The following is a 144179-nucleotide window of genomic DNA, read 5'->3' as shown; positions in this document are numbered from 1 at the left end:
TGTTTGAGAGGGATTCAAACCTTTGGCTTCTGATTCCAAGAACAATGATGTATTTATTACTGTACCCCATCTTCATGACTTTTCTTTATCTGTCTTTTCACTACTCTTGTGGGTTAAACTATAAAGTGGAAGAATCTGACACAATGTAGGTGATCATCTGTATCTTCTGCTCCATCCTATCTATGCACAGGTGAAATCTGTTTAAAATGAGTAAGAGCAACCTTGAAGGGAAAGATGGGAAAATGTCATGAAAAGAAACCATGCAATCTTAGGCATGTATCTGAAACCTTGTAGAGGGGCCCTGTTGCTGGGCAGCCATCTTTAGCGCCTTGGGTGGTCTGCCTCTAACTGTCTGTATATAAAGCCACAGAATATCAGAGTTAGAAAGGGCAATTTAGTAAGATCATGAAAGCCCTCTAGTTTTCTCCCACAAGTTTCTCAAATGTGTCCTGATTTTCCCACCTTCATTCCTTTGTTCAGATTTTCCTTATATCTGGGATATCCTCCCTCTCATCTTTGGACTTTTTAGTTTTCTTAACTCCCATCTCAAATGTCACATATTCCCTAAACCTTCTCTATTGGTAACAACTTTTTGCTTTCATACTTCCCATAGAATTTGGAATGCATTTATAATCAAATTTTGCATGTTATGGACATCCGTGCTTGTTTTTAATTCTGAGCTCCATGAAGTAAGGAACCCCTTCAGTTTTGTTATCTACCACAACAGTGCTATATATGCTATATGTTATATATGTATATACATATGTACATATATACACATAATATGTATATACCATGAGCAGGTGTTTAATGAATTTTTATTATATCTAATTAAATGATGTATGAGGAAACTAATGTTGAGAAGGGTAAAAAATTTGCCTGAAAGCACACAACTAGTTATTGATAAAACCTGGAACCAGAAATCAGGTTAGCTGGCTTTCAAACTATTACTCTTCTTACTAAATTATGATAAGAGAATTTGAGGTTTTTTACCCCTTTCTTTGATGATTGCCATCTCCCAGAAACTACTGGTTCCTGAACTTGGCAGGTCTCTCAGTATTGTACCTCAGGAATGGAAGTCCTAAGTTGCCATTTTTACTATTTTCCTGATCTTTGTTGTTGCTCCAACTGAGCAGTAAGATGGGGAGTAACTATCACCATAAAGAATAAGATCAGGATCCCTAAGAAGGTTGAACATGGGAATAGGTGTTCTGAAACTAAAAATGGGCCAATAGTTAAGAATATTTCTACCTCTTCTTATTTGGAATATTCTTAACTAGGATTGATACAATGGATAGAAATTTGGGCCTGGAGTCAAGAAGACCAAGCTCAAATTTGGTCTCAGACATTTAATAGCTGAATGAGCCTGGGCATGTCACTTTATCCTGTTTGTTTCAGTTTTCTCATCTGTAAAATGAGCTGGAGAAGAAAATATCAAAACCCCAAATGGGATCATGAGAGCCACAATTGAATAATAAAGCAATGAAAATACGCACTAGCTCATGTTTATATAGCAGGTAAGGGTTTTCTAAGAATTTTTCTTATAACATTTCAATAAGAAAGCATAAAATAGTATAAAAGAGAATTGTATTTGAAATCAAAGAGTTTAGCAGGTTCTAGTTCTTACTAATTGCATGATAACTTTGACAAATGATTTAACATTTTGGTATTTCAGTTTCCTCATCTATAAACTGAAGATATTGGACTAGATAAGTTGTTCTGAACTAATATTTAAGGTCCATTCAGTTTTAATATCTGAATGATAGGTAATAAACCAATAAATGGTTATTTTTCCAAAAATCTATGCAGAACTCTAGTGCTTAGGGCTTAAATCTCTGTCTATTCCCTATGCATATAGACAGGGAAAAGAACAAAGATGGACAGAGACCAGGAAGTGTTTTCTCAGTCGTGTTTCTAGTCTTTACCATAGAAGATACAGCCAGCCCTCCAAAGCTCAGAGGAACTTTGAAGGACTCCTTGATAAGTATGTCTATTTTCTATTATCCCAGCTTGTAGTTCATCCTATCCTGGTGATTTAATGGTCTTTGCAGTGAAAAGGACAAAGAAAAATGGCTAAAAGAGAGTTGAAATCTAAGATAAATAAGGAGATAGTATGATAATATCTTCCTGTACTTATTGAATTCTAGCCACTAGGGCAGCTATCCATTTAAAAAACTGGATAGATTTAATTTCAATCCAACAATCACTTCCCAATAAATATCCTAGTACCAAATAGCCTTAACTATGAAGTATATTGCCTACTTTAATAGTGTGATATTAAAAGAGACCATTGCATTTGACCAGAATTTGTTGATTTGACATATTTCTTTATATTGTTCTAATTGTGGTACATTACAGTTTTTTTGGTATCCTTTTTTATGGCTTCTTAAGTTGATTTGAATTCCTCATATTTGTCATTCCTTACATCATACCATATTCATGTTGTATAATTTTTTTTCAGCTATTTCTCCATCTTTGGGCATATGTTTTATTTCTAGATCTTTATAATTGCAAATAATGATTTTACAAATAATTTATTGATAATACCTTCCTTCGAGTATGTCTGGTAGTCTTAGCAATTTTTCTTATATAACTCCAAATTGTTTTCCAGAATATTTGAGATAATTAATAGTTTCACCCAAACAGAATTAGCATGTATTACATTAGCATGTAACCCTAACCCACAGTCCTCCCAACAAGCAGTTTTCCTATCTTTGCTTAATTGATGAGGGGAGATGACATTGTAAAATTATTTTAAAATTTGGGTATCTCTTGATTGTTGGACACTTTACAAGTTTTCTTTGGATATTTTGTATTTCTTTATGTAAACTGTTCATTTTTTTAATCTCTTGTTTACTGGGAATGGCTCTTAATATTATAGGTTTGTGTCAGTTCCTGGAAATTTTTCCTCCTAGTCACATTTATGAAAGATATGACTTTCTATTCTCTTCTAATTTTTTTTGGCTTGACTTTTTTGTTTAGATTATCTAATCAGTTTGTAATTTATTGTGACATATGTCATAAGATAGTTATCTAAACCTCTTTTTCATTTGGTTGCTTTCAGTTTTCCTAGAAATTCTTGTCAAAGAAAGAATCCTTTCTTTGTTATTTCTGCTCTTGGATTTATCAAATACCAGATTGCTGTGCAAACTTTTTTTTTTCCCTAGGTCTTGCTTATCTAGCTCATTCCACTGATCAATTTTTAAAAATCCTTTAGCAGATAGTTTTAAAAAATTATTGCTTTGTAGTACTGAATTCTTACTGTGCTTGAATTCCATTATTCTTCCTCTCTTCCTTACCCAACTCCCATTATATCTTTTGATATCTTGGCTTTTTTATTCTTTCTAATGAATTTTGTCATTATTACATCTAATTCTGAAACTCTTTGGCATTTTGATTTAATATAGTATTAAATCTGTAATTTGGGTAATTTAATATTTTTTATTGTATTAACAGGCAAAAGAAGTCAGTATCCAATTATTTCTCTTCTATAATTGCTTTATTGAAGTCCTGTGTAAATGTGCTTTTTTATTATCTTTTCTCTCATCTTTGGTTTCAGTGACCTATCAGTCATTTTCTGTTCTGTTCTTTTCAGTCCAAAGTTAATTCTTCTTAGCATGGAAAAAAGAAGCAGAGTAATACTTAAGTAGTTATTTGTTCTGTATTTTAGGGATTGGGGGCATGGTATTTTTGTGATCTGAAAAATCCTTGTAAAAATTTTGGTCCTCCCTTCATACAAGAGAAATATGAATTTTTTTATTTTATGGGCTGTTTATAATACCTTTTTGTAAAATTTGGGTTAAGTATTTAATCTGTATCATCTCCTGACCTTCATGACATTGGCAACTTCGGCAAAACTCCTCCAAAATTCCATTTTAATTTCTTATGTTGACCTGTGATATATTGAAACCATGATGGGGAAAGTTGAGATGTGAAGAATCAGGATGTAGAAAGTTGAAATGTGGAAAGTTGTAACATGGACAGGGTAACTGGATAATTGTACCTCGATTTTCTCCATTTAATGTTATCAAAATTCTATTGACTCTGTGTCATGTAATTCTGACTCTTTTGGGCTTCTTTTCTTTTCCCCAATATAGTTATAAAACCTTTTTCATTGTCCTTATTTTTCTGCAATAGTCTCAGTTCATTCTAAACTTTAGTGATCCTGAAATTCTTCTTACCCTGGTTTGCTTTAAGGCTTCATTTCCTGTCCTTCCTTCTATCCTTTGTATTTTTGAAAAATCCATGTTACCTGATGAATTTTCTGTGAATTCTCATGAAAGCATTCACCTTTTCCTTTTATTTCCTTTCATGGCTTTAGAATTTCATTTTTGGAAGCTTTTTATCCTTCCCAGTTGATTTCTCTTAGAGAAGTTTGATCCATGGGACCCTACCTTTCCTGTCTTTAAAACATTTTGAAATCTGTTTTGCCAAAATCTAGGCTGCATATTGGAATTACCTGCTCCCTTCTCTCCCACATTATTCACTGTTTCCTCTCCAAAAACCAATTATTTTTCATTGATAAGAATAACTCTATGAATTAAGATTGCCCTTGTGTTCTGTTAGAGCATGCATGGCTTGAAGCCAGGAAGACTTCTTTGGTTTATGGTACCCCTTTTGTCCTAGTTTATAGAGAGCTGACTTTGAAGCCAGGAAGTTCTTGGTTCGAATACATCTGTTATATATTATTTACAAGACCATGGACAAGTCTATCCGGCCTTTCAGTGTTCTAGACTTTGAGACTAAATTGAAGAGAGGGTGTTGACCTGCATTAGTAGAAGGAGTTTCCTTCCTTGGATCTGTCTTCATCCTTGTGCCATATGAAAGAGTATTTAATTTTCTATTTTCTGGTTTATAGTTGTTTCATGTGAACATTCTTATTTCTCTCAGAAAGCAAAAGATGTCCAAAGTCAGGAGGTTTGGGAGTAAGAAGTCAGAAGACTGAGCCCTGGATTATTAATTGTGTGACCATGGGCACATTAGTATATCTTAGTCTAATTGTTCTTATACGCATTAATGAAAATAATAATATTTGCAAAAGTTTAATGCATCATAAAGCTTTAAACCTTATAAAGTAGGAATTATCGACAGGTTGATTCTTCAATTCTTTTTAAAAATAGCTTACTTTTTTATTTAGTATTTTATTTTTCCCCAGTCATATATAAAAGCATTTTTAATCATTCATTTTTAAAATTTTGAGTTCCAGATTCTCTCCTTTCCTCCCAACCTATCTTCATCTCACTGAGAAAGCAAGCAATTTCATAAGGTTATATTTATGTAGTTATGCAAAAATTTCCATAATAGTCATGTTGTGATAGACCTCTCCTCCTCAAAAAAACCCCTCAATAAATATTAAGAAAGTATGTTTCAGTCTGTATTTAAACACCATCAGTTCTTCCTGTAGGTATGAATACTAATTTTTCATGATTTAGTCCTTCAGAACTGTCTTGGATCATTGTATTGCTGAGAATAGCTATTCACAGCTGATTATCTTAAAATATTGCTGTTACTTTGTACATAGCACATTTCATTTTGCATCAGTTCATGTTAATCTTTTCAGATTTTTCTGAGATCATTCTACTCATCATTTCTTATAGCACAATAGTGTTCTGTCATAATCACATACTACAATTTGTTCAGCCTTTCCTCAGTTGATGGGCATCTCCTTAATTTCCAATTCTTTACTTCCAGAAAAGAGCTGATGTAAATATTTTTGTCTGTATAAGTCATTTCCCTTTTTGTTTTGTTTTTTATCTCTTTTGGGATATAGACTTAGTAGACTGGTAGATTAAAGAGTATGCATGGTGTTATAGCTCTTTGGGCATTGTTTCAATTGCTCTAGTGAATGGTTTTGTCGGTTCATAATTTCACCAAAAATGCAACAATATCTCATTTTTTCACATTCCTTTCACCACTTCTCATTTTCTTTTTCTGTACTAATATATATATATATATATATTTTTAGCTGAGGCAATTGGGGTTAAGTGACTTGCCTATAGTCTCACAGCTAGGAAATGTCAAGTGTGCTTTTCTGTACTCTTAATCAATCTAATAGGTATGTGGTAATATCTCACTATTATTTTTAATTTGCATTTCTCCAATCAATAGTTAGATAATTTTAAAAATTGATTAATTAATTTAAAATTAAATTAATTAAAAATGATCAGACTTCATCTGAAAACTTATTTTTTTGTTTATTTATTGGGGAATTTTTTAAAAAATAAATTTGATTCAGTTCTCTATGTTTGAGAAATAAGGCTTTTAAACAGAGAAACTTACTTCAAAAAATTTTAACAGTCATTTTTGTCAACTGTATTTCTCTCTATCCTATTCTGCTCCTCTCAGTTTATTCTGTCATTTTTGTTTTTTCATCCTGTCCCTCCTCAAAAGTGTTTTGCTTCTGACTATCCCCTTGCCCAATCTGCCTTTCCTTCTTTTAATCTTCCCCTCTTTCCTTGTTCTCTTCCTCTACTTCTTTCCTGCAGGGTAAGAAAGATCAGGACTTCTTAAATTTTTTTTACTTGTGATCCCTTTTTTGCCTGACAAATTTTTATCTGATCCTGGGTATAAAAATATATAAATATTAGAATTCTGACTCCAAATGCAGTGCACTTTCTGTTGTGAAACTTTGACTTCCACCCTACAACTTGTGCTTCCATATCTTTCAGTGAGCTATTTTCTTACTCAGCAGAGTCAGTGTCACATAGTGAAACGATCAGGCACGAATTTAGATGAGTTGCTTTGAAGCTTGGATTCCATCACTTACCACCCAGGTGTCCTTGGATACCTCTGCTATCTCATCTGTAAGGTGGGGGTAATAATTCTAACCCTGATGACTTCATAGAGTTGTTGAGGAGAGTAGATGATATGTATACAGTTACTTTGTAACTGAAGCCCTAAATAAATGGAAGTGGCTCATCCTTGACTGAGTGGAGAAAAATGCATAAATTGGAAAACTACAAGTTCCCCTGTAACCCATGAGATCATAATTGTAAAGCACTGACGAGTTTGTTTCAGCGTGTAGTTTCTAATACAAAAATTCGTTGGGCGTATATTAATGTCACGACTAAATATGTGTCTGCTGTTAAGTGCCCAGGAAGCACGCTAACTTTTGTTTGAGGAGATGGAATAGGGGCACTCAGAAGGGAAGGAAGAGGATTCTGCAGTGAGGTTGCCTAGCAACGAAAAACTCATCTGTTCAATTTCACTGACACTCTATGCTAAACATTCTACATCATGGGAAATTAACCCAGAGTTTGAGCACACTGTTTATAATTGTGACTTGTGAGTGTTCCATGTAAATAGGTGCATAGGAATATGTTTTTTGGAGGGCACTTCTTTACCCTATAGCTATCAAGGTCCAGAGAAGTTGTTAGAATTGGACTGAGAAGGCAGGGGAAAGGCTATTTGGGAGACACAAGATTTTAGCTGCCAGACAGGATCAAAGATTTCATTTTATAGCTCATTTTTGTAGTCCTTCAATTTATCATATATATGAGGAAATAGAAGTCTAAGTGACTTATTCAAGGTGATACAGGTAGTTTCAGAAGGAGGATTTGAATCTGGATCCTCTGACCACCAGTATCATGGAAGGTCAATGGACAAGCACGGACACCACAAACGTAGCCAAGTGTTTTAGCCTGTTACGATACTTTCTTCCACTACTCTAGTTTTACTTATGTGCCTTTTTTCTTTCCTTCTATTTCTGGTTTGCCAGCCTCTTAGTTCTACTTCCCACTATTCATCAGATTTCTTTCCTTCACCCTGGTCTTCATTTTCAATATTACCTTGGTTCTCTGACCTTTACTTCTGCCTCCTTGCTTGGCTGGGGAGTGTGTTGACCCTAGACAATCCACAAATTTGGGATTAATCTACTTTAATAAAGTACTCTGGTTTCTTGTTTGGACGACAATGATCCAGCCAACTCTGCATTAGCTTGCCTTAATGTCCCAAAGTAATGTTAGCACCCTTTTACCAGTCAATCTATTAGGTAATTTTAGAAAAGAATACTTTATCCAGAATGCAGTCAGTTGCCTAAAATTATTCTACAAGTTGAAATTTAGAAAAATTTATCATTGGACATGAATTTCTTTCAAACCTGACATGAAAATCGAGTTAGTTAAATATATGAAGGAGCAACTCATTTCCCCCTGCAATACGGACTGAAGGGTGCAGAACAAAAATGATAAATGGTAAGTTGACACCCAAAATAAGTAAGGATATTATATGTCAGCAACAGACTCGATAAACTCATGCTACCTGTCCCAGATGAACTATATTTTTTGGTATAGAAAGAATTGGTAAGTAGGATGGTAGCACTCCTGTTATAGCTTTTTGGAAAGCTTATTTGAGATTGAGAGGTATTATAGGACTGAGAAGGGTAAAAGTTGCCTTTATTTCACTCCCAAGTAGAAGAGAATGGTATGCATAAACTCTAGGCCAGTGAGTTTCACTCTAATTCCTGGAAAAATGTTTATTATGCTTCTCTATAGAAAAGATTAATGAATGGCTAGGAAAGGAAACAGTGATTAAAGAGTCAGCATGGCTTCATCAAAAATAAGTCATAAGATTCTAAGCTCATTTCTTCCTTCCCTCTCTCCTCTTCTTCCTTCCTCCCTCTCTCCTCTTCTTCCTTCCTCCCTTTCTCCCTTCCGCCTTTCCTTCCTTCCTTCCTTCCTTCCTTCCTTCCTTCCTTCCTTCCTTCCTTCCTTCCTTCCTTCCTCCCTTCCTTCCTTCCTTCCTTCCTTCCTTCCTTCCTTCCTTCCTTCCTTCCTTCCTTCCTTCCTTCCTTCCTTCCTTCCTTCCTTCTTCCCTTCCTCCCTTCCTCCCTTCTTCCCTTCCTCCCTTCTTTTCTCCCTCTCTTCCTCCTTCCTTCCCTCCCTCCCTCCCTTCTTCCCTTCCTCTCTTCCCTTCCTTCCTCCCTCGCTCCCTCCCTCCAGTCCCTTCTTTCCTCCTCCCCCCCTTCTGATTTTCTCTCTTTCCTTCTTCCACAGAAATACTAAACTAGTAACCAGAGAAAGGCTGTAAATATAATTTGGCTGTATTTTAGTAATATATTGTATGAACAATTCAATGCTATTCTTGGAGCCAACTAGGAAAGATAGTCCTTCAGTTTGATGGATTTGGGAGAGGGGCTTTCTGGAAATATGGTAGAGTAGCTCAGAAAATTCCATGTTCTCCAGATTTCTTCCACAAACAAGATAAAATAATATCTTAGGTTAAATATAGAGAGGCAAAAATAAACAAGAGATGGGGTAGAGCAGTGGTCCTCCAGGGACAATTGAATAAGACAGAGGCAAGACCTTAGAGATGAGGTTCTGTCAGAGTGCAAACGCCTCTCAGCTGTCTCTTCTGAAATAACAAACAATAAGCCCTGGGGGAATCTGGATTGGGAGTTAGTCTCAGTCTCAGCCACAGTAATTCTCACTTTACAGATAGTGTGGGAGGGGCAGACATCGAGATGACCAGGGGAAAATTGGAGGACCCTCTACTGCTAAAGAACACGAGGCTCAGCTGCTAAGATCAGCCTGTGGCTGATAGGTGAGAAATAATCAGCATAGGCCTAGTGAGTACAGAAGCAGTAGAGTATGGGCCCTGATGGCTATGGACACTTACAGAGAGCTGAATTCCTGTTTTCTGTTCCAGGCCAGAGGGGAGAATTAAAGGTCACAGCTACTGGAGGATGCTAAGAGAGCAGGAATATTTTCATCATATTGTGGCCGAGGGCCCTAGCTATGGCTTAGAGGGGTAAAGGACTGTTAAGATTGGGCCCTGAACAAAACTCAAAAAATATCAGCAAGAAGCACTATTATCCTCCATACCCCAGGACCAGAGGTGATTATAATAGCAAGTTTCTAAAATTTTATATATATGCAAGCAAGCAAAAGCAAAAGAACACAATCACGGATGAGGTCTTTTTCAGAGAAGAATCCTGAAGCAAAAAATGCCTCTCTTATTCTAAATGTGTCCAAAAAAGTTCTTGGAAGAACTTTAAAAAGATTTTTTAAAAATCAGAGAGATTGAGGAAAAATTTGAAAAAAATAAGAACAATCCAAGAAAACCAAGAAAGTCATGAAAAGAAAGTCAACCAATTGGAAAAAGAGATCCACAAAGGGGAGGTGAATGACATTACAGGATACTAAGAAATAATATAACAAAGTAAAAAGAATGAAAAAATAGGAGAAGATGGATTTGGATTGCACACCTGAACTCAAAGTTGTTTGCTGATATTTGATGTCAACCAGGAAAGTGGTCTGCAGTACAATGCTTCAGGAATCTGACCATTTAACATTTTTTTATTAACAGTTTGTGTAAAGACATAGAAATTAGCAAATTTGCAAAAGTTGATGATGAAGAGTTAATACACTGATGATAGAATCAAAATCCAAGAAGATCTTAACATATTAGACCTTTGGGTGTAGCCTAATAAGATAAAATCTAGAAGCAATAAATGTGTGAGAATAATTGACCATGAGAATTCCTGTTCTACTTGATGACTTCTTGAATGAACTTGATTAGATTCCAGAATGTGAACTTTTATTTGGAGGAATCGAAGGGACATTTTACAATGGGAAATGTAGGCATGGCCAATGATAATTTACTGACAGCATATAAAGAACTTCTAACTGGTTTTCAGTTGCCTTCAAGATGATTGACTGACTGGGATACAGGGATGGATCTGTCAGAGGAACTATCCCTCTTCATGGTCCATAAGTGATGCATGGCTCCTGATAAAGAGTCTTGAATCCATGTCATAGTAAGAACAATTGCAGGAATTACAGAATTTAATACCTATAATTGGGTTATATCTGGAGAACAGAGTGAGTGCCTGATAACTGCTTTTAGGTATTTGAAAGACTGCCATGTAGAAAAAAGGATTAGACTTGTTCTATTTGATTTCAGGTGGTAAAAACAGGAGTGATAGGCAGAAGTTATGAAGAAGAAAATTGAGGTTTGCTATAAGAAAAACCTTTCTAAAACTTAAGAGATTTCTAAAATGGAATAGGGTTCCTTGTAAAGTAGTGAACTTATTTTATTTTGGAGGTCTTGAAGCATATGTTCAATGATTGTCTGATAAATTGTAATAGGCACTTATCAGTTCATTTGGCTTCAGGGATCCCTTCTATTGATAAATTTACTGAAAAGTGCTTACTGCTCTGAATTACTGGTCCGTTTAATTCATCTAAGAAGCTCCCTTTAAATCTTAGCACAAGACCTCTTCATTATTGAAATGCATACACACAAATACAAATATATACATATATAACATATATATATATATATCAGAAGATATTGACAACTATCAGTCTTACATACCCATCTATACCAAATCTTTATGATGATCATCAATACATGAATTGAGAACACCCTCAATGGAGGTATTAATAGGGAAAAAATGATGTTTCTTAAATGAAATTCAACAGTGGATTTTTTTCAACTTCACATTTAATTTCACAAATGACTTAAAGGTATAGAGAATGTAGATTGCATTGGGCTTTTTAAATTGTTGATTATTTTTTTTAAAAAGCATTTGTTTAGTAGAACAAAGAATTGTCTTATAGGTTTGTACAACAGATTGTTTTCTATCCAGGCACCAAGCTTTTCCAGAGAAATAGCTCAGTTCAATGATCCTCTGATAATAAACCTCAAAATAAAACTATTTCCTATGGATGGTGAGATACACCAGATGTACTAATTTGTGGATGACATTTTGGTGAATGCATCAAGCCTCAAGACATTGCAGAACCACCTAAAAGATATTTGTAGCCATTCAAATGAGCTTGGTCTGTCTATTCAAACAGGATAGATCTAAAGGCAGGTAGGCAGATAGATCATTTGGCTTGATGTTACAGAAACCTGAGTTTACATCTGGCTTCAGATACTTACTAGCTGTGTAAGCCTGCATAAATCAACCTCTCCTTCAGTTTCCTTATCTTTAAAATAAGGATAATAATAGCACCTATCTGGTGCTATAAAATGATCCTCATCCATATTGTTAAAGTATATATTTTGTCTAATTTGCTCTGGAGAGCTATTGAAAGTTTTTGAACTGGGAAGTAATATGAATCGATATGGTATAATGGCTGAAAAATGAAAATTTGAAATGAAATGAAAAAATGAAAAATTGGTTTTGAATCCTAGTTCTACCACTTTTGAACAATTCACTTTGTTTTTTTGGACCTCAGTTTCTTCATTTGTAAAAATAAGTGTTTGATTAGCTAACCTCTAAGTTCCCTTCCAATCTTAAATCTATGGGTTCTACAATCAGACCTATGCCCCAGGGAGATTATTTTAGTATATGTACCAAATATGGATTAGAGAAAAGAGAGACTAGGAAAGAGGTTAGAATAAGTACTCTTTGCTCCATCAACAATGGACTTCGAATATTTATTTCCTATTTCATCTTTTTCCTGTTCTTTTTACCCTGGAGAGATGGTATGATTAGATTCTACACGGGAAAAATTATCTAGCCTAAGTTTTGGATATGATAAAATTAATGTATTTTCCTGTTTCCTTAAACTAAATTCTGAATGTGAAAAACAACATATTTGTTTTGGAATCAACAGGTATTTATTTATAAGCATTCTGCGAGACACCATGGGAATTACCAAAGAAAGATATGATACAGTCAGTGGCTTCAAGGGGTTTGTACTCTTGCTCTACATCAGGGATTCTTTTTTAAAAATTGCTAGGAGAAGAGGAAGTGGGAGAAAAATTCTCTATAGAGAACTTGTTATTAGCTGCTAAATTGGTTTAAGTTCTAACAGTAGCCCTAAAACTTTCAAAATAGAAATAATTTGTTTCATGGTGTGAGTCATCTCCTTGGAAAGTGGGCACTGTGTATTCTAGCAGCAACACAGCAAGTACAAAATCTGGGAATGGAGAAAATAAAAGTTGGAATGAGACTTGTCACAAGATGAAGCTATATAATCAAAAGTACAACATGAACCTTCCTTTTCTAACTTGTTCTCAGATTTTATTGTTCAGCTAGAAATGCTTGGTCAAAATGTCATTGCTAGCTTCCTAAGAGTTTCAGTTTTATGAGGACTTTTCTGTCTGCCTGAATCTGTTTTTCTCTATGTGCTGTCTGACTTGTAGACCATTTTATTTTGGTTTGTTTTGTTTCTTGGCTTTTATTTACTGCTAATGTGCAAAACTCAGTGCCAGGTATCAAGAAAGAGAAAATAATAATAAAATAAGATATAGTCCTGGTCTTCATGGGGATTACAAGTTGGTTAAGGGATAAAATATATCTACTCACATCCTCAAAGTATCTCCCCTGCATGTCACTATATAAAGTCACAAGCTTTCATGAAAGACATAACAAAGAAGTTGTCCCACATTAATATCAGGCAAAGTATAAAATGAGACATAGCAAAGAGGTTAACTACTATCATGGAAGAGATCCAATGTCAAAGTTCAAGTCAAGAGTGATTCTCTATATGATGGATAATGGAGTTCTCCACAACATATACATTAATAATTAAAATGCAAAATAGAACATTGGGAAGAACACCTGACCCTAAAGTTGGAGGACCTATATTCAGATTCTGCCTCTCTTATTTATTACCTATGTGACTTTGGGAAAGCTACTTCTCTTGAGTTTCAGTTCCCTCTAATGTAAAATAAGGGGATTGGATTTTTCTCATATGTAAAATGACAGGATTGGATTAGAGGGAGACCCCCTGAGGCCCTTCCAGCTACAAATCCAGCTACAAAATGTTCTTTTGATGCTACTAAGATTTGTATATTATGGAATCTTTAAGAATAAGATAATTTCTGCCTGAGGGAATCAAGAATTTGAATTGAATGCTTATTGATGGACATGAATTCAATAGTTAGAGGTCTGGGTGAGGAGAAAAGGGAATTTTTAAGCGAAGAGGATGGCATAATAGAGATCCCTTTCTCTTTTCTTGGTCTGTCTATACTACATAAATAAATAAATATTAAAGGTATATGCACAAACATTTTTTAGAGATAGTAAGGAATACTGGATAAAACAACAACAACAACAACAACAACAACGAATTAGTTCACTGCTCTAGGCAACTCTCCAAGACTTTAAATTGTAGCATAATTGTGGATCTGTGTCAGTAGAAAGTTCCTTCACCAAGAGTTTTCTTCATCCATTAAGTCACAGATCCGTAGTTACCTTCCCCATAAAATGTCAGTCATGTCTGTACCTATATTTGGAAATGTATTCTTTAAATATAAATGAGTAATTTGTTTCTGCAGATCATATTTTTGTGTTGTAATTAATTTTCTGACAATAAAAAGTAGATGTAATAAAAATCTATTAACATTTATCAAACACTTAGATTCATGATAAAAGAACTATCCACAGAGGAAGCAAAGGGAAAGCTATGGATATTCAAAGGAAAGAATGAAAGGAGGCAAGGTAAAAGGCATAAACAAATTTAGTGAGATGGGAGAAAGTATAAGGCAGATTCTGGGAATGAGTCTGCATACCATTGAAGACCAAAGGGACTTTATTTGATAGATAATAGTCACTGAAATACTTTAAGCAGGGGAACAACATTAGTCCAATATTTTAAGAAGATTAATCTTATAATAGGGCATCTAGGTGGCACAATAGACAGGACATTGGGCTTGGAATCAGAAAGATTCATTTTCATGAGTTCAAATCTGGCCTCAGACACTTAACCATGTTTGCCTCAGTTTACTCATCTGTAAAGTGAGCTGGAGAAGGAAATGGCATATCACTTTAGTTTCTTTGTCAAAAATACATGTTAGGTCACGAAAAGTCAGACATGACTGAAATGACTCAACCATAACAAAACAACAATTTTGTAATACCATGGAAAACAGATTGAAAGAGCATTTTGACTAGAAATAAATAGACCAATTAGGACGCTGCTACAACAGTTCAAGCATCTAGCATATTTGTAGCATTTTAAGTATTGTGAAATGTTTTTTTTCCTCAGCTTCTAAGGAAGCAGCAGAAGTATTTGAAGATGAGGAAAATGAGATTCCATGAGGTTAAGCAATTTACCTATGGGCTTATAGTTGTTTAGTACCTAAGGGAGGACTGCTGACTCAGTTTAGTGCCCTATCCTTGGAAGACATACTCTTTGAAGACCTTTCTGAGGAAAGTGTTCCTTGACACTCTCCCCATTGGGGAGAAATCCTGGGAAGGCAAAGAGGAACCAAAGTTTAAATAAATACTAGGACGAATAAGAACAGAGACAAAGCAATAAATGCCACTTAAGACTATGGTTATGGACTGAGTAATTCTCCATGTCCCATTAATATGCAGTAGGAGGTAGATATTAGCCACCTTTCAATACAAGTATAACTTGCCTTAGGGTGGAAAATCAGAAATTAAGGCCAAATTGGGGGGTGGGAAGTGCTGGCAAAGGGAGGGTTGACTGACTTTGACTCTGAAGCACCTCCTCTCAACAAAGCTTATAAAGAGGTGCGATTGGGATGTATTATATCTCTTTTAAGTCATGCTTGTTCCTTGTTATTTTACAGTATTTATTTTTAAATGTTTTGGGGGGGGTCATTTTTTCATTTACATTATCATAGTTAGTTATATATAAAAATTATATGTATGTTTGTATATATATACAAATATATATGTATAATATGTATGTGTACACAAATATATACATTTAATATATAAAGTATATATTTGTATACCCACATTATATTAACACATATTAATATATAGTATAATGTGTGCATACATTATATTATATGTGTATTTTCATATACACATATAAATGGCTTCACTGACACAAAAGCTCAATTCCCAACAATAACCACAAAGACCTTACAATAAAATTTAATTCCACAGGGATTATTGGCAATATCATCACAGTCTGAAACAAAGACAGGATTCATACAAAGTAAACACAAAGTAACCTTGGATAGTAATTGAACTAAGTCTTCAAGGAAAGCAGGGATTCTAAAAGAACAAGGTGGAGAGGGAGCTCATTCCAAGCATGTATGGGCAGTCAAGTGGGAAATAGGATGTAGTATATGAAGAACAATTAAAAGTCGGATTTACTGAATCGTAGAAGGTATAACATCAAATAATATTAAAGAAGATTTAAAAGATAGAAAAAAGACAGGTTCTGAAGATATTTCATGTCAAATGTTATATAAATATAATGAACTTAACATAGAACTTATTTCGGTTTCCCCCAAGTCACTGTGCAGGATATTACATTTTATGACAACACTCTACTTAGTGATATTGAATTTTGAGACTGTAAAGAAATAGTTTATTATTTTGGTATATAGTAGGTGCTACTTTCCCTTTCCCTTCTTCTTATTAATCAATGAGTCCCTTGGGGATTGTGAAACCTCTGGATCAAAGATAGGTATTTTTGGATCAAAGGGGATAGATATTTTAATCATTTTATTTATGTAATATAAAATTGATTTTTAAAATTATTATAATGCTTCGTTGTTCCACCAACAATGCACTGTCATAGTGTAGTGTAGTGTACTTAAGTAAATTCTTTTCCATGGTTGTTAATCATTTGTAAATCCTTCCTTCCTTCCTTCCTTCCTTCCTTCCTTCCTTCCTTCCTTCCTTGCTTCCTTCCTTCCTTCCTTCCTTCCTTTTTTTTCTTCCCTCCCCCTCTGTCCTCTCTCCTCCCTCCCTCTTTCCTTTTCTCTCTCTCTCTCTTTCTCTCCTTTCTTTTTTAGAATTCTTTGTTCACATCCTTTGGTAACTTAAGTTAACAAGTAACAAAAAAGTAACAAGCAACAAAAGTTAAGAGGGAATATGTAGTACTATTCCATGCTACCTCTCCTCAAAGTAAAATATGTTGTACATCTTCAAATTTGGTGATCATTCAAGTCAAAGTCTGAATTAAGCCTTTTGTCTTTTTTTCAAAAACAAAACAAAACAAAAAAAATTAAATGAGGGGGTGTAAAAAATAAAAAGTTCTATTCCAGCAAAGGTTGATCATGTATTTTAAGGGAAAGAAGCACCCTTGAATAAAATGAAACTCCTTGGGATGATGAGATGATTTAGGTCCAAGAACCTTATTTATTGATTCTGGGTAGGAAGTGTTGTAATGAGTTTGTCTGCCTTGAAAGAATGGTGGGTAATCCCATGGATCTACATATAGATCAACTGTCCTCTGGGAGATCATAAAATTTGGGGTTGGAGGTGAACTTTGAAGTTACATGATCAAAATCTTAACACTTCATTTTACAGATCTAGAAATTGAGGTCCAAAGCATTTCAATGACTCATTCATTCAAACTCAGAATGTGGACTAAACAGTAGATAAAAGCTTAATGGAGGAAGGATTGCCAGCAGCACAGCTTAGTCTATCAATACAGACTGAAAGAATTGTGTCTGCTCATTCAACTGAGGCTAGATGCTATAAAACTTTTAGATTTGACCACTGGTGGATATCATCTTTGAACATGTAAGTGTCGCTGCTTTCTGAAGTTGTCCACTATTTGGCTCTGAATCTAGAGTTCAGGGTCTGAAGAATACAGCCCCTGCACCTGGGCAGTGCTTACTCTCCATGTTTGCTTGAATTTCATGAGAATTGCTTAGCATCAGAGGCTTTGGTCTTTGTCTCAGACTGTGATGATATTGCCAATAATCCCTGTGGAATTAAATCTTATTGTGGGGTCTTTGTCTATGGTTATTGTTGGGAATTGAGCTTTTGTGTCAGTGAAGCCAATGGAAGCATCTGGCTGCTGGTCAGAAATTCAAGTGGTAATTGCTATGGGAACAGTGAAATGGTAGGAGCTATTACGAGTGAGGTGTTATTTCCCCTCTTATGACATTGATACCAAGCAATGCTTAAAAAAAGACTTTAGGATATATTTGTTAAAAAAAAAAAAACATGTCAAAACCTCAGAATATAAAGTGGGGAATAAAAATTCAGACATATCGAGTGTCTGAGCCAGGTACTTCAATTTTTTTTTTAATTTTTTGGGGGTAAACTTTGACTTTACTTTGACAAATGCATTTAACATTTGATCATCTCCCATTTTCTTTGCATGGCTTCTTCCTGCCTGCAGAAAAAGAAGAGAAATAACCCTCACATACTGCTCTTCTTACTTTACATCTTCCTGTCTAGAGAGGAGAGAGAGAAATGTTATTCCATTAGTTCCCCCTTGTCCCCATTAATTCACTTACCAGAACTGCCTTAATGTCCTGAATCCTCTACAGTGAGGTTATCCTTTGATGCTGATAATCACCTTAAATTATTCTTTATTGATTAGCAACCCTCTACCCCAGTCACACCCTCCATATCTCGGTGCTCCCAACTTTCATTGTTCATACTTCATTTTCCATCCCCCACTGCTCACTCTCTTATTTCCTTACTTCTCAATCCAACCTTCCCCTCCTGCCAATATCCCATTCTAAAGCTATTTACCCTTCCATTATGCTCTCTGGAACTCCTGCTCCATAGATAACAAACTTGCTTTTGTCTTAAATCTTTTCCTTTTCCCCTCCAAATGTCTTCTGTCTCTTATTGAGACTTTGCTCTCCTAAGAATATAATCCTTCCAGAAATGGTTGCGATAATCCATCCAAATCAGTGGTCAAGGTGGAGAAATTGGGATACTTCTTGTTCTCAATCGTGATTTGCAAGCTCTCTCACTAAAACATCACTCAGGAATCTCTATTTTGAAGTTAACCCCTACTCAACATCCAATCAAAATTCTGGTAGCTGTTGTCTGCAGATCTCTGGGACACTTACCTTCTTTCCTCACAAAGATTTGTGCCTGAATCGCAATATTTTTCTCCCCAACTCCTGCTTTCATACTTGGAAACTTCAACATACATTTTTGTTATTCCCTCAAATACCCTAACTTTCTAAAATTTTTCAACTTTCTCATGATCTCCTCTGTCATACTTCAGCTACACACAGATGCTTATATCCCTGATCTTGTCATAAATATTCCATTTCCCTGATCACAAACTCCAAAGTTTCTTTATTTGATCAGGCATTATACCTTTTCCTTAGTCTTGTACCCCCAAATTTTGTTTTGTCTTCACCATGACCTCCAATCCTTCTTCCCCTTAATTCTTTCCCAGGCAATCACTCCTTGCACTGATGACATCCTCTTCCCTTTGTCATTTTGATCCCTTAGAGGATTGGCTTGTTGTTCTCTTCTCTCCAAGTCCTTTGTCCCCTTCTCCTAATGATGATCTTACCCTTGGGAAAGATTCCTTTTTGGATTATTCCCACTGTCCGCTGTTTTTATTGCTGTGTGTTTTTGGAGAAAATCATGTTGGAGAAACCATGCTGACTGGGTCCACTACAATTTTATTACATAATCTTAAATGGGATCTTATTGCTACAAAAATTTATTTTATATTCCCCTAATTGACTCACTACAACAGCTTTTCCAGACCTTTTCATCCTTTCCCCAAACTCCCCTAATTCCCTTACTGCTTCTTAGCTGAGAACCTTGTCTCATATTTGACTGACAAAGCTGAGACCAAACACTCCTCATCTCCCATTACTCAGATGTTTTTTAGAGCTATGTCTTCTTTTATCCATCCTGAATGAAGACATGGCTTTCTTGGGATGGCAAACCCCTCTACATGCATGCATGAGTGATCATATTCCATTTTATCTTCTCTGGCATTTGTCCCCTATATCATCTCTATTTTTTTCAGAAGTTTTTAATTTCTCTCTGTCTACAGGCTGTTTCTCTATCTTCCTTATCTTCAAAAACCCCTCATTTGATCTATATCTGTCCCAGCTATCTATCTTCCTATAAATTTCTTCTCCCTTTTATGACTAAACTCCTTGAAAAGGATATCTATAATTGCTATCTTCTCTTCCATTCCTCTCATTTAAAAAAAATTCTTGTTAGCTCATTGCCAAGTTCATCATTCATCTGAAACTATCCTCTCTAAAGTTACCAATGATCTCTTAATTGGCAAACCTAATCATTTTTTCCTCATTCCTCATTTTTCTCAACTTCAGCCTTTTATGTCTTTGATGATTTTTTTCTTCTTCATACGCTCTTCTTTCTAGATTTTTTTTTTTTTTTTTTTTTTTTTTTTTGCTGAGGCAATTGGGGCTAAGTGACTTACCCAGAGTCACACAGCTAGAAAGTATTAAGTGTCTGAGGCTGCATTTAAACTCAGGTCTTCCTGACTCAATTTCCTTCAATAGACCTTCATCTAGGACATGACCATTAATTGTGAGTGTCCCCTAATGGTCTATCTTACATTCATTTCTCTTGCTTTAGATTATTTCACTTGATCTCATAACCTTCCATGGTTTCAATTATTATTTTCTATACTGATGATTCACAGATTTATTTATCTCGTCCTAAACTCTCTTTTAACCTCCCATCTTTCATCTCTATTTGTCTATCTGTCATCTTAAAGTGGATGTTTTAACAGATAACATCCTTCCAGGCTCACAACCTAAGTGAAATTCTTATTTTCTCTCATCCCCTGCAAAATCTAAGCATTTGCCAACTCCTTTCATTTCTATCCTCATTGCACTCTTGTATATACTCCTTTTTCTGCCCTGACATTGCCTCTACCTTGTTCCCACCCTCATCACCTTATACTTGAGCTATTATAATACTAATTTGATTGGTCTTACTATTTCAAGTTTCCCTACTGTAGTCCACTTAGCTTCAAATTGATCTTTCCTGAGAACAAGTCTGACCATGTTATATTCTCCTCCCTCTTTAGTAAGTTCCAGTGGCTCTATACTCTCTATACTATATTACAAAAATCTATGTATGGCATTCAAAACCCTTCATAACTTGGCTCCCTTTTACTTTTCCAATCTCATTCATCTGTTTCCCCAACCCATTCCTAATCTGGGTCCAGTAACACTAATCTCCTTGTGATTTCTCACCCAAGATACTCCATCTATTGATTTGTGCATCTTTACCTGTGCCCTAGCCCCTAGAATCTCTGTCTTCTGGCTTCCTTTAAGTCTTAGTTAAACTCTCTCCTTCTGAAAGAAATCTGTGCCATTCCTCCTTAGTCTTAGTACTTTCCCTCTGAGATTACCTTTAGTTTATCCTGTGTATGTCTTATTTGTACATAGTTGTTTCCATGTTCTCTGCCCTAATTCAACCATAAGCTCCTTAAAAGAAGGGACTGGATTTTTTTTTCTTTTTCTTTTTTGTATCCTCATAATAGTTGATTACTAAATGCTTGTCAACTTACTAATTCTGTATATTATGATGTGATAATAGTGTGGCTATCTGGGCAGAAGGGGAGGGGGCTGTATCAGAATGCAAATTCTTCTTTCACAGTAGCCATGTGGAAGCTGCATTATTCAAATAGAAGTGCACATATTTGAGGACTATCTGTTGCCATTTTCAAAGAATTCCAGTGCCAGTTCTTCCATGGCTTATATAGAATTTCTACCAAATGTGGAGATTTGGCTGTAGATCACATATTCATTAGCTATCCTTCTTGGGCTTAATATAGCATTACTAATTGGATTTTTAAAAATCTCTAAACAAAACAAAATGGCTAAAAGCAAATCCAAGTCATCTATCTCAAATGTATGTCTTTTTACTTATATTTGTATCTCTACTATTTAGCACAGTGCCTGGCATATAGTAAACCCTTAATAAGTCCTTCCTCTCTCTCTCCGTCTCTCTTTCCTTCCTTCCTTCCTTCCTTCCTTCCTTCCTTCCTTCCTTCCTTCCTTCCTTCCTTCCTTCCTTCCTTCCTTCCTTCCTTCCTTCCTTCCTTCCTTCCTTCCTTCCTTCCTTCCTTCCTTCCTTCCTTCCTTCCTTCCTACCTACCTTCACAGTATCTTACTCCTCCATTTTCTCCTTTCTCTATTACCATTGATCTAAAATAGTCTTATGTTATCTCTTTCTAAAATCTTAAAAAAAAAACTCACTATCTAGTGCCCCTTCAGCCTATAAGATGCTGACAAATTAATGCCTGATCATTTCACTTTCATGGTCAAATTCCTTCATCAGAGTTTTCTTATTTACAGGGTAAAATTTAAATCCATTAAGGTGGCACCTAAGTCTCTTTTTGATCTGGTCCCAATCAACCTCTTTACCTCACCTTCATAGAGTTTAAGTTCTAGTTTAGGGTTTCTTAAAAATTTTTGTGTCATGGACCTCTTTAGCAGCCTGATAAAATCTATGGACACTCTTCTCAGTAATGTTTTTAAATGCATAAAATAAAATACATAAGACTATAAAGGAAAATAATTATAATAATTTACAAATTTAAAAAAATTAATTTCATTGGACCACATTTCTGGATAAACTAGAAAACTCCTGATTTTACTTTTTTCTGATTCTTTTTATTATGCTGTTGGTTTTCCCATAAAGATTGTCCTTTCCAAATCTGCCTATTGAATTCTTATTTAGCTTTAGGATACACACAAATCTTCTTCTAAACTCCCATAGATTTCTTTTACTTATTATAGTTATGTACAAAATACTATGTAATTTTATTATTATTTCTGAAAAATTTCCCCCTTCCTATCTTTATTCTACTGTAAATTCATTTAGGGTAGGATTTTGTTTTAGTCATCCTTATATCTCTCTGTAGCACCTAGAACCTGTTGAGTGGATACTCAGTAAATATAAATATAAATATATATATATGTTGAATGAACAAATAAATGAATGATGCTCTAGTTGGGAAAAAAATTCTACTTTTTTCCTGTTTAGGGTCATTGAATATTCTCACTTCATTGAAACCATTTCTAGAAATAGATAAAATGACCCTATTTTCTGAAATCAGATTATCATAAATATCTTCCCTTCTGCTGATGACTGAGTGGTCCTTGTGTAAGACTTAATAATTAAGCAGAAACTCTTGTACTTATTGGAAATGCAAGATTCAATTCAAGAATAGTCAATAGTCAAAACTTCAGTCTCAGTGCTAGAGAATTCTGGGAAATGTATATTCTTTAGAGTATTTGAGCTAGAACTCAAAAAACTGAAAAATTGGGTTGTCCCATCTTTGTCTTCCATTAACTAAATGGTTAGATTTTCTGCCTCTAATCTCACATTTCTGTGTTCAAGTTTATAAAATGAAGACAAGAGTAGAAGATCTCTTAAAATGCCTCTCTACCCTAAGGTTCTATGTGCTTTTCAGATTATCTTGGCTCTTTTTCTTGGCTGTCTCCTCAGGGTGAAGGTTAGAGTCAGGCTCTGGGAGTGAGAATAAAAAAGATTAGGGTAGAATTAATGGGCAAGTCTGACTCTATGAGTCTTGATGTATAGGATGTATATAGTGTGTATAGGATGAAGATGCTTCCTGTCCTTTGCTAGGCAGAATCATATTATATTCCTATTTACCATGAATGGTGAGTGAAAGTAATGTCTCACATAATTTGGTCCCACATAATTAGTCTGCAGGCCAAGTTTTATCATATATCCTTTAATAGGCAGTTTACAGACTTAAGATCTTCCCTTGATGACCACAGACCTATAAAAATTCTGCTTTCCAGAAAACTGAGATAAAACAAACTGAGCTTGCTGCTGAAGGTAGTTAACACAAGACCACGAGAGCAGTCAGGTCACACTGAGTCCCAAGGATAGTGTAGATAAGTTTTTTGAAGTTCTATTATAAAGATATCCTGAACAACAATCTAGTATATATCTCATAACACAGGAAATTTCAGTGAACTAAGGTGGCCAGAAATGAGTTCAGAACCAGCAAGGGATGGGATTCCTTATTTGAGTTTGTATAATCATTTTCCAATGAGATTGTAAAAGAGAAAGTGGTATAGTGGTTAGAGTGCCAGACCTGGAGTCAAGAAAACTCATTTTCCTAAGTTCAAATCTGCCCTCAGACACTTAATAGTTGTGTGACGCTCAGTAAATCCTTAACAGTTTGCCTCAGTTTTCTCATCTGGAAAAGGAAATGGCAAATCCCTCTAGCAACAAAACCCCAAATGGGTTCATGAAGGGTTGGACATGACTGAAAAACAATTCAACCACAACAAAAAAATTTATAAAGGAAATTGATAATTTAGGTTAAGATGGTGTTAAATAGATGACCTCCAAGACTCCATGATTCTATGACACTACCACATCCAATTGCCTTAATTCACTGACATTCAAGGATTGAAGACTATGGTGATTTTCAATTTAAACAATATGCAGAATGTGAGGTGGATAAACAAAGGGGCCCAGCCTTTAAGGGTACAGGGTCTGCCAAGTTTATCTAAAACTCTATGAAGGTCAAGTTTGTATTCTAGACCCTTTCTCTTTAAGAGGAAAATGATACAAAGACCATGCTGATGGCCACTTTTCTTGTTCCTAAAGCTATTCACATAAGATTTTCCAGGAGTCTCTATCCATCCCTTTTTCCTTTTCTTTTTTCCCCTTCTTTTCCCTTCCCCCAAAGTTTTATTGTATACTTTATGGTCAAATCCGCTTTTTAAAAAAAAGTTGTTGTTAAAAAAGAAGCCAAATAAATCATTCTTATCAGCTTTAAAACTCAAATGACAATTTTAAGTGGAAAAGGCTCAAACAGTGACAATCAGTAATTTGCCCAGGACATTTATGCAAAATAGAGTGACCTAAAGGCAACTGAACCAGACTTTAATTCTGTTTCATTGATGCTAATTTAAAACAGAAGCCTGTAGAACAGGATAAGTATAAAGCCAGGAGGAACCAGATAAAATCTGACCTCCTCCTTGTACCAGGTTTCTAAGGGGTTCTAGTCCTTGATTTAATAACTGCAGGGGCTGGTGCTGCATCTCCCCTGCCTGGTGCTGGAACCAGCAAATCTTTCACAGCTTTGCTGGTGGGGATTGATTTTTGTCCCAAAATTAAATCATTGCAACAACAGAAGCAGAGAGAGCCTGGGGAAACAAATGCAGGGGCTCTCCCCAGGTGTCAGTGACAGATATGCTTATCAACAATTTCAGGAAAACACGTTTCCCTCAGCTCATTGGACCTGGGTGCTTTTCATTTTCTGTATGCTCACTCTTCTTCCAAATCTGCAAGGAGCAGTGAATCAAACCTAATGGACAGCTCCCCACTTTGCCTACTGGAGATGGGGAAACAGGAGCTTAGCTGGATGGGAGGGCTGGAAAGAAGCTTCTTATAGGCACTTGGAGCTCTATGATGAAAACAAATGATTCTGTTTGGCAGGCCAGAACTGTGGGCATTATGCCAGGTCCTGTTGCCCAGGTCTGCGACAGGTTTGATGCCCAGAAGTCCCTAGAGACACTGTTAAGTACCTGCTGGAACACAGGACTGGTAGAAGCCTTTAATTTGATCACAGGCTGTGTTTTCAAAATTGGGAAATAGAAAGTCAACTGGAGAACTAACCCTCCTGGCAGATGATAAGTGAGAAAGCATTATCAGTTTGATACAAATGGAGTGATGCTGCATCTTTACATTTCCAGAATCTCTGTTGTGAATAATAGTGAATGGAGCTGGTATGTAAATTCTCAGAGTTTCACCACTTTATTGGCTGTAGATATACACCTCTGCTCAGGGCTGACAACATCATGGATCAGAAGTAACTAAAGATTCTCCAAAGCCTGGTTGGGCCCACTAATGTATATATGCTATTCCAGGATAAGTCAAGCTAAATTAAGGAAAATTTGTAGCCATAAGGATGACTAATTTATTATTATTATTATTATTATTATTATTATTATTATTATTATTATTATTATTATCATTATCATTTGTTGTAGGTATTCATGAAAACTAAGGTAAAGATAGTTTGTGGCCTGCATTGGAGGGAGGGCTCATGTTATTGAAATTCTTGTATCTGAGCTACTCGGGCAAGTAGATGAAAAGAGTATCTTTGGAATAAGGTTATATATTTAGAATTAGAAAAATCTCTTTATAATCTTGAAGCTGAGGATAACTTCTAGGTCAGGCCTGGCCCAATTTTGAGAATTGGAATGAAAGGAGATATTTGCAGACGAGCAAAAAAGTCAATAAAGGATGCTTACTTCCCTATGACATAGAAAGGATATTGAGCAGGGATACAGAAGTAATTCAATTGGTCATACCTTCCCTGACTTCACATTTTCCATGGTGGTGAGAAGTACATGTCAAAGTTGTGAGGGAAGACTAACAGTAACTGATAAATAGACTAGTAATAACTAATAAATATACTAACTTGTATGAAGTAGCCATTTTTTATAACAGTCATTCATGGACTCTGTTTAAGATGATAACATTTTTTTATGTTCAAACAGTGGAACATAAAGTCCATTGGTCATTCTGAGATTTGGGGTTACTCTTAGAATTTAAGGATACCCTTTAGAGTAGCTGAATATTGTCACTTTGAAATGACATGTTTTGGCAGAAGAATCACTGAGAGAGAAGTCAAGATATATCTAGATCTCTCTCTCTCTCTCTCTCTCTCTCTCTCTCTCTCTCTCTCTCTCTCTCTCTCTCTAAATTAATAATTGCTTACAGCACAGATAATGCTTTAAGGTCTGTAAAGCATATTACGTATATTATTTGATCTTTACAACTCTATAATTTTACATATGTAGCAGTTGGGCAAGGTGGCCTCTGACATACCTTCCAGTTACAAATCTATGATCCTATAACCATAAATTGAGTTTTAAAGAGATTAAAATACTTGCTTAGATCTCATAGCTATTAAGCATCTGAGGCAGCTTTTGAATCCAGGAATTCCTGTTCTCAAACCTTGTAGTCTGCTTACGATGACATATTTCCTCACAGCACTAGCTGCTTGTGTGTGACACACTATAGGGCCAGGGGCCCTTATTTTCCCAGCTTCCATTGGTAAAATAAGAGAGTTTTCCCAAATGATCTTCGTGGTTCCTTCCAAGCACACATAGTCTATGATCTCATGAATTATTTCATGGGGAATAATTTATAGAATCATATGTTGTGGAAAGGACCTTAGAGATTACATGCCTACCTCAATTTCATGATTTTATAGATGAAAACTAGAGGTATAGAGTTGAAAAATGAAGGGAACAAAAATACTAAGTGATTTGTCTTGAAGTCAAAAAGGTAGTGAATGCCTAAGCTGGGATTTGAACTAAGGTTTTCTGAGTACAAATTGATAACTCTATTATGTGACCATCTAAGTTACATACAAACTTTTAAGCTATATTGAAGGATACAGTATACTGATTAGAGTAGGAAAAAAACCATCCGACTATGTAGTAGAAAAGGTAAAGTAAATAAATTAAGTAAAATTAATCTGTAAAATTAAGAGGTTGGAAAGATGCTAAGGTCTCATTTATCTCAAAATCTAATGAAACTCAAGTAAAAATTTCAGACCACAAACACCTTAGCTCTGGAACATTGTAAAGGTGCAAACAATTGGGTTAATTTATGCTCATTTGAAGAGCCATCAGGGAATTGGAATTTATGAAGATATATATATATATATATATACACATATATATGTATATATATATGTACATATATATATGTACATATATATATATATGATAAATATCAGGTAGGACTGAGGTAAATAGGGAAGCTGCAGAAATCCACAAGACTGCATTCTAGATTGAGAGGCAGGCAAAGCCCTGAAGGACCAATACTCACACTGCCTTTATCATCATCAAAAAACACTTAGGTGCCTTTGTGACTGCTGCCCATATTGTCCCCATGACCATAGAAATCCATGACTAGACACATGATTATCAAAAGCCACATTATTCTAGGAGAACTACAGATATTTAGGGACAAGGGGAAAAGTCATCAGTTTTTTACCCACAAAAGACTTCCTATTATGGGAGAGTAAATGTAGCACTTAGGGGTAGATATGTTTAAAAATTTGAAAAATATAGAATGTTTAGCTATTTTATTTTTTTCTAGAGAAGTAGTTATTAAGGAATGGTTAAAAATCTTATCCAATCCCTTTATTTTTTTTTCTTTTTTGGGATAATCAGAGTAAAGTGACTTGTCTAGTGTCTCACAGCTAACAAGTGACTGGTCACATTTGAATTCAGGACCTCCTGACTGCAGAGCTGGTGTGTCCCCAATTCTTTTATTTTAAAAAATAAGTTATTATTATTTATTTATTATGTATCATAGGCAGGTAATTCCTTAAAAAGAGGAATTTAAAATAAAGTTTGGTGAAACTAATCAAACATATCAAAAAGGTTTGACAAAGAAGAAGAAGAAAGTAACCTTTATTTTACAGATGGGGTAACTGAAGGTGAAAGGTGAAAATGACTTGCTCAAAGTCACACAAGGTTCTGTCAGTAGCATATTTGAATTAAAACCCAACCTTTTGATTTCAAATGTGTGGTATTTCCATTATATCTAACTGCAAAATGAATTAAATCCAAATGTGTCCTGATAATTTCATTGGGGAGAAAATAAATGCTTGACACACTTGTTACATCACTTTCTTGCCACTAGATGTGTAGGATTTGATGATTTCTGAGATACAAAAATACTCATGCTGAAAATTTAATAATAGGTTTAGGTTCTCTCAAGCTGGTTTGAGTTGGCTCCAGTACACACTGGTTAAATCTGATGGAAGAATATAATCTAGAACAGGAAAATTCAGTAGGACCCTATTAAAACACAGCCCCATTATTCCATGCACCTTAGATCAAGTTATATTTTAAAAGTGTCTAGTCACCATTTGCTCTCTATAATCATGGAGACAGCTATGACAAAGACATGTAAATATTTTTGGATGATGATGAGATGATGATAATGAAGACATTGATCCTTACAGGTTTTAACCTTCCTTTCAACCTGGAATGATATAGCAGTTGTCCCTTTCCCATGCATATATATAATATTGTGACAAAGACAAGAAGGTATAAAACTGTTTGAATCTTATTCTCAAGATACTTTAGTCATGGAGATTGTTGTTTGTCCTTTGTTTTTGAAGAGGTCCATGATATCAGGGAGGTAATGCTATGACATGCAATTGGATTTAAGAGAGGGACAGACAGCTGGGCAAGGTCACCTGCATCACTTTCCCCTCCAGAGCCATTTGGGTCCAGTTGCCAGACATAGATCAGGACCACTAGAGATGGCCCTGGATGCAATGGGAAACTTTGAGCTTTTTAAGCAGGACCACTAGAGATGGCCATGGATGCAATAGGAGACTTTGAACTTTTTAAGCTAAGTCTTCCACAGGTCTCACTTTGACTGCATAGTCTACTTAAGATGCAATAAGCAAAATAAGCTCAAGAGCCATCCCCTCTAACTCCCCCCCCCAAAAAAAAAACCGAGCTTAAAACAAGAATGGAGGAAGTTTCCCAAGGCATCATATGATTAATGGCCAATTTCATGTGAGGACAATAAATACTGCAGAAGGGAAGACGAAGGATTGGAGCAGTGGCCTGTGAAAGGCTCTGTAGAGGAAGGCTTTATTTGTCTATGACTGTCCTTCTCCCTGGTGACACGAGTTTGCTCTCTACCTTCTATAATATCATTGACAGGTGATCATTTGGATGTATATTAAATATACAGACAGCCTGTTCTACTTTTTCATGTCTCTAATGGTTAGGAAATTTTCCTTACATGAACCAAAATCTGCCTTTTATGCATTTTATACCTTACAACCCTCATTCTTCTCTCTGGGATCGGGCAAAACAAGTCTAATTAATCTCCATGACAGGCCTTAAAATTTCAGATGTAGGGAAAGTCTGAGGTTTTGTGGTGGCCAGAAAACAGGACAAGAACCACAAGTTTTTCTTGCTAGAAAATATACCCAATAAAGACAGGAATATGAACCTGGATCAAGCAAAAGTCTTGTCTCATTTTTGTTTTTGTTCAGTTTCATTTGCATGTTAATCCAAAAAGATCCTGGAAGTGAGGTGGGTTTCTTTGTCCTACCCTCCACATAGTTTCTGTGGATTTTAGTTTTAATTCCATTTTCATTAAAGGTTTTCATTAAAAGGTGTTTCCTAATCCTAAATCTGGCCCCATAGGACTTTGAATCAACACTAGGTATGGATGGTTAGCCCAGAATTTTTTGCTAGTTTTTGTTGGTAATCGTCTGGCTGATTGCTGTTCAGTTATTTATTAAGAAGATCTATATCCTCCTTATCATGGACTGACTTACTAGTCACTATATCCTAACAGACATGTAAAAGAAAGTAATAGCTGGACCTGAAGAAGCTCAAAAAAAGCCCAGTAGATTGTAGCAGAGAGCAGCATGGTGGCCTGAGACAAATAGAGATTCTGAGCTGAATCAAAATAATGGAGAGTGAAGAAGTGATAGAGATTCTATGACCAGCAGAGGTTATATCCCAATCCCAATAAAGTGGGTGTACCAGGGCATAGGAAGTAGAAAGCATCTCAGTGATGCTACTGAATGATCAAATATGAGATGCTCTGGTTAAATACATGCTCTGGACATATATCTATCCTACATATATGCCTTCCATGCATGTTCTTTAGACATGTATGTCCTCTATGAGTATACTCTATCCAGCTTGGGGTATGATAACCTTTGAGAGAATATATCTTAGAATGACTGGAGAATATAAATTTTGTTGTTGTTGTTGTTACTGTATTTGCCATATTATTAGATGAAATGACTTATGTCCTCTCCCAAAGGCTATCACCCTCTTTTAAATGGTTAGCTTCTTATTCTGGGCTAGGTCTATGATGCAAGTTTGGGATTAGAATGAAATGACACATGTATGGACTATAAAATGAATAAAAATTAATTTACTAAAAATAAAAGGAGAAAGGAAACATCTTTTTTTATTATATATTTTTTATAATATTATCCCTTGTATTCATTTTTCCAAATTATCCCCCCCTCCCTCTACTTCCTCCCCCCCGATGGCAGGTAATCCCATACATTTTACATGTGTTACAATATAACCTAGATACAATACATGTGTGTAAATACCATTTTCTTGTTGCACAATAAGCATTAGATTCCGAAGGTGTAAGTAACCTGGGCAGACAGATATTAGTGCTAACAATTTACATTCACTTCCCAGTGTTTCTTCTCTGGGTGTAGCTACCTCTGTCCATCATTGATCAACTGGAAGTGAGTTGGATCTTCTTTGTGTTGAAGATTTCCACTTCCATCAGAATACATCCTCATACAGTATTGTTGTTGAAGTGTATAGTGATCTTCTGGTTCTGCTCATTTCACTCAGCATCAGTTGATGTAAGTCTCTCCAAGCCTCTCTGTATTCCTCCTGCTGGTCATTTCTTACAGAGCAATAATATTCCATAACCTTCATATACCACAATTTACCCAACCATTCTCCAATTGATGGACATCCATTCATCTTCCAGTTTCTAGCTACAACAAAAAGAGCTGCCACAAACATTTTGGCACATATAGGTCTCTTTCCACTCTTTAGTATTTCTTTGGGATATAATCCCAATAGCAGCAATGCTAGATCAAAGGGTATGCACATTTTGATAACTTTTTGGGCATAGTTCCAAATTGCTCTCCAGAATGGCTGGATTCTTTCACAACTCCACCAACAATGTATCAGTGTCCCAGTTTTCCCCACATCCCCTCCAACATTTGTCATTATTTGTTCCTGTCATCTTAGCCAATCTGACAGGTGTGTAGTGATATCTCAGAGTTGTCTTAATTTGCATTTCTCTGATCAGTAGTGATTTGGAAGACTCTTTCATGTGAGTGGATATAGTTTCAATTTCTTCATCTGAGAATTGTCTGTTCATATCCTTTGACCATTTATCAATTGGAGAATGGTTCGGTTTCTTATAAATTAGGGTCAGTTCTCTATATATTTTGGAAATGAGACCGTTGTCAGAACCTTTGCTTTTAAAAATATTTTCCCAATTTGTTACTTCCCTTCTAATCTTGTTTGCATTAGTATTGTTTGTACAGAAACTTTTTAGTTTGATGTAATCAAAATCTTCTATTTTGTGATCAATAATGATCTCTAATTCTCCTCTGGTCATAAATTCCTTCCTCCTCCACAGGTCTGAGAGGTAGATTATCCTCTGTTCCTCTAATCTATTTATTATCTCCCTCTTTATGCCTAAATCATGGACCCATTTTGATCTTATCTTGGTATATGGTGTTAAGTGTGGATCCATATCTAATTTCTGCCATATTAATTGAAAGGAAACATCTTTTCAAGGCATTTGCTATGTGATGGACACTGTACTGAACATTTTACAAATATTATCTTACTTAATTCTCTAAATAAGCTTGGGAGATGAGCGCTGTTATTGCCATCCCCATTTAACAGCTAAGGAAGTTGAAGTAGATAGAGTTTAAGTAACTTGTACAAAATCATACAGCTAGTGTCTGAAGCAATATTTGAACCAAATTATTTTTGACCAAGGGTCAATGCTCCATCTCCTCAGCAAAAATTCCTGTGATTAAAAAAAAAAAAAGATATTAATTAAAATTAAACATTGCTTTCCTGCATCTCCAATACTTACCGTGATAATTGTCAATCCTAAGTCAAATATGTATTCCTGGTATTAGAAATCCTCCTAAAATCCCCAGAGCATCAATTCTCCATTGGGTGGACTTTTTATATGTAAGGGGTCAAAGAAACCAAATCAACAATTATCTAGTCTCCTGAGCTCATCCAATCCTCAGTGTAGCCTCCTTTTTTATTAAGGAGAGATCAGCCACCCTTTTCCACACCCTCCCTTAAGATTGGGGTGGGACTGATCACATTGCCCTAGACAAGGTACAACAGAAATGGAATTTTTACCTCTCTCATCCTAGACACCATATTGTTCTTAATGTAGCATATAACAGAAAATGTAGAATAGCATATAGACATTTAAGACCTTAAATCAGTTTTATTTCCAGAGCTCTTCTTGGACATTGTATTCTATGAATTACTAGTCTTTTCTTCTAGTCTTATTGCTGATATCCCCAATGGTATCAGGATTAATAGATCTATGTGGGCAGTTTTCTTCATTTTTCATCTTTTGAGTTTAAAATCTTTTTTTAAAAATCAGATTCATGACATGATTACATTTTAAATGACCTTTGTTAGGGAACTTCCATCCAAGACCAAAAGCTCATTATACATATATTTTATTTTTATTTATTTATTTTTTGCTGAGGCAATTGGGGTTAAGTGACTTGCCCAGGGTCACACAGCTAAGAAGTGTTAAGTGTCTGAGACCAGATTTGAACTCAGGTCCTCTGACTTCAGGGCAGGTGCTCTATCTACTGTGCCACCTAGGTTCCCCATATATATATTTTAAAGCAAGGTTCAGCAATCAGAAAATGTTAGTATTTCTCAATCAGCTATTTACTTTCCAAATTTGCCTTTCTCTCCTGAATCCTCCTACCATAATCACTAGTATTGATGAAAACATCACCAGGAGGGCTTCAGGTTTTTGTCCAGAACTTTATTTTCTTTAAAAGTATGTCACAGAGTTTTTCTTTTAGTATATTTTGTCTGTATGTGAATCACTGGGAAGGTAATAGTTGTCTATAAGTTTAATGAGTCTCAGGAGACTATCTTTTTTCACTTCACTACCTTCTGGGAAGACTCAAAGATTTTTTCTATTGCTTATGTTAGATTGACAAATAGGTGTTTCAATATTCCTTGGTGGGGAGCCATCAAAAACCACAATTTATTTCTTCTTTCTTATGATCTTTAATGGATAACTTCTTGGCTGATGGTACTTTTGGATCAAGTATCTTTGGAGAAGAGAAAGCTTCTTTCTTTGTAGAAGGTTCAGATCTGCTTTTTGCAAGAACTTCATACCTATTAGTTCTAATTTTTTAAGGTTCCTTTCTTATTCTTCCCTTTCTGTTTAATTTTTTTCTTCCTTAATTTTTAACCAATAGCCTACAATTCTCCTGTCTTTTTGTGGCTTTTTATTTTTCACTCACTCTATAAACAACTTCCATTCTTTCAAGAAACATTTATCCACTACATCCCAGCTATATAGCCATGTAATATCAACCCTATGCAAAACTGTAAAATAAGTCAAGATAATTTTTAGTCCCCCTTTCCCTGGTCAACTTTGATTATCCCTAGTTGGCCAGTATACTTATGAACTTTACCCTTGCTCCTATAAATATTTGCTTCTAGGAAAGGATGTGATAAACTCTCTCTATTTAGATATAATTACTGATAAGGTTTTTGGTATCATCTTTTTTCAGTATTTGTGTTTTAAAAGAGAATGGATCCTAAATCAAGGGGATGAATCTTTAATAGTAGAATTTCATAATAGTAGAATTTTAGGCAGAATCGTAGGGAGAATAATAATTTTGATGCAGCTACAATGAATGCAGAGGATAAGTCTCACAATCACTATCCTTATCACTTTTAGATTAATCTCCAGAATAATCTATGTGGTCCTGGAGTCATCTTCCAGGGGTATAATGTATTTATCTAAAGGAATTTATTCACCCCAAACCTAAACAATTAAGAGATAGAATACTTTATCTGGAATCCTAAAACCTGAGTTCAAATTCTACTTTAAGCATTTACTTACTGCTAAATCTGGACCTATTATTTCATCTCTTACCTTCAATTTCCTCACAGGTAAAATGGAGATAATAGCATTTAATAGCATCACAAATTGTTGTGAGGATTACATGAGATAATATATGTAGAACAAATGTTAAAGAGCTTACATTATTGTTTTTAGGGAAGAGTCCAAAAGTTGGATGATTTAAGGGACTTTCTTTGTGTTGTCTGTACGCTTTATGAATCTGACTCACAAAAGAGGTAAAATAGCTCCGTGGCTATGAATTATCTTTATGAAAGAATTATAATCATTCCCTACCCAAAGCATGTGGCTGTATTCAGTAGAGAAGGAGTAGGTGGCTAACCCTGAAAGGAAGATCAGCAGTTGGCAATACAGTGGAAAATGCAGCTGTAAATTATATCATCAGTTCTCCAGGGAATTGACAAGTATTGAATTTGGAGATAGAAGGGATGGTCCTGTTGAATACGACTCTAGGACCTTTTTTGGTCCTCCCTATCTGTTAAAATTTACCTACTCCAGAGGAATGTGGGCTGGCTACTCACAAAACCCTATTTTGAAATTTATCAGCCTTGTTTTGCTTGCTCTAGTTTGATTGTATTGAACATAGTCCTTAGGGTAGCATGGTTTTTCCTAGTTGCTATTGGCCATGGTAGAAAATGCTGAAGATACCTGGAATTGTCATTCCTGGCAGCAATTTTATTAGTACAGTGAAAAAAATCTTTGACTCTGGATTCTGAAAACCTGGTTCACATTCTGCCTCCAGGGCTTACTGTGTGAGCATCCTTTTGGATCTCGCTTTTCTGTAAAATGAGGAGATTGGATTAGTTGGTCTTTGAGATTCCTTTCAGTTCTTTATCTATGATCTATCATTTCCAGTCAGTGGAGTAGGGATGATGAAAAGCACCTAGCTCTGTAATGCATCATATCTATTTAGACATTTACAATCAAAAGAGACATACATGCTTATGGAAGCCTGCACAAACACAGACTTCATTTCCCAACTCTCTTGCTCTTTTGTCTGCTGCTTTTTAAAGACTAGACAGAGAATGCAGTTACCATTGTAAGAGATTCAAGTATAGAGTATATAAATGATTAGAACAGGGTTTCTTAAATTGGGGTCCATCAAATCCTTGAGGATAAATTATAGATAAATGAAAAGATCTGTGGATAAATTTAAAGAGGACCTTGATGTAGTTTGGGGAAAAATATATCTTAATTTTCATTAACCTTTGGTTTCCTTTATAGTTAATATGCATTGTATTTTGTGCATTAAAAAACCCCCATTATGGGGTACATAGACTTCACCAGACTACCAAAGGGAGCCCCAGGACAAAAAAAGATTAAGAATCCCTGGATTAGAAAATTAATCCTAAATCACTCTTTTCTCCTAACATGCCTTGTTTTGCCCATTTCTGCACATGAATGAATGATTGAAAAATGTATCTTCTCTCCTGCTTTCTACTCCGTTCTGGTTTATTTCTTCAACTCTTCTCTTCTCTCTTCACAAATCAGATTATATTTCCTCCAGAAATCTTTCCCTCTCTTCCTTGATTGAACAGATCTTTATACAATGTATTGACCAAAGGCAGGGCTATAGTATGGACAGTGAATTATAGCGATTTTGGGTCACTGAGAGCCTCCACAGGTTTCACTAGGCCCAGCAGAGGGCAGCAAGCATCTGTCTCCAGGTGGCCAAATAGCCCAGGACTTACAGCTGTGACCTGGGACTGGTAGTTGGTAGGGGAGTAAGTGTCCAAGGCCACAGATACACAGTTCTTCATCAGAGGAGCTCAGCTCTAGTGGGCTTCAAAGGGAATAAAGCAATGGGTCAACATATAGTTAGATTATTTAAGGTTTCTGGGTCTCACTTTTCTCATCTATTAAATAAAATTTGGGTTAGATGATCCAAGTTGTTCTTCTGGTTCTAAATCTTTTACTCTATGAACCTTTCCAAGGTGGGCATCAGGATGCCATTCCCCTTCCTGTGCAGTGCTACTGCAGACAATTTCTTTGTCAACCAAAGATAACTTTTCAGTTGAACGAGGAGAAGGCCTTAGTCATAATGACCTAGTTCAAACACATGACCTAATTTTGAGAGGCGAGAGCTTGATGTGTCCCTCAGGTGCTCATCATTACAATGTTCTGTTTTATTCTCTTCATGGGAAGTGTTTCTCATGCCTTTGGAAAGTCATAGGCAAGCCATTCTACAAACTAAGGAGAAAACCAATCTGAGCTATAGAATACTTTTCAGTTAAAAACTGAATTTCATTGGAATATGGATATAGAGTTGAAAGTCATCAAATTCATTCACTTCATTTTACATGTGAGGAAACCTGAAACCTGAGTCAATTCACCCAGTGGCAAAATGGCAAAATTGGGATTCAAATGTGCTTCTTTTGACTTCAAATCGAGCACTGCTAACATTATACCATGTTGTTCATTTTGAGTTCTTATAGTAATTCAAACAAATTCCTAGTACCATTCTGACAGTATTTCCAAGGAGACCTCCTGTTAGCCTGCTACTGTCAGTACCAACTGGTGCTTGTTTATGGCTCATTTCTGCTCAGGTGGAAAGGCTTTGAAAATTCATTCTACTCTAATCATTCAAGGAGATGCCTACGTACTTGCTAGTCCCTTAGATCTTATTTTTTCCCATTAGAAGCTATTTGTGTAACTTTCACCAATTGGCTCACCTTTTGTTTGTCTCTCATCTTGGCATTGGTACTCATGGCTTACTGTATCCTTCCCTATTTCACTTGATGGATTCCTGAGCTATTTATCATGATCTGAAATTGGTGAGTTCCTTCCCCTAATCATTTCCTGAAGTCCTTCTATGGCTTGAAAACACCACTGCAGCATGTCTCAGCCAAGGAGGTAGCTGACTCATGATGTTTTAAAAATTCTGCATGTCTGGGCCTATAATGACTGCTTGTGGTAGGTGCTCAGACTGACCTTTAAAATTTAGCCAAGGCTACTTGCAAGTATAAATCTTTATTGGACGCTAGATGAATCTGGGCAGTATAGATTGGGTATGGCTACCCAATGGAAGGGAATTGAAGATAGAGTTTTGAGATCCTTTCTGATAATTTAAGAAATCAGGCCTATGATTTTCCAATTAGGAAATCCTGAAATCAGGAGTTTCTGAGTTCAGATTTGTCTCAGGCACTTAACACTTATTAGCTGTGTAATCCTAGGCAAGTCACTTAACCCCAAATGCCTCATCCCCAAAAAAGAAATCTCATACCTGTGAATATTCATGCCATATGTCACTGGTCATTTTTATAAAAGGTCTATGAAGACCTCAAGCAACAATGGGAGCACCTGAATGAGTTTGGTTAAGTGACTTGACTTTTCTGTGACTTGACTTTTCTTCACCTATAAAAATAAGGAAATTGGACTGGATGGCATCTACGTTCCCTTGTAATTTTATCTCTATGACTCTTCAACTTCATATTTTGTCTTATTACCGTCGATGACTTCCTACATCCTTTCCTGCTTCCTTGGATGGATTCCTTTAGCCACTGACCCACTGTGTGGAATTGGTGAGTTCTTTAGCCTTATCACTTTCTGCAACATCTCTGTGGGTCAAGTCCCTTTGAAGACCCCTTTTCTTCAGCAGTAGCAAGGTCAATGCTTTGCTTTTGTAATGAAAATTAGAATGAATTACTAAAACACTTTTAATTAGCATTACTGAGTATATTCAAAATTATATATATATATCCATATAATATATATGCATATATGTGTTTATAGTATACACATACACACATATCACTTCTGTCTTGTTTACACTGATAATTTGCTTAGGATACCATGTTTTTTAATACATAGTGCCAAAGAAAAAAAGGAGAACTGAATGGAGCCTCTCCAGAGGCTTAGAAGGACATTTTCAAACACTAGATTATCTAGATTCATTTTACAGATGAATGAATGGAGGCCCAATGGGATGAAGCATCACACAGCTTGTGGTCCCATGATCAGAAGGCAGACCAGTTGACATTTAAGCCCAGAGTGGATTATACCGGATGCAGTACTCTTTAGGAAAAGAGCAATAGTAGATTCTTAAATTCAGGCACAGAGAGCATGAATACAACTTTTATGACCTCATATTGGTAACTCAATTTACCAATGAACTTATTGACTTTTGACCTGTGTCCTAAGTATATTATCTTGCCTGCCATGGTGACCCATAATTTTAGGTCCTTGCTCCCCAGTACAGCTACATGATATAGTAGATGGAACACTTACTATCATTTACTAGCTGTGTGACTCTGGACAAATCACTCAATCTGATTTGTCTCAGTTTCCTCATCTATAAAATGAGCTGGAGCAGGAAATAGTAAACCACTCCGGTCTTTGCCAAGAAAACTCCAAATGTGATCATGAAGAGTTGGACATGACTGAAATGACTGAAAAAAAAAATAGATCAAACAGGCTGAAAATAAGCAAGATTAACTTAGTCCTTTTTCCTAAAATAATGAATTACCACTAAATATGGATGCTGGAAATGGAAAGTCTAAGATAGGTGTTTCTTGGACAGGTAAATTTTACATGATTTGAAATAGTTGTCCACAAATTGTGATTGTTGGTGAGCAGGCTGTAAAGCTGCTTCAAAAGTAGGGAATGTGGAAAGGAGAATATTGCTGTTCTTGTTTGTGTTATTTAATGGACTAGTTATCTCTGAAGGAGGGCTTGGTGTTAACTCAATTCCTGGAAAAGAAATGTGAACCTGGGAACAAAAACTGGAGGTGCAAATCATCAATCATAGTTCCATTTCTATGCATAGTGACATAAATTTTCCAGAGAGAATTAGTTATAACAGCTTGTACAGGCTTGAGTTATTGTTATTCTGGCCTATTTTTTTTTCTCCACAAATGCAAGATTCATCTGAACATGGGCAGTAATTAACAGATGCACTGTCAGTAGCCTAGGGTTATATGCTATTGTGTTAGTTGGTGTCCGTTGTGAGGCAACAAGTCATACTGTTTGTAATTGCATGATTATTTCAAACAGTGACATGGCTTCCAACATGGAAAAGTATACTATATAAGTAGAAGTAATCATGATATTGGTATTTCAGAATTCTAGCCTTTCACTGTGACGAATGATCAGATACTGGATCACTCTTATCGACCACAAAATCATAATACCAGGCGTGCATTTTTATGCTTTTCCCCAGTTGACTTCAAAGGCAGTCATGCCCATTAGTGCAATGATCCCTTCAGGATCCTGGGGTGATAGGAAAGGGAGAGGACTAGATAATCCTAGCCAGCACTCAAGCATCAATCAGCTCAAGAGACTCTTGGATAATAAGAGTCATCCATACTTTTCCTGATTTGGCAGGGAGACAGTGGCAGTAGCTGGTTGTCTCTGGAGGTCAGACTCAGTGACCTGGTATCCTGGAAAGCTGCCCAGGCTGCTCCCTGGAAGCAGAGCCAAATTTGGTGAGGAAGAATTTGTTAGCCTTATTTTTATAGTTATGAGGAAAAGATAGACAGAAAAATTACCCCAAATCACGCAGTTTATGTGGAACCTAGGTTTTTTTTCATGAGCCTCAACTACATCCCTTCAGCTTCAGCTAACCTGGGACATGTTTAAGAGTGCTCACTTAGCAGTAAAATATAGGACAGGAAGACAAATAATGTTGCATATATACAGTTGAATTTTATGACAGAGGAAGAGAGGAAATTTTAATAGAAAAGAAAGTTTTTTGTTCAACCTCAAAAGAGTTAAAATCAGGTAGAAAATAACCTCATGTATTATGTACTCTATGGGTGTCTAATAAATATTGATCACTAATGATGGATGATACTGGCTTCCTTAGAAGCAGAAAGGGAAGGAAATTGAGTATGGGGTGCAATTATTTGCTTTTAGGAGTCCAAGGTTAAAATTCTAAAAAGTGTCAACAGCATGAAAGTTATAAACTAATCCTTCATGGCTTGGGTTCATATGTTTTGGGTAATGGTGGTAGTGGTAGTGGTGGTGGTATAGGTCTTATTTTTTAACTCCTTATCCTAGAAAGAAACTGGGAACATTTAAAGTAAAATTCAGGGCTAGTTATTCAATTTGTTACTTTGCTAATAAAAACCCATACCAACAACTGTCTAGAACTAGTAAAAGAAATTTTATTTATTTATTTTTTTGAGGCTGGGGTTAAGTGACTTGCCCAGGGTCACACAGCTAGGAAGTGCTAAGTGTCTGAGACCAGATTTGAACTAGGGTCCTCCTGAATTCAAGGCTGGTGCTCTATCCACTGCGCCACCTAGCTGCCCCATTAGTAAAAGAAATTAATTAGAACAGTTAACACAAAATAATAGAAACATTCCCAGCATCCATTTCTTAGATGGGCACCTTTCCATTTCCAATTTCCTCTCACAATATTCCACTGTAGGTTCACATCTAAAAATGAGAAAATAAGGCAAAGGGTTAGCAGTCTTGAGCATTCTCTTCATATATAGTTCTTGGTCGTCAATCTGCTCCACTTGCATTCTCTCACTGCTACTGAAGATCACTAATAGATCCTGGAAATTCCATCAGCTTTTCTATTTACTCAACTTTACAGTTTGCTCAGTTTTGAATAAATAATTTTAATTTTTCTTTCTCTAAAATGAGTTTAATGATATGTGCAAAACTTATGCTAACTGATGGTTGTGAGGATCCTGTGAAATAGCCCATGTAAATTTCTTTGCAAACCTTTTAAAAAAGTGCTATAGAAATGCCATCTTTTGCTATTCAGGTTCATTGCCACTTCATTTCTTTTGTTTTAGGTGAGATCTTAGGAATGAAATTTAAAAAGTGACTGATCCAGAGACTTCTTCCTTCTTTCATCTGTAATTGCCTCTGTCCTCCAACTCATTCTTCTGCTGTGATGTACAGGTCGAATTTTGTGGTAAGTCCAGTTGCTCTGTTTCAGGCTTCTGAATGGTAGGTATGTAATTGCCTTGGGAGGATTAATGTTAGCCATCCACTAGATCAAATGACTATCTAAACTACAGTAGAGAGTTTGGAAACCACCATGAGAACCTTGCTGTGGAGATAATACAATAGTCTCAGGTTTTTTTTTTTAACTTTATTGCTATTTGTACCTATATAGAGTCCTTTATTTTGTATTCTGTTACATGATTAATGTTGTTGATTGACAGGGTTGGCTAAACTATGATTGCCACCATTTATTCCATAAAGTCTGGTGTCTGGATGTCACTATCTTTCTGGTAATATATATGTTTACAATTAAGGATTTTTTTTTTGCACTGACAAGTGCCATTCTTCTTTTGTGAATGTAAACAATTGAAATTGCTTTCTAGAAAAATGTATGTGTGTACACAAATTTGTAATTATCTGCTGGCCCATTCATCACTGCAATATCCCATAATATATTAAACACTAAACAAAAAATTGCAGGTGAATGTTAGCCTCTTTAATGCACCTATAAGAATATTTTAGAATTCAGACACTGACTTAGGAGTGACTTCATTCATATATTCAGATCATGAACAAGTTTTTACAATCAAATTAATTTTTTTTATCTTAATTGCACAAAAATCTATCCTTTCTCCTTACTACTCTTTAATTCCACTGAAAAAGAAAAACAAAACTCTGGGAACAAATGTGCATAGGTAAATAAAACAAATTCTTACATTGGCCAAATTGCAGATGATAGAATCCAGAGAAAAATTCAAGATATCCACTTCTGGATGATAGAATTAGGGTATAGATTACAAAAACTTGGCTTATTCTATCCTTGATTCTATCATCTGGAGTTTGGTAGAATGTTTCATCATGAATTCAATAGAATTGTAGTTAATCATTGCATTCATTAGAATCCCCAAGTCTTTCAAAGATACCTATCTTTTCCATGTTGCTATTATTGCAGAAATTGTTGTCTTAGTTTTGCTCCCTTTACTCTGCACCATTTCGTATAAGTCTTCCTAGGTTTCTCTGAAACTGTCTCTTTCATCCTTTCCTACAGTGCCAGATTTTATTTTTAGCCATTCCAGAGTTGATGGGCACTCTGCTAAACTTCAGCTCTTTTCCACCACAAAAAGAGCTGCTACAAATATTTTTGTACCATTAGGTCCATTTCATCCTTGCATCTCCCTGGGGAACAGACCCACTAGTGCCATTTCTAGGCATAAGCAAATTCAGTTGTACCTTTATTCTTTTTGCATTCAATACTTTATATATTCATGGCTATTGGTGTGAAGGATAAGTCCCAGGAGCTCTGAGAAATATGACAAAGTCCAGATGAGGTCATGAGAGTAGGAACCTTTTTTGTGAGAATAAATCCAACAAATCTGTCATATTCTCTCTTCCTTTTTTTTTTTTTTTCTTTTCTTCACTATCTTATCCTATAGGAGTGCTGAAACATCCCAGAAGTCACAGATAGTATTCCCATTTGCTTCCCCATTTGTCATTTCCCTAGATGACATGGAAAATGAGGAAAACTAGTAAAATATAAATTACGTTACCTTTCCTGCATAGAATCTGGGAAACCATTGTTTGTTACTGTCACATCTGAAGATCTGCTTTATCTCCCTTACACTGCCTTCCTGAGGCTTCAGTTGGTTACAAAGATATCCTTTCTTAGGTCTTGTGTGAATGTGTAGTTTTTGTTCTTGATCTTTCTTTACCCATTTATTGGAAGCATTCTCTGGCTCACTATTCTACAATGAGGCATTTGTCATTTAGGGATCTAAGGAACTCTGAGGAGTATGAAGTATCCCTACTATAATTCACTCAAGTTCCTCTATTATTAGTTAGTAATTACTAACCTCCACCTCTATTTGACCATTTAACATCAATTTGTTCTCACAAAGTAATATTTACTTAAAAGATATAGCAAGAATAAAGAACAGATATTTCCCCTAATATCTCAAGCACATCTCTCCTGCAGAGAAGGAGTTCCTATGGAGTTCATTCTGGAGAAGGAGAACCTCAAGGAGTTCCCTCCCTCCCATCTCTGGGAGGGAATAGCTGAATTAAACTTAGTTGAGTTCCTACATAGTATGGATCCCATAAAATTCATCAGCTGGTAGTGAGATAGATCCCAAAGATGTCACCCTGATCCTTGAAGGAATAATGCCATGCTGGCTACAAACCCACACTCTAGAATACTAAGATGCTTGGCCTCCATCTTAATCTTTAGAAACTCATAAGATTTAAATTTCTAGGATGGAAAAAAAATGCAAAGATTAAGGACTAAGGTTCATTTCTCATCAGGGTCACATGACTTTTCTAAGGAAAAGATTCCCAGAATTTCTCTCTTTTAAAAATTGTTTCTTACTGGATATTGTCCATGAAGGAGTCAAAAACTACCTGAGTCAATAGAGTGGGAGAATCTGAGCTGAGGCTCACTTGCCCTTTTGAATATAACTCTTAAATTCTATCCTATGTAAGTCCTATGTAAGTTATTATTTTTTGTTGTGAATACTTATTTACCCCTAAACACCAATTTAGAAGGAAATTTGCTACTTAGTGAAGGAAACCAAAGAAAACAAAAGGGAACATCTCTTTCATGGACCTAGGCAATAACATTAATTGATCACATTTTAAAATAAAATCTACTGTAGTTTGATTTTCACTCTGCTCTCATATTCAAGTCAAATGTTAACTTAATGTGGCCCAATATGATATAGTTCTGGCTATTGCTAACATATCAGACCTCGAGCATGTTGAATAGGTCTATTATAGAGAATGTATGGGGGGGAAAGGTCAAAAATTGCACAAGATGAATTTTATAGAAGTGAAGGAAATGTTTGAGGGCTGTATATTGATGAAACCTCAAGTCCATCCAAGTAGTGGAACTGAATTAATATGGTCCAAAGGCTATACAGGGCAATAGAAATGACTGCTGGTCTTAGAGTGAAAAGGTCAGGATTTGAATTTTATTTCTGATTTTTATTCACTGTTGACAATAAGTCAATCACTTAACTTTAGTTTTCTCATTTGTAAAATGGAAATAATAATACTTGTACTCTCTATCCCATAGGGTTTTGGTAAGGGAAAAAAAATTCTTTTAAAAAAGAAAATAGCAAATTCTATGGAATATCTTATTGTTTACTTGGTCCCTGTTTAAAAGAACAGAAATACCTTCTTGATAATTTGAGGATTACTATGGCCTAGGTCAAAATATAGAAACTGATAGCAGCAGGAAGGTCAATACTGTCCCTATTTATTTTTTGAAAATTAAATATATTTTTAATTAACTAAAATTTGCTTTCTCTACTTCCTGGCTTCTTATTACCTCTCAGTTAAAAATAAAATAAAAACAAAGTTCTTGTAAGTATGTATAGTTAAGAAAACAAATTTCTAACTTGGTGATGTTATTTTTTTAAAAATTATCAAGTTACTCTTTGAGTTCATCACTTTTCTGTCATAGGAGTTGGGTAATCCATTTCATCATGAGCTCTTGGGCTAAATGTCTTGATTTGAATTCTTAAATATTTTAAACGTCTCTCTTTAGTTGGGAAAGTTGGAAAGCACAAGAAGAGAAAAGGAAAATCTTTGGTATATATTCACTAAACAAGAATTTCATTTTTATAATTCTCTGGGGAGTGGAGGAAGTGGTGTATTTGAGGGCAGTGATTGCAGTAATTGAAGTGATGGTGGAAAGGATTGTCCTTCATTCTTATTATGTGACTGATTAATCTTTTTTATTTCCCCAGTAATACATTTCTTTGATGACATTCATTCTATAAAAACCATGAAAAAACATTCCATTAAATTAATCAAACCTTTCAAAAATTTGATATTTGACATCCTTTTATATTTTTATATATTTTTCGATTTTCAAAACTTCTTCATTTGTGACTTTTTAAAAAATAATGATTTGTTTCCTTTTCAGTGTTGTTTTTTAACTTACAAACTTAATTCATTAGTCTTCTTTTTTTTGCTAATATAAGTGATATGTATATTTCCTTTAAGGGCTGCTTTTGCTGCATTCCATAAATTCTGATATGCTGTCTCATGGTTATAATTAATCTCAATAGAAATGAATATTTATTGGATACCTGAAACATTCAAGACACAGTACTAAGTGGTATGTAGGATTCAGAAATCAATAAGATAGCATTCTATTTCTCAAAGAGAATTACAATCTTCTGGAAAGAACAGGACACATACACAAGTGATTCATAATACAAAGATAATGTATACATTCATAAGTGAAGTATAAAGTACTAAAGGAGTTCTAGGAATGAGAGAGAAAAGAAGGAAGTAGAGTCCAGTTCCATGTTCAAAGTACAAGAACTCAAAAAAAAATTAACTGAATAAATGCATCCAAGTGAACATAGTTTGATGAGTTAATATGTTAAATACTAAATACAATGTTAACTTAGCATAGTATCTGGGACATGAGAGATATTTAAAATTATTGTTGACTTATTTTAAAGGACTTTAAAGATCAATATTTCTAATTTGCTTATCAGGAAAATGGACCCCACAGATGTTAAATTGATTGGTCAAGGTCTTAGAACTTGTTAGTGATATCCCAGGACTGACCCATCATCTCAGTCAAGTGTTTCTGCTTGTAACATGTTTACCTCTAATAAAAGGTAGTGTACTGGATGATCTCCAAAGCTTCTTCCACCTCTAATAGCATAAGATATGATTGATTTTTTCAAAAACTATATGGCTTGTTTTTCCTAAAGGGGATGATACAGTTAAATCACTGTCAAAATAGAAAATGTTATATGTCAATATCATCATCATCATCATCATTGTGATGAGGGAGTTAAATCAGCGTGATTAAAGGAATCCTTATTCTACATGTCTAGAGATAAATGGAATCTCCTGTATATTTAGCTTGGCTGTCTGATATTTAAAAAAAAAAAAAGACCATTATGAGTAAAGAATTATTATGGATGGAAAATTTATGAAAACTTAAAAACATATTAATTTATCTCTGACAGCTCAGTTTGAATTATTACCTATTTTCTTTTCAAAGAGAATAAAATTATGGATATTCTAGCAAAAATGTTTCTGAGCAATAATCCAATGAAATTAACCAAATTAGATAGAAAGTAAATTTCCTTCAAATGATTTAATTAAAATGCAAGCTATGGAAGGCCTTCTCCTAGACAATTCTAAACACAAATATGTAAAGATTGAATCTAGAGTGGGGTGGGGATGGTCTCTCTGCTCAGTTGAGTTTGCAACGCTTTGGTTACTTGGATCAGTTGGTTATTGTTGTGTCATATATTTTTACACTTATTCCTATCCATCGGAAACAAAGTAAGACTAGTTAAGTCATTTATATATTGTGTAGGTATGAATTTAGTTCTGTACAAATGTGGCTTGTTACTTGGCAAATGTTGGCAAAAGAGGATATTTTAGAGGACAATCCTAAGATATTCAAAAATTTCAGTTTGTTCAATTTAGTTTTCAGTAGATTTATCTCAATGGTCTTGTTTGCAATTACATATTTTAAAACATGTTAATATATTTATTTCTCTAAAAAATGAGTAAGAATAATGAATGCTTCATATTCCTTTATGAGTAATGACCAACCTTCCTCTTTTCTATATTGCTATATTCTATGTCAGAAAAAAATTAACTGGCAAGAACTTTAGACATATTCTGTTTATACACTCATGTAATGTCAGAATTGGTAAGGAACCAAAGGTCATTTAGAGTCTTCTACAATATCTCTGACAGGTGATTATTTGGCCTTACCTTGAAAATCTCTAGTAATAAGGGATTTAGTACCTTTGAGGAAAGTGCATTCCATTTGTGGATAATTCTTACTGTTTGGAATTTTTGTTTTGTTTTGTTTGTGGTGAAGAGCTTATTTTAGGTTAAAATCTGTCTCTCACTAACTTGCATTCATTAGCTCTAGGTTCTAGAGCCCTTCTGAGGCTAAACAAAATAAATCAAATCTTTCTTCTTTATTTGATACTATTTTGTTTAATAAGTGAGAAAATTAAGACGAGCTTTTAGGGTATCTTTCTTCTAATTTCTCTATTTGGCTTCCCATAGGCTAATACCAGTTGCTATCTGTAGTTATTGTACCTCCAAAAAGCACATTCACTCTAATTATGTTATCTTTATTCCACCTTGACTCACTCTACTTTTAGGCTACATTTAACTTTTTTTTTTTTTGTTCAGAAAACTTATTTGAGACTCAAATTCACAACTTTTTGGACAGGTATAATTTACATTTCTTTTCAACTTGCTTGATTTTTAAATTCTGCATAGTCTATGTTTACTTTGACTAAGGAGCACAGTTGTAACCCAGGTTACAATTGGAACTGGCCCAAGATGCTCCCTAGAGCATCTTTTCTTCTCTTAAATTAGAATTGACTGCACGTCATCATCCTTCTGTGCTCTTTGCTCACATTAGAATGATGCAGATAAATATGCTGCCAGAAAATGGCCTTTGCCTTAGATTCTGCAGAAACTCCTTTTTTCCCTGCATCTGATGGTTAAACTATCTTCAGTAGTGAATTGTGAATGTTAAGGTATTCCGTGATTCTGTAACTATAGTAGAACTTTATTCATACAGAATGAATTGAGTTGAAATTTATAGTAACTTTTGGGGCTGAAGTCAGCTTTCCTACTATCTATGAAAAAGCTTGAGAAGATTGCTCCTGTAAGACAAATTATAACTTGAGAAAACGTTGTTTTGTGTTCCTCTTTATATTTATTCCCTATATGTGTTCACTCTGATTATTGCTGTGAATATCAGCAAATGAGTATGTTCCAGGTTTATAGGGGAACATGTTTATTGATAGTTTACTTACTCTATTCCATTAAAATTAAAAAAATAATTATTTCCTCTGACTAGAAACACAATGGGAAAGGGTGGAAGATACTTCTGAGCTATGGCTGAGCTATGAGTGGAGGCAGACCAAGAAAATAGATCCCTTAAACTTGGGTATACAGTGCACAAGTTAGGGGTAGAAGAAGTGGCCATATAAAACTACCCACATCCAAAAATTTACAATACAAGGTCATACATAATTGAAATAATGCTTTATATTGTATGAATTTAGCATTTTAAAATTTCCAAGATATATTCACATATATTATCTTGATTGTCACAATAATCATTTGAATTTTTCAGGTCAGGGAATGAGTGGATCTGTTACTTGCTTAAGTTACATCTTCAATTCACACAGCTAGTGAATGACCCAGGTAGGATTGGAGCTCAAGTCTCAGGATTTGCTTTTTGCCATATGATACTGTCTCCACCTCCGCCCCCACCAAATGCCAAATTAGCAATAAAGCCAGAGATGGCCATGATAAACCAATTTGCAGATGGCTTAGGGCTGATATTTTGGAAGACAGATTCAGAATTCAAAAGGAACTTGGCAGATTGGAATAATAGAACATTAAATTTCAGAGGAATAAAATTTTTCATTTAAGTTCATAAATCAATTACATAAGTAGAGTGGGTGACTTTCCAGAATTATGTGATTGATATCTACTAAAAAAAAATTGCTAATGAAATGTTAGATTGTAGTAATAGAAGGAAAGTGTGTAGATAGGAAGCAGGTCCACTTAGACCCGGATTCAAAACCTAATTTGAACCTTGTGAATACACTTCACTTGAAGCATATCTCTAAAACTTATCTGCCAAATCATAGGCAGGTAGTAATGTTCATTAATTAAGGGAGTTCTCATATTATGAATTTCTTATATGGATGAAATCATGATTTCTTTGAGTTTTTAGTATTCAGATGGTGGTAGCTTTGCTAGTGGCTACATTTGTTAAGTCATGTAGAGACATAAAATATTCACTTTGAGGGGAATCTACTTCATTTTACGATCTAGAACAAATAAGCTGTAGTTTTGGTCTCCAGGAATCATCATCTTTCCATTAAACCATGTCTTTCAATCAATGTCCTTTTTAAGACTCAGGACTTTTTCCAGAGTTTCTTTTTGCAAGAGTTGGCAGCTTCATTAGATATGTTGAAACTATAAAAATTAGAAAATTATTCAGCTTTTACACTGTGAGTGAATCATCCATAATGATATGCTTCAATATGTGTGGAGCTTCTAAAATTCTCAAAATATAGCCCTGGCCATTATTTCATTGATCCTTCATAGAAATCCTAGGGCTTTATAAATGTTGGTTTCCATCCTACTTACTTTTAAGGTCCAAATTAAGTCTTCCCTCTTTTATGAAGTTATTTGATCTCAGTATTCTCAAAGATCAGGAGAGCATGTTCCCCCTTGTAGAACTGAGAAAGTGAGATTGAATAAATATTGTCATAGCATAATTCACAGCATAGAGGCCATTTGGAATGTCATGTTCAGGTTTGGGTGTCATATTTTTAAAAAAGACATTAATAAGTTGCAATATATAATTGGTAAAAAATGGATTTGTTCTGTGTGACTCAAGAGGGTCACAGATAGATCCCAAGTTACATGCTACAAAGACTTTTGGCTCAACAATTCTAATGTTAGAATTGGAGAAGGTTTTGGTGATGTATTAAACCATTATTGGGTTTGTTTAAGCAAAAGATGAATGTAGCTTCCCAGTGCTGAGAGCAGAGAATTGCATATAGTGGGTATTTTGTCTCTCCAGCACTTAACACAGTGCTTGGAACATACTAAGTACTTACTAAATGTGTATGGTCTAACTTTGATGCAATGTTTATAGAAGAAAGGAAAGAATGAAAGAAAATAAAAAAGGAGGAAAGAAAGAAAAAGGAAGAAAGGAAGGAAGGGAGAAATGGAAGGAGAAAAGAAGGAAGGAAGAAGGAAAAAGGGAGAAAGGAACAAAGGAAGAGAAAAAAGGAAGAGGAAAGGAAGGGAGAAAGAAGGAAAATGGAGAAAGTAAGAAGAAGCTGGGGAAAAGAATATCTATTTAAGAGTCTGGAGAAGGGATTCCTGAATTAGGTATAGTATTAGATTAGATGCCATTTAATGCTCCCTTTTAAGATTTTATAATGCAGCTGAGTAATTCAAACTAAGAACTGCAAGGGTTCAGGGTGGAAAAGATTATTGTAAGCTGGGATAGTTAAGAAAGAATGTATCTTAGAGGATAGAAAATTAGATTACAGTAGGACCATAGAAGAAGAAAATGAATGAGGGGGAGGAAAAGAGGCAATTTAGAGGCAGGGAACAGCACGTTTTCTCTTGGCAGATGGGAGGACATGCCAGCTTTGTGTGCGTACAGTAAGTAGACCTTCTTATTTACAAGGTCTATGCCCCCTGCTTCCTCACCCAGTTTGAGCTTTATTCTGTTGCAGTGCCTTAGCCTTGTCTCCATCTTATACAGGAGTTTGAGACTTTTACTGGATCATCATGTTCCTCTGTCAGTGCCAGGGCTGTGAACCAGAAGAAAGCATCCTGCATGTTCTAGGACAACATTTCCTAAACTGGTCCTTGGAGTCTTGGGGCTTAAAAGGGTATTCTGGTGCAAATTTTAATTCTAGGAATCATTTCCATATGAAAATATAAAATAAGAAATGATGCATGTAGCAAAAACACAGCATTGTTCACAAAAGCTTTTCTCAGAAAGAAAAATAGGTTTTTGTTTTTTGTTTTTTTCCTTTCACTGTAAATTTTGTCTTTTCTGGTTTTATCTCAGTCTTCCCTGGATCAACATAGATAACAGTCTGGATCATAGAAGGAATACTAGATATGCTCTGATATACTAGTGTGACCTTAGGCAAACTGCTTAACTCTGTGTCTTTTCATTTGTAAAATGAGAGATTTAGACTAGATGATTTCCTAATGTCCCTACCAGGTTGAAATGCTAGGATCCTAGTGTTTCTGCCATTATATGTTAAGCCCCAAAGTGTGACTGTGGCCAAATTAATTTGGAAAAAGCTGTATAACACATCTTTCTGGCTCTGTTCCTCTGGGCATTCTTCCTCCAGCTTTCCCAGCCCACTGTAGGTACTGCAGTGATGACTCAGGTAGAATTTATGCTCTCGTCAATAACTCTTAACACCTCCCTATTATCTGCTAGCTTCCTTTGTCTGGTTTTTATTATCAAGCCAGTGAAAGGAGATATTTCCCAACTCAATCTGAGCAAGTTTTCCTATGAAAGTATTCAGGCTAGAGTGCATCCCTTCTTGAAGTTCTTACTCTTGTGCTGTGGTACAATTTCTGCCTAGAATATGCAAGCCTTTTGGGACCTGACTTGATTTGTTTCAACGGATCCTGAAGCAGTTGTTTCAATTTACTACATTTTAGGTCCAATTACTTTTGCCTTGACTCCTGAAGAACTTGTCTGAGATACTATAAGCTTGTTTGTTGCATATTTATTTCACTTTCCCTCTTTTATTTGTGTCTTTGACTAATGTAGTTTCAATCACATCTGATCCTGTGAATCCATTGGGATTTTCTTGGGAAAGATACTGGAGGGGGTTTTGGCCTTTTCCTTTTCCAGATAAGGAAACTGAGGCAAACAGGGTTGCAAATTGTCCAGGATAACACAGTTAATAAGTATCTGAGATCTGTTTTGAACTCAAAAAGATGTCTTCCTGATTACATCTGACATTCTATCCATTGTGCTACTTAGCTACCAAGAGTGGATCTGGAATTTAAAGCCAGGTCTTTTAAATCTAAATCTAGTACTTGCCTATATTATATTGCCTCTCTCTACATCAAGCTCACTTTTTTGATTGTCCAAATATCTAATTTCTAGATGGTTGGGAAAATAGAAAAAGAGTACAAGGTAGTTGTCAGGCTGACATACATCTACATCTATAAGATCTAAGTTTGATATGGAAGATAAAGACAGTGATATGTTCTGAACATGGGAAAAAAAGAGACATCATTAGTATTTTTCTGAACCTTATATTATTGTTATTGAGAGAATATATTGTATGAATGTCTGAACAATTTATTTGTTCTCTAGTGTTGCTTTTTGTTGTTGTTGAATTGTTTAAGTTATGTCCAACTTTATGTCACCCCATTTTGGGTTTTCTTGACAAAGATACTAGAGTGATTTGCAATTTCCTTTCTCCAGCTCATTTTATAGATGAAGAAACTGAGACAAACAGGGTTAAGTGACTTGCACAGGTTCACACAACTAGTAAATGTCTAAGTTTGGGTTGAACTTAGCTCCTACTGACTTCGGGAACAGAGATGGTATTTTCCTGTATGAAGGAACTCATTGAGCCCACTATTAATAAAGGATACTTTATTATTATCTTTTTAAACTTATCACACTGTTTAGGGGTGATGATTAATACTTGGAATTACCAGCTATCTGGATACCATTCCAGGATAGAAGTAGTGTCTGAGGGCCAAAGAATAATTGATTGAGGGGGCTGTTTCTTCACAATAGAATCGATCATGATATTGTAGATATTGCAGCCTGCCTCAGAGTTAGGAAAATCTGAGTTCATCATATTTGTTAGTCAAATGACTTTTCTAGAGTCACAAAATCAATGTAAGATTATAAGCTAAGAGAAAGTACTGATACATATTAGTCAAGAGAGTTCTTTCACCTATGAGTTTTCTATATCAACAAAAACACAGAACTAGTCCTTATTCACTTTCTTCAAAATACTTGCTCTGTTAAATTGTGCCTCTGGTGTCCTTAGCTTCAGTCTTTCTCTCCTACCTCCCTTTCTCTTGCTTGTGCTATATGTCTTTTGCACAACTCTCCATTCTGTTATACTCCTCTGTGCATGCATTTATACTCAAAGATAGGCTGCATCTTCTATCCAGGACAACTTGCAGAGAGACACAAAACTAAAGTGTCCTTTATGTTCTTTCAAAATGAAATTGGGTTTCCCAAAGTAGGGAGTGTCTTGTAGAGGAATAGGAAAATGACAGAGAGATGGGGAATCCTTTCAGAGGACTTATGCCAGTGTCATATTTCAATGTAATGAAGTTAAATATAGAGGCCATTAAACTCTCAGCAGCTTCCTAAATTACAGAGTTGAACATAATATTCATTAGAATTTGTTCTAACTCTTACATGCTAAGATCTTCATTTAAAAATCTATACTCAGGGGCAGCTAGATGACACAGTGGCCTTGGATTCAGGAGAGCCTGAGTTCAAATCTGGCTTCAGACACTCAGCACTTCCTAGCTGTGTAACCCTGGTCAAATTACTTAACTCCAATTGCCTAACCAAAGGCTCATTCATACATAGTACTCATAGGCTATTCATTGAGTAAGAGCTGAAAATCAGGTGTAAATTTCTTGACTTTGAATTTCAGATCATTGCTCAGGTTACTGGCATATCTTTGGAGTTATGAGAGAAATCAATTGGTCTATCAAAAACATTTATTAAGGACAGATAGTATGTTGAGTGCTGGAGATCCAAAGAAACAAAAATAGTCCTTGCACTTAAAAGGCATACATCTTAATGGGAAAAAATGACATGCATAAAAGGGGTTATTAAAAAAACAACAACAACAAGGAGTACACAAGCATCTCCAATTGGAGTTTTTTTTTTTTTGTTTTTTTCATGAACATGAAATATAACTCCCAGAATTCCTTCTGAACCAGAATACACACTAGTTAAAGGCTGAGTCATTTTGTGTTTCCTCCTGAAATTTAATTTCACTCAGGGATGAGTTATTCTCACAACAAACGCCTCTTCCTATGCTTACCAGTGGTAGGTGCCCTTGAAGATTCTTGGCTCTTTCCCAGGCCTGTACTTTAAATATAATGAGCAATTTTGCAGTTTCATCATTGTTTTCAGAAGCCAGGGCAGTGCTTAGCAATGGTTTTTAATGGTTAATAGCCTGCTTCCACATCTGCTGAGAGAGGTCTATAAATTCATGGGAAGACTCCTGGCCAAGAGGTGATTGCTAGTTTGAGCCTGACTTTCTTGCCTGAACACAGCTGAGCTGTGATTTTTCACCATTTGTTTGGTATTCAATGACTAGTGTGTACTTTTAGAACAGAAATGAGCCCATGGTAGTCACCTTTATGCAAGATGGTAAATGACAAACCTACCCTTAGGGAGCAAGTAGCTAAACCCAACCACTGACTCATTATCTTTTGAGAATGATTGCCTCCTATTCTGCTGCGTCAGGGACATGTGGTAAGTCATGATTATCCTAACTCACATCAACTTCCAGTTACCTTGGTAATTTTTCCTGGTAGTATCTATCAAGCTCAGATTACCTCAGAACTTAACTCAATAATCACTGTTTCCTTTGACCTAGGCAAGAGATTTTTCCTTAAGGATCCACAGGATGAAGTAGTGAACTGCAGCAAATTTGAGATGAGTTTCTTTAATTGCCCATTGTGTGATTCAGTAGGACTAATATCTTTGGGACTAATCAATACATTTATCTATTTGTCTATATCATCTATCTTTTTTTCCTTTAATGCTGAAATGAATATTGGAGGAAGCAATGGGACCTATCAGAGAAAGGACTCAACTTACAAACCAGGAGATTCAGATTTTCATACTAATTCTATTACCAGATGATTCTTTGAAAAATTTAGATTGAGATTATTCATGTTGGCAAATAGGGTTGATAGTTGCCCCATCTATTGCCTCTAATGGAAACTGTAAAATTAACATCTTAAAAAAGCTCAGTGGTGAGTGGGATGAGACCACCCCAAAAGCAAAGGCCATTTAATGCTAGGAGAGGTACCAGGCATTCCTTGGTGAAACAGAAGTAGGATAGATCCCCATTAGTTTGGAGTGACTGTAGAAAGTTTCATGTGGTCATGTCATTCCTGACAGAAAGCATTCCCAGAAGATTGGGTCAGTTCTAAGATAGCTCAAAAAGTCTTGGTTTAACTTGCCACAAAAATAAAGTCAGATTTAAACAATTGGAAAGACATTCAGTGCTCTTGGATAGGCCGAGCGAATATAATAAAGATGACAATACTCCCTAAACTAATCTATTTATTTAGTGCTATACCAATCAGACTCCCAAGAAACTATTTTAATGACCTAGAAAAAATAACAACAAAATTCATATGGAACAACAAAAGGTCAAGAATTTCAAGGGAATTAATGAAAAAAAAAAGTCAGATGACGGTGGTCTAGGTGTACCTGATCTAAAACTATATTATAAAGCAGCAGTCACTATTGGTATTGGCTAAGAAATAGACTAGTTGATCAGTTGATATCTCAGAGTTGTCTTAATTTGCATTCACAGGACAAGATAGTGAATAAAAATAGCAATCTAGTGTTTGACAAATTCAAAGATCCCAACTCTTGGGATAAGAATTCATTATTTGACAAAAACTGCTGGAAAAACTGGAAATTAGTATGGCAGAAACTAGGCATGACCCACATTTAACACCACATACTAAGATAAGATCAAAATGGGTCCATGATTTAGGCATAAAGAACGAGATCATAAATAAATTAGAGGAACATAGAGGAACATAGGATAGTTTACCTCTCAGACTTGTGGAGGAAGAAGGAATTTGTGACCAAAGGAAAACTAGAGATCATTATTGATGGCAAAATAGAAAATTTTGATTACTTCAAATTAAAAAGCTTTTGCACAAACCAAACTAATGCAAACAACATTAGGAGGGAAGTAACAAATTGGGAAAACATTTTTACAGCTAAAGGTCCTGATAAAGGCCTCATCTCCAAAATATACAGAGAATTTACTCTAATTTATAAGAAATCAAGCCATTCTCCAATTGATAAATGGTCAAAGGATATGAACAGACAATTTCAGGATGATGAAATTGCAACTATTTCCACTCATATGAAAGAGTGTTCCAAATCACTATTGATCAGAGAAATGCAAATTAAAACAACTCCGAGATACTACTACACACCTGTCAGATTGGCTAAGATGACAGGAACAAATAATGATGAATGTTGGAGGGGATGAGGGAAAACTGGGACACTGATGCATTGTTGGTGGAGTTGTGAAAGAATCCAGCCATTCTGGAGAGCAATCTGGAATTATGCCCAAAAAGTTATCAAACTGTGCATACCCTTTGATCCAGCATTGCTGCTATTGGGCTTATATCCCAAAGAAATACTAAAGGAAAGGGACCTATATGTGCCAAAATGTTTGTGGCAGCCCTTTTCGTAGTGGCTAGAAACTGGAAAATGAATGGATGTCCATCAGTTGGAGAATGGTTGGGTAAATTATGGTATATGAAGGTTATGGAATATTATTGTTCTGTAAGAACAATAACAGGCGGAATACAGAGAGACTTGGAGAGACTTACATCAACTGATGCTGAGTGAAATGAGCAGAACCAGGAGATCATTATACACTTCAACAATGATACTGTATGAGGATGTGTTCTGATGGAAGTGAATGTCTTCAACATAGAGAAGAGCTAATCCAATTCCAATTGATCAATGATGGACAATACAGAAAAGGAACACTGGGAAATGAGTGTAAACTGTGTGCATTTTTTTTCTCCCCAGGTTATTTTTACCTTCCGAATCCAATTCTTCCTTTGCAACAACAATAACAAAAAAATTCGGTTCTGCACATATATATTGTACCTAGGATATACTATAACATATTTAATATGTATGGCAAAGCCTGCCATCTAGGGGAGGGGGATGGAGGGAAGGAGGGGAAAATTCAGAACAGAAGGGAGTACAAGGAATAATGTTGTAAAAACATATGTACTGTCAAAAATGTTATAATTATAAAGTTAATAAAAAAAAAGTCTTGGTTTATCCATGTTTTCACAATGAAAAAGTCTTAAACTTTTGAAGAAATCCCAGAAGTCTTTTACAGGGGCATGGCTATCTTGTTGGTCAGAGTTCCTGAGGTTATGTCAGCTTCTGTCTGAAACAAAATTCCAGCTTGAAAATACTATTTTTCCAGTTTTGGTTTAGGGTTCTGATCACAGAATAAATACTATGATCTATGAAGAACCAAAATTGTGGTTCACCCAAAAGGAAATAGAGGGACATATTGTAAAATATCTACTATATTAAATATACTACTCAAGGGTCAATGTATATATGTATGTATACACACACACACACACACACACACACACACACACACACACACACACACACATATATATTAGATATATTACAAGATCTCCTGTATTGTATATGCTACCCAAAGGGTAACAGAGCAATATATAGTAGGAAATCCACTATATTGGTTATACTTCCCAAAGGGTAATAGAGAGATGGATAGTAGAATATCTCCTTTTTTTGGATATACTATACAAAGGGCAATAGAGAAATGTTGAAAAATTACTACTTTATTGGTAGAAATCATTACAACTTACAATTGGAGGCAAATTGTAAATAATTCATGGCCTAACAAATATCATAAAAATGTATAAAAACAAGAAAAACAGTGGATTGGTTGTATTGACAGAATGAAGCATAATAACAATAATGATAGATTAAATACTTTTTATAAATATCTTAGGATTTTTGCATGATATCTTATTTGATTCTTACCATGAGAGGAAAATACTATAATTGTGCCCATTTTATAGAAGAGGAAACAGAATAAGAGAATTTACTTTTCCAGGGTCAAATAGCTAGCAAGTATATGAGACAGGATTCAAAGTCAGCTCTTTCTGACTTCAAGTCCAACAAGGTATCCATGGTGCTTCTTAGCAGTCCACATGTAATATTAAAAAAAAATTCTAATACATTAGATGGATTCTCTGTGGAAGATTTATAGGAGGGGAAAGACAAGAATTACACAGGATAAAAAGGTATTATAACCTATATTGTTGAATAGCCACATTGATTAAATCACAGATGTATTGAGATTTGGATTAAGACCAAGAAGTCCTATAGACTGATCTTTAGATTGGTCTTGTCTTTTGTGATAACAGGATTCTCTTATCACATTTGGATAATTGTAACCATTAGGAATATTTTCCTAAGAGTGAACCAAACTCTATTTCTTTTGATCTTCTACTCATTATTCCTAGTTATTCTGTATGAGTCCAAGTAAATAAATTTTATTCAATTTGCATATTATCATCCTTAAAATGTTTATAGATACCTCAATTCCCAAATCTAAGTTGAACATCTCTGATTCTGGTTATGAATACCTATACACCATGGTTTTGTTTCTTCTGTATTCTGATAACCTCTCCTTGATATGCTTCAGTTTCTTAATATCCTTCCTAAAATATGACACTCAGAATTGAACATGATACCTCTGCAAGAATCTGGCCAGGGCATATAACTATGTGTTTCCCTCATTATAAACATATTGCTTCTATTTGTGCAATGTAAGAGTGTTATCTTTTTGGAATTCCATGTCGAATTGTTAACTTTTATATAGTGTAAGGCTTTTTAAACTATGGGTCATGATCCCACATGGAGGCACATAACTGAATATGGGGGTTGTGAAAATTTTGTCAACAATAAAAGGTATCAAATATTTGGCCACGATTTGATTTATTTTCATAATAGCTTTTTATTTTTCAAAATACATGCAAAAATAGTTTTCAACATTGACTTTTGCAAAACCTTATGTTCCATATTTTTCTCCCCCCCCCCCCCCCAGAGAGCAAGTAATCTAGTATAGGTTAAATATGTGAAATTCTTTTAAACATATTTACACATGTATCATGCTGCACAAAAAATCAGATCAAAAAAGGAAAAAAAATGAGAATTTGATAGCCCTTTGGGCATAATTCCAAATTGCTCTCCAGAAAGGTTGGATCATTTCACAGCTCTACCAAGAATGCATTAGTGTTCCAATTTTCCCACATCCCTTCAACATTTAACATTATCTTTTCCTATCATCTTAGCCACAAGATTTAATTTTTTTATGCAAAAATAAACAAGCTATCAATCTCATAGTATGCAAACTTGATTTTTCTTTAATAAATGGTAAAATCGTATGTAAATTAATAATTGTTTAAAAATAAATTTACTTATGATTTATTTTCAGTAAATGTTTGATTTGTATACCTAATTTATATACCTGTATACCTAAGATTGCAAAGAAATTTCTCAAGATAAAAAGGGATCCTGACTAGAAAAAGTTTAAGAAACCTGGTATAGAATATGAAGTCAATCAGAACCTCCAGAGTTTTTCCCTATATAAATTAACAATGTTTTCCCTATTCTTTATGTAGTGATTTATTTTTTATTTTTTATTTTTTTACAACATTATCCCTTGTATTCATTTTTCCAAATTTTCCCCTCCCTCCCTCTATTCCCTCCCCTAGATGATAGGCAATCCCATACATATTAAATATGTGACAGTATAACCTAGATATAATATATGTGTACAAAACCAATTTTCTTGTTGCACGGTAAGAATTGGATTCCGAAGGTTTAAGTAACCTGGGTAGAAAGACAGTAGTGCAGACAGTTTACATTCATTTCCCAGTGTTCCTTCTCTGGGTGTAGTTGTTTCTGTCCATCATTGATCAACTGGAAGTGAGTTAGATCTTCTTTATGTTGAAGATATCTAGTGGGGTTTTTTTTAAACCCAAGTGGATAGCTTTATGTTTATTTCTATCAAATCTCATCTTATTGGTTTTGGCCATTGTTCTTGGCTGGTGAAATCTGCAATGACATATAGCTAGGAATAGTAGCTAAATCACTGTGTTAAAAGAATCAGGACCCCAAAAGATTAAGGACTAAAAAAAATGTTGAAGAGAATAGGTTCAAAGACAAACTTTCATAAGTATTGAATAGCAACCCCCAAATTGATCTTGATCCATTACTGTTGTGAAATTACATTGGTTAGGGAAGTTTTGTAAGGATTTTTCCTCAACACCTTCAGAAACTCATAACAGTAATTTATATGCAATGGACATTCAATAAAATTAGTTGACCAGTTGGTTTTTATTTAGTATAATGATTCTGGCATATTCCTGAAATCTAGCTGAATTTTCTTCACATTTTCCCATATCATTTAAGATGTATTAGCAAAACTTATGCATTTGTAATTGTTTATTAGGAATATTTTACCAGTATTGAAACAATATATACCTCTTTTGAATGTCCATCTATTCCCCCTCAATATTGAGTTCAGGTCTAAATAAAACAAGACAAATCCATTTTCATTGATGACAATCCTTTGGATCTAGGTATTCTTGCTTTCAATATAATATTTCCTCTTACAGATTGCTTCTTGTACCAGTCACTTCAATATCTGGCAAAACCCACACAAGAAATTTAAAATTGCTAAAAACCGAAAATGTTGGTGGCTTTCCTATGTAAAAAAAAAAAATCAGTTACTTTGAAATATATCACCTATAAACTCTTTCCCCTAAATGGTGTAATTATAATAATAGCTAGCATTTACATTGAGCTTTAAAATGTACAAAAGGGCTTTACAAATAATACCATAACAACTGAGGAGGAGGGTGCAATTATTTTCCCTATTTAAGGATATGGAAACTTGAGGTGAGTGGCTATGCCCCTAAACATATAGCTAGTAAACCATTTGAAAATGAAATCTTTCTGATTCTGGATCCAGTGTTCTATCTACAGTGTCAAATGAGCTGCCTATTATGAGCAAACTTCTCATCTAGAATGTGAAGGTAATTGAATGTGAATGCTTAAAAAAAAAAAGTAGGATATTTTATACAGTAGATAAATTTATTCCCAGGATTAAAAAAAATGACCCTTAATTTATAAATACTCCAACAAAACAGGATGCTAATGTATATAGGGATGTGTCATGTCAAACATATGAACATTTATTTATATTGCACATTATGTAGGAAATTGGATCTGGACCAGAGGAACTGAAGGCAAAGATTTTGAAAAGATAAAAGGGGCACATAGTATTAAAAGAACAATGGTCTGAAGACTGGGAGATGTTAGCTTTAATTTAAACTCTGACATTGACTCTATGTGTAACCATACATAGGTCATTTTCTTGTCTATCGGCCAGTTTTTCCATATACTAAACAGAAACAATCACATCCGTTTCTACCAGCTCTCAAGGATATTACAAAGATAACTAGGAAGTATCCATGAAAGAAAGGCTTTTTCTTTTTCTTTTGAAAAAAAAAAAAAGGTTAGGAATAGAAACAAGCTTGACAATTGTAATGAGTTTTAACTTAAATGTAACATGTATGATAGAATTCATTTTTTAATAGATATAGCACAAGTTGGGAAGCCAAATGCATGTTATTCTCTTTAAAATGAAAAAGTGGTTCCTTAGATGGTCTGAGTTTCTCATCCAAATAGTCTTTCCATTTGTCAGCACAAACAAGAATTCTTCTTTTGGAATTGTCTTCAAAGTGTATGTTCTAAGACTAAGTGGTTGAAAATCTTCATTTTTTGAGAATGAATTTGCTTTTTGGAGCTAAGCCAATGCATAAGATGAATGATTAAACTGAGTGCTAGTATTTTGGGACCAAAACAATATATGTCTACAAAACAATGAGATCCTTTCAGCATATGTGTAGTTGGGAAACAGTCTTTGAAGGCAATTCCAGTAGTGATGTTTCAAAAATATTTTGCCCACATCAATGAATTAAGCACATAGTTTCATGGGATTCAGAATTACTAATGGACTTTAGAGATCATTGAGTTTAACCCCTTCATTTTACAAATGAGGAAACAGATCTGGTGTAAGGTAATGGGACTTATACAATGTTGCAAATGTTCCTACATTTATTTAGTAGCTAAACTAGGATTCCATCTTAGAAATGCTAATTCCAAATCCATTATTCTTTCTGCTACATGATGCTACCTTCTAAGGCAACTATTTTGAAGAATTATATACATTCATATGTGAAAGTTCTCATGCTTACAAATCTTTCTTTCCTCTAAATTTCCACCTTGTGTTAAGCATACAAGATGCAATAAGCATTTCCACAGACTATCTCTGTGCGGATATAAAACTCATTTAAAATCTCATTTATGGTCTAGAAGGATGACTGTGCCAGTTGCCTCTCAGTGGGTAGAGCTTCTAGGAAATTGAAGATAATGAAAGGACTGAAGAAATTTATAGTGATCAGCAGGAGGCCTGTATTTTTGGTCAAATTATATCACCACAATGGGCTCTTAAACCTATAATCAGTCCAAATATCCTCAACATGCTGTAAATTTAATTACTGAAGCCCCTGTGTCTCTTAAATCAATGTTTCTAACTTTTTATGGTAACCACTTAATGCAAAATCCATTGCTCCATAAAACTTAATTATGAAATTTTTACCTCTCTTTAATTAGTTAATTGAATCATAAAAGCTCTATTTTAAATCCACATTTCCAAATGAATGAGAGACAATAGTGGCCAAACAATAATTTTCCAGCACAGCTTGGTCCTTGTTATTATTGAAAAGTACTGATGAGGTATTCATTCTTTTTATTTGGTCAAACTTCTGCAAATTCATACAAGAGAAAGCTTGAGCTTTGTTACTTAAATACATCATTACTCTATTTTTGTTGGATATTGAGTACAGTTTCTCTTAACAGAGGCATTTTTGTCTCATTGCGCCGCCACCTTTTTCATCCCATTTGAGAAAGTTTATATATCAAGAGCCAATGTGTTGCTTACTCCCAAGAACTTTGAATGGAACTAATCAATACCTTCATGAGAACTACAGTTAGTCAGACAGTAAATTTAAAACTGTTTATAAAACATTTACTTTTGTGTCAGGAACTGTGAATTTGTGAACTATAAAGTCTAGTGCACAAAAAAGTGTTCTGTAGCTATTTTTAAAATCAGCCCAATGTCTTCCAGTGATGGATGTCATAGCATCATGAAGATGCTAAAGGAAGAAAGGAAACTTAGAAATATGTCGTATGTAGTTCTTAACCATTTTTATGTCACAGACTCTTTCTGGTTTCTAGTGAAACCTATGGACCAATTCTCAAAATAATGTTTTAAAATAATTTCAGAAAATGCTAAAATTCAGCTATAGATTAGTGAAAACAAATATGCATTTCCCCCTATCTGATGCCCTAGATTCCTAATCTAGTCCAATTCTCTCCCTAGTCCTCTCCCCATATACAACAGATATTTTCCAGAAAACCAAGCTATCATGATGCTATTGTTCAGTTGTTTTTTTAATCATGTCTAACTTTTCATGACCCCATTTTGAGTTTTCTGGGCAAAGACACTAACGTGGCTTACCATTCCTTTTGCAGCTCATTTTACAGATAAGGAAACTGAAGCAAACAGAATTAAATGATTTGCCCAAGGTCACATGTAAGTGACTATCTGAGGTTACATTTGAATTCAGGTCTTCCTGACTTCAAACCTGTTCTATCCATTGTGCCAACTAACTGCCTCTTGTCCTATCCAATTCTCTCCCAAAATATAAACATTTTCCATGGTTAAAATCATAACCTAAGAATCATAGAACCATTGATTTAAAGATGATAGGGACCTTAGAGATCACCCATTCCATCCTCATTTTGTGGTGGCAAGATAGCACAGTGTATAGAACATTGCACCTGGAATGCAGAAGTCCAGAGTTCAAATTTGGACTCAGACATTTATAATTATCCTGAGCAAGTCATTTAATTTGTTTGCCTCAGTTTTCTCATCCAAAAAATGAACAATAGCTTCTACCTCTCAGGGTTATTGGGAGGATGAAATAAGATAATAATTGTCAAGTACTTAAAGTGTCTTTTAAATGTTATTATTATTATTATTATCATTTACAGAAATTGAGGCTTAAAGAGGTTGGAATCTGCCTAAGGTCATACAGATAGTAAGTAGTAAGCAAAATTGAGATTTGAACCCATGCTTCTGACTCCATTCTAAGAGCTTTCTGTGATACCACATGGTCTTCAGCTACTGAACGGCTCAATATGGCAAGCTAGCTTATAGTGTCTCTCTCTAACCTTAGGCATATGGTCACTCTAGCACCTTATCCAGCCCCTTCACAGTTAGCTGTCAAGACAATAGCACACACTCTGGGAAATCTTTGTCAAATAATAGCCACTTGATTTTAAATATTCAAAGTTATTCAGTTATGAGCATATAAGAGTAGATAAAGAGTCCAGTTCATCTGGCTGGTCTATTTACTCCCAAGAGTTACAAGAACAGAGCTTCAAGCACCAATCAGTCATTCAAACTCCTATCGGCCAGACACCATATTTCTAACACCAGACACATTTACCATAAATCACTTTATATTTTAATGTTCTAAGATAACTGGTTACTAATCTCATATGAAGGATAGTGAGACTTTTTTTCCAAAATGATGTGATTTGACCTGAATGTTCTAGTTCTATTCTTTACATTAACTAATATTCAAGAACCCAAGGACTCTGAGTTCCAAACTATTAGATTGGTTTCCTAGAATTGTTTATTGGATTTGGGGTAATGGAAGTCAAGGGGAGGGCTCTAGTTCTTTATCTCATAATTCCAGTGCCATTTTCTTTCTTCAATATATCCAGATGTTAGATCTTGAGGGGATTTGGATTTGTAAAAGCAATGGACTAGGATGATTGATCTTCAGCCTCCGTTTCTTTCATGTCAAAACATTGTCCTTTTGCTTAAGCCAAGATAAGCAGTTGGTAATCTTGGTTATTTTGTTTAGACTAATGAGTTAAAGAGCCTAGAGTACATAGGTTCCCCTTTCCCAAATCTGAGAGAAAATGTGAAGGGCTTCTATTTCCCAAAGAAATAGAGTTATCAGCTGAGAGTTATTCTCATAGGCTGAGAATCTGCACTTATTTCCCTTTAAGGGATAGTAATATCCAATATTTCAGGATACTTGGTCTTTCTAATAAGAATATGATAATCTCGAAGAAAGAATTCCCATTTCATAAGTCATAGTTGGGGACAGAACTACAGGGCAGGAAAATAAGAAAGTTCCAATTCTAGAGTCCACACAATAGCAGAAGTAGCCTTAGACATGGATATACTTTTTTTCCTTTTCGACCTAGTTAGCGAACTTTCACACCTTCCTTTTATCAAGCTACAGATATTCTTAGTGTGGGGCAGTTAGATGGAACAGTGGATAAAGCACCAGCTCTGGAGTCAGGAGTTCAAACTCTTAGAATATATAAAAATATAAGCCTCCTAAGATATAGTGTAATATATGTATATAATGTTCATATATAATATATATATAATGTACATATATTTATGTATGTACATTATATACATATATACATAATATATAATATGTATTACATTATATATCTGGGATCTTTATTATGGGAATAGAGGCTTATATCTTATATACTCTAATGCTATCAAATAAGATATAGTTACATCTTATATCTTAGTTGCAACTTGTCAAGTAGAAACAATTAACATATGTTTTTCTGTTAGCCATTGTCTCCTAATTTCCCCATGAAAATTTTCTCACCAAATATCAAGAACTTGTGGTTTTGAGGTCACAGAAGTAAGTTTGTTGCTATGGCTTATACCTTTCAATCTCCTTTCTACAGATACCTGACTCTTCATGTGGGTGGTTACTATTTTTCAATGCCAAAGGGATCCCCTGAAATGTGGAGCAATTAGAGAAGGAGAGTTTTATTTTTTCAAGCCTTATGTCTCCTGAGAGAAGGAATGAGCTCTAAATATAATTCGGGTTTGGTTCTTGATCTAGAATAAGTTCCTTGAGAACAATGACTATTCCCCTTTTACTTTTGTATTCCTGGCACTGTATACAGTGCCTGGCATATGGTAGGTATTTAAAGAATGCTTATTGATTGATTATTAGATTCAAATAACTTAACAGAATTGAATTGTCATCATATTCCTTAAATAACTAATGGGCTAGGGAATAAGATTATAAATAGTAACTTTAAAAATAATTGTACACATACATTTCTGTATCTAATAATAGCCATCTCTAAGGTGTGGGAGAGGGAAGAAAAAAGGGGAAAAAAGTAATTTACATGATAACTTTATTATATATTTAAAGTGAATAGCAAGTTGCACACAACAGATTTGCAGTCTCACATAATCATATTTTTAATTATGTTATGTTATGGAATTAACTTATTCCATAAATTAAAAATTAAAAAAAATTAAATAGCAATCTTTTCCACCTATTTACCAAGCACCTTCAGTATGCAAGGTGAAAAATCATGTGCCAATAACTATTGATTCTTTTAGTACTTTCTATTCTAGTTTATTCTTTCCTCTAGACATCTTTGCTAAATATATGTCATAAATACATCAATATAACCTTAACTTCTTATTGATGGATTAGGATACCATTCATCCTATCTATTGCTTTACTATTTCATTTCCTGACTTCTCCATCCCATTCCTCTACTACTACTCCAATTGAACTGTCTTCAGAACTTCTATTATCATATTTCTATAATCGTATGCTTTTTTCATAGATAATTGACTGAGCCTCTATTCCCATAACAATGATTCCATCTTCCTCTATAGCATATCTCAAACTGGGGAGCATATTGCAACCCAGAAAAAGATGTTGACTTAGTGTAGGAAAAACACAATTTCACTACAAACTGAGAAAGGATAAAGCTCCCAGATGTCTAAGTCTTCTGAGGCTTGTATAGTTGTCCATATGGCCAACTTGTTTTTCTGGTCTCATCCCCTACTATGTCTTTTCTTGAACTTGATGCTCCATTCTAATAGAACTCTTTGCTTTTTCCAAAATGTGCCTTTGCTAATTCCATCTCCTCTATGTGAGATACTCTCCCACATCTTCACCTGACTAAATGCTGAGATTAAATATCCAGCCTTTCCTGATATCTGTAGCCACAAGCAATGTCTCTTATTCTATTCTCTTATATGGCACTGATTTCTGTCTTGGGTTTTAGTGTTTTATTTTTCTAAACATATTTATCTATTTCTTTAATTTTTAAGCTTCTTTTGAGAACAAAACTTCCCATATATTAGACATCTTTTGCATTTTTCCCCTTTGGCCCAAACCTAGTGTGCTTCTATATATAAACATAGAAGGATCTCAGCAAATATTTGTAAGAGTGAGTGATTAAGAACTATTCATTTCTAGTGGAATTGGCCTGGGGAAAGAACTAAGTCGAGTTGAGTAGAGAGAGAGAGAAGGAAACTTAATATACATATATATTCATAAATACACTTCATATATATATACATACATATATGTGTGTATGTATTTTTTGTTTGAAGGGTTGATTTCTCAAATGCCAGACATATCCACATCTAAATGTGCTTTGAAAACTATGTTATTTAAATAATTTTTGATCAGCCATGCATGCTTTTGGACGGATAGCAGAGGATCAAGGGACAGAATTATTGAATAATAGAACTAGCAGCCCCTCATTTTTGATCACTTTCCATTCTCACCTCTCTGCTCACATTTGCACCTGCTCTCCTTGATGGAATCCTTTCTGATATGTTAATGAGCACAAATGTGTTAGAGTGCTACTCTTCACTGGTAACAGAATAATTTTAACGGGGATAGGGTGCAGAAAGAAGACTGGAGCAGAGGTAATGGACTGATTATATACTGAATGAGCCATAGTTTTGGTTATGAGCAACATGTGAATTTGTTTTGTTTGATTGGGAGGACTTATTTCAAAGATTTTTTCATCTTTATTTCTTTCTCAGTAGGGGTGGATTAAGTATAAAGAAGGAGAAGGGAAAGAAACTAAATGCTTATTAACTGAAAAAAATTAAAGAAAAAAGAGAAGGAAATAGTGGGATCAGAGTTAGGCTTTAGTAAAATTTTTGGTTGGCCAAATCCATCTCTTATTTTGGGATGGCATCTGATAATCTCATAGTTCTCCTTCCAGTCCCTCCCCACCATGTACATATATCCCATTCCATTCTACTTACTGTATTGCTATGTCCTGGAGTTTATCTAAGTTTTTTCATCCAACAAAAATTACTGTTTTACCTATCATTTTCTCTTTTGCATCCTCAGCCCTTATGAGGCACACTTTAAAAGAAACAAGTAGTTTTAGAAAATATTTATTTAGATATGACACTACCTCTGAGTTTGAATTTGACTCAGGCTGGTCTTCTGGGAATTTAGGTCTGAAAATGTAATGAAATTTGACTTTTCTAATACATCTAACAACAAAAGAATTTTTATTTAGCCATAGCAAGGATAAGGGGTCTTAGTAGCAAAGGGATACTTTAGATTAAAGCACTGATTCAGGTGACCAAAAGCCTACTATCCTAGTACTTTTCATGTTTCTAGTCTACTATCAGAGCCTGTTATATGATTGAACCTTTCCTGTGGTAGAGCCTTCCAAGTATATATATATATATATATATATATATATATATATATATATAGGTCTGATCAGCCATGGTCAGACACATTATACCTTGACCCCGACATGGTAATGCTCTTTTGGTCTTTTTTTTGATAACAACCAAACCAGAAGTTTTGTATCTAGGTAACCAGTGTCAATGACCAAAGCCTAGTCCTGATCCAATCATATTTCAAGGGCAATATCAAAATCTGTTAGGGAGGAACTAGTCTGATTTTCATGGGGTGAGAGTATATTTAGAATATTGTTCCCACTGCAAAAATTACAAGTTTTATAGAAAACCTTGAATAAGATGTTTTTTGTGTACAAATTATGCATGATTGGGACAATGTGGCCACAGACCCACAAACATTGTTAGGGAAACACTACAGCTCATGTTCCTCTGGGTGCATAATTAGCACATTAGAAGAAAACTTAAACAGGGAGCAAAACACCCATACATCTCAGACCACCCTTGCTGCACTTCCGCACCACAATGAGTCCTACCTGACTCATTATCTCTCTTTATAACTAGTTCTCATCCACATGTAGCAGTATTGAAATGAGAGCAAGAAACCCAAAGGCAGAATTGGGAACTATGAGTGATCCATCTGTTGCAGTCTCAATTCAGTTCAACAGCAATAACAATGTCTTAAAGACCTACAATGTCCAAGGCACTGGATATGCAAAGATAAAAATGGAATAATATCTATCCTTAAGGAGCTTACATTCAAGAGAGAAATGGTGTGCATGATACACATTTATTAACAGTGGTCAGTACTATATATACATACATATATATGTATATATAGTACTGACCACTGTTAATAATATATATATATAATATACTACGTATGTATACATATATATGAATGAGGATCAAAGTATCCTATTTTCACCTTTTTTCTTTCTTTATTCTTTCTCATGATTTTTCCCATTTCTGATTTTCTTTCACAACATGACTAATATGGAAATATGTTTAAAATGATTGTATGCGTACAACCTCTATCAGATGCTTGTTGTCTTTGGGATGGGGGGAGAGAAAAATTGGAATTCAAAATCTTAGAAAAAATGAATGTTGAAGGGACAGCTGGATGGTGTAGTGGACAAAGCATTGGCCCTGAAGTCAGGAGGGCCTGAGTTCAAATCTGATCTCAGACACTTAACACTTAGTAGCTGTGTGACCCTGAACAACTCACTTAATTTCAACTGCCTTACCCCTCAAAAAAGTTTAAAAAAATGGATGCTGAAAATTATTTTTACATTTTACATGATATTGGAAAAAATAAAACACTATTAATTAAAAATGTGTGCATATGTACATACACACATATGTAGTTATAGTTATTTCAAAGACAAGGAAAAAGTACTCATAAAGGCAGAAGGGATGGAAGGGGATTCAAGAAAGACTTCTTGTAATAAATGGAACTTGAGCTGTCATTTGAAGTAAGCTAGGAAATGCTATAAGGCATAAATGAGGGGGGAGGGCATCCAGATTAGACTCTTTTGTTCATAAAATGATACTGCTAAAAGGGACCTCCAGAGACCATCTGGTCTACTTTGCCTCTTCTGGTTCTTCTGCCACCTCTTTAGATTATCTCTTGATTTTATCAAGGGAATATAATAGTACAAGAACTGTCCTGTTACTGTCACCTCTGTTAACCTCTACCTCTATAGAATTTTGATGATACTCTCAACATGATTGATAAAGAAATTGATAAAGATAAAAGAAAAAGTTAATATACATGTATAACCAGAAAAAATAAAATAATTAAAACAAAAAATTTAATGATTAATTAGATTTTCAGAAACTAGATATCTGATCAAAGAATTCTTTGTATCATCTCACTTGCCATTTCCTTAATCTTTATGAAAAAAATATATTTCCTTTCCTTCATCTACAGCAATAACCACTCATGCCATCCCATCCTATCATTCTATAAAGCATTATCACAGTCACCCTTGTTTGATATATAACCTCAATTAATGGTTACAGGTGTAGATCACATTGAAGAAAATTGGACCAACTATAAAGTAGGGGCAAGTCACAATCTATGTCAATGAGACTTCAGATCCATGAATGTAATAATGTTAGCTACCATTTTAATGGTTTTGTAGTTTCTAATGCATTTTACATACATTAGTTCACTCTATCCTTACAACCATCCTTTGATATAGATAGTACTATGTCTATTTTTATAGATACACACACTGAGGGTCAGAGAAATAAAGTGACATCTAGCTAGTTGGTGGCAGAGCTAGGACTCAGATCCAGGATTCAGTATTCTTTTCCCCTGTTCTGTACAGAAGCTATGACAATAGGATCAGGGAAGAGGGTCCTTCAGATCATGAGACTGTTTTTTCCACTGCTGCCCAGGGGAAAATAGGTCAAGGGTCAAAAATCTAAGTGTTTTTTCATTCTATTTATAGACTGCTTTAGGCATAGAAACAAAAGGAAAAGAGTACAAGGATCCCAGAAAAAGATTTTCTCATTTTGTATTTCTTCTACTCTGAGGGCACTCCTTTACCTGATCTTACCTGGACCAGAATCTAGGTTTCCTCCCATGTATCCAGCCTGTGTCCTTGATGTGATGAGTATGCTTGCTCAGTACCTGGCTATGTTTTGTAGAAAAGCTGAGTTCACAGGCAAACAGCCCTGGGAGATTGCCCCCAAGAAATTGTGTGCAGGAAGACACTGGCAAGAGCACCAAATCTCAGCAGACCTGCCAAGATGCATCTAGAATATAGCCTCTGGATAAGTTGGTAGGTGCAGGCTGAGACATAAGAATAGCACTACAGTGTGCAGGCAAATCATTCAAGTGAGTCACCCACTGCACAATCTCTAAACATCTTCAGATTTTTACTGCAGTTGAGACAATGCTAAGAATTGGAGAGGGAAAAGAGAAGGAAGCAGGGAAGCAGGAGAAGTGTTTAGTTTATTGTTTTGTATTAATATCTTCTCTTCACATTTCCAAGAAAAAAGTTGTCTGTGTAGCAATAATAACCTTTTATAAATTTTCTAAATAATGCTTATTTAAAAATGTGATTTAATTCCCAAATGTCCATAAGATGATTAGTATATAGAGCAGAGGAACCATGCCAGGCAGAAAATCTTAAAATTAGTTCAAAGCTGATATTGACAGATTGTAGGGAAAGAAGATATAAAATTGGAAATATATGCTACAAAGGGAAAATAGTGTAAGATAATTACTCCTTGCTAGGGGCAGAATTAACTTTCTCTCTGATATTGTGAAGAGCAAGAGTTGCCCCCCTAAAGTTTTTAAACTGGCACTCAGTTATGTAGACTAAGATAAGCAGCCACACAAATGGTAAGGATTACTTTGAGCAAATAAAGTTTGCCTTGCATTCTGAATGAAAGTCAGGAATATAAGATAGGGAGCTACTCCTTAACCCCAACCTCCATTCACTTTGAAAGGAATCAGAATTTGAGAACTTCAGTAACTATGTGATTTGGACAGTCATGCCTTCAGCTAGATAAATGTTTTCCCCATTCAATATAGATAATTATCTACAGAAAGTTGGGAACTCTAGATGAAAGATGAATGGTGTCAGTATGGAAATGTATTAAATAATCTAGGGTTTCTACTTCTCATTTTTTGTGAGAAAAAGATCATAAATTTAGAACTAGAAATAATCTTAGAAAGCATTCAGTCCAACTCCTTAATTTTACAGACGAGGAAACTGAAACCTAGAGAGAGATCAAGTAACTTGTTTAAGATCACGTATAATTAGCAGGTTAGTAATAAACAGGATTTGAACTCAGGTCCTAATGATGAGGTCTGGTTAGCAAATCCTAGTTCAAAATAAACATGTGACAAATCCATAATGTGGTTTTTTTTTTTCTTTTCCAAAAGGTAGGTTAATTCAGAAGAGATTACAGTCAAAATAAGAGGTAAAAGAGACAACAAGAGTTGTAAATTATGAAATAGAGTTGGGAGAGCAATAAGATTACCAAGGAATTTGGAAGAATCCATTAAAAGAATATGTCATAAAGCCTGAGCATACACCATTGACTGACAGGTTAAATCCATAAAGGAGTTTAGCAAACTAACCAGAATTAGTTATAGTAAGGAGAAAGATGCCATTAAAGTGAAGACACTATGAGGAGGGAGAGAATACCTCATGGAGGGAGAGAGGGGGAAGGAGAGGAAAAGGGAGAAGGGGGAGGGAGAGAGAGATAGGGAGGGAGGGGAGGAAGGAGAGAGAAGAGAGGGAGGCGAGAAAGGAGAGGGAGCAGAGAGAGGAGAAGGAAGGGATACACAAACAGACAAGGGGAGGATGTAGAAGCTGACAGAGTTAAAAAGAGAAATAGGGAAAGATCTGGGAGACATAAAAGACAAAAGTATCTGAATTTGAAGGATGGAAAGGATTTGAAAATTCCTTTGGAATTTCATGCCTTGGAGATGTTGGAATATGCTGGAACTTCCTCTAATGGGTAACCTGAACATTCAAGAGGGCTTAGGAGGTGAGAAGAACTGAGCTGTCTTCTTGGCTAATTTTAATCTGAGTGAGACATCTCTATTTGAGATGTCTAATAGAAAGTGATCTGTGGAACTGTATTGAGATGGCAAGTTCAGGAGGTCACAGAAAAATGTGTGCACTACTTGTATGTAAATCATCTTGAATTTGTAAGAGCAGACCTAGGATCAGCCCTCACAAAAACTGGAATAAATGAATTTTGTCATTGATATCAGTAGCTTCTGCAATGATCTACTTGACTTTTTGCTCTCCAATCTTCTTTTATTTATTTTTTTAAATTAAAGCTTTTTATTTTCAAAACATACGCATAGATAATTTTCAACATTCACCCTTACAGAACCTTGTGCTCTAATTTTTTCCCTCTCTTCCACTTACCCCCCTCCCCTAGACAGCAAGTGATCCAATATATGTTAAACACGTGCAGTTCTTATATACATAGTTTCACTGATATGCTGCACAAGAAAAATCAGATCAAAAAAGGAAAAAAATGCAAAAGAAAACAAAATGCAAGCAAACAACAACAAAAAGAGTGAAAATACTATGTTATAACCCACCCTCAGTTCTCATAGTACTCTCTCTAGGTACAAATGGCTTTCTACATCACAAGACCATGGGAACTGGCTTGAATCATTTCATTGTTGAGAGAGCCATGCCCATCAGAATCCATCATTTTATTATCTTGTTGCCATGTACAATGTTTTCCTGGTTCTACTAACTTCACTCAGCCTCAGTTCATGTAAGTCTCTCCAAGCCTTTTTGAAATCATCCTTCTGACCAGGAGATCATTATATACTTCAACAACAACACTATATGATGATCAGTTCTGATAGATGTGGCCATTTTCAACAATGAGATGAACCAAATCAATTCCAACAGAGCAGTAATGAACTGAAGCAGCTACACCCAGCAAAAGAATTCTGGGAGATGAGTATGAACCACTACATGGAATTCCCAATCTCTCTATTTTTGTCCACCTGCATTTTTTATTTCCTTCACAGGGTAATTGTACACTATTTCAAAGTCGGATTCTTTTTGTTCAGCAAAATAACTGTTTGGACATGTATACATATATTGTATTTAATTTATACTTTAACATATTTAACATGTATTGGTCATCCTGCCATCTGGGGAAGGGGGTTGGGGGAAGGAAGGGAAAAATTGGAACAAAAGTCTTGGCAATTGCCAGTGCTGTAAAATTACCCATGCATATATTTTGTAAATAAAAAGCTATTAAAAAAAAAAAGAAGAAAAGAAAAGAAACCATCCTCCTGGTTGTTTCTTACAGAACAATAATATTCTATAACATTCATATACTACAACTTATTCAGCCATTCTCCAACTGATGAGTATCCACTCAGTTTCCAGTTTCTTGCCACTACAAAAAGGGCTGCTGCAATCATTTTTGCACATTTTCCTTCCTTTATGATTTCTTTGGGATACAAGTCTAGTAAACAAGAACAACAACAACAACAAAACAACAACAAACCTGTTTCTCCAATCTTCTCAGTTGAGGTTATGAACCTTTCAAATGTTAGCACAGGTTCACCCCACAGTTTAAAGATCAATCCTGTGCTTTGGTAAAATAAATAAATAAAGATCTTTAAACCACTAATTTAAAGGCTTAGCAACAAACAACACTAATTGCTGGTCCTGTGATCAACTTCTGTCATTTATTATTATTATTATTATTATTATTATTATTAGGAAAAAGAGGCACAAGAGGGGCAGAAATGGAAGAGAGCTAAGTATACTTGCATCATAAAAGCCACCCATGTGTCCTGACTAATGGAATTAGCTTTCAAAAGGTTGGCTGATAGCCTTGACATTTCTTCCAGGACTTCTGTAGCTGAAATGCTTAAGGGAACTGCAACATTTCTCATTGGAGAAGTGATTCCTGAAGGTGATAGAGTGTGTATGTGTGTGTGAGGTTAAAATGAAAAAGAAATCAGGCAGATGGATTCAACAGGTGGAGCCTTTGGGAGTATTTTTTGACTATAGCATTTGTGCCGGCTTCCTGTTTGAGCTTTTTTGGGGAATAGTGTCAGAAAGGTTGTGTCCCTCAGATATTGTGTTGCTGTCATATGGTCTCTGTGGCTTGATGTTTCAGGTCCTAGAAGAAAAATTTATCCAAGGATATAAAATTGAAAGAGACCATAGTTATCATTTGTCTTTCTCCCCACCTTATGTCCACTTGCAGATGAGGAAACTGAGCCTCAAAGAAATGAATTGACTTGCCCAAGATCATCCATGGAGCTAGGATTCCAAATCAGGTCTTCTGAGTTAAAATAACTCTGTCTATTCTTCTCTACATTGTTGCATAATTAGGATAAAAAGAAATATTTGCCCAGAGTCAGAGGACAGTGTATTTCTGAGAATACTCTGCCTTTACCAGCCACTTACTCCGTAACTATGATGATTGGGAAATCATTTAGTTGAATCTATATCTGAACAGAATCAGGGTCTCAGAGACATCTATTCCAACCCTTATCTTAAAAGTTATTCCTTTTACAATGTTCTTGGAAGTTGTCATCTGGATTTCCATTGGAGAACTCCAATAAAGAGAGACCAAAGTCTTCAAAGGTATTCTATTCCATGCTTAGATACCTCTGATTTTTTTTCCCCCATATATCAACCTAAAACAAACACTCATTCCTTCTAGTTCTACTTTCCGGAGGCAAGGACAACTCTATTCCTTCTTGCATATGTTTGCCCTTAAGATAAATACTTAAAGACAAGTACAGTAGTATCTTGGTATTTATCGTTAATTGGACACAATGAGTGGTGAAAATGATGAGTAGTGAATGAATTTTCCCCATAGAGTCCAGTCCGGTCCAGCAGCCTAACCATCCCTCCTCATCCAATTCCCCAGAGGAGCAAAGTGGGGCTTCCAGTGTTGCTCCTCCTCCTTCTCCTCCTGCTGCTGCTCCTGAGCACAGCTGCTCTATGCTCCTTTCAGTATTATTATTTTGGGAGCCAGGAGGCTATATGCTATTTATCTGCAGGATATTCTGCAGGAACTTCCCCTGTCCCATGACTTGGGCTTCTGACACACAAGTAACCTCCAACTTGACAGCCCTCTTCATTGCTGCCTTTGATGGGGAGGATCTGGCCACAGGGGCTGGGCAATATTTCTGGCCAAACTTACTATGCTTACTGCTCAACCAAGACAACCACAAGGTGTGAGGAGTGCAGACAAATATCAAATGCTGAAGCATTTTTTTTCTCATGGAAGAGAATTCCATGAGAATTTGAAGAGTTTCAAAGCAGATAATGCTGGGGTACCACTATACAATGTTCCTTCTAAGTTCTCAGGATAAACAAGTTCTCCTTCACTATTTCTTCAAGGAAAAACTAAGTGATTACATTTCAGAGATTCTTAGGCAGATACTGTTTGGAAAGGCTTCTCAGGTCCTTTTGTAGTCTTAGATTCTGTAATTCTATGAACCTCATTGCCTGTGGCTTAGTTTCAGACACCTGCCTTAAGTCAGAGTTCTATGGGTAACTCCCCCCTCCCCAAGTTCTGCTGTGGGAATGATAGAACTGAGTTTTCAAGCCCTAATTGAGGTAAACATTGGACTCACCCTGGATAACACTATCTCTGAAAAAGATGGCTCCTATTGAGTATCCCTGACCTTTAGCCAAAGTCTAGAATATAAGGCTGCAGTAAAGCTCCTATGAAGAACATCTTAATAATGAGCTATAACTAGATATTAAATCTACTTGTTGCTTGCATCTGTACGCAACATTGAGAAAACAAATAGTCCTTTTCCTTATAGTAAGATCTATTTGGATACGTTTGACTAATATTGGTTTGAAAAGCCTCTTTTAAATATAGTTTTAGAAGACAAAGCCCAAGCTGACCCACCTGCAAGGAAAAAAAAAAAAAAAAGCTAGAAGGGCTCAGTTGGAAGCTTCAGACACATGGATGTTTGGAACTAGAGGGCACTTACTTGCATGATTCAGCCTGAGGGCAGTTGGCTTGCCTCTGAGTAACTGAGTAACTTGTTTTTTTGGTCTTGCATCTGTAGCTCAGTTAGAATTTGTAAGTGATCATTCCCTATTACCCTCATCCTGGACATGCTCTCAAGTTGATTGATTTCCTCAGAGAATATGCCTAAAGGGAGTCAGGAATACTCTGGTTCCTGAATCCTGAATAAAATTGCATTGGCTTATTGTATTGGGGGGACCTCTGTTAATTCAAATTTGTACTAGAACTGCAATGCACCTCACTCTGCCACTGAAGGGGATTAGCTAGAATTGACTAATCTAGTATGGTATATTCCTTGGTGAAATACAACTCTCACTGGAATAATATTCCTAGGGGTCAACTGCTCCAAAGCTTGATCCTCTGCCTCTCACTATGTATCTTGTATCAATGTCTGAATACGTTCCATTACTGCCTGTGGCAAACAATCTCTTTTTTGGTTCCACTGAAATATGAAGGTATGGATATTGTGGATATAGGATAAATCATATTATATGGATGAATTGCACAGCCAAAAGACAATGTTTTGGTTGTCAGCTAAATGGGATGAATGGTTGGAGAGTTAGGTGATGCTTAAAGCATATGCTATTTTACCAAGTCTGTGTTATTGGTTGCCATGGTATATGAGTGCATGTGTCCATTGTCTAAGTCTCTGCACCTGTACCTGCCACATGCTACTGACAAGGAGTTTATTTTGGTGATTAAAGTAGTTAGTCATGCATTAAAAGCAAAAGGGAGTATTTTGCTGACCTGTAATGTTACTTTGCAGTAGCTTGAAAAGAAATAAATGCTTTTTGGAGGCTTTTTAGAAGGGCTGGTTCAAAGTCATTTAAAAACATTTACTGAGAACCAGCGGTGTGTCAGATCTCTGATGCATAGGAAATGGGATGATACTGTTCTTTGGACAGGCAAGTCAGATATAAGGCAAGGTTCAGATTTTGGTTTGGATATTGAAGGAATAACGAGCAACAGTGATTTCTTTTTAGTAATCCAATGTGTTTACTTGCATTGCCAGCCATCCACCAAATGGTCCCAGTCACCGAGCAGACTCCTTGGGAAGAGATTTGTTCTGAAGTTAGAGGATCTGGGACCAAAGCCCACCTATGAAACATGCTAATGGTGTAACCAATGGAGCAAGTTACTTCATTATTATAGCTTTCAGTTTCTTCATCTGTAAAATGAATGGGGTTAAATTTTGGTGTGTTATGTAGTTAGTAAAGAAGGAACTAGCATTAGAAAAAGATTGAATATTAGACAGAGAGTGGTCAAAGTAATAGAAGCAATTTAATGGGGAAGATAGGAAGAGATATATAGAGGAACAGGTTTTGGAGAGATCAAAGTCACCTCTCTGTCAGAGCCTGGATTGGTGTATGATGTGAAGGATTTGTGAGTTGGGAAAGAGAGAAGAGGAAGCTTACAGTGGATGGTTTTAATTTTGTGAGTAAAATATTAAGTAGGACCATAAAATGAGAGCATAAATAGGTGAAGGATGTGTTGAGGGAAGTTCATAGAGAGAAGATCAGGTTCCTAACAGCCATTGTGGACAATGGGATAAAGAATACATTAAAAAAGAATAAATGGATCATCTTGCTACAGTGAGGGCCCAGTTGAAGTTAAATGTATAAATTTATAGTGATCACAGTTATGTGACTTTCTCTAGTTCCATTCACCAAAATGTACATAGGAACAAAGTAGTCACTGATCAATCAAGTAATTAACAAGCATTCATTAAGCACTTACTGTGTATCATACTAGGTATGCTAGATTAAAAAGACAAAAATGAAAGTCTTTATTTTCAAGGAACTTACATTTTATTGGAGGAGAAAAAAAAATATGTATATAAAGTACACATGGAAATAAATACAAAGAATTTTAGGAAAGGAAGGCTTCATCAGTTGGAGAAAGAGGAAGGAGTGGAAGATCTTTTTTTCTTAATTTGTGGAAAAAGGCAAGTCTGATGGCAGGCATAGTTTTTCAAGTCCATGGTACATCCACTCCAGATATAACACATAGTTTATGAAAGTTTGGGGAGCCCAATAAAATATGTCCAGTAACTTCCACTCCTGGACGACTTTAGTGAATGAAATTGGCTTTAAAATCCAATTAAAATGTTCTGCCTCCATGATCTCTATACACGTACTTCCTAGACAGTATTTCTAAAATCTTTTTCCAACTTAATTGGTAAACATAACAACATTGTAGGGCAGAATTAAAACAAACTCAGTGGACATTATTTTCAGAAAACACACATTAAATATTTCATATTTATAGAGCTCTTTACCATTTACAAAGTTCTTTCCTTATCCTTTTGCAACTCTGTGAATTAAATAGGATGAATATTAACAGTGTTTTATAGATAAAGAAACTGGTATTTAGAAAGAGAAAATAAGTCACAGAGCTAGTAAATGTCACAGAATCATTGCTTTAGAGCTGGAAAGGACTTTAAAAGCCATCTACTCTAACTCCCTAATTTTATAGATGGAGAAATTAAGGACCAGAAAGTTTAAAATAACTTGCAATAAAGTATTAGAAGAAAGATTTGAACCCAGATTACCTGATTCCAAGTCTAGCACTATTTTCACAATTCCCCAGAGATGTTACAAGATATGTTTCAGTTGCACCATTATTTGTCTCCAGGCCTTATTTTCAGTCTCAAATACCAAAAATCTTTTTTGCATTAAGCAAAGGATTATGGACTTGAAATTTAATAAGGTGACCTGTAAGGAAAGAGTTTAAGATGGCCCTGGATGACATTTTGAAAGAGTTGTTTAACGCCACATGAGGCTTTTTAAAAAGCAAACATGATTTAGAGATTCAAGTAAAAATAAAAAAAGATGAGATCATTGTCTTTTGACAATTTTGCATTGGCTGAACATCCAATCTGGGTTCCATGGTTTTATAGGAATATGGAAAACTTGGAAAAGACTCAAGAATGAGAATTGCAAAGGTGGATAAAGGTTTGGAAAGTAGTGATTTAATTTTGAGGAAAGACTAAAGGAACTAGAATGACTCAGATCTGAAAATAAATTTAGGAACTGCTAGAATTGTGCTAGTAAATATTTAACAAGCAGTTCTCTGTGGGGTGGGGCAGAGAAGAAGGTATGCATGACATACTTTTAATGTTAAATTGTATTATTAACATTTTCTCCATTACTTTCTTTAACAGAATAATAAATCAAGATTTCTGAAGTATAAATGGTCACACTGAAAATTTAACAATTCATTTTCTTATGATCTGACTCAAATACACTGATGTAACAGCTCTAAATTTTATTTAAAAATTTTATTATTTATTTTTAACATTCATTAAAACTTTTTTTAGTTCTGTCTTTATCTTCTCCTCTTCCCTTTCTATTATCCTTCCCCCATCCACTGAGAAAGTAAGAAAAATTATATCAATTGTGAAATGTTAACTCAATATAAAACATACTTCCATATTAGCTTGTTATTTAAAAAAGGCAAGAAAAATAAAAATTTAGAAATTATGTTTAAGTCTACAATCAGACAGTTCTTTCTAGATAACATTCTTCATAAGTCCTTTGAGTTGTCTTAGATCAGTGTGTTGTTGAGAATAGACAAGTCATTCACAGTTCACTGTAAAATACTATATACAATATTCCCCTGTTTCTGTTCATTTCACTTTGCATAATTTTATATGTTTTCCCAGTTTTTTTTCTCTTCTAGTCATCTTTTCTTATGGTATAAGAGTATTCTATTACAGTCATATACCATAATTTGCTTACTCCTTATCCAAGTGAAGGACATCCCCTCAATTTCAATTTCTAGTTCTTTGCCAAACTAAAAAGAGCTATTATATATGTGTTTTTATACTTATAATTCCTTTTCCTTTGATTTATTTGGTGTTCAGACCTGGTTTTCCTGGGTTAAAAGGTATGCAGTTTCATAGTCATTTGGGCTTGATTCCCAAGTGATCTTCATAATGGTTGGAGGGTTTCACAATTCAGCTAAAGTGTATTAGTGTCCAATTTTCCTATATCTCCTCCAAAATTTATCATTTTCCTTTTCCGTTATGTTAGCCAATTTGATAGGTGTAAAGTGGTACCTTAAAGGTGTTTTAACTTGTACTTCTTTAATCAAAGTGATTTAGATAATTTTTCCATAGGTCATAGCTTTTCATTTTAAAACTTCCTGTTCGTATTCTTTGACCATTTATCAATTGGGAAATGACTTGAATTCTTACAAATTTGACTCAATTTTTTATAAATTTGAGTAATGAGGATTTTCCAGAGAATTATTGCTGTAAAATATTTCTCCTACTTTTTTTGCTTTTCTTCTAATCTTGGCTGCATTTGTTTTGTTTATGCAAGTCTATTTTAATTTCGTGTAATCAAAATTAAGCACTTTTTATCTCTGTAATCTTCTTTATCCCTTGGTCATAAATTCTTCTCTTTTCTGCTGATCTGACTGATAAAATTTTCTATACTCCCCTAATTTGCTTATGATATCACCCTTTATGTCTAAACTATTTGCCCATTTTGGTCTTATTTTGGTCTCCATTGTGAGATAGTTTCTGCCTAGTTTCTGCCAAAAGGCTTTATAGTTTCTAAGAAATTTTTGTCAAATAGTGAGCTCTTGTCTCTAAAGCTTGAATTATTGGATTTATCAAATATTAGAGTATTATGGTCATATAATCTTGTTGTTGCCATTCTACAATTATTTCAAATGAAATTTCTCTCTCTCTTCCTTCTGAGTTTTGTTAGTAATATATGGAAACACTGATGATTTATGTGGTTTATTTTATATACTGCAATTTTGCCAAAATTGTTAATTGTTTCAATTAGGTTTTTAATTCATTCTTTAGGATTCCTTAAGCATGTCATCTTCAAAAAGTGATAATTTTGTTTCTTCATTGCCTATTCTAATTTTTTCCATTTCTTTTTTTTTTCTCTCTTATTGCTATGGGTGTCATTTCTAGTTACAATATTGGATAATAGTAGTGATAATGAACATTCTCGCTTCACCCCTGATCTTATTGAGATGACTTCTACCTTATTCCCATTACATATAATGCTAACAGATGGTTTTATATAGATGCTACTTATCATTTTAAGGAAAGTTTCATCTCTCCCCCACCTCACATTGATAGTTTTTTTGATGCTGAATCAGCCCTTCATTGTTGGTATAAATCCCACCTGGTCATAAAGTATGAAACAAATTGAAACAAATGCTATATCCTTTCTAGTACTTAAAAATTTTTTTTGCATCAATAATGATTAGGGAAATTAGCCTATCACATTCTTTATCTGTATTGTTTCTTCCAGGTTGAGGTATCAGCATTATATGTGTGTTGTAAAAGGAATTTGGCAGAATTCATTCTTTACCTATTTTTCTAAGTAGTTTATATACTATTGGAATTAATTGTGCTTTAAATATTTGTACATTTACTCATGAATCCATCTGGTCTGGGGGATTTTTTCTTAGGTGCTCATTTATGACTTGTTCATTTTTTTCTGATAGGTTTATTTAAGTATTTTGTTTCTTCTTCTGTTAATCTTGGCAACTTATATTTTTGTAAATAGTTATACATTTCACATAGATTGTCAGATTTATTGGCACATAATTAAGCAAAATATTTCCCAATTATTACTTTAAATTCCTCTTCATTGGTGGCAAATTCACCCTTTTCATTTAAGATAATGGTAATATTTAGCTTTCTTCTTTTTTCTTTTAAAATCAAATTAATCGGGGCAGCTAGGTGGCACAGTGGATAGAGCACCAGTCTTGAATTCAAGAGGACCCGAGTTCAGATCTTATCTCAGACACTTAACACTTCCTAGCTGTGTGACCCTGGACCCCAGCCTCAGAAAATAAATAAATAAATAAAATTAATCAATGACTATTTTTATTAGTTTTCTCATAAAATCATCTGCTAGTTTTGTTTATTAGTTCAATGATTTTCTTACATTTTTAAAAAAGTATTTTACTTTTCCAAATACATATAAAGGCAGTTTTCAACATTCACCCTGGTAAGACTCTTCTCTTGTGTACCAAATTTTTTCTCCATTTCTCCCTTACTTCCCTCATCCCCAAGATAGCAAGCAATATAAATAAAACCTGTGCAATCCTTTTAAACATATTTCCATATTTGTCATGTTGTATAATAGAAATCTGACCATAAGAAAGAAAAAGCAAACCAAAAAAGTGAAAATATTATGCTTTGATCCATATTCAGTCTCCATAGTTCTGTCTCTTATTGAGGTTGGCATTTTCCATCCCAAATCTATTGGAATTGTCTTGGATCAACACATTGTTGAGAACCAATTCTGTCACAGTTGATCATCACATAATCTTGCTGTTACTGTGTCCAATATTCTTCTGGTTCTACTCACTTCACTCAGCGTCAGTTCATGTAAGTCTTTCCAGGTTTTTCTGAAATCAGTCTGCTTCTTATTTTTATAGAGCAGTAATATTCCTTTACATTAAAATACCATAACTTAATCAGCCATTCCCCAACTAAGAAGTAACTAAGAAGCATCCACTCAATTTCTCATTCCTTGCCATTACAAAAAGAGCTGGTTTTTTTTGTTTGTTTGTTTTTGTTGTTGTTGTTGTTGTTGCACATGTGAGTCTGTCTTTTCCCTCTTTTATGATCACCTTATTTGCAGTTTTGCTAATCTTTCCTTTGATTTTCAGGATTTCCAATTTGGTGTTTAATTGGGGATTTTAAATTCATTCTTTTTCTATTTTTTTTTTTTTTTTTTTTTTTTGGTTTGGCATACTCAATTTATTGATCTTCTCTTTCTCTGTTTTCTTGATGTAAGCTAAAAGATTGGGAAATCTTTTTTCTGCCAAAGGTCCATTTGAATATTTATAACATTATTTATGGACCAGAAAATTATCAACTTAAAAACTCATTCAACCCATAGCCAGAAATTCCCTAACCCTGATATAAGCTTTTAGAGATATAAATTTCTCCCAAAGTATTGCTTTGGCTGCATTTCACAGATTTTGGTATATTGTCTCATTTTTGTCATTTTCTTTAATGAAATTTATTGATTCTATTATTTGTTCTTTGGCCCATTTATTTATTAGGATTAGATTATTTAATCTATGTTTCCATGATCCTTTATTCAATATAATTTTATTGCATTAAGATTTGAAAAGGAGGAATTTAGTATTTCTGAATTTTTTCATTTGTTTGTGAAGATTTTATCTTTTAATACATGGTCAGTTTTTGTAAAGGTGCCACGTACTACTAAGAAAAAAGGTATATTCTTTTCTGTTCCCATTCAGTTTTCTATCATATTTTACTTTTCTAAAATTCCATTCATCTCCTTAACTTCTTTCTTTTTTATTTTTTAATTAAATTTATCTAGTTCTATGAAGGGAAAGTTGCAGGAAAGTCCTACACTAATACAGTTTTCTTGTGTATTTTCTTCTGTAACTCATTTAACTTTTCTTTAAGAATTTGGATGCTATCAAAACCATTTGGTATTGGCTAAGAAATAGACTAATTGATCAGTTGAATAAGTTAGGTTGACAAGACAAAATAGTCAATAACTATAGCAATTTAATGTTTGACAAACTCAAAGGCCCCAGCTTTTGGGAGAAGAATTCAACATTGAGATGATTCAAACCAGTTCTAATTGTTCAGTAATGAAGAGAGCCACCTATATCCAGAGAGAGAACTATGGGACCTGAGTGTGGACCACAACATAGCATTTTAACTCTTTCTATTATTGTTTGCTTGCATTTTTGTTTTCCTTCTCAGGTTCTTTTTTTTTTTTAGATCTGATTTTTCTTGTGCAGCGAGATAATTGTATAAATATGTATACATATATTGCATTTAACATATATTTTAACATATTTAACATGTATTGGACTACTTGCCATCTAGGGAAGGGGGAGGGGAAATTTGGAACAGAAGATTTTGCAAGGGTCAATGTTGAAAAATTACCCATGCATATGTTTTGTAAAAAAAAAAAAAAAAAAAAAAAAAAAAAAAAAAGAATTTGGATGCTATGCCATTTCATGCAAATATACTTAACATTCATATTATTTCATTGTCTATGATTCTTTCAGCAAAATATAGTTTCCCTGCTTATTTCTTGCAATTATGTCTACTTTTGCTTTGTCTGAGATCCTAATTGCCATCACTGCTTGCTTTTTTTTTTTTTTTTTTTAACCAGTTGAAGTATAGAGATTCTGCTCCAGCCTCTTATTATTTTTACTTTGTGTGTGGCTTCCTGTTTCAAGTGTATTTCTTGTAAACATCATATTGTAGGATTCTGGTTTCAAATCCATTCTGCTATCTATTTCTGTTTTATGGGTGAATTGATCCCATTCACAGTTATGATTACAAACTGTTTATTTTCCACTATCTTATTTTTCCTATTTGTCCTTCTCTCTCTCTCTTTCCTTTTACTATGTTCTTTCTCAAAAGTATTTTTCTTTTGACTACCTCCTCCATTAATCCAACCCCTCACATCTGCATCCCTAATTCCCCTTTTTCTCCTCCTTCCCTATAAAGTAAGAGAGTTCTAGTCCTAATTGAGTGAATGTGTTTTTCCTTCTTTGAACCAATTCTGATGACAGCAAGGTACAAGCATTGCTTGCCACTCCCCTATTTCTCCTTCATTGTAAATGGCTGTTTTTTGTTTTTGTTTTTGGTGCCTCTTTTATGTGAGATAATTTCCCCCATTATTTCTCTCCTTTCCTCCTTTTCCTAGTGAGTCTTTAATTTTATGAAAAGTTGTTATAAAGGAAAATCATAATAGGATCATAGACTTAGGCTGGAGCAGACCTTAGAAAACAATAAACATTTAGTTCCACTTCTTTATGTAGATGAAGAAAATGAGAATGATAGAAATAAAATAATTTGCCCAAGATCATAGAAGTTATATAACAGAATTAGGTTGTAAATCATAGTCCTCTCACTTAAGAGCTTCTACTCTTCCTTCCTATTGCTTATTTTCGAGCACCAAGATGCCCAGGAAGATATAAATTAAACTATTAGTGAAGCAATTATAATTGCTTAATAAGTGAAGATTCTTAAATATAAATAAATAGTTAAAAAAAAGTTACAGTATCTCTTATGGAGGCTTTAGAAAATAAGTTAGACATCAATTATGATTCTAAAGCCCCTATTATGCGCCAAGGCACAAAATGGCGTAAAGGTAGTCAGTGGAATTAAGAAAATGATTTCCCAAAGTTCTATCTAGATCCAAGTTTTCATGACTTTTGTCAGAATCATGTTTGTGGGAATTAGAGGTAGCTCTAGGCATCCTGGGATGTAACAACCTGGGACATAATGCTAATGTGAAGAGATGTAAGATAGGTGTGGTTTGCCAGATTTGTGTTTGATAAGCACTTCCTCTGAAACTTAATTCTACTGCATTTTTAAAAGCTTTCTTAAGAATAAATGAAAAGCCACATTGTTCTATTTACCTGTAGGGATAATTGTTTTTATTATTTATGTATTAACAAATATTGCTTAATAGAAATAAACAGGCATGGTGTTTAATAATGACTAATAATGAATAATCTTCTCTTCTAAAAAGATGTGATGGATAATCCAAGAAAGCATACACAAGTACCAAAATATGACTAAAAGCATTTTTGCAGTCTTCTATTTGACTGATTTTCCTTTCTATCCTCTCTCATGGACACATCTATTTCTGCCCTCTATATAATACTGCATTAAATCAACCTACAATGAGAAAAATTCCCCTCTCAGATTGTAAACTCCACGGAATTTATTCAGCTCAGAGCTTAACCCACAGTAGGAACCTTATCACTATTTACTGAGATAGCAGACAAAGGGGAGAAAAGGAACAATGAGAAGAGCAATAATGGTCTTCTAAACTTTTCCTTTCAGAATGGTACAATGAATGGTTCTGGAGTCAAAAGACCATTGGTGAGTTTGAATCCTATATCTTTTATGGACATAATACTTGTATGACCTGAACCTCAATTTCCTCATCTGTAAAGTGAGTATCTAGACAACCTCTAAGATCCCTTTCACCCCTAGAGCTCTGATCTTTCACTCATCTCAATATATCTCATTGCCCAGCCTCCCCTAATCCTTTTTGCTCCTGTAAGAGAAAGGAAACCTTAAAACAAAACATTGTGGTGAAGGTATGGGAGGCTGTATAGTTGGTGTGGTATGATGTCATTTCCAATTATTCCTTGAACCTACTATCACCTCCTTTAAATCTATTAATTCATGTGTTATTACTTCCCTTCTACAGTAAGATATTCAACCAAAAATATCACATAAGATTCTGAAATTTCTTTCTCCTGGTGTCTGATACCCAAAGAGAATAATGGAAATCTCTTATTAGCCTTATAAAACTCAATCTTTTATATATACATATACATATAAGTATGTATATATGTAACATATGCATATCTGTATAAACACACAAAGAGCTTTGGTACCCAAGCATAATTTTTTACCTTCACAATTCTTTTTGTCTAATGGAAATCAAAATATGAGACAAAATAATTAAAAGGTCATCTGGAGAATGAATGACAGAGAATGAGCATTGGTCCTGAGGTTTTGGTGATGGATTAAACATTCTAAAATAGAATACCAATGCAATGTGTTATGTGTCTAATATGCACCTCAAGGTTTCTTATTACAGCTTACATTCAAAATGATACCTTCTAAATCTTAATTGCAATACTTTTCTGTGACTGTTCCCACTCTCTTCCCTTAATCCCCAACCCCCAGCAACTCCTTTAAATCCCTGAACTGCAGATGTTATTGCTTTCCTATTAAAGACAAATGTTTTGGAACAATTCATATTTCCTTCCATATGGCAATGGAAAAACCTTAATTGCTTGGAGTGAGCTATTTGATCAGTGTGTTTACCCATTTTCTTTTAGAAGACAAAATAATATTTTCTAGGCTCTAAAATAAAAGAAATGAAGCAAAATCCATATTAAATATGTCCCTTCAGGTAACACATATTTTATGTATTAAATATCATAATTGTAGCATTTCCTGAATCATTGTTTTTTTTTTTAATGAAGTTAAATGCAATTTACTAGCACAGTGACTAAAATAGTGATGGCATTTGTGTCTCAGCAGCCAACCACATCAGGTTATATATGGCAAGGACTGAACCCAGGTGATTTTGCAACTTGTATTAAGCTATTAAGAAGGCTACTGACTAAACTGGCATGGGACAATTAATTTGATATGAATCAGAGCTGGTTTTGCAATACCCAGAGGCCTGTTGAACACATAGCCATCAGCTTTAAGTACAGTTCATACTGCAAATGCCCCCAGGTACCAGTATTGATTAGGCACTGCCTGTTTTTATTTAGCCACATCAACAGGATTCTAATGGTGATAGGGGTGAGGAAACCCAAATGAAAAGTAGTAGATTTTTAGGGAAAAAATTATGGGGTTCAAAATTTTATCTGTTTTAATTGTGTGTACTATTTTTTGGGAGACAAAAGGGAATAGAAATAACCTGTGCTGGAAAAAGAACATCATAGATGCAGCTGCATGGGTCCAATGGCAGATGCAGGGAAAGGGAAGATAATATAAAGTATCAAACTAGAGAGAACACTGTTGTCCATTCTGTTTTATCTACCAACAAGATCACCATCCTCTTTTCTGACTCATTCTTTCTTGTTCTTTCTACTGCCAGCCCATCAGTGTCCACATTAATTCTTCTCTTTTTGTTTTTCCCTTTTCCCCAATTGACATTCTGATTTCTCAGACTTACATGCTCATTTTACATATGAGGAAACTAAGGAAAACAGGGTGAAATGACTTGCCCTGGCTCATACTGCTAGTTGAATATCTGAGACTGGATTTGAACTCTGGAAGATGTCTTCCTGACTCCAGCCTTAGCACTCTGTCCCCCATGGTGCCCCTGCTAAAGTCATCAAAACTTCCATATAGTTGGTTCTCATCAATGTGGGCACTCCCTCTACTTGTATCTGAGGGGAGCCAAAATGACAGAGAAACCAGTAAATTGTCATAATGCTCTCATATTCATCTCCAAACAACCATAAAATAGTGCCCCCAAACAAATCCTGAAACAGCAAAAAGATGGCGTAGTTTAAGCACAAGAGACTTAGAAAACCAGTAAGAGAGTTCTATCATACTCAGGTAAAACGAGAACACAATCCAGGACAAGAATCATTCCAATAAGCCAGTAGTAGCAAACAGCAAGAAATCCTGAATTCCAGTCTAATGGAGCAGGCAAATTCCAAAACCAGAACCCTTCCTCCTTTTCCCCACCTGCTGCATGTCTAAGTATATTCAGGGGAATGGACAGACTCCAGCTCTGAGAACCACCTTGTGTATCACTGCACACCTTAACAGCCTCAACACATACCAGACAGCAGCACTATTATCTTGGCTCAGCACCAAGTAAGTTGCCAAAACCCTATAGACTCTATCCTCTTAGTACAGCACCAGACATGAGAGTTCTCCATGAACCCCAGGGCAACATCAGTGCTGTACCAGGTCAACAGCCAGGACCTCTACCCTTTGGCACAAGAAGCCTGAGGCAGTGTCTTTTCCACCCTTGGAGCAGAGTTCAAATTTAGAAGAAAGAAAAAAAGACCAAAAAAGATGAATAAAAAAAGAAAGAGGGAGAGAAAGAAAGGAAGGAAGGAAGGAAAGAAGGAAGAAAGGAAAGAAGGAAGGAAGGAAGGAAGGAAGGAAGGAAGGAAGGAAGGAAGGAAGGAAGGAAGGAAGGAAGGAAGGAAGGAAGGAAGGAAGGAAGGAAGGAAGAAAGGAAGAAAGGAAGGAAGGAAGGAAGGAAGGAAGAAAGGAAGAAAGGAAGAAAGGAAGAAAGGAAGAAGGGAAGAAGGGAAGAAGGGAAGAAGGAAGAAGGAAAGAAAGAAAGAAAGAAAGAAAGAAAGAAAGAAAGAAAGAAAGAAAGAAAGAAAGAAAGAAAGAAAGAAAGAAAGAAAGAAAGAAAGAAAGAAAGAAAGAAAGAAAGAAAGAAAGAAAGAAAAAGAAAAACAACAACAAAAAAAGAATGTAGTCATAGAAAGTGATCATAGTGATAGGGAAGACCAAGATAAACTCAGAAAAGGATGATAATATTAAAACACCTATGGGAAAAATCCTCAAAAAAAGTGGAAAAGTGGGTTCAAGCCCAAAAAGAACTCATGAAAGAGTTCAAAAAGGAGCTTATAAAGAATATAGTAAGAGTAGAAGAAAAATTGGGAAAATAAATGAGATGGCTACAATTGAATTGTTAAAGAATAAACAGCTTGGAAGTAGAAAACAATTTGCTTAAAAAGAAGAATTGGAAAAATGGAAAAGAAATATAAAAATATACCAAACTGGGGAAGGGGGGTGGGGGGCACGGACTCTTTAAAAAGTACAATTTGCCAAATGGAAAAGGAAGTACAAAAGCTGAAGGAAACAACTCCTTAAAAGTTGGAATTGCACAAGTGGAAGCTAAAGACTCTATGAGACATCAAGAATCAATCAAATTCAAAAGAATTAAAAAATAGAAGTAAAATACTTCATTGGAAAAACAATTGACATGGAAAACAGATCCAGGAGAGATAATGTCAAAATCATTGAACTATCTGAAAGGATAGTTATCCAGGAGAACCTGAATAACATTTTTCAAGAAATTATCAAAGGAAATTTTCCTGATATCCTGGAACCAGAGGACAAAATTGTTATTGAAAGAATCACCTAATGAAAGAGATGCCCCCCAAAAATCTCCAAGGAACATTATAGCCAAAGTATACAATGATCAGGTCAAATGGAAAAGGAAGTACAAAAGCAGTACAAAAGTACAAAAAGCAAGTGAGCAGAAACACTTCAAATATCAAGGAGCACAATCAGGATTACACAGAATTTAGTAGTTGCAATATTAAAGGATCAGTGGTCATGAAACATAGTCTAAAAAGCTAGGACTACAACCAAGAAGGACCTACTCAACAAAATTAAGCATAATTCATCAAGGGAAAAATGATCATTCAGTGAAATAGAAGGATTTCAAGCTTTCAGAAAGAAAAGACCAGAATTCAACAAAAACTTTGCTCTCCAGGATCAAAACCCAAGAGAAACAGAAAAAGGGAAAAAGGGAAAAGAAAACATAAGGGATTCAGTGGATCTAGTCTGTTTACATGCTGATATCCAATTTTTTTATTAAAGATTTTTATTTTCAAAATATATGAATGAACAATTTTTTAACATTGACCCTTGCAAAACCATGTGTTCCAATTTTCCCTTCCCTTCCCCCTCCCCCTCCCCTAAATGGCAAGCAATCCAATATATTACATCGAAATTCTTGAAGGAGAAGTTAAGTGAGCTAAAGATTCATGACCAATAAGAGAGAGAACATTATGAAATATAAAATAGATAATGTTGATTATATTAAATTAAAAAGGTTTTGCCAAAAAAAATCAAAGCAACCAAGATTAGAAGGAAAGCAGAAAGCTGAGAAATAATTTTAAGAACAAGTGACTTAGATAAAGGTCTCGTTTCTCAAATAGTCAAAATTTTAAGAATTTCCCAAATGACAAATGGCCAAAGAATATGAACAAGCAGTTTTCAGATGAAGAAATGAAAATTATCTATAGGCATATGTAGAAGTGCTCTACATCACTTTTGATTAGAAATATACAAATTAAAATGACTTTGAACTACCACCTCACACTTATCAGATTGGCTATTATGATAAAAAAAAAAAAGGAAAAATATAAATGTTTAAGTGGATATAGCAAAATCAGGATACTATAATGCTGTGGTAGAATTTTAATCATAAAGAGATTCAACTATCATGGAGAGCAATTTGGAACCATGCCCAAACTGTGCATACCCTTTGATCCAGCAGTATCATTATTAGGTCTATATCCTAAAGAGATCATTAAAAGGGGAAAGAATGTGCAAAAATATTTACAGCAACCCTTTTCATGGTGACAAATTATTGGAAATTGAGGGAATGTCCATAAATTGAGGAATGGTTAAACAAGCTGTGATATAGGAATATAATGAAATACTAATGTGCAATAAGATAATAACAGGCAAATTTCAGAAAAACCTGGAAAGACTTGTATGAACTGATGCAAAATAAAATTATCAGAACCACAGTTCCAAGACAAGTATGAAGGAAAGTACTATTTATATTTAGAGAAAGACTCAGAATATAGATCAAAGCATACTCTTTTTTACTTCCTGTATCCTTATTTGAATTTCCCTTTTGATCCATTTCTTCTTTCACAACTGTGATTAATTTGAAAATATGTTTTACATGATACCACATGTATAATCGATATTAAATTACCTACCATTTTAGGGAGAAGGAGAGGAGAGAGGGAGAAAAATTTGGAACTCAAAATGTAAAAATGAATGCTAAAAATTGTCATGATATGTATTTTTTTAAAAAATCCAAAGAAGATATACCCATTAGGTTGTAGGCCTACCTCTAGGTCTTTTTACATTTAAAAAATATAAAATAAAACAAATGTAAAAAACAAAACAAAACAAAAAATTTTTCTTCCCCACTCTACTACTACCTCCTTTATCTCTGCAAAGAACAAAACAAAACAAACAAAAAATCCACCTTCTGTATTTTTATGGAAAACACTATCATCTTTACAATGCCTTATATTTATAATTTTAGCATTTTAAAAAACTCATTCTCCTTTACTTCACATATCCAATTAGTTGCTAAATCATGCTATTTCTACTTCTGTTATACCTCTTGCATCTGATCTCCTCTCCTTTCATACTGTTACTGTCTTGGTTCAGATCATCAACATTTCTCTTAGATTATTGCAGAAGAATTTTTTTTTTGGCAAAAGATATATGTGACAGAAGCAGTCCCAAGACATAGAGTAGCCCAGCCAGATGGGCTGCTGCTGTCCAAGAATGAACTTAGAGAGGAGCAAAAGCCTCCCTGATTGTCATGATGCACTATAGAGGATCCTTCTTTTCCTTATTACTATTGCAAATTTGTCTTTATAGGCATTAATACTTAATGCTAATTATAGCTCTGTTTAGTTCATCATTTACTAATGAGGGACTTATCAAATAGAAATTGAATTTTCTCTATGGATACCTAATCTAATTTTCCAAAGCAGACACTCTGATTGAACTCCTTCATTTGGACATTCCTTGGGTGTATCACATGGCCTTTCATTCAGAGCTAGCAGGTATTATAGAAGGTTGGTATGAAATACTAAGCATCATTCATATTCCCCAATGACCTCTTTCTGTCTGGGAGGTTAGGGTATCCATCCACCGGAAGGCAATCAGGTGAAATAAGTGACTTTTTATGGTTTCAAGTTAGCTAAACACCTAGTGGAAATGAATGGATGAGGAAAGAATGAAGGAGTGGAACAATTATTCAGTCTGAATCCAGACCTGTCTCTTAAAATTACAATGAATCTAATTAGAACCAAATATTCTTTGTTAAATCTTTGCCATCTCAGTACAGTGAGAGAACGGTAGGATTTGATCTTAGTTTGTTTCAATTCAAGAAGAGATATGTGAGATAGAGAACTGGTCTCAAAGTCAGGAAGACTAAGTTCAAGTGTAGCTTTTGACATATACTGGTTGTGTGGTCTTCATCCTGTGGGACTGAAAGCACTCTTTTCTGCCCTGGAATCGTGACCTTCTGAATAAGGGCATGGGCAATGGAATAACCAAACAGCCCCAGGACCAGTTAGCTAGCACTAACGCCAACTTTAACGAACTCAGATCCTCTTCCCATCTCTGAGCTGAGAGTTAGGGTATAAAGAGATTGCTCTAGATTTTGTCTTACAAAAAAAAGTGAGACTTAACTTGGATCTAGAAGGCTAGGCATTGTGGCAAAAGAAAAGTAGAAAACCTCAAATAACAGCTTATAGGCAAGTCTAGCTAAAGAGGTGGAAAACTGGGAAAGGAGATGAAAGTTAAATATGAATAGATAAATGATTTTTTTGTTGTTGATGTTAAAACATTTGAAATCAAAAGCTTCCTGAAAATGTGAAACAGGAAAGATTTCAGAAGCCACAAAGGCCATTTTTAAATTCATCCTTAGCCAGCATAAAGTCAACAATGATGAGATTTGAGTAAAAGGTGGAAACAATGAAATCAAGGGACAAAGAATTGGGACAGAGCTGTTCACTGAAACTTTTCTGGAACAGTTAACTGCATAATTTGCTTTTTTTTTTTTTTTCTTGGAACCTTCTCTGGATCATAGATTTTTAATAAAATTTCTTCAGAAGTTTGCTGTGAGCCATGGAGAAATAAGGAAAAGGGGGTGGAGAGGTGATCAGAATGGGCAAGCTATTCTCTTGATTGCAGCTCTTGTTGCTTACTTCAGCAATCCCCTAGCTCCCAGAAAGTTAGGTTTAGTAGTACTTGAATTAAATTTAAAGTTGAACTTAAATTCGTTTTTTGGACAACCAGCTATCATTAAGTTCGATTAGGCTTTTCACTCCTATTGTAAAATCATCTCACTATTTTGCCACATAGACGAGTTCGTTCTGTTAACTGTTCTACAATAGCTCACTTAATTTCGGGAAGTCAAGCTTTAATTCTTTTTGTCCGATTTCATTGTTGCTTTTTGATCTTTGATGAAACAGGAGTTTAACCGAAACTCTCCTTATCTTTTAAAAAATATATATTTTTAACATTCTTTTAAAAAAAACAGTTGAGTTCCAAATATTTCCTTCTCTCATATTGCTTCTTTGCCCATTAAAAAGGCAAGCAATATAATAATCAATTATACATGTAAAGTCATGAAAAATGTATTTCCATATAAGCTATGTTGCAAAAATAAAAAGTAAGGAACATAAAGAAAGTGAAAAAAAGTATTCCTCATTCTGCACTCAGAGTTCATCTCTTTTTCTGAAGGTGGATAGCATTTTATCACATGGGTCCTTCCATCACAATCATATACCATAACTTTAGTTATTCTCAAATTGATGGTCATCCCCTCAATTTCAAATTCTTTGCCATTACAAAAAAGAACTGCTGTAAATATTTCTGTATATGTAGGTCCTTTTCCTTTTTCCTTGATCTTTTCTGATATACTGAACTAGTAGTAATATTTCTGGGTCAAATAAAAGGGAATTTGACCTGCTATTTGTATATCAATTTTATAGTCCTTGGGGCATAGTTTCAAATGGTTTTCTAAAATGGTTGAACTAATTCATAATTTCTTTTTCCACATGACCTCCAGCATTTTTCATTTTCTTTCTCTGTCATGTTGGGCAATCTGGTAGGGCTGAGGTGATACCTCAGAGTTATTTTAATTTTATTTCTCTAATCGGTAGTGATTTAGGATGTTTTCATGTGACTATTGACTATTGATGGTTTTTATTTCTCCTTCCTAAAATTGCCTGTTCATTTTTTTGACTACCAATTTGAAAATGGCTCTTATTTTCATAAATTTGGCTCAGTTCCTTACTTATTTGAAAAATGAGGCCTTTATCAGAGAAAAATATTTTCCCCAATTTCCTGCTTTCCTTCTAATTTGGCTACTTCCTATAATCTTTTTTATCTCTTGTTTAATCATAAACTCTTTATTCATGTATAGATTACTGAACTGAAATGAAGGCTGCTCCTAGAGACCCCCAAGAAAATCAAACCAAAAACATTACAAATTAATAATTAATTTAGGTAAAATTGTTATTTTATTGTATTTATTATATTTTGTTACATTTTCCTTTAAGAATTTGAGTGTTATGTAATTTGGTACATATATGTTTAATATTCATATTATTTAATTATTTATGGTACCTTTTAAATAAGATGTACCCTCTTCTTTCTTCTCATTCCTTTCCCTTTCTCCTTTCTAGATAAAATAGATTTCTATGTCCAATTGAATAGGTTAATATATATTCTTCCCTCTCTGAACCAATTTTAATGAGTGATGTTTAAGCACTGCCTACTCTTCCACTCCATTTCTTTCTCTATTGTAAAAACTCTCCCTTATGTACCTCTTTTATATGAAATGTTTCCCCATTATTCCTCTCCCATCACCCTTTTCCCAGTGCATCTCTCTTTCTCACCCATCCTTTTTTTATATAATCCTCTCAAAATTGACTCATTTTTATGCTCTCTGTCTATGTAGAGCTCATCTAACTGCCCTAACAATGATATAGTTCTTAGAAGTTACATGTATCATCTTCCCACATAAAACTGTAAACAATTTAATCTTATTTATTTCTTATTTTTATTTCTTTTTCTTTTAGGCTTTGCTTGTAGCTATTTTGATATCATTGTCTTCTTCTGAATTTATGACTTGATCCAATCAAGTTCCTTATGATATTTACCTTCTTATAGGTCTTGAGCCTTATTTGAAAGTCAAATTTTCTATTCAACTCTGATGTTTTCATCAGGAATGCATTAAAGTCCTCTATTATGTTGAATATCCATTTCCTCTCTGAAGGATTCTACTCAGTGTTGCTGGGTATGTTAGTGTATATTACCTAGCTCTTTTGCCTTCTGGAATATCATATTCTCAGACCTCTGTTCTTTTAATAAACTCCTAAATCTTGTATGTTGCTGGGTTTAAATGCTTTCTTTTCTAGCTGCTTGAAGTACTTCCTCTTTGATGTGGAAGCTCTGGGATTTGGCTATCATATTCCTGGGAGTATTATTTTACAATCTCTTTCAGGAGATGATGAGTAGATTCCTTTCATTTCAATTTTGCCCTCTGGTTCTAGGACATCAGGTCAATTTTCCTTTATAATTTCTTGAAATATGTCCAGTTCCAGTGATCTTGTGATGAAAAGATCCATCTACACCCAGAGAGAGGACTGTGGGAACTGAGTGTGGATCACAACATACTATCTTCACTTTTTGTTGTTTTTTTTGCTTGCATTTTGCTTTCTTTCTCATTTTTTTTTTTACTTTTTGATCTGATTTTTTCTTGTACAGCAAGATAATTGTATAAATATGTATACATATATTGAATTTAACATATATTTTAACATGTTTGACATATATTGGATTATTTGCTATCTAGGGATGGGAGTGGGGGGAAGGAGGGAATATGGAACACAAGGTTTTGTAAGAGACAATGTTGAAAAATAATTCATGCATATTTTTGAAAATAAAAAGCTTTAATTAAAAAAAAAAAGTTAAACTCTTTTCTTAGAGTAGAGAAGGGGAGGGGGAACTATACCAGACATTTTTTCACTAGATTTTTTTTTTACACTAATATTTTCAGAACCAGTTCTGAGGATCTAGAAGTTTTATACTTCCAATGTGGTATGATTCAGGAGGATGATTTGTTTCTCCTTTTCTGGTGTACATTCTGGTCCTTATGCATCAAGGGCTCCTGATCCCTTGAATCCACAAAGAAGGGTATGGCTTTTTACAGCCCCTGATCTTTTGGGTCTGAAAGATTTTCCTCTGCTCTGAAACCATGACTTGAAAATGGGTATAAACACTGAAGTTATCCAATAGCATTAGGTCTCACACCCAGTGCTAATGCTAAGGTCCCCTGTTATCTCTTATGACCAGTTGCCTGATCCCCTTACCATCTCTGAGCTGGGAGTTCCCAAAGCTGCTGCTGCTATTGCTTACTGCTACCTTAATGCACAGCCTTTTTTTTTGCTGCAATGTGGGCAGTGCCACAGACCACTTCTTCCAAGCTCCTAAATTGTCTTGGACTGGAAAAAATGCTTTACCCAACCTTTTGTTAGTTCTGCTCCTCCAGAATTTGATTTTAAGTATGATTTTAATGTTTTTGGAAGGAACTGTTGGCTGCTTTCTCTATCCTTCCTTCTTGGCTCTTCTCCTAGAAGTCCTTTACCTAACTTCTCATCTTGTATGATTTTCTCATAAATCCCTCAGAGAAGATTTACCCAACTGGCTTCTCCTTTCATTCTTTTAATGTTTTGCTATGGAATGCAGAACATTGTTTATGCTTAACATCCCCAAAATAACCTTTAAAGTGTTCCTATGTGCACAGAATGATAAACATTGATGTAAGAGGGAGAGTGAGCTTTGTCTTTTTTTGCATTCTGATTTAAATTGCAGCAGAATTGAGAGCTGGAAGAGGCAATGATAGAGACATTGATATGAAGTAGAAGAGTTTTTATTTTTAGAAGGAATCAGAAGTTCTATTGCATATGAAGAGACCTGAATAATAATTAATTTTTTTATGGAGCATGATCACTATAAAAATAGATGGGATGCCCCCAAGTAGGGGATTCCCTGTCAGTTTCCAAGAATTTATTAAGGGCCTCCTATGTACCAGGTCACTTGAAAAGAGCATAGTATTACCCTGATAAACAGTGGTTGAAGGTGGTAAGAGACTGCCCAAGTAATTCCTCAGTTTAACCTGTCTCACCAAGACTCTTTGCCCTGTGAAGAATACAGTGGTCAAGTGACTTATTTAGGCTCATCTAGAGCAGCTGCTCAGAAGCTTCTATCTAGAAGGTAGAGAAGCCTTTTTAATCTAGTTTGGCAGTAACAAAGTACCTCACAGGGCACAGCCCAGACTCAATCGTGTTCAGCAACTGTTTAGTTCAGTCCAGGAAAACTGAGGAACCAGAACCATTCCCAAGTTACTGCTTGAACCAAACTAACTTAAATTTCAATTAATTAATTAATCACATCAACCTATTTATCAATTATTTTAATTAATCAATTAGATTTATTAATTAGCAACTAATTTATTTAATTGATTAATTTTAAAAGCAGGTCTATCTGCTTAGGTAATTCAGCCAACTGGTTGAATTTATGTTTATTGTACATATTTCCTCCTTCTATTGCTCTTAATCAGCTATAAGAGCACTAGAAAGTTTCTCACTAGTTGTCAAGTTTAAAAAAAACAAAAAAAAAACTTCTTTGAGATTAGCATCATCTCAGTGCCTCTGAATAAGTTTTCCAATCTTGTTTATGTCATGATTTATTTTCCCCACTACCTTTGACATAAATGATTTACTACTAGTATATATTTTGCATTTCAGATCTCCAAATTCGGGGCTCTAATTACTTTCAATATATTTAGGATTAAATCTATCTTTGAAGAAAAGGTCAATCATCTGGGCCAGTGCATTGAAAGAATATTTATGGTGGAAGATTTCAACTTAACAGAGGTGTTAGTTCAAGGAGTATGGTGTTCTCGAAACCATTCAGCATCTTTGAAAACTATGAAGGAGACTTTTCAAAATAATGTAACACTTTTACTCAGTTATTTTTTTAAACTGTTATTTTATCCACCTGTGCACTGCAAGTCCACAGAATATTGTATATAAAAAAATAATCATGGGAGAGCAACTTATCCTAGAACCATTCCTATTTGAGATCCATAAATAGATGAAGGGCAACTAGGTGCTGTACTAGATGGAACACCAGGTCTCCAGCCTCAGATACTAGCTTAACATCTGGGCAAATCACTTGGTTCTGTTTGCCTCCGTTTCTCATCTTTAAAATGAGCTGGAGAAAGGAATAGCAGATCACTTTAGTGTCTTTGCCAAGAAAACCCCAAACAGGATCATAAAGAATCCAACATGATTAAAACAAACAAAAAGGTGAAGATGAAAATGAAATATTAAGGGTTAGCTAGATGGTATGATGGATAAAGCATGGGCCTTGGAATCTGGAGGACCTGGGTTCAAATATGAACTTAGACACTTATTAGGTGTGTAATTCTGGGCAAATCACTTTTATTGTTTTAAAGAAAAAAATAACAATAGCAATATATTAAAGTGCTATATGCATATATATCTATAATGAGAATTACAGAAAATTTTTTTTTCTAGGGCCTGTCTAGTGGGTAATGCTACTAACTCCATTTTATAGACAAGTAAACTGAGACCCTAAGAAGTCAAGAACTTTAGTTGTAGATCATACAGATAATAAATTTCAGAGATGATATGAGGGCTTTAAATTTAAGCTGAAACATTGCAATTATTCTAAACATATTTTCATATTTATCATTCGACACAAGAAAAATCAGATCAAAAAAGAAAAAAATGAGAAAAACAACAACAACAAAAATGTTGTTATCTACATTCAGTTCCCACAGTCCTCTCTTTGGATGCAGATGGCTCTCTCCATCACAGTCTACTTGAATTGTCCTGAATCACTTTATTGTTGAAAAGAGCCACGTCCATCAGAGTTCATCATCACTTAGTCTTCTTGCTGTTGTGTACAATGATCTCCTGCTTCTATTCACTTCAGTTAGCATCAGTTCATGTAAGTCTCTCCAGGCCTCTCTGAGAATCATCCTTCTGATCATCTCTTATAAAACAATAATATTCCATTACATTCATATTTCATAACTTATTCAGCCATTCCCCAACTGATGGGCATGTATCAATTCTAACTTTTAAGAAAAACTACTTCATTAGGGAGACTTACCTAAACATTTTATTTTACTTTAATATTTACTGAATACTCAATCATAAAAATGTTTTAATTACTTAAAATGATTCCAAAAAACCCCTAAGCGTAAGAATACAAATTTCAAAATATCAAATATCCTATAAAATATCAAATAAAAATGTTCAATGATAATAACTGGCATTCATACAGTATTCTAAAATTTACAAATCACATTGTAAATGTTGTCTTATTTTGTCCTTACAAATTTGTGACTTGCCCAGAATCACACATTTAGTAGCTGAGAATGAATTTGAATTCAGGTCTTTCTGATTTGGGCTTGGACCCCATACTCTATCCTGTCCTACTTTAGAGTAAATCTAAATGAAACTTTGAAATATATACTCAAATATCAGACACAAAATACCAAAAAAATTATCTTGAGATTTTAGAGATTTAGAATCTGGGCACATCAGCACACCCTATGTACACACCACCTCAGTAATAATCTTTTTTTTTTTTTTTTAATTAAAATACCATATTTCTAGTTCTAACAATAGGTAACTCAGTTAATTTGGGGAAGTCCCTTAACTTCTTAGGTCTAAGCAACCTTATTCAATTATATACAACATTAGAAAGCTGAAGCTGTTTCATTTTTTATCTTTGTATACCCATAGCATGGCAAAGCACATGGTGAATAATAGGTGCTTAATAAATGCTGATTGAATGAATAGAGGAATCTATGAAACATGAGAATTATACTTATTGCTCTCTAAGGTCTTTGCTCTAAAAATTTTCTTTTTCTTAGATTTTCCTTTTTAAAAAGTTTGATCCTTTCTTTAAGTACTGTGTCCGCTAATGCTAATGGTCTTTAGTCCTTTTTCTCCTCCCCCTTTCCCTTTATCTTTTAGGACAAGGTAGATTTTTACACCATAGAATTCTTTCATGCAGTTTTTTTCTTTATATGGGGGGAGCACCCAACCATCTGTATTTGAATCCCTGATTTATATTTATATATGTTTGTTTATATTTAGATATTGTCCACTTGGAGAATCATCAAAACTGGACAAATCCTCAAGCTAGTTTCATACTCACCAAATTTTGATAGTGTCAAAAATCAATTCTGGTGAACAGGAGTCTTGTGAAGAGAAAGAAGACAACTGCAGGTACAAGTAACATAATGGCTAGAAATATCATGGAGTTTTTCTCTTTCCCCTTTTTGCTCTCATCAAAGCATCCATTTGATAAGAAGAGCATTCTAGGCAATTGACAACGTGATTAAATTGAAGCTTTGCTGATTGGAGGCCGGGATCCTTCTCTATCTTGATCACTCAGATAAGCTTTATCTAGGGCAAAGGAGCTAGCTTGTCAAAAACTGAAACATTTAGTAATAGTAAATATTCTTAAAAAATAAAAAAGGAACTTAGGTTTCCTGTGGCTTTATTCCACAATAATAACTGGTCATATTTACTCATCAATTAATCATCAATTAACTCCTGTTTATTTTGAAATTTTAATATTTTATTCTCTTCCTTTCTCCCCAAATACTGGTTTACCATGTACTAAAAAGTATCCTAAGTGCTAAAATAGAAATGAAAAGTGAAAACAAACCCTGATTTTAAGAAGCCTTCATTCGAATGGGGGAGATATTATAAACATATAGTATCTCCCCCATTTGAATGAATATATATATATACACACACACATATATATGTATATACATAGTATATATAAAGTCTTGTCAGCTAGGAGAACTAGGAAAGGTTTCTTAGAGAAGATGTTATTTGAAGTGAGTCTTGGAGGAAGCCCAGGCTGTATCAGTCAAAAGAATTGGCCCATTCAGCTTTGCACATGGACAGAGTACCAGAGATCCATCCTGAAGGACAGATAGGAAGTAGGCGAATAGATCTGCCCTCAATTAGACCAAAAAAAAATGCTTATTAAATGGGCAAGAAATCCACTTCTACTTGAACAGAAGTCTAGAGACAGGACCATTGGGTAAGAATTATTTTGAGAAACCAGGACTGATTTAGCCTAAGGGGGAAAGGCAGAAAAGGAAGTTATATCTTCCCATCATAAGTTAAAAATGTATGGATATTTCAGGGAATCTAATATCTGTTATATAATTATGTCATATTTACAGAGAGCTTTAGTGTTTGTAAAGTATTTAAAACATATTATCTAATTTGATTCTCACAGGATCGTAGATTTGAAGCTAGGAAGGATCTTAAAGACCATCCCGTCTCCCTCACCTCATTTTACCATTGAAAAAAAAAATTAAGGCCTAGAAAAATTAAAGGTTTTATTCAGGGTCACACAAGAATTGACTCTAAATCCATTACTCTATCCCCTATAGCTCCTTGCAGCGTGATTACTATTATTACCCTCATTTTAAAGATAAGGAAACTTGAGTCTGAAAAAGAGTTTAAGTGAGTTGTCCAGTTTCACAGAACTAATATTCGTCTGAGGTGGTATTTGATTTCTGTTTTCTTTATTCCAGTATTCTACCCATTGTTCTTTCAAGGCAGGATGCTATATTGACAAGAGAGTAGAAAATGGAATCTGAAGGACCCGGTTCAAATCCTGCTTCAAGTACTCTCAAACTCAATTTTCTTATCTAAACCACTCTATAAATATTAGTTATTATTATTATTATTATTGTCTCTCTGTGGGATTATTTTAAGTATCAGTGAGGTGTGTGTGGTGAAATCTGGATCCATGACTTCCAGACTCTTTTTGTTCTTGTAATAGGATCTCTGGATTATATGGATCATAGGTTTTAAAGCTAGAAAGAAGTTTAGAAATAGCTGATTCCAAACCTTTTATGGTATAGATGAGGAAATGGATGCAAAAAGAACTTAAAATAGAGTCTGGATCTGAATCCAGATATTGTGATTCCAAATCCCCAAGGAGATACTATGCTGATTGTTAGGTAATAACAGGTACTTTGGTGTCCCTTTTATTTTAAATTAAATGGTGGGTTAGAGACCAGTACAGGTCCTTATGTGAAGGCAAAGGAGAACCAGCAATCTGTCCTCTGATAAAGGCACAAAAGTATTTAGTAATCTTTATTTGATTTTATTTTTTCCAATGACATGTAAAGATAGTGCTCAATATTCATGTTTTATAAGATTTTCAGTTTCAAATTTTTCTCCCTTCATTGCTCCCTTCCCCCCATGATGGCAATTAATCTGATATGAATATACATGTGCAATCATATTAAACATACTTCCACATAATTTGGAAATATTCTAAAAGATATCATGTTGTAAAAGATGAAACAGAACAAAAGAAAAAAGCAATGAAAAAAATGAAAATAATAAACTTCAATCTGTATGCAGATTCCATTGTCCTTTCTGTGGATGTGGATTGCATTTTCCATCATGAGTCTTTTGGAATTGTCTTGGATTTTTGAGTATTTGAGAAGAGCTAAGTCTATCATAGTTGATCACCACACAATATTACTGTATACAATAGAACTAATTCATTAAAAAAAAAATCAATTATCCTGAGTTTGCTATGGAAAAAAACAAAACAAAACAAAAAAAAACAGTGATTAATATCTTGGGGATTAAGGGCTTGAACCAAGCCTTAAACCCAAATCACTCTGGCTTTCATTTATTGACTGACCAATAAAAGGTGCCATACCAAGTCCCATTTGATCATTGTTTGGACCCAGATTGGCTCAGAGTTAATGTACATAGTAACTGGTTCTGTTTTGGCCAGAAATCTGAGGGTCTTCCCTTTCCAGAAACACACACACATTATATGTGTGTTTATTTATTTAGACTAGGTGAAAGAGGCCATTTTCTGTCTCATTTCTTACCTAGCCTTAATCACTGAAAGGGCACTGCCTCAGTCAAACTGAAATTTGTTAAAGACTAAGGCTTAGTGGCTCTGATCCATATATGATCCCTGGACCTAGGTTCCAAAGGAGAAAGCAAGGTAGGTGACTTTGCACATTCTTCCCTCACTTAAATCCTATTTACTTGCATGTCATGGTATCACCTTCCTGATGTGATGGCCCTCTTTGAAATGAAGAACAAACAACAATATCAACCACTATCTTTGGAATTGTCTTGGATCATTCCATTGCTGAAAAGAGTTAAGTCTATCATAGTTCATCACTGAACAATGCTGCTGTTACTGGGTACAATTGAACTAAGTCATTTAAAAATTTTTTTCAAGAAATCATCATGAACCTAAAATGGGAAAAATACAGTTTTAGGTACTGAGGAAAATATAATGACAATATAGATGTGACATTGCCCTCATGAAACTTACAGTCTAGCACAAAGATTAATATCCTTTTTAAATTTTAATTTTTAAAAATAGTATCTAATTTTTCCAAATACATACAAAGATAGTTTTCAACATTCACTTTTGTAAAATTTTGTGTTCCAAAATTTTTCTTCCTCTTCTCCCCTTCCCCCTTTCCAAGACAACAATCAGTCCAATATAGGTTAAACATGTGCAATTCTTGTAAATATATTTCCATGTTCATCATACTATACACATACAAAAAGAAATCAGATCAAAAGGGGGAAAAATAAGGAAGAAAGCAAAAATCAAGCAAACAAGAACAACAAAAAAGGTGAAAATACTATGCTTTGATCACATACAATCTCCAGAATTCTCTCCCTGGTTGCAGAGGGCTCCTTCCATCACAAGTCTATTGGGATTACTTTGAATTATCTCGTTGTTGAAAAGAACCATGAGCATCAGAATTGATCATTATATAATCTTGCTATTGCTATATGCAATATTCTCTTGGTTCTATTCATTTCACTTAGCATCAGTTCATGCAAGTCTCCAGGTTTTTCTGAAATCAGCCTGATGATCTTTTCTTATTGGATCTTTTTTTGCATTAGAATCATTTTAATCTTTACTAACTGAAAATATCTTACTGTTGGCAGATAAGCTCAGTCCCTCATTAGTTTAACTGGTATATGGTCATTTGTGGTTGTCCAGATGTTGCTTGGGCAGCTGGATGGCAAGTGCTCAGACCATGAGACTAGAGTCAAGATGACCCTTTGTGAGTTCAAATCCGGCCTCAGACACTTACTAGCTGCATGACTTTGGGGTGAATCACTTAACTGTGTCTGCTTCAGTTTTCTCATTTGTAAAATGAGCCAGAGAAGGAAATGGCCAACTGCTCCACTATCTCTGCCAAGAAAACCTCAAATGGGGTCACAAAGAGTCAAACATGACTGAAAAATGACTAAACAACAAAGAATGATGCTTGCTTGGCCAGTGTTTTTAGCCTGATATTCATGAATATACATTCTTTTTTCTGAAATGGATAGAGTACTGATTTTGGAGTCAAGAAGACTTAGATTCTTCTTTCTGGTCACATAATACTTAGCCTTTCTGACTGGAAAACAGAAAGGGGTAATCATAACTACCTCATAGACCCTGAAAATGAAATAATATAATGTATAGAAAGCATTTTATAAATTTCAAAGAACTACCTCATAGGCCCTGAAGATGAATAATATAATGCATTATATTATAATATATTTCATATATTATGAATATACAATAATATGTTATGATTATATAATATATATGTTTATATATATAAACTTATGGAACGTATCATACATAATATAAATATAAATAATATAAAGCATTCCATAATGCTTTATAACATATAGTAATATATATGATATAAAGCATTTCATAAGTTTCAAAGAACTATATAAATATTATTATTTTTTTATCATTATCATCATTGATCTAGAACTGGAATAGACCTTAGAGGCCATCTGGTCCAAATGCCATATAAAAAGATCAAGGCTCAGAGAGGTCATTGTTCAAGGTCAGATAGGTATTAAACATCAGAGGAAACTTTTGAACCCAGGTCCTCGTCTGCTGAACCATCACTCCTGCTGCTCAGTGTACATATGGCACAGTCTCCCTCAGGTATTATTATTTTTCCTCATAGTAGAAATTCCTCAAGGGCAGAGTCTGGGTCTTTTTTTCATTTCTGCCCAAAGCTCTAAGCAGTCTGTCTAGGATCTGGTAAATGTTTGCTGTCTGTCTCCCTGCCACCCGAGCGAGAAGTCACTTGCAGATCCCAAGATGTGACCTTCAGAGAATCGGATGAAACATTTCTTACTGGCAGGCTCCTCTCTGCAACATGCTCCACCTAATGTCCTGATGGTGTCAAAGGGTGATTTTAGGGAAATCACGCCAAGCTTGCCTTCTCCCTCTGAGCTCTTGACTGATGGAATAACAGGAATTAATGAGAAAGCTCTTGGCTGAGGGACCAGCAGGGGAGGATAGGAGAGATAGGGGCCCTTACTGGCTGTCAGGATTTTCTTATTAATTTTTCCTTTTCTGGGTGTGTGCCCTGAGGTGACTGTGTCATCCAGGCTCAGATATTCAAAAATAAATTAGGAACCTGATAACTAAGTTCATCTTTTCAAGTTATTCCTTTCTGAGTCAGCCTGAACAGGAAGGTAGGGGAATTTTTTCCTCCTCTCATAGCAAAGATTGCTGTGCTAATGCAGTTTTGAAGCCCGACCTTATGTGTAGCTGAAGTGAGCAGTTTTTCTTTTTTCCAGGTCTGCTGATCCAGTCTGCTACCTTACAAGCTTAATCTCCGTTCTGATTCCTCCCAGGTTAGAGAAACCCAAAGCTTAGTTTAAACAGATTGGGCCCTTTCTGGAAGGAAGAAGGCATTTAGATCATTATCACTAGGAGAATCCCCATCTTTACTGGGTAACCTTGATGCTACCTGAGAAAGGGAAACATTCATTCATTCTGCAAATTTTAGGGGCTATTTAGTGTAAATGGTCCATTCCATTTCACAGGACCCACCAGGACAGAAAAACCTAGGCTGCCTTTTAAAAGTACCTCTGAGTTTTAGCTGTTTGATTTGAAATATGGAATAATATAAACCTCTCCTGAGTCCCCTCCTCCTATCCCCGTAACTAATGGAGCAAATAGTGTTGTCAGTTTTATATAATAAAGCTTGAAAATGGACTGGGACAATTTATTGGATACTTAAGAAGTTGCCCACTGGGTTTTTAATGTAAAAGACACTTTTGTCTTAAATAATTGGTCTTGAATGAAAGCTTAAGAAAAACTCATTGTAAAAACAAAACAAGACCAAAAAATAATCAGGGAATGTTTCTGGGAATTTATTACTTTAGTTACTGTTATGACTTTCAGTTCTTCACAATGTCCTTTCAGGCATAATTAAACTAACAAGCTGGGCTGTTGTTATGGGGATGGAACCAGGGCAGGCTAGAAAAACTCAGTTTCAACCAAATCTTCCCCTTTCTTTGTATTTTCAAAACATTTGAAGGTAAATTTTAAGCCTAATGTCTGAGTACTTAGCCACATGATTCCTATTACCACTAATGCAAGGCATGTAGCTCTCTCTGTACTTCCTGCTGTTTATGTCAGTCCTGGTGTATTGGAAACTTCCATATTTACTTTCCAACAAAAGCACCCAGAGGGGATGTGTACACTTATGTGTATTCTGTAATTGCTATCTAGGGCTATGCTTCCATTTTCTGGGGAGTCTTCCACTAATTTTAGAGGGATTCCTTCCACTTATTATTTTCCCAGAGGGGCGTGGTAATGATGACGATCCAGGAGAAGATGCTGACTTTGGACTCAGGAATTCTGAGAGCCACGCTGATATTCAGCATTGCTATGTTGAGATACTATAGAATCAAATGGATCAATGAGAGAAATAATGGAATGAGAGAAATAAATAATTATCAATACCAATAAATTGGGGGAGATCCAGAGTTCTCTTCTTCTAAAGTCCTGATTTTAAAAATTCTGTCTCTTGAAGGACATTACTGATATTGAAATTGAAGTAACTCCTCAATCTTGGTCAGACCCTACACAACCTTACAAGGAATTTAATCTAAAGTGGGGGAGCCCATTTTATTCTATTCCAGCTTGGAATAGAAGACTGACTTTTTTTATCTAGATAGCCCAAGGCTGGGGGTGGTCTGATGATAGAAATAGTTCCTCTGCCCAAGTGATTTAGACACCAGATGATGATTGGTGCCAAATGTTGGGGTCCAGTTCATGTGAAGAATTCATAATGGCCATTCTCTTTGGCAAAAGGCAAGTTTGTTTAGGGAAGAAGTTATAGACAAAATATAAGGTATAACAGACAACAGGAATGGTTGGGAAAGCATATAAAGACAAGTTCCTCAATGAACCTCATAATTACCCAGTAGAAAGGAAGCATCCATGAGGTCGGAGCATGTCATTAGCTGTCAGGCTAAACCCTGAAAGGGACATAACATCCTATAGAGTTACTGAGCTATAAGGAGGAAAGTTCGGTCAGAAGCATAGTGGGATTAGGAAAGATACCACAGGGCACAGGGGAAAGAGAAAGGAAAAGACATTAAGGGGCAGAGTGCCCGTGGTGGACTGATCTAAAGGAAAGCAATTGCAAAGCCTTGGCCCATAAACTGTTTTATAGGGAAAATTTAGCCTCAGGGACTTGACATAACTTGGATTTCTGACTGGATTTTCTTCAGAGGGTGGGTGGGACCAGGGAACTACTTATCTAGATAATCAGAACCTTGTTTCTGCCTGCTCCAGGAAATAATTTTTATCAGTTCTTCAGTTTCTCTCTGCTGCTATGATTATCTTTGGTATAAGAAAGACCTAAATGATTATGCTTTTATTATTAACATTTTGTTTATTAATGAAGTGAATAAGTTATCCAGAAAAAGTATGTTGAGATGATTGACGTGAGGATGAGGGAATTGCAGTACCAAGTTGCCTATGCTGGAGAACAAATCTACCCAGGGTAGAAATGGAACATAAGAAAACCCCCTTGTCAGTAGAATGGGACCAATCTTATAAATAGCTGCTGTACTTCCACTAAGTAAGATAAAGGAATGAATGTATGAGGTCTAGGAAAAATGCAAATCTCTCTGGATCTCTAGTTCCTTTTCTGTAAAGTAGAAGGTTTTGATTCAATGTAGTCTCTTATAGTCTAGGGTTAAGTAAGACCCCCTGGGGAAAGCTAGATGATGCAATGGGTAGAGTGTTGAGTCTAGAGTCTCAGTTTCCTTTTCTGTAAAGTCGAGGTTTTAACTATATGTAGTCTCTTATAGAGTTAAGAGTCTATGCTTAAGTAAGGTTCCTTTGGATAGAGTGTTGGACATGGAGTCAAAAGACCTAGATTCAAATTTGACTTCAGACACTTATTAGCTTTGTGACCTTTTATGTTTGCTTCAGTTTTCTCATCTATAAAATGAGCTGGAGAAGGAAATGGCAAACCATTCCAGTGTCTTTGCCAAGAATGCTCCCCAAAAGGGGAGTCAGACACAATTGGAAATAACAACAAACAACTAACATACCCAGGTTTTTTCAGCCTATTCAGAGCTCTCACCTATTTTAAATCAATTTTTACAATTTTCCATTGGACCACATTATGTACCAGCCAGCAACCATCATCACATTGGCTCTAGAGTCAGAATGTCTAGGCTCCAATTCTGATTCTGATACCCCTCATGGGTTTTTGGGCAAAGTCCTTTAACCTCCTGAGGCCTAAGTTTCTTTGCTTATAATAAAAAGGAACTGAACTGCTCTGAAGCTCCTTCCAGTTCTAGACCCCATCATGACCTGGAAACATATTAAGGCAAAAAGGCATTTATTAAAAATAGAAATCAAAAGAAATATTTTAAAGATTAAAATAAAAAGCAGATACAGTGCTACCATTTCCTTAATGTAACTCTTTTGTCACTTCCACTCATGGAATGCCTTGACAAGATCCTGGGATGAACACATAAGTCTTACAGTCTGAGAAGTATTGCCATATTGATGTCCCAAAGACCTCAGCATCCCAAGAGACAATCATGAAAGCCTTTAAGCATGGCTTCTCTGAAGAGGAATCCAGTTAAGACTTGGGTTATAGTCTTTGTTTCCTAGTTATCATCTCAATGACCCAAAGTCTAGTATGATTCATAGGAAGCTTCGATCACGTCAAGGCATTCATGTTCCATAGCTTTGCCTCTTGGGATGCTGATGTCTTTTGGACATCAAGATGGCAATACTTCTCAGATTGTATAAGACTCATGTGTTCATTCTGGGATTTTCTTGCCAATAGTGACAAAGCTGTTTCATTCTGTCAAGAGCAATCTCTCCTACCTCTTCTTTTTCTCCTTTTTTTCCCCTTTTTTTCTACTCTCACCTTCCTGTTATTCTCACCCTCAGCTTCCTCAAGAGATGTTGTTCTCCCTGCTTATTGTTCAGTGTATGTAATAATTATAAGTTGCCATTTATATAGTGCTTTAAGGTTTAAAATGTTTTACATTTTTACCTGTGTTATTCTCTTTAATCCTTACAGCCCTATGAGGTAGTTGCTATTATTGTTATTATCATTACCATTTCCATTTTATGGATGAGGGAACTAAGGCAGAAAGAGATTAAGTGCCATATAGCTAGTACATATTTAAGGCAGGAGTTGAATGTAGGTTTTCTGACTATTAATCAATCAAATGACAAACATTTATTAAGTATCTATGATACTAAGCACAATGAGGATGCAAATAAGAAAAAACAAGTATTTGCCTGTTAAGAGACAAGTCAGTTCTCCGAGAGCCTCTACAGCTGTGGATCATAACATCTGAAGGAGTTGCAGGGCAGCCTTTGCTGACACAGGTGTTGTGGACTGGGAAAGAGGTAAATTGGAGGCAGAGGGAAGAGGAGAGAGTCAGACAACACAACAGCCTCTCAGAGAGGTCAGAGAATCACAACTGCCTCTCAGTCTCCTTGTATCATCCTCTCACAGGAGGAGATCCATTCTGGGTTGGACCTCCTGCAGCCACTGTCAGGTGCCTCCCGTGTATTCCAACATTTGCCCTCAAGGAATTTATAATCAATTAGAAGAAAATACATAAAAGGAATCTGAAAAGGGGAAGGAAAGAAGGTTCCTGACTTGGGAACATAGTAGAGTCTAAGGAGTCAACTGGTACAAAACAAAGAGTTAGCTGACCTGAGTACCCTATTTAAATGATGGATTTTGCTCAACTCGTCATCCTCTAATCAGAGGGACAGAGAATACTGAGGGCACTGATGAATGCCAAATCTGATGTGCTCTGCAGGATTAGGAATTTCCTGGTGATGAAGTTTTCTGGGACAATGATCATGGAGGAGTCTAGTCCAGCATCTACTATACTACCTAACTGCTCCCTTCCCTCCTCCATTCCCTCCTTCTGTCCTCCTTTCCCTCCTTCCTACCTCCATTCTTTTCTTCCTTTTTTCCTTCCTTCATTTCCTCTTCCCTCCCTCCTCCCTTCTTCCTTCTTTCTCTTCTTCTTTTCTCTCTTCCTTCTTTCCCTTTTTCTCTTTCTTCCTTCTCTTCTTAATTGTCCATTTCTATACTTTTTGTTGAATCTAAACCTTTTAATCCTTGAAGAGAATTTAAAATATTTAGGACAGGACAAGATTCACCCAAAAGTACCTAGAAAGATGATTCTGGGCCAAAAAGTATAATCATATACATAAGGTTATATAAGAACTCCAAGTATAACAAAGTTATATTTTTAATTTGCTAGGAATCTTTCATTGCAAGGTGAAAGTGTTCTAAATGAAAAGAGCCTTTTACCAAAATGCAATTTCATCTCAGAGAAATGTTTGCTTAGTTTCAACTCTATCTTGTCTTCAAAGGTGACTATACTGTCATTTGAATTATTATAAGCCAAAAATTATTAAGTGCAAAAACTTAAGTCCAAAAAAAATTATGACTGAGACACAAATCAAAAGTGTTTGTGAGCCAGGACATGGAGCTAGAAATAAAAAGCAGCCTGGGTCTGTGAAGAACAAACCATTTCAGACAAACTAGATTGCCCTTTCTGATTGAGTTTGAATTCTGTGCATTGAGGGAATGGAACTAAAGTCAAGGTTTGGTGATACTATATTTGATATAATTTCTTATAAAACTCATCTCAGAAAAGTCAGTTGCTTTGACTATGAATTTAGTTATATAGAACTAAGGCAAAAAGAAACAATACAAACTACATTCCTTGCTGTGCAGAGAAAAAGGCAGGGAGGGACCAGGTCTTATTTAGGCAGATCAAGACAGGAAGATTCATCTTCCTGAGTTCAAATTTGACCTCAGACACTTATTAGCTGTGTGACTCTGGGCAAGTCAATTAACCCTGTCTGCCTCAATTTCCTTACCTATAAAATGAATTGGAGAAGGAATGACAAACTACTTCAGTATCTTTCCCACATGAAATCATGAGAAGTCAGACTCAAGTGATAACAGGACTTATTTATAAACATGAATAATTTGTATTTCCCCTAAAAACAAGCAGTGCCTGACTTGTAATAAACATGTCACAGAATACCAGAAATTCATAACTGGTAGGGACTTCAGCAAGCATGTAGTCTTGACTTCTACCCTGCCATTAATCTTCTTTGTAAAATATTGTTCAATAACCTTTATTATGTCTTATGTGCCAGTCAGTATGCTAAATGATAAGGGGACAAAGGCAGAAATGAAACAGGTCTTATTCTCAAGAATATTACATTTGACTGAGAGTGAACAGGGTGTACACAAATTAGCAAATGGCAAATATATGCAAAATAAATACAGAATAATTTTGAAGGGCAGAGCATAAAGACCTAGGAGAATCCCCATAATTGTTCTTTTTAATTAAGATTATTATTTTAATTTTTCCAGTTAATAAGCATTTTAATTAAGTACTCCATCCCTTACATATACTATTCCCTTGAATAAATTTTAAAAAGAAAATAAAGGCATCACACAACTATGTAATTTTGCTAAACAAATTCCTACACTAAATATGTATGAAAATGTATTTTTCTTTCTGCATTTTAAGCTCATCATCTTTCTGTCAGGAAGTTTGGAATGTTTCATCCTCATTCTTTTGGACTCATAGTTTATCATTGCTTTAATCAGAGTTCTAAAGCCTTTCAAAGCTGTTTTTCTCTATAGTGTTTTTATTACTGTGTAAATTATTCTCTTATTTCTACTTACTTTACTCTGTATCTGTTCATAGAAGTCTTTGAAGTTTCCTCTAACATTCTCAAAAAGTGGTCATTCTAGCCTTTGCTAAAAGATCTCTAGAGAAGGGAAATTCATTGTCTCCCAAGGCAGCTCATTCCATTTTTTAAATAGGTTTATTTTAGTACCTTTTTTCTTACATCAAACCTAAATCTGCTTCTCATTTATTTTTAACTATTTTGCACAATTAGGATAAGCCCACCAATGCCTTCCTTCTGATATAAATAAAGATAAAATGTAAGATTCTTAAGGGCAAGGCCAAATTTTTGTCATTCTTTTTATGTGTGGGGCTTAGCAGAGTACTTGGGAGAAAGTGATTGATAAATGCTTGCTTTTGATTTTGACTTAGTACCTTATCAATGTCCTTTCTAAAAAGAGGAATCCAGAATTGAATATTGCTGGGTGTTGTCTGACTAGGTGGAGTAAATGGGATTTATGATATCTGAAAATTTGTTGAGCTTGCCCTCGGTGTCTCTATCCAAATCATTGATAAAATGTTAAACACCATAGGGACTAGGACAAATATCTTGGGTGGCTGGGTGGCAGAATAAACCAAGTGCTGGGTGTGGAGGCAGGAAGACTTTAGTCAAAATCCAATTTCACTAACTGTATGACTGAACAAGCCATTTAACTTGTTTCCCTAAGTTTCCTAATTTACAATATAGAGATAATAATAGCACCTACCTCCCAGTGTATTCTAAGGATCAACTGAGATATTTGTGAAGCTTTTAGCATAGTATCGAGTACATAGTAGGTACTATATAAATTTCCATAGCTCTTCTTTGGCACCTACCATTAAATCAGTTCTAAACCTACCCAATTAAGCCATCATTTAACTCACATCATTTCTTGTCCAGAATAATAGCATTAACTGCTTTTGTCAAATGCTTTCTTAAAATCTAGCTAAACCACAGAATTCCTGTTCTCTATCCTTCTAGTTATCCTTCCTAAAAAAGGAAATGGGTAATGACCTCTTCTTGATGAAAATATCTACTAGCTCTTTGTTCTCACTACTTCCTTTTCCAGATGTACATTAACCACTGCTTTCATAAGACTTTTTAGAATTTAGTTAGAAATCAAAGTCCAACTCACTGGTCTATGATTTGTGGATTTCATTCTCTTTTGCTCCTGCCTTTTAATAACTTCTACTCTTCCTCATGTCTGTGATATTTTTCTCCTTCTCCATGATGTTTCCCAAATTATTGAGAGGGGCTCAGCAATCAAATATTGTAGTTCTTTCAATAACCTGGGATGTAGTTGGTCTGAGTTTAATGACTCTCTCTAAATATGAGATACTCTCATTCCTCTTACCTAAGTTTCAACTTGTTGGCTATTCTTGTTTTGATTTTTCATTTCCCAAACCATTCTTCTTGATGTAGAAAAGAGGGGCAGAGGGAGAGTGAATAAATGTTGAGGATCTCTCTTTTCTATACTGTCCCATGTCAGTGTATTATCTGCTCTCCCCATGGTTATATCTTCTTGCTTCCTTATCTCTTCTCTAAAACACATTTTTAAACCTCATATCTTTTCCTTTTTTTGAGGAAATTTCCTATTTTAATCTTTAATATTTTTATTTTCCCAGTTATATGTAAAATAACTTTTTTTACATTTGTTTTTAAAATTTTCACTTCCAGATTTTTTCATCCTTCATCCCCACTCATTAAGAAAGTCCATGTGAAGTTGTGGAAAACATTTCCAAAAAAAGTCATGCTGCAAAAGAAAACATAGAACTCTGCCTTCCTCAACTCCCCCCAAAAATCTTCAAGGAAAAAAAAAGAAAGTAAAAAAATAATATGCTTCAGTTTGTATTCGGACAATCAGTTCTTTCTCCGGAACAGATACCATTTTTTATCATAAGTCCTTCAGAGAAGTCTGACAGGATTTTCATAAGACTTTTAACATACTTTTGTATTCATCCTCTATTACTAACCTTTGCCTCTATCTTCTCTGTGTGTCTTTTAAAAATCTAAACCCATGAATTCCCCATGTGTCCACCTCTTATCTATTTATACAACTCCTCCTTGGTTCCTTATCAAAGTTGTTTCTCTTTGTGTCTTAAGAACTTGTTCTTGAGAGCATCCCATAAATCCTGGAATGCCATTCCTTTGTGGACTTTTTGTTTATTGAATATTTTTTCCCTAGATCCTTTGAAACTAGCTTCCTCCAAATCTAACATGTGACAGATTACAATTGCTTGTTCTTTCTTCCTTTATCACAAAAACTAAGATGGAGTGGTCTTCTCTTTTCAAGATTCCCATCATTTCTAGCTGATCTTTTCTTCTTTTGTTCTTTCATATAATCCATACCTATTCCCTCTCATTCTCATTATGTGAAAAACCTATTCCTTTTTCTGTTCATATATGCTCTTGAAAATCTTTTTTTTTTAATTAAATATTTTTATTTTCCTCAGTTACAAGTAAAACAAATTTTTACATTTCTTTTTAAAACTTTAAGTTCCAGGTTCTCTCTCTTCCTCCCCACTCCACACTGAGAAAGTACATGTAAAATTATGCAAAATATTTCCATATGTCGTGTTGCAGAAGAAAGCATAGATTTCCCCCCCCCCCAAAAAAAAAGCCCTCAAGAAAAATCAAGTGGAAAAAAAAAGTATGCTTCAATCTGTGTTCAGACACAATCAATTCTTTCTCTGGATATGGATAGCATTTTTCATCCTAAGTCCTTGAGAATATTCTTGCTGAGAAGAGCAAAGTCATTTACAGGTGATCATCCCACAGCAATGCTATTACTTTATACACACTACATTTCACTTTGCTTGAGTTCATGGAAGATTTCCAGGTTTTTCTGCGAGAATCTTGCTCATCATTTTTTGTAGAATAAGAATATTCCGTCATAATCATATATCACAATTTATTCAGCCATTCTCCAATTGATGGACATCCCCTGAAAATCTCTTTTATGCTACTTTTCACATGCAAGTTAGATTATGTTTGGTGACATATTCTAGCCTACTTAAATTCAGTTCAACAATTCATTAAATACTGTATGCAAGACATTGGAAGGACACAGATGGAAAATTATCTTGGTCTTGCTCTTTAAAAGCTTACAGTCTTCTGAAAGACACAGTATACACTTTCATAATTATAATACATGATCTTGGGCAAAGACAAGATTTAGACAATGCATTCTAAGACATCTGGGAAGAGATAGAGTATCTTCAATTGGGGAAGTTCAGGGAAGGATTCATGAAGGAGATGATATTTGAGGAAGAGAAATTTTTCTGAAGGTAAAGATTAGGAATGGTCATAGACGTAAGAGTAGAATGAGAGTATGCTGTTCAGAAGCCAAAGTCACAGAGAATACTCAAGAAAGAAAGAAATCAAGTCAAATGCTGTAAAAAAGCAGCATAAAGCATATCTGGCTCTTGGAAAGAGTCTAAAATTTCTGCAAGTGGAGAAAAGGTAAGGAGCAAGGACCTGGAGAGGGTAAGTGAGGGAGGGTATCCCAGACATAAAAAACAATATTATCAAAGGTACAGAGGCAAGAAACAACTTGTATTCATATTAAAAATAACCACGTTGGAAAATACTCATTGGACTTTCTTCTACCGGACTGAAAGCTAATTTGCAACAATTTCTACCTTTTGTGGAGATAAGCTCTAGCATATTTTAGTACAGAATGTTTTTACTTCAATTGTGTATTAATCTGGCATGGAAATTGACTCCTTTTCCCCTGATTTCTCCAACACCAACACTGGTATTTTTTTTTATTGAATCATCCCAAAGTGAACAACTGGAACACACACTCAATTTTTCATTGCATTTCAGGCTGACATAAAAGTGACAGGAGGGAGGAATATAGATCCTTTGAAAAATCTATAGGAAACAGATACTTTGGATTTTTTGAGATAAGCTACTTTTCACAGCCTAAAGCACAGCTGCCAGAGCATTTATCTGTCAGTAGAAAAAATAAGGAGGGAGGAAGAGGTTTTCAGATGAGAGGGCATGCATGTTTATTTTTAATGGAGACTTTCTAGAAGCTCCCTTGAAAGTTAAAATATCCCTGCTGTTTCTTAAGCATAAAAGATGTACTCTGTTCCAACAGCTGAGATTTCCCTGGAATGTGTTTATTAAATGTTTCAGAGTCAGTCATATGATAGTTACTCCATTGGAATGAGGTATACATAATGAATAATACCATTTTCTTCTAATTAGTTTTTTGTTGTTGTTGTTGTTAATCCAGTTCTTTAGTTGTATATGATTCTATGTGACCCCATGGATTTTATCCATAGAGTTTTTTTGGACAAAGATATTGGAGTGCTTTATCAACTCATTTTACAGATGAGGAAACTGAGGCAAACAGGATTGCATGAGTTGCCCAAAGACACACAATTAGTGTCTGAGGCTGAATTTAAACTCAAGATTTTTTCGTGATTCTAGATTCTGTTCTATCTATTGTACTAAACACTTGCTTATACACACAAACACATACAATGTATATACATATCTATATTCATATACCCACACATGTATACATATATACAAATGTGTATACACATGTGTATATATATGTGTGTGTATGCATTTATACGTACATACACACATACACATACATACACATACACAGAGCTTGAGTCAAAAAAATCTGAGTGTATATGAATTCACAAAGATTAGTCTTCCTGACTCCAGGTCCTATCCACTATACCACCTAGTTACCCACCATTAATTGTCCACTTTTTATCCATTTCTAAACCTTTCATGAGTCACTAAAGAACTTTGCTCCATGTAGTGATTTCCTAAACTCCAGAGAAAATTTGTCCTTTGATTTTTGCTAAAGGGTTAAAATCAGGGTTACTAAAACTTCTTTGGAGAGCAGGATTTTCTTTTTCTAGGAAAGATGAAATTCATTTTAAAGGAGAATGAATGCTAACAGTGCCCTCCCTCTCATTCTCATACTCCTGAACCTTGTACATTCACCTCAGTCAGTTAATAGATAGTCTGAACTTAAAAGTAGAGAACTACTTGTGTAGGTGAACAAAGGGTCTATGCAGAGGACTCCTGGATGAGAAAATTCCTTCTGCCAATACTAGTCAGCACATTCTCTATGACTTACAATCTTAGGAAATTGCCTAGTTCCCTGAGAGATTTAGTGACATGAAAATAAATTTCAGAAAAAAATCAGGAAAATTATAAAGAAGTCATGTTACTCTAAATATGTCTTTGAATACATTCTCTTTGTCATTTCCTCTTTCTCCTAATCCCATTGCATCATGTGGTACTCATCAGAATTATTCACCGGAGCCTTTCATTTCAAGTTTAGCTCTCATGAATACCATTACATTGAATATTAATAAATCCAATACTTAGGTTATGTTAGCTCCTGTTATGAACTCAATAATGTTATATATATATATATATAGTCAGAAAAAAAGGAAAATTTGTAAAGTGATGCAGACTGAAGTAGGTACCAGGAAACAATACTCATGATAACAACTACTATATAAATGAAAAGAACAAAAAATGAAGTTGACCAAAGAAAAGTGTGTAGGGGAAATGCAGCTCCTTTAATTCTTTGTAGAGGGGAGGGACTGTGGGTGAGGAATAACACGTGTTGCCAGATACAGTCCATTTGTTTGCTGGTTTCTGGATATGTCATCTATTATTTAATAAAGAAAAGGGTATGGATAACCATCTAAACCAAACCAGTGACCATGTATTTAGTGATGATGATGATGATTATGATGATATGACCTTTTATTTTTAGGTCAAATATCCATTTATAACTAATTGTGGTCTATATTGTAAGATGCTAATCTAAATCTTATGTCTTCCAAGCCTCTTTTCCATTTTCCTTGAAATCCAGTAGTTTGTATTCTTGGAATTATTAAATACTGGACATGTATCTTTGTTTTGTTTTTGTTTTTTTTTTTTTTTTTAATAATAACCTTTTATTTTTTTTCCAAATACATGTAAAGATAGTTTTCAACCTTCACGTTTGCAAAATTTTGTGTTCCAAAATTTTCTACCTCTTGACTTCTCCTTCTCCTTCCCTTAGACAGCAAGCAATCTAATATAGGTTAAATATGTATATTTGTTTATTTCTGGGTCTTGCTGTTCTATCAATGTACTTTCCTCTTTTTTAATAAGTATATAATAATGTTGATAATTGTCACTTTTTAATATGGTATGATATTTTCAAATACTACGGGCCATTCATTTCTGCCTGTTTCAGTATTTCCTTTGAGAATCTAGACATTTAATTATTCTCTATGAACATTATCAGTATTTTGTCTAATTCTAGAAAGTAACCTCTAGCTAGATTGCACTAAATTTGTAAGTTATTTTAGGCAATACAGTTATTTGCATTGTATTAGTTGTTAATCTTTGTTCTTTGTTATCAAAGAGGACTAGGACATCATGCCATGAGATACAAGTGAATTGGATTTGACTTAGGGAGGGCTGTGCAAAATCACTAGCTTTATTTTCTACACTGAAATTATCTAGGATCAGTGGCCAGACATAGATCAGGATGAATGGAGATGACTCTGGATGCAATGGCAAATCTTGGCCTTTATTTTGAATTATATTGATGTAGCCTAATCACAAACACTGAATAACTACATTACATAATAATTTAAGCCTTCCTTTCTTTTTGAAGATTATTTTATGGTAGCATTTATTTAAGTCTATGTTTGTCTTAGTAATTCATCTCTCCAGAATGTTATGTCCTTGTAATTATTTTTAATAGAAATTTTCTTTCTTTGAGTTCAAATCAGTTTTTGTATTATACAAAAACACTGCTGATTTTTAAATTTAATTTTTTCCTTTGTTATTTTGCTGTTACTTATTAATTGTCTTGATTGGTTTCTATAGTGATAGTCTAGATTTTCTAAGTAAACCATTAATAAACCTTCTGGGAAAGGCCTTGAGATCTGAGTTTAAATCTGTACTACTTTTGAGATTGCAGGGCAAATCATTTAACATTTTATTTTTCTTGTCTTATAGGATATGGGAGGGGGGGAATTCTAGAAATCATTGTAAATACTTTTTAAAAATTTATTCAGTTCAGTTAACATTTATCAAACATCTACAATGTATAGAAAAATATTCTGATTCTGAGTGCTGAGTCTTTTCATATAAAGACATAAACAGAATAGACCCTGTTCTCAGGGAACTTATATCCTAACACGGACTAGTTGGGGGTGTGGAGGGTAAAACAATTGTATGAGTAAGTCAGTGTAAAATATATGCAAGACGATGCAAAGCAATTTTTAAAAGATAGGAAGTATTAACAATCTTTGCTTAGAGATCAGGAAAGGTCTCAGGCAGTAAGCTAGTGGTTGTATGAGAAAGCAGTAGCAGAAAGTACATTTCAGACTAATATAGAATGTCATTTTTGAGAAACATGCAGCAAGCCAGTTTGACTAGAATAGACAATGTGTGAAGGAAAGTAATAGGAAGGAAGACTAAAAAGGCAGGTGAGAGTCAGATTCTGAAGTGCTTTAAATGTCAGCCTGAAGATTTGGGATTTTATCTTAAAGGTAGTACAGAACTGAAGACTTTTCAAATGTCTGTGTAAGGGGGTGGTAGTGTAGGACAGAGATGGCGAAATCTGTGATTTAGGAATACCAAGATGGAGGATGGATTGGAGAGATGAGACAGTTATGTGAGGGAGATTGATTAGGAGGTTATAGCAATAGTCAAGGCAAGAAAACAAAAGGGTACATATGGGATGAATGGATAATACATGAAAAAAAATGTATCCCAGAAATGGTGAATCAACAAGATATGACAACTGGTTATATATGGAGGTTGGGGAAAAGGAAAGATTGAAGGTTACAAATCTGTGTAACTAGAAGGATTGTAGTGATATTAACAGAAGTAGTGAGGTTTAGAGGAGGCAAGACTTCAGAAGAAAATACAATGAATTCTGATTTGGACATATTGAGTGTGAGATGCCTATAGGACATGCAGGTAAGACTGTCCAGCAGGAAGCTGTTAATCCAGAAGTGAAGTCCAAAAGAGAGCCTGGGACTGTATGTGTGTGCACATAGATATAGATATAATAGTTGACATGGAGGAGTTGAAATGTGGATCAAAGCATAGTATTTTCATTGTTGTTTGTTTGCTTGTTTTTTTTTTTTCATGGTGATTTTCCATTTTTGATTGATTTTTCTTACATAACATGGTGAATATGGAAATATATTTAGAATAATAGCACCTATCTCGGATTGCTTGCTGTCTTGAGGAGTGGGGAGGGGAGAGGAGGGAAGATAGGAAGAAAATCTGTCTTTGTACATCTTTGGAAAAATAAGATACTATTAAAAATAAAAGGGACTTGGAAAATAAAAAATACATATCAAGTAGTTGAATCAATAGGAACTTATCAGATCATCAAAGCAGGGAATATAGAGGGAGAGGGAAAAGGAAAAAGAATTCAGATAAAACTTTATGGGCCAGGAAGCAGATGATCCAATAAAGGGGTCTCAAAAGAATTGAATTAAATATGGAGGAGAAAAACTGAGATGGAGCAATGTCATAGTATACAAAGAGAGAGGAGGAAGGAATGGTACATAGTGTTAAAAAGAAATCCAATTACATGGAAGTTAATGGTGAAAAATGGCCATTGGATTAAGCAGTTAAAAGATCATAGGTAATTTTGGAAATGGTCATTTTAATCAAGTGGTTGTACTGGAAGTCAGAATGTAAGGGATTAAAAAGTAGATGAGAGGTGAGGGATGGAACTATAAGTATAGATAAAAACTCTTTCCAGGAGTTATTTTTGAAAGAAAGGAAAAATAAAATGAGAATATTAGGAAACGACAAGGCCAAGTGAATGTCTTTAGGGTTGCTAGACAGCGGGCATAATTATAGGTGGCAAGGGATAAAGAAAGATTGAAGATGAGAGAAATAGGAAGTGACTGAGGAGGCATCTACCAGTCAAGGTGACTGATTACTTCTACATTTCATCATTTCTTTCTGTTTCTGAAAGAGGGTCAAAGCAAGACATGAACACTCTGAGAGCAGTCTTTGTATCCTTAACATCTAAAACTTGATCGGCATTTAGTTAGTTCTTGTCTCTTTAGAGAATAAGAGATGACTATATTGCATAGGATTTTAGTAGAGCTTTTAGAACTGAATGCATTCCATTTCAGTAAGTCTAAGGACACAGATGTTGCACATATAGTTCCCTTTATGAAAACAAAGAAAGGGGAGATGGTGGTACCAGGACCCTTGCTGATGTGCCAGGTTTAGCTGGGAGACACTTAGTGCTGATTGTAAATCCATGTAATTTTAAAAATTGCTCTCCAGTTCAGATAATTTCTCAAAACTGCTGGAAAGGCCAAATTCTCTTCCTTGGCTTGCATGATGAACTCTAGGTCTCATTTGCTCCTCACACTTAGTAACAAGAGCTCAGTTGCAAAGGGCCAGTTTGACCCTACAGGGGATAAACTGAAGGACAGATTTTGACCCACTGAGTAAGAAACTTCCTCTAACAGCTACGTCTTTTCTATCAGCAGCTCCGCCACTGTGCAGCAGCTATTCAGCCTCTAAGAGTACAGATCCATTTGGTAAACGAAACTCTGTCATCTTCTGTCATTAGAATGCATTATATGAAGCGTAATGGCCAAGAGAGTCACCCTGTGGAATGAGATAAGACATGAAGTGAAATCTTATTCCTCTGATTTCCCTGGTTTGTGTCTCTCATCACTAACAGCACTTCTGTTGAGATTAAAGGAACTCTTTGGAGAAAAGACAAAATACAGCCCTTCCTTTTTCTGAGGGCAGTTGGAGTTAGCAATTTAGAATGCTGGATAGCTATTTCACTGGAATCCAGAGAGTTGACAAAGTTCAATCTTCTTCTTACAGAAATGATTCAAAAAGTCTCCTTATGGAAAACTTCCTGAGCTTGAGAGGAAGTGGAGGTGATAGCAATAATCCTGAGGGTCTGATGAGCTTGTTTCCGTACTAACAATAGGAAGGCCAGAAAGTTTTGTCTAAGCTCTGTAGTAACAATGAAAGTGGCCAAGAGGGGCTTGTTTCCTTTGCCTTTTTCTGCCATGGGTTGAGAGTCACGATGCACACAATACCATCCACAACTATAATAGACACATTTAGAATCATAGATCAGAGCTGGAAGAAGGGACCTTGTTATCTAGTCTAACCAACATTTAAAGAAAAGGTTTCATAATCCTAGAAAAGTTAAGTAGATTGCCTCTTCTTTCTTTTTACACAGCTCATTACAAATAGAGCTGAACAGAAGTGTCCCAATTCCCAATCCAATGATCTAGCCAACAAACTACAGATTAAACTTGACCCATTTTCTTCTGTTCATGGCAACACCCTATATAAAAATTTCTTGAGTATTTTTCTGACTCTTCTCTCTGAGATCTTACAAAAAGTCCTTAGATTATAGATTTTTTTTTCATATCTTTTGAAATTCTTTTTTCTGCCTTTTTCACTTATGAAGGTGCCTTTGCAAATTGGCTTGTTTGCCAAGGTTTTAATTCAGTTTACAATATTTTCAGGTTAAGTTCAATCAGTGACTTCTAAAGTGATATCTGCAAACTACTAGATGCCTTTGGAATTTCAGCTATTTAGTCTTGGTGTCTAAAGCAAAGATCTTGGCCAACACAAAGAGGAGATAAAATCACTGAATTATAAAATCTAATGATTGGAAGGATCCTCAGAAGTCCCTAGTGTGCCATTTTGAGACTAAGCAGATCAAGTATATGTATCAAGACATCACATGACAAGACATCATCTTATTCTCAACCATTGAATTCTAGTCCAATAATTCTATTTGTACTTCTTTATCTATAACACCTGGCTCATTTTTCTCAGCCTATGGATTTTGCCCTTGATTCTTCCCATTTGCCATGACTTATGTCTCCATATTACTGGTAAACTGTTACCTTAAAGCAGAGAAAAAGGGAAAAGAATAAGCATTTATTAAGTGTCTATTCTATATCAGACACTGTACTAAGTGCTTTCCAAATATAATCTCACTTGTTCCTTTCAACAACACTCTGAGGTAGTTGCTATTGTTATTTTACAGTTTTACAGTTTGTTCTTTTTTTTATAGTAGAGGAAATTGAAGCAGATAGATAGAGATTAAGTGACTTGTACAGGGTCACTCAAGTATTAAGAGTAGTAAGTAGTGAGACCAGATTTGAATTCAAGTCTTCCTGATTCTTCAATATTAAGACCTGACATTTTCTCTGCTGGATATTCCTATCTACTGATAAGCAGGCCAATGGTCTTCACTCAACCCCAGAGAAATTTCTGTAGGTTAGAGATCAGGTATGAATGTCAATATAAATTTTTTTTGCTTACTAACTCTTCTAAAAATTATAGGATAGGGCCAACCTAGCTTCCTCATATTCCAGGTCCTGAGCTCAATTGTCTTTTATGTGGTATTCCAGCAGTGATTGCTCTTGACAGTTTATGTAACCCTTGGCCCTCCATTTATCTGACCCACAACCATTTCTGATAATAGTGAACATGAAAGGTTTATGTTAGAAAAAACCATTTAGTAGGCTATGGGCCAGATAATTCCAAGTAGGAACCTATCAGAAATCTGCAAGTATGCTCAACTTAACTCAGGGTTTAAGGTGCCATTACGTTAATCATAATCATAATCATACCTGAAAAAATAAGGGAACAAGAAATAATCAAAGCACAGTTGTCAAACTCAAACAGAAACTGTTCACTGCATATTGCATATTTGACTTAGAAAACCTTATATTAGCATTAATTATGTTGTATTCTGTTTTTATTTATTTTGTTACACATTTCTCAATTGCATTTTAATCTGGTTCTAGTCCCATTTGGGAGTTTTGTAAGCCTCATACACCAGGTGGGTGGCTAGTTGAATCTTTTATATAAAGGAAATCACTGTCATTGACCTTGTGAGTCAACATTGTCTAAGCATTGGGAAACTCATACCTAAGACCCCAAGGAGATTTCTACAGAGCAATGAGCACAGATTCTTCAAAATGGTTTCAGAGTTGAAAGGGAATTCAGGTCAACAAATCCAACTTGTTCTTCAAGGGGAATTTTTTTGTAACTGGGTTATCTAATCACCAACTGAAGACTTCCAGAGAAAGGGAAAACACTGCCTCCTGAGTTATCCTACTCCTTTTTTTTTTTTTGGATTTTCTTTTATTGCAAAGCAAAGCCTACCCAGTCTCATCTTCTACTCCTTTCCCCACATTATTTCCTCTGGAATCAAATAGAATAGCAGAAGTCTGTCAAAAATAGAGCTTATATCCTCTCAAAGTCTTCTTTTCTCTAGCCTAAGCACCTAAATTCCTCTAATCAGTCTTCATCTGGTAAGAGGCCCAATCCTCCAAGTCTCTTATAGAACACTAACTCAGTCCAGCATTATTTCTCTACACAGAAACCATAATGCCTTTCCCCTGATAGGCTCTGCTTGCTTAGGTGTTCAACAGCCTGTCACAAATTCTACCAGCCTACTCGGCTTTAAAGTGAGACTCACTGTAGCTCCAATGGATCTCTCTGGAGTTTTTGCTATGGATGGAAGCCACATTGGCAATTTCCCAGTCCTCTGGTGCAGGAGCTGTTTGAAACAACAGTTTACTGAGCAAATAAATTTATGTACACAATGTACCTGGACATTTTACCTTAAGCTTAATTTTTAAAAATAATTTCAGTCTGAAATAGGTTCTGCAGAAGCATACACAATACAGAGGAACACAAATACATAAAGAAAGCTAGCCAGAAATACCAGACTGACTTATTCTGATGCTAGGACGTCTCATCTAGCTCTCTTGTTTTCTCTCTCTTGTCAATAGTACTAACTCCACACGCTACTGTAAAGACCAGTTTAGCCTCAGACGTCCAAAAGCTGTAACTTTTGCTGTTTTTGTCTCCTGGTCTTGGAGTAGAAGAGAGATTGATAACCTTTGTCGTGACTATAGAAAGAAGCTGTTATATTCCTCTTCTTACAGCTCAATGGCTCTGCAATTTTGAGCATGCTAATATTGTGTTTCTGCGTGGGAAAGGTATATGAGAGGGGCAGGTATAGTGTTTATACTCTTCAACGGGGAAATCTGCCTTATCTAAATACTATGTAGTTCCAAGGGGATTTGGATCTCACTTGCAAGAACTGGAATCACTCAGCCTCTGTCCACTGGGGTGCTGTGTATTTGACAATTTATCTATAAAAAGCGGCTGTCTGTAGACTATCTTCTTAGTGAGCTGTGCATTTCTGTATATCTTGGTCCAACATTCTCTGAATTCTCTTCTTGCAGAGAATTCTTCTTGCTATGTTACTGCCAATGACTACTTATCTGTTTTCTTTGTAGTTTGGGGGTTTTGCCAAGAAGGGCAATCTGCAGCCTCCTTGTATATTCTTTACTTTCCAGGCTTTATCCATCCTTGATAGAAGCATAAATTTTAAGTTTTTCTTCATTAGTACATGCTCTTTTACCTAAGTTGGTCAAGACCTGGAGAATATCAGATAATCTTTTCTTGGGAAACAGCAAGTTTGGAACCAGTCCCGTACATGAAAGTGGAATTGATGGTGAAATATGAACAAGAATCTGCCTGATGTGAGAGAAATACATTGTTCTGGTCTCCAAGGGAGTGCTATTTGCCTCACTGAGGCAAATAACTATGACTGCTGTAGCACAAACAAGACATAGATATATTGCTAAAGGCTTGAGACCTCTCAATGCTGCTGACCTAGGAGCAATTGTCATTTAGGCCTTCATTTTCCTGTACCCATCCTGAGACCCATCATATTACAGGGCCAGATGATCAGGGCTTTTACATCTAAAGCACAGGCCCTGGCAACTCAATTAACACCAATTCAAAAAGCCTTCCCATGACAGCTGCCTCCAGAGAAATGGAATCAGAATTCTCTTGGTCCTTGCAGCTTCTTCTCCAACTTCCTGAGCTGATGTAATCTTTCAGTCTTTCAAGCAGTCATTCAACTGGATAAGCACATCCATTAAGCCTGCCAGACTATTGAGAAAGGGTATTCTTTTGAAAGGTTCCAGAATTCATCATTTAGCTGAATATCTTGAAAACATCTATTAACCCTGCATTCATCCAGTGCCAAAGTACTCTTACATGGTAGAATTCATTTATATGAATAGTGATATCTTTGTCTCATATATACCTGATGGAATAATAATAGTTAGCACTTGTAGCATGTGCCAAATACTGTGCTAAATGTTTTACAAATATTAGCTTGTTTGATCCTTAGAGCTATCCTGTGAGTAGGTGCTATTATTGTCCCTATTTTACATTTGAAGAAACTGAGGCACTGATTTGCCCAAACTCACATATCTAGTAAATATCTGAGACTAAATTTTTACTCAGCTCTAAATCCAAAGCTCTGGTGCATTATTGACTTTATGTGAGAGTAACTAACAAATTACCAGCAAAATTACCATAGTATCTAAAAAGTTTCCCAGTTCCTAAGAGTTAATGCTTTTTAAGATTTATAAGGTATTTTATATACATTAACTCACTTCTTCTTCATAACAGACTTATAAGTTATAAATTCATAGCAGATTTATAGATGCTAATCTGATTCATATATAATCTCCAACAAAGCTCTATGGGATTAACAAGGAGGTTTAGATGAATGAAACAGGTACCTTAATGATGATGTTACCCTTTTGATCTCACAACCTGGGAATGTCAGAGAATAAGAGATGAGAGAATAAGGTAAGACTCTATACACAACATCAAAGATACAGCTTTTACTAGTCTTTGAACTCAAAAGATCCGCATTGCCCAAGATCTTGGGAAGACCTCTGCATAGTCTGATTCACAAGTTTCCTTCAGTAACACATACAATTCAGAACACAAACACAGCGACACAGGGGATTCTACCTTGGAGCACCAGACTCCCAAGAGCTTCCTTCTTCTACAACTAAGAAGTTTTATCTCCTATTAACATAATTATCTTTTAACCACAATGTGAGGTCTAATTTATTGTTACTAACAGAAATTCTGAATATCTAGATAAGCAGTCACAGAGTAGTATAGAGCAAGAATTCTCAGCTATTTTGTATCATGGACCCCTTAATCAACCTGGTGAAGTTTATGGAGCTTTTTCAGAATAATGTCATAAAATGAATAAATTATAATACATAGGATAATAAAGGAAAGCAATTATATTGAAATACAATTATCAAAATATTTTTTAACTCCATGGAATTCCTAAAAGTTAGCCATGAACTCCTTAGAGATCTTTAGACCTCATTTAAAAAACCCCAATAAAGAAAAATAAACCTTCATTAGGGGAATTAACAATATATACTCTTACTGCTTCTATAGCTCAGCTGCCTGCTTCAGATTGTGCTAGTGACTTATCAGCAATATTATTTACATAAACCTGGAGATAAGTGTCCAAATAACTTCCCTGGAGAGTGGTGTTTGAGTCTAGCTGCCACATAGCTATGGGGCATTTCAAATAGTAGAGGGTCATGTGGGTATCACATACATAAGAGCATATTGTATATTGTATAGTATATATATATATATAGTATATTGTAGAATTATGAGTAAACAGTTACTTCAGACAGGCTAGTTATAAAGTCCCACATGGATCTTTTCCCTACTAATTTGAATCCTCTTTTGCCTTGAACAGAGGCTCAAAAATCCTAATAATTGTTGAATTTAGTCTTTCTACCGTTTTCCTCCATTCATCTTTGCTTGCCTTTCCCTGTAACTACCTGCCTCAGAACTCAACCTATCTTGTCTCTCCTTCGCAACCCCTGTTTTCTGTCCTCATTTACTAATGAGGAACACAATAGATAGTCTATCAAGATCTCTATACACATCTCAAAGAGAAAATGTTAAAATAAGAAAGGAAAAAGGGGGTATTTACAACATCAAAACAAATGTACCACTTTATTTCAAGATGTAGGACTGAAGACATTAAGAAAAAAAAAAGAAAAATGAAAGTGGTAACAAGTCCTGGTGGCTACAAAAGTTAATTGTCAGTGGGGCTTTCCTTTTTGAGTGTGTTTTCTACACAAATGAGAAACTGTAGCTGTGGAAGATACCATAGAGAGCTCTCAAATGTTAAAATACCTCTGGTGTGTTTATATAAGAAAAAGGATAAGGAAAAGAGGGTAAAGGGAGAGGAGGGGAGAAACGAGTAAATGACCAGCAGGGGGAAGAAATGACTTAAATAACCAGCATGATTAATACCAAACTAGCTACAAGAGATTTGCCATTATAGCTCTACACTTGTTTCTATAATGCTACTTTGTTACTTTGAGTTGATGGACATTATAAGAAAAGTCTGTGTCAAGCTTGATTCAGTTTCCATTTTTCTCTCATAGCTTCATAGAATCGAGAAGATAATGCATTCTTAGAGACCATTTAGTCCAATTTCTTCTTTAAAAAAAAAAATGAGGAAAGTGCGAACAGAGAAGTGCTTATTCAAAGTCCTCCAAATAGTAAAATTTGTGATTCCAGAGCTAGCTGGTACCCCCATTTTGTCAAGTATTTTATTCACCTGCTGACAGGTATCAAGAATTTTCTGCTGCAATTTAGAAGACTAGGATGGGGAAGTGAGCACTAAAAGGGAAAATTTATTTTATTTACTGTTCTGTTTGGAGTTCCAGTTTTTTAGTGGTTTCATTCTAAATCCCTAATCTAAAAATGGGAATAAATCCAAAGCCTTACCAATGTTTTTTTCCCCCAAGAATGACTAATAGATAACATTAATATTTCTCCCTAAGTGGATGATTGTGTTTAATAGAACACTTTCACAAACATTATGCTATTTGATCCACTGCTAAAGTCTAATTCCATTCACTCATCATATTATTGGGATGACCCTAGTAATTATCCCCACTCTCTCAAATGCTAAGCAAGGGGAGCATATACTCTGCCAGTTTCTCCTAAGCTTGAAGGGTTTTGAATACAATCCCAGCGATAGTCAATTTGTCTCTTGTCCGAGGATAGACTTACTTCTTGTTTAAAGCTAGAGAGGTTTATCATCAGAAGGTTGGCCACCAGGTGATATTCTTTTTGGGGGTGGGGAGAGAATTGCAATTCCAATCATGAAAATTGTTGGAATTAACTCCAGTAATTCCACTGTGAAAATGGTTTATAAAAGTGCATTAAGTTCAATTTAAAGTTGAACTTAAATTTGTATTTTGGACAACCAGCTATCCTTAAATGGGTATCTGTGAAGGGATTGCTCTTATTGATCAACTTAGAGATCTTAAGTGTTAAAGTATTTCTGTGATATGAGTAGATTAAATAGGACAGAATTAAGAGAACTGGAGATGATTCAATATGCAGTGGATGACTATATGAAGCTCTCTGTGGCATCTTCCAAAACTACAATTTCTCATTTGTATAGAAAACACACTCAAAAAATATTCTGCCGTGCTGTCAAATGACTTCAATAAGGATTTATTGCTGCTACCCTGATGATAAATTCTTCAATTTGAAAAGGTTATAAGTCAATACTAAAGTTGACGTGTATTGTGCATAATTTTTTGTTTGTAGGTGATTGGGCACTCAATAGAGTCTCTGAAGCTGAGTGCGACAAAGTATGGATCGATTTCTGCTGCTTGTGATAATTTTGGTCTAATAATTAACACCAAGAAAACAGAGGTGTCCCATCAGCCCACCAGCACCACATCATCCATTGTGGAACCACCTGTTACAACAAATGGAGAAGTTTTGAATACTGTGTATAAGTTCACAAACCTTAGCAGTGTACTTTCTAGGGATGTACATATTGATTATGCAATCGACACACACATTGCCAGAGCTAGCTCAGTGTTTAGGAGATTCTGAAGGAAAATGTGGAAGAGGAGATGTCTTAGACTGACAACCAAACTGCCGACCTCATTGCTGTATACCTATGTGCCATGCCAGAAAACTGAATCGCTTCCATTTGAATTGTCTTAGGAAGGTTTTGAAGATCACCTAGCAGGATAAGGTACTAGATGCTGAGAACCTTTCTTAAACTAAACTGCCAAGAATTCCAACTCTACTGTACTAGGGTTCAGTGAAGAGTGTAGAGGGGAAGAAGACTGGAAAGGCAGGAGAATGTTGCATGCAAATGGTACAAAAATGGTAGAAACAAAATGAATAAATGGCAGGAACTCAGACCATCTGATTCTTTAAGATGCTTTAAGAGATAGAGACAGACAATTCATTAAGTACTTGTTGTGTAAGGAATTGTTTTAGTTACAGAGGATAAAAATATAAACAAACAAGATAATTCCTGCAATCAGGGAGTTTATATTCTAATGGGAGAAAATAATGTATGAAGAGGAAGCAGTGGTATTTTATGTAGATGTCTGGAAAGTGAAGTAGAAACTTGGTTCTAGATAAAATGAAACAAAAGTTCATCTCTCAGAACACTGTATCATAGGGGGAAGAGGGTAAGTTTTCAGTGGGAAGTGGATGAGGATAATGGACAGCATAAGGGCAAAAATGTATGGAGACGACTGGGAAAATATCTGAAACTACAATAGTCTAAGTTAGTAGTATCAAACTCAAACTATGTTCTTGTTTTAGTCGATCTAACTTTTATTTTCCTACACCTATTTAATTTTTAGATAAGTTTAATTTTCTCAGAAAATTAATTTTTAAACTTCATCTGCATTTTTCAATGTATCCCTTCCTTTACCTTCTCTTCTGACCCTAACATTAAACTTAATCCTAAACCTATTTCCCCCTTGTCTATTCAATGACACATCCTTAATAAGAAGAAAAAAGAAAAAAATATTCAGTAAAACTCACCAACACATCAGCCAGAATTGACATTTTATGCAGTCTTCCAATATTCTTAGAATGTGAGAGGTCATCTAGCGCTAATCCTCAGTTTATAGATAAAGAAACTGATTCAGAGGGAGGTTGTACAAAATCACAAGATATCAGTCATCAGAGATAGAATTTTAACCCAGGTTCTCCGATTTCAGAGTTGGTGCTCTTCTTTGCTACCAAGATTGGTCTTTATACTTTTACAGCATTCAGTTTTGATTATTTTGTTGCTTTTTCCATTTATATTGTTGTCATCATTGTTTACATTGGAATCATAGGATTTTAGATTCAGAGCTGAAGGAGACCTTAGAGTCACTTAGTACAACTTTCTCATGTTAACGATGAGGAAAATCAGACCCATAATTGAAAGAATTTAAGTGACTTGTCCAGAGTCCTAAAATTAAAAATCACAGAACCAGGTTCTGAACTACGTTCTTTGATTTCAAAGTCAATATTCTTTCCCTCAAACCATTTTGTTTTCCAGATTCTGCTTGCTTTATTTTGCATCAGTTAATGTTTTTCCATGTTTTTCTATATTCATCATAGTTAGATCATTTCCTTAAAATACAAAAATATCTCATTAGAGTCATACACTACAATTTATTTAGCCATCCCCCAACTGATAGGTTACTACTTTGTTTCCAGTTCTTACCTACTACAAAAAGAGTTACATACATATTTTAGTATATGCAGAGGCTTTAGCTGGAATATGAAATTCCTTGTCCTATGTCTAACATCCAGATCTCTGGATTAAAAAGTATGTACATTTTAGTCACTTTCTGATACAAATTATTTTCTAGAATGGTTAGACTAATTCCTAGAGCCACAAAATAGCAGTGTATCTACTTTTCCCCAGTCTGACCATTTCTATCTAATATCATTTTTGCCAATTGTAAGTATGAGGTGAAATCTCAAAGTTGTTTACATTTCAAATGTCATACCTCTTTTATTTTTAGTGACTTAGAGCTATCTTATAATTATGGTTTTCAATTCCTTTGAGAGTGGTCTGTTCTTATCCTAACCATTGGGAAATAAATTATGGTCATATATGACCCTTATCAGAGATATTTGATGTAATTTTCTTTTCAGTTGATTCCTTTCTCTCTCACCCTAGATGCATTAATTTTGTTTGTGCAAAATAAACTTTTCACAAACGTTTCAATTATGAAAATTTTCAGTTTCATATATCTGGCCTCCTAATTATTGTAGTATAGAAGCACTTTTGGGGGTTTGTTTTTGTTTTTTAGATTCAAGATTACTCTTCCACTTGCTATTCTTGCAACTTTGACTCCTGCCTATCAAAAGCTAGTTAAAGAGGCAAAAAAATCACCACAAATAGTGAATACTGAGTAAATCCTCTTATCCAAGCAAATTACAAATGTCTGTTGGAGAGGTTTCATAGATTAGAATACATTAGAAACTCAGAAGGAATGAGCTCTTCCACTGGGAGCAGAGTATCTCACCTCAATCAGGAAAGAGACCCTGATTTCACATGAAGAGAATTTCCCCAAAGTCTCTAAGGAAGAATCAGGAAAATATTGACATGCTGGCTCCTCTAGATATTTACTGTTTCTCCCCTCCCGTCCTTCTCTGTCTGTTCCCAAAAGAATTTAAAACCATGTGGGTCTTTTTTTTCTCTCAAAACAGTAATGGGGGAAAAAAAAAAAAAAGCTTTCCAAAGCTCTCAGGTCACTTCTGTCTTTATCCAGGCCTACAACATTTGGGCATCATTTTGCCCAATCAATCAATTAAGATTTGTTAAGTACCTACTATGTGCCAGGAACTGTCACATATAAGCAGTAGCTCACAAAACACCTCAGGCTTGAAACCTGGGTCATATGAACATTTCTAGAATTTCTAAAAATAATAGCAAAGAGCTACAACTTTTATATTTTTAATGGGAAATTTTCTAGTTTTCCACATTGAATATAATACTAATTTAGATTTTAGATTATATAATTTTTATCATGTTAAAATAAAAAGTCTTTCTTTGTCAGTGTTTTGTAGGTTCTTTTTAAGTGTATACTAGTATTTTACTTTAAAAAATAAATAGCATTTTATTTTTTCCAATTACATGTAAAAACAATTTTTAATATTCATTTGAAAATTTTTGAATTCCAAGTTTTTCACCCTTTCCTTCCACTTTCCTAAAACAGTAAACAATTTTATAGAAGTTATTTATATGAAATCATGTAAAACATATTTCTATATTAGATATCCTGAAATTAGGAACAGACCAAAAGAAAAACAAAACCAAAAACAAGAAAGAAAGTGAAAATAGTATTCTTTGATCTATATTCAGAATCCAAAAGTTCTTCCTCTAAATGTGAAAAACATTTTCTATCATGAAACCTTTGGAACTGTCTTGAATTATATTGCTGAGAAGAGCTAAGTCATTCATAATTGATCATCACACATTGTTGTTGTTACTGTGAACTTCTCCTTCTGCTCAATTCACTCAGCCTCTGTTTATGTTAATCTTTCAAGGTTTTCTAAAATCTGGTTGTGGATTGTTTCTTATGGTACAATAGTATTCCATTTTATTCATATACCACCACTTGTTTATCCATTTCCCAACTGATGGGCATCCACTCCATTTCTAATATTTTGACACCATAAAAAGAGTTGCAATAAATATTTTTTGTACAAATAGGTTCTTTCCCCTTTTTTTAGGATCTCTTTGGGTTATAGATCTAGTAGTGGTATTGCTGGACCAAAGGGCATATGCAGTTTGATTGCCCTTTGGGCATAGTTTTAAATTGTTCTCCTGAATGTTTAGCTCAATTTACAACTCCACCAACTGCAGGTTACTGTCTCAATTTTCCCACATCATCTCCAACATTTGTCATTTTCCTTTTCTGATAGGTATAATAGTGGTACCTCAGAGTTGTTTATATTTGTAGTTCTCTAATCAAAAGTGATTTAGGACATTTTAAAAATAGGATTATAAATAGCTTTGATTTCTTCATCTAAAAACTGCCTGTTCTTATTTTTTGATTATTTACCAATTGGGAATGACTTATATTCTTACCAATTTGAATTACTTTTCTATTTATTTGAGAAATGAGGCCATTGTCAGAGACGTTTACTATAAAAAGCTTTCTGCTTTTCTTCTAATATTGGTTGTATTAGTTTCATTTGTGCAAAACCTTTTAAATTTAATATAATCAAAATTATCCATTTTATGTCTTATAATGCTGTTTTTGTGTCTTCAAAAATTCTTCTCTCTTCTATAAATCTGATGAACAAACTATTCCTTGCTAAAAGTATTATACTTTATCAAAGTCTTTTTTTTTTTTAATCTAGGGATTTTTACATAGTTTTGGATATTTTTATTTTTAAGGTAACTACCACATTGTTTGCCTAATGTTGGATCCTCCTTGCATTCCTGGCACCATCATTTACATCTTTGTTTCTATGAACAAAACTGGGAAATCTGATTACCTTCATCTGAGCAAAAGAATAAAGGAACTACTTAGCATGACATGGGAGGGTACAAGTTACTTGATGAATTCCATTACCTAGGGAGTTTCAGATTGCTAGTCTAGACCCATTAAAAAAAAAAAAAAGATGAAATAATTAAAGAAATAGGAAAAGTAAAATGTGGTCTGCTTATATTATAAAGAAACATCCAAAATATTGCCTAATCAGGCACTACTACATTGTAAATGGTTTTTAAATCTTATTTATCTGAAACATCTCAATTAGAAAGGTCCTTTGGTATTATCTAAGGATCCAAATCATATTTGCACTTGCATAAAATAGCCATAATATATTTGGAATATAACAGAAGTACTTTTGTAAATTCCTTAATAAGTTGTTTTTGAGTCACCACTTGAAAACCTTCAATGATGGAAACTCATTACTTCCTGTATTTACTTTCGTGTGCTAGCTAAGTCTCCTTAGGGAGCCCATTCCATTTTGAGAGCTGTAGTTTTTAGCAAGTTTTTCCTTAGATCAAATAAGATCCCAACTTCTGCCCATTTATTTAAGATGTTTCTTCTGGGGCCACATAGATATAGTCTAATCTTTCTTTTATAGTCTTGTTCTTTAAATACTTTAAGATATTTATCATGCCTTTTTATGTTAACTCTTTCCTTCCATTCTCACCTTGACCCAGATCTTTTCTGCTCTAGATTAACCATTCTCAATTCCTTTGGCCCAGCTTCAAATGGCACCATTTCCATTATCCTCCATATGGTGTTCCCTTTTTTCTGGATCTACTCCAGTTTGTCAATGGATAAGCACTCAGAACTGAATCCAGTTCTAGATGTGTTTGGGTCTGAGAAAAGTATTATGGGAATATCACTTTCCTCATTCTGAAAACTCTGCCTCTGTTAATATTACCAAAGGGGACTTACAAAACTCTTCTTGTTCACAACATAGTACTATTCTTTGCTTTGAAAAATTGTATTAAAGGAGAGTTAGGGGAATTAGACATGAGCATGCAACCTCAAATTAAGAGGCAGACCTAGGGATAATTAGAGGATGCTGTCAGAGTCTTCTAGACCTTTTGAAAACCACTGTTGTAGCCTAACAACATGCTGTTATTAAAGCACATCATCTTTGTGATCATGATCATGATTCTTATTCTTTTGCTGCCACAGAAAACCCACAGATTTTTTCCTGGATCAAATTATCTACCAATTCCTCTCCCTGTTGTATTTATATAAGTAGAGTTTTCAAATCAAAGGGCAGAGCTTTAAAATTATACCTGTTTCATTAATCTTGTTAGATCCAGCTACTCTTTATAAAGATATTTTATATCCTATTCTGTTATCCAATCTGTTAACTATCCCTCCTAGTTTGATGAATGAACAGATGAATGAAAAAGCATTTAATAAGCATTTACTATACAATATGCTAAGGATCATGTGTATAAAAATACAAAAAACACAAAAGTCCTGAAAAAGCTTAAATTCTAAAGATAATACTATATATGTGTTATTTCATATATGAGATCATGTCTAGAGAATGGTGTTTTATCCTAGAAATCCATAGGGATAGTGAATTCACCATAGGGAAACTGATTAACATGTTCTTTTCAGGAGTGGAACTTTCAATTTAATTACTGATCCCAGAACAAGAGGCAAAAAAATAGAAGAGGGGGGTAAAATACACATATAAAATGGCAGTAAGACAGTCTAAATACATGTTAATAGACATGGTGATATGTGGTGATCCAATTTAGAACTCAATCGAGATGGTAAGATGGTACCATGTTGGAAGTGGAAGGTAGAATGTAGCAGCAGAGCATGTGGAGGATCTGGGGTACTGTCAAACTGTAGATTCTCACCAATTAAGAGTGTAGGTGCCTGTGTTAAAAGAGATGGAAGCGTGAAGATGAAGTATGAAATGCAACAAAACGGCAGAAGCTGTCCTCATTTTTGTTAAAAGCAAATGAATGAGAAAATTATTAATCTGATTATTGTATTTTTGCTTCTAAAACAGGTTAAGAACTTTGGAAATCCACAAAAATCTTGGAATAGGCGATTATAGGGGGAAATGCAATAATGAATGAAAAGATGAATTAAATCTTAAAATTAATAAATAAGACACAGAGAGAAATAAAAACAGCTTGCAGATACCTGAATGTATTACAACCTCACAGACAGATGGAGAGTACAAAACCCATTTATAAAAACTTTTTTATTCACTTAAATATATAGCCTACTCAAGATTTGATACTATTTTAATTTCATCACTTTGGGCAAGTTCAATTATGTTACACTCAGACTATGCTTGATTCTTCTGAATTTTTCTTCCTCCCCAAATACAAAGGATGATAAAGGTTTGGTTTGGAGGCTTAACAATTTAATTTCATTCTGTGCCAAGGCAGAGCTCCCAGCAACAGTGACTGCATTCACAACAATTCTTAAAATGCTTTTAAAAGCAACAGTTAGAGGAAAATGCATCCATGTCATCTCTATCTTTAAAAGCAAAGAGAAAAGAGTGTGTTTATGTGATTCTGAGAAAGGCCTTGGTTTCAAAACGCTAACATAAAACAATCAAAAGCTAGAAGGTTTAGAAAAGAATTAAAGAAACAAACATCACAAGGTTGTTGTAGAATCATAATTTCATAATCTGAAGGGTATAGAATTATAGATTTAGAACTAGAAATGAACTTATAGACCATCTAACCCATTGTCCTCATTTTTCAGAAAAGGAAACAGAAGGCAGACACAGGTTCAGTGACTTGCCCACTGTACAAATGTAGTATCAGACGTAGTGAAATCAAAGGTCATCTAATTCTCCTTCTACAAATGGCATCTGAGACCCAATGACTTGTCCAAGGTAACATAGATAGTAGGTACCAAATCTGGTACTCTACATGGGTCTCCCTCTTACTAAAATTAACTTCTTTTTCCACTTAATTCTTGATTCCATCTCCTAGTATCCTTCAAGAACTAATTCCTCCTTTCTGATGCTTATTTGATTTCTATCTACTGTGTCCTTCATGTCACCTTATAAACATATGCAAGTCTACATCCTAAACCCCCCAATCTTCCTTTCATTTTGACACTCCCTCAAACTATTGTCTTCTCTTTCCCCACTAATTGCCAAACTTTTCTGTGATAGTTCATATTCACTGCTTCCATTTCCTCACCTTTTACTCACTACCCAAAGTCTTGAAATTGGGCCTTCATTGCCACCTTCTCTTGCAACTACCCCCCTCCAAGATAACTAATAACCTCTTCATTGTGAAATCCAAGGATTCTTTTCTTTCCTTAGCATTCTTGACTTCTCTTTGACATTTAATACTATATATCTCTTTTTTTGGATGTCTTCTTTTCTTGGTTAGATTTTTGTTTTCCTGCTTTTATCTCTAACTGCTCCATCTATTTCTCTTTTGCTGATTTTATATTCTTCCCTCCTAGAGATCCAATGGAGATTGAATCTTAAAAATCTATATCCTCTTTAACCCAAGTTTCTAATTATCTGCCTTTTTTTTTTTTTTTGGAAGTGATCAATTACATAACGTGATAGAATCTTATTTATGACCAAAACAGAATTATCATCTCAGGACCTTTGGCAAATAATAAAACAACTTTAAATTTAATGCTACTTGGTCAATTTTACATTACAATGTCCAAGTTGATGTCAGCATAAGATCTCCTTACCCATCAAGGAATTTTATTACCTAGACAGAAAATTTCTTTGCAAATTAGAATTGCTATAGAATTATAATTTGGGGAGTCTCCTCTGGGTTTTAGTATTCTGTATCAGGAATCTAAATAAAGCACATTCAAAAAAAATTTTATCTTTGGGTTTTCAATTTAAGAGAGGAATAATGACTTTCTTGAAGGAAGTCAGGAATTCTACAAAGTAAAGGTAAAGAGAAAATTCATTTTAGATTTGTGGAACTAATTGTATATAAATATTTAGGAAGATTACATGTAATTTATCAAGAATAGCAACAAGCTGACTTTGACAGGAATGGAGAATTTATAAAGGGTAATATTATTATGTAAGAGTGGAATGATACATGGAAGCCATATTGTAGACTGAGGATCTTATATTTTATTTAAGAGGTAACAGGGATCTATTTAAGCCTTTAGAGTTGGGAGGGTAACATGGTCATATCTGTATTTTCAGAACATAATTTTAGCAGTGGTATAGAAGATAGATTGCAGAAAGGCAAGCCAGAGAAATAAGGAGATCAATTAGAAGGCTATTGAAATAGTGGAGGTGAAAGGAGGTTGTATAAGTCTACATATCCAGAAGGGGATGGATATAAGATATATTGCAGAGGAAGGGTCAATAGAATGGTAACCACTTAGATATGGAACTGAAGGAACAAGCCTGGGTGACTGGTGGGATAGTGGTGCCATCAATAGAAACTGAAAAGTGTGGAAGAGGGATAGTTGTTTAGCTTATTCCCAATTTTATTTCTTTTACAAACTATATCATCAGAATACCAAATCTGCATTACTTATCGGTAAGGAACAATAGCTAATCTTATTTGCAGAAGTATAACAGCCAGAATTTCAATAAATACTGTGGGCAGCTGTTCAAATAGAGAAAATAAGAGCTGGAACCTTGAGTTCCCTAGATCTTTCATTGTACCTATTTCTGGTGAGCTATCTTAAAGCTAATAAAAGAATATAACCCACTTACCTGTACAATAATAAAATCATGACAGATAGAAGACTTTTCCTTAAAGGATTCAACACAGCAACATACAAAAGGAAAGAATTCAATCCATTTCTCTCCTCAACAATACATGTATAGGGCAGATGGAAAAGCAAATTAACGTCACAAAGGTTGCTGCTTCTGCCATTCCTAGGGAAGAAATGCTGCCAACCAGGCATAAACTCACAAGCTTTTATAATTTGGAAGACTAATTCATTCCACTGCCCTCATCAAGTAATTAGAAATTGTGCAGTGTTCACTAGGATAGAACTAATGGGAAAGGGGGGGAATGTTCAGGTACAGTGGTTTGAAACGTACAAATCAGAAGCTTTATTATAACATCTGAATTTTGTACTAAGCTACCAAAAGCTCTTTGAGGGCTTGAGGAATTGCTAGTGGGTTGGGAAGAATGCCCAAAGTCATTGTATCTTCATTATAAAACTATGTAGAAATTGTGACAATAGATAACAACAGCTAGTATTTATATAGCACTTGTAAGTTTGAGAAAGCACTCTACAGATTTTATGTGATCATCACAACAAGTTTAGAAAATAGGTGTTATTATTATTATTGTTGATTTTCAAATTAGGAACCTGAGGCAAAGAGACCTAGGGCCATGCAGATAGTAAGTATCTGAGACAGCATTTGAATATATGGGTGGTTGTTGTTGTTGTTGTTTTTAAAGGGCAGCTACCATGGATAGAACACTGGCCTGGCAATCAGGAAAACTCATCTTCTTGAGTTCAAATCTGCCCTCAGACACTTATTGTCTGACCCTGGGCAGGTCATTTTTGCCTCAATTTCCTCATATGAAAAATGAGGTAGAAAAGGAAATAACAAACCACTCCATTATCTTTGCAAAAAAAAAAAAAAAAATTCTAAAGGGGTTATGAAGAATTAGATACAACTGAACAATTTCCTGACTCAAAGGTTATTACTTCATCTAGCTATAGACTCTGTGAAAAATAGAATTGTTATAGAACTAATTTGTTAATTTGTTATCTATTTCATTTTGAACATTAGAATTGTATTTTACTAGTCCTATTTTATCTAATCCTTCCATTTGTACAAATTCCCAGAAAAGAGCAATGATTTAAAAATTTAGAAACCTAAGAAGGAATGAATCTCAACATCTCCATGATATAAGGAGCAAAGTCTATTTTGCATTTTAAACTTGCAGCCAATGAATTTCAAAAAATTCAAGGATAGGAGAGGTAAAATTCCCTATGATTGAAATTCCACAGTGAGCCAAAGAGAGATGAGATACTGAGAGGAATGAAGTTTGAACAATAGTAACAGACTATTTCAATGAGCAAGAAAAGGGGGCGCTCCCTAAAGAGTTCAATGTGGATCTCAGGAAATTAATTGACTTAAATGTTTTTGTTTTTTTAAATTTCTTTTTAGCCATATATAAATTGTGGAAGCAAAGGCATGAACCTGGAATAAATGAAAAAAGAATGACATTGTCCTATTAAAATTGTTTCAAACATTCCCAAACTGAGCATGTCAATAAGTATTAAGGAAAAAAAAAAAACTGCTTTAGGATTATCAAAGAAGGGATAAGACTGACAGGACAAATGGGATAATGATAATGAATGATGAATGAATGAAAACATTTATTAAATTCTTGTTATGTGCCAGGAGCTGTGCTTATTGAATGAGGGACTCCCTACCCACAAGGAACTTAATTTTTATTTTATTTTAGTTTCTGAATTCTGAGTTTTATTTTTTTTTTCACTTTCTTTTTTTCCCTTTTTCATTTTGAATTTAATAGCATTTTATTTTTCCAAATACATGCCAAGATAGTCTTTAACATTATTCTTTGCAAAACCTTGTGTTCCAAAATTTTCTCCCTCTTCCCTTCTCTTCAAACAAGCAATTGAATATGGAATTCTTTTTGTACAATTTTTCTAAACATATTTCCATGATTGTCATGTTATAAAAAAAATCAGATTAAAAGGGGAAAAAAACATAAGGGAAAAAAACAAGCAATCAAACAATAATAACAAGGTGAAAATACAATTCATTGATTCACATTCAGTCTCCATAGTTCTTTCTTTGGAGATGGCCTAGTTCTTAAAAGAGCTGAAGACTAACAGAGAGTTGACTCTGTATAGGATCCGATGGAATAACTGGAACTTAGGTTAAGCATCAAGAGAAAAACCTTGGGGCAGAATTCAGCCTGAGCAGTCCCTGAAGCCTCTGGTAAGAATTTAGGGGTATAATGCTTATACACAGCAGCAGAGGAAAATACTCTAGTAGAGCCTGCAGTAGGAAGAAGTAAACTAGCCCAGGGATAAGAAGGACCCTCCAAGCAACATTTTTTATTTTATTTTAGAGATCTCACAAGTCCAGGTAAACCCTTAAGAAAAAAAAAAAAAATGCCCTGGCCACAGTGACTACCAAAATTCCTAGAGTAAATGAAATAAGATATAGAAATGAAAAGGTAGGATGGAAAGGTTAGCAAGAAAAATTGGCATCTTAGAACAAATGATGGGGAAATCTCATTCAACAACTGAATACACTGAAAATTAGACTAGGTCAGACAAGAAATAATCACAACAATAAAATAAGAATAATTTTACAAAAACCAAAAAGGAAGCAAATCTAACAAATATTTTAAATGACTTGGAAATACAGTGCGAAGGAATAATCTAAGAATTGTTAGACTATAGGAAAGGTTGTGAGCAGAAAAATTTCTGGTGGCATTTTTTAGGAATTCATAAATAAAATTGTCTAGAAATTTTAGAATTAGAAGGTAAAGTGAAAATAGAAAAAAAAAAATCCACTAGTAACCTCCAGAAAGAATCTTTAGAATGAAAAATATAGCCAAAATCCAGGGTGTGTGTGAACACACACACACGTATATATATATATATATATATATATATGAACACACATCTACTCACATATATATGTACATATGTGTATACACTTATACAACATACATATTTGTATGTGTGTATATGTGTGCCATAAGCAACCAAAAACAGTTCAGATGCCTTGAGTCCACAATAAGAATTTCACTAGACTTAGCAGGAGAAGAGAGCTCCCAAAAAGTGAGAGATAAAGGTTTACAATTATAAATAGTCTATATGGCAAAATCAAACACAAAAGAGCTTTTCTTTTAAAAAATAGAAGATTTTGAAGCATTCCTGATGAAAAAATAATAATCATGTAGATATTTGGAAATGGAAATGTAATAGCTAAGAGAAACATTGAAAGGTATATATAACAATTCAATATACATATATATATATATATATATATATATATATATATATCTGAAAGAAACTATGTGGGGATGAATTGTTATATATTTAATGATCATAGAAAAAATATAATGGACTTTATGGACAATTTTGTTCTATTTTAATGGTTTTAGGAGAAAACAAAAATAGGAGACAGGATTATACTGGACCAGAAAGGAGAAAGAAAGGGAGGAAAATCATTATAATATAATAAAGATATATAAAAATGTATAGAGTCATGAAAGAAAGTATGAGAGGCACAAGAATTTCATGAACCTCACTATTATTGAAATCAAACAAAAGAAGATTGAATATAATTTCCTCATTCACCTCACCCTTTCAGTATATTATAGGAATATATAATATCTATATCTGTAACTATATATATCAGTATACAAATATATAGATATATGTGCACATATGTGATAACCAGCACCATGTTGATCACAGACGGGTTTTATATTGAATTTTTTCCCCTATGTATGCCTTTAAATATTGCCTTTAAAAAAGTAGGTAAGTTTTTATTTTTAACTTTACTGGTTGATAGGAACTTTTCATTGTGCAATTTTGAAAAGCTTATTAGAAATGACATTGTATTTTCTCTGGACAAGATACTTCTGTATCTCAATATTCTTTTATAGCAAGGTTTAAACAAAAGTTTTAAAATATATTTATAGCTTTTGAATACCATGGCATAAGATACTGCAATGGGAAGTTTTAAAGTAGGATAGCCTTGCCATTCTCCAATTGGTAAATGGTCAAAGGATATGAACAGACAATTTTCAGATGATGAAATTAAAACTATTTCTACTCATATGAAAGAGTGTTCCAAATAACTATTGATCAGAGAAATGAAAATTAAGACAACTCTGAGATACCACTACACACCTGTCAGATTGGCTAAGATGACAGGAACAAATAATGATGAATGTTGGAGGGGCTGTGGGAAAACTGGGACACTGATGCATTGTTGGTGGAGTTGTGAAAGAATCCAGCCATTCTGGAGAGCAATCTGGAATTATGCCCAAAAAGTT

The sequence above is a fragment of the Sminthopsis crassicaudata genome, chromosome 3 (assembly GCF_048593235.1).
Source record: "Sminthopsis crassicaudata isolate SCR6 chromosome 3, ASM4859323v1, whole genome shotgun sequence".
Lineage (NCBI taxonomy): Eukaryota > Metazoa > Chordata > Mammalia > Dasyuromorphia > Dasyuridae > Sminthopsis > Sminthopsis crassicaudata.
Note: the sequence above shows the minus strand (reverse complement) of the source record.